Source organism: Cyprinus carpio, chromosome A18 (assembly GCF_018340385.1).
Source record: "Cyprinus carpio isolate SPL01 chromosome A18, ASM1834038v1, whole genome shotgun sequence".
Lineage (NCBI taxonomy): Eukaryota > Metazoa > Chordata > Actinopteri > Cypriniformes > Cyprinidae > Cyprinus > Cyprinus carpio.
Window position 1 is genome coordinate 3,020,588 of NC_056589.1, and position 127,500 is coordinate 3,148,087.

The 127,500-nt window shown below is 36.2% G+C and overlaps 4 protein-coding genes across 6 annotated transcripts; 3 read left to right on the forward strand and 1 right to left on the reverse strand.

Moving 5' to 3' along the window:
* The first annotated feature begins 12,316 nt into the window (after positions 1-12,316).
* Positions 12,317-21,622, forward strand: LOC109072038 (dual specificity protein phosphatase 8-like). Its single transcript, XM_019088324.2, has 5 exons — positions 12,317-13,051; positions 18,047-18,213; positions 18,780-18,939; positions 19,192-19,315; positions 19,758-21,622. Exons 1-5 carry the CDS (start codon positions 12,943-12,945, stop codon positions 20,821-20,823), a joined length of 1,626 nt encoding a protein of 541 aa, XP_018943869.2. The 5' UTR covers positions 12,317-12,942; the 3' UTR covers positions 20,824-21,622.
* A 5,708-nt stretch (positions 21,623-27,330) lies between these two features.
* LOC122134052 (MOB kinase activator 2-like) lies at positions 27,331-70,001 on the forward strand. 3 transcript variants are annotated; one of them, XM_019122135.2, is made up of 5 exons: positions 27,331-27,758; positions 65,911-66,071; positions 67,410-67,503; positions 67,847-67,971; positions 68,739-70,001. In XM_019122135.2, the coding sequence occupies exons 1-5, from the start codon at positions 27,742-27,744 to the stop codon at positions 69,008-69,010; spliced, it is 669 nt and encodes a 222-aa protein (XP_018977680.1). In that variant the 5' UTR covers positions 27,331-27,741; the 3' UTR covers positions 69,011-70,001. The 3 variants fall into 3 exon arrangements, with proteins under 3 accessions (XP_018977680.1, XP_018977678.1, XP_018977675.1); XM_019122133.2 differs by lacking the exon at positions 27,331-27,758 and adding an exon at positions 49,131-49,505; XM_019122130.2 differs by lacking the exon at positions 27,331-27,758 and adding an exon at positions 56,161-56,359.
* A 3,470-nt stretch (positions 70,002-73,471) lies between these two features.
* On the forward strand, positions 73,472-82,966 carry LOC109109025 (secretory carrier-associated membrane protein 5-like). The gene is made up of 7 exons (XM_042774769.1): positions 73,472-73,849; positions 76,975-77,023; positions 77,130-77,249; positions 78,661-78,817; positions 80,733-80,834; positions 80,977-81,094; positions 82,578-82,966. The coding sequence occupies exons 2-7, from the start codon at positions 77,017-77,019 to the stop codon at positions 82,740-82,742; spliced, it is 669 nt and encodes a 222-aa protein (XP_042630703.1). The 5' UTR covers positions 73,472-73,849; positions 76,975-77,016; the 3' UTR covers positions 82,743-82,966.
* A 10,533-nt stretch (positions 82,967-93,499) lies between these two features.
* Positions 93,500-106,489, reverse strand: LOC109063010 (lysyl oxidase homolog 1-like). Its single transcript, XM_042774770.1, has 7 exons — positions 104,856-106,489; positions 100,723-100,831; positions 100,332-100,469; positions 95,645-95,801; positions 95,380-95,475; positions 94,609-94,724; positions 93,500-94,434 (listed from the first exon to the last, which is right to left on the reverse strand). Exons 1-7 carry the CDS (start codon positions 105,880-105,882, stop codon positions 94,428-94,430), a joined length of 1,650 nt encoding a protein of 549 aa, XP_042630704.1. The 5' UTR covers positions 105,883-106,489; the 3' UTR covers positions 93,500-94,427.
* Between the last annotated feature and the right edge of the window lie 21,011 nt (positions 106,490-127,500).

The following is a 127,500-nucleotide window of genomic DNA, read 5'->3' on the forward strand; positions in this document are numbered from 1 at the left end:
AAGTGAATTCAAAATGAATAGTTTGGCATTGGTAGAGTTCACAATTATATTTATTTATTTACTTACTTGTATTACATTATTTATTTATTGAATAACTAAAAATAATATAATTTATACTTTTATACTTTATTTGTATTTTATTTTATAATTTAGCTTAAACATGTACAGTATGGTCCAAAAGTCTAAAATCGCATTTATTTGTTCATGTGTGCATTAATGAAACATTTATTTATGCATGCATTTCATCATGCATTTATTCCTTTTTTTGTACTCACTACATTCAATTTTATTATTTGATTCTGAAGATGCACAAATGTTTCCACAAATGGACTTGCCAGCATACATTCCAGTACACTTTCACAAGGATAAGTGGCAATGATGCATCCAGTAACAGTTCGGCCCACATTCAAGCCTCTTAGCGTCACAGTGTTGTTTTTTGTTCTGTTTTTTTTGCTTAGTTTCCTGGAGCCTCACAGAAGAGCTCAGCCACCACCGTGTCACTTCCTCCAGACCACAGCCGTGCTTTTTTATTGTTGTTTGGTGTGCTAAACTCACTTCTTCCACTTACCCTGCTGAAGAAAGTGTGTCCATGTACTCTTCTGTCATCTTTGGCCCATTTATCCAGTGTTTTGCTTCATTATAACCTCTTTATACGTGGCTGGCACACACTTCAGAGGAGCACGTGACCAGAGGCATGATGCCAACTGGAGCACACCCATAAATGCTGAGCGCTCGGCTCTAATGTGCTACTAATGAGTTTATTTATATTTATTTTATTTATTTATTTTTTATTTCTCTCTATCAGTCTGTAGATTTTGGGGCAGTGCAATATAAATATAAGCATTTTTGTTTGCAAGTTTGGGTCCATTCATTCATTCATGTATGCATTGCTTAATTTATTTACTTTATACATTTAAACTTTCATTTTTATTATTGGAAAATAAACAGAAGTTTTAGCACTGGAGGACTTCATGTGCATGTATGAAATGTTATCCTAAAACCTGAAAACACTTGCTATGGTATCAAGTTCTTTATTTGTAAAGCGCACCCATGTTAATGCTGAATGCTCAGCTCTAATGAGCTGCTAATGAGTTTGTTCAAGGATTAATGCTTTGTGTGCACTAAAAGAATCTCTTCACGTATTAGTCTTACCTTAGAAAGTTTGATTTTAGGGTTTTCCTTAAGTCTGTGGATTTTGTGCAATGCATTATAAGTTGTGGCCTAATGGTTAGAGAGTCGGACTCCCATCGAAGGGTTGTGAGTTCGAGTCTCGGGCCAGGCAGGAATTGTGGGTGGGGGGAGTGCATGTACAGTTCTCTCTCCACCTTCAATACCATGACTTAGGTGCCCTTTGAGCAAGGCATCAACCCCCAACTGCTCCCGGGTGCCGCAGCATAAATGGCTGCCCACTGCTCCGGGTGTGTGTTCACAGTGTGTGTGTGTGTTCACTGCTCTGTGTCGTGTGCACTTCGGATGGGTTAAATGCAGAGCACGAATTCTGAGTATGGGTCACCATACTTGGCGAATGTCACGTCACATTATAAATATTAGCATTTTTGTTTGCACTTTTGGGTCTGAAACTACTGACTTACATATAGTTTCTCTGCACATTAAACTCAGATAGAAAGTATTTTAACACTGAAAAAATAATAATAATAACTTCACCTTCAAGAAAGTCATATTTTCTCCCATTATTTCCCATGTGAACAGAACAATATTTCTGCTGCCTTATAAAATCAAATACTCCTGGCGTGATCTCTGTGGATTCCTGGCCAAAGCGAGAGACTGCTTCTTCTTCTGTCTGTCTGACAGAGACACACGCTGTGCTGCGCGTCCCGCTGAGATACCGCCGTATGATCGTATGAGCTACATTCACGTCTGCCATTGCTTGATATGAAACTCAAATGTGCGTATAGTCATTTTTTTTTTTTTTTCTGTATGTGTGAGAGAGAATGGAGGATTCCTGACTGCATCAAACTCTTAAGTTCCAAACTGAACATCAGAGTTCACATAACTTTGGGATAAAAAACAAGCTGACTTTCTAGCAACATTCCTTTAACATCCCCCAAACCTTCTCCTAACATTTGCATATTGTTTCTGTTTGGCTGTTATTTGGAAATCCCAAAAACTACATTTCAGGAGCATTCTCTGCAGGCTCTTTTTGTAACAGAAATTGATGTTGGGTTGTATTACTGCATAGTTTTGCAAATATGACACGTATAGGTTCTCATCTGTTTAGCTTTGTCTCTGACTTCTCCTTGTGAGAAATACAAGGGACCCAAATGAGATGCATGCTGACATAAGAATAGACTGATAAATTAAATGTGGAGTTTTGATTGCAGACACTTTGAGATATTGAGATGTTTCTGAAACTATAGAGGGGACAAATGTGAAGGTTTGTTGTTGTTGTTGTTGTTGTTGTTTTGGTTCCTGTATGGAAATCTAATATATGTGCATATATTAAATTTCCATTTATGAAATATAATGTGATTGTGAAAAATTTCATATGTTAATACATATCTAATGTCTTTTTAAGCATGTGTAATACGCTTTTGGACATACATTACTGACATGTATATCCATTGTAAACATACAGATTTTTGCGTACATATGTTTTAGAAAAGTTACAGATATAAATATAATATACATTGTTGATCTATATGGTTGCTGCTTTTAATGTCATATAAACAATCATATATATATATATATATATATAATTATATATATATATATATATATATATATATACGATATATATATATTATATATATATATATTTATTTATTTATTTATTTATTTATTTATTTATTTATTTATTTATTAACCTATGCATTTTACTAAGGGGGTTTTATATATGTTATAAACTTAAATATGTTAAATATCTTCAACTACCTAGAAAATGTATGTATTTGAAAAGTATATAACACCTTATAAATAACATATATGGTAATATCACCCTTGATAAAGGATATGTCATGTATTACATTTCCGTACAGGTTTCCTCAAGAAGTGAGATATTTCACTTAAAATCTCATTTCAATCTCATTACTGTTGAGCAGAAACAACTAAGGTTTTTTTTTTCTTCTTCTTCCACTTTCTTTTCTACGAGGTCCTGGTCCACATGGTTTGAGTGTTTAATTTATCAGATGAGCATCAATAAAGCATGTAGCAGTAAGTGCTGGCACTGAAATGTGTTTTGCTGGTAATGAACTCTAGTAGGACCGCGAGTCTGAGATTGATTGCATCTTGAAAACGGACACATGCTGACCAAGCTTTGTCACATTTGATGATTGACAGCGTAACATGTGGTGTTGTGTAATAAGCTCATTTTTGCTAACGAACAGCTTGCGATCTACAGCCGGTTGGTGGCGAGCCAGAACGAGGGAAAACACTGCCAGATGAGGCTTCCTTCAGAGGCAAACGTCCTGCAGAAAACTAGCCCTGACACACAGTGTTATTTTAATATCACAGATTTTTGAATTAGATGCTATTTTTATATTTATTTGTATTATTATTATTTTTTTTTCTTTGGTTATTTTTAAAGTTTTATAATTTTGTTGTGTCTTTTTAAGTTTATATTATTATTATTATTATTATTATTATTATTATTATTATTATTATTAATGTCTATATTGTTTTTGATTTTTGTTTTAAATAATTTTAGTACTTCAAGTTAAACTAAATTAAAATCAGAAATGTTGGCTTGGAATGTAGATGAATTTTTTTTTAGTTAACAATAATTTTTTTTAAGCATGTCTATTATAAACCCCAACTAAAACTATTTAAACAAAAATATTAGTTGCTTGAAATAAAATAAAGTTCAACTGAACAATAATTTTGTTTTAAGCATGTCTATTATAAACCCCAACTAAAACTATTTAACTGAAATTATATATATATATAGTATTTTATTTCAGCTCATTGTCAAGGCAATTTTTATTTTTTTTATTTTGTTTTACTTGAGTTATTAAATAATTGAACTGAAATAAATAAAAAAAATCTTAAACTAAACCAAAATGAGAAATATTGCCTTGAAAACTTTGTTTTTAAGTTAATGTTTATTTTATTTTATTTTTATTTTATTTTATTGTAATTTTTTATCTCTTTTAACAATAACTTTCTTTTTGTTAAGGTTGTTATTGTTAGTTAACTAAAAAATAATAAAAACAAACAAATTAATTTGTTTTTATTTGTTTTAAGTTTTTTATGGTTTTTGAATATATCAGTGGTAGCCTTGTTTTTGATAATGGTTTTTTTATGTTATATTGATCTCTGTATATGGCACAACTCTGTAAAGGTGTCGAGACGTGTAAGTGAATCTCGCTCCATCTCTCTCTCTCCTCGTCCTGAAATAGACGCGCATCTGTTGACATTCGCGACGCACGCATGGCATCCTGTTCGCCCCCGTGTTTTAATCACGGCAGTCGCCTGGGCAACACAAACACTGTTATCATCCCTGCTGAAAAAGGAACGGAGGATCGCTCGACAGCTGCCGGCAGCGCTGCAGTAACACGACACGCACTGCTCTAACGAGATGACCCGAGTTTACCAGCGAGGAGGAAGTCAACAGTGTGCGACAGTGCTGTGGAAGAGTGAGCTGGTGCTGAAAACAAAACCAGTATTCCTTTATACAGGGAACATTTTTGTACAAAGATATGAAAAGTTACTGCTTTGTTAATTCCCTCGAATTATTGATTTATTTTGCGTTCTACCGTGAACCAGAGATAAACACAAGAATGGCAGAATCTTGTTTATTTTGTCCTTTAAAGTGTTTATTTATTCATGTGTGTCTTTATTTATTTATGTATTTAGCTCATCATGTCTCGTGTTGAGGCTCTGAGATCCACTCACCCAGGATCAGTCCTGCTGCCATGTTCATGTTAGAGTTAGTTTTCCCAATATTCAAAAATAAAAGAGCTCAGGGACAAGCATATTTTGGTTGACAATGCTTATATAAACCAATATGAGTGTCATTCACCATATTTAAAGGAATAGTTCACCCGAAATTGAAAATTCTGCAGTGAATGGGTGCCGTCAGAATGAGAGACCAAACAGCTGATAAAAACATCACAATAATCCACAAGTAATCTACGCTACTCCAGTCCATCAGTTAACATCTGGAGAAGACAAAAGATGAAACACATCCAGCATTAAGATGTTTTTAACTTACGGCAAAAGAAAAGTGAAAAAGTCAGCTCATCTCAATCAGGACAGAAATCTGCACGGATCAAGCACTGTTTACAAACCAAAATAGTCCAAAACAGCTCTAAACAAATATGCTGGTGTATTTTGATGTGAGAGACAACAGGAAATTTACTTTTCCACTGGAGGAAGTGTTATTATGGATTATAGAATCATATTTTACTAGACGAAAGCAACAGACTGAAGTTTAAATGCCTTAATAATTTGTTTCTTTTATCTTCTCCAGATGTTCACTGATGTTCTGGAGTGGTGTGGATTACTTGTGGATTATTGTGATGTTTTTATCAGCTGTTTGGACTCTCATTCTGACGGCACCCATTCACTGCAGAGCATCCATTGCTGAGACACTGATGCAATGCTACATTTCTCCAAATCCGATGATGAAACAAACTCATCCTAATCTTGGATGTCCTGAGAGTGAGCACATTTTCAACAAATTTGAATTCAGAACCGAAAACCAAACAACAGATAATGCGTTTAAGTAAAGTGAATACATGTTTTAGATTTAAGTTAAAAGTGCTAAAGATGTTTGTGAATTTTCAATCTACTGTGCCACTGGAAACATGTGGATACAACGTTGCAATAGTTTAATTCTGTGAGCAACTATCCCAATATTTCTGCTGTACTGTGGCTTAATCTTGATGTTAACTTTTTTTCCATCAAAATTACTACAGGAAAAGATAATTAATTCTGTGAGAAAAAAATATATATATAAACATTTTCTCTGACTGAGATATACTGCAATATATATATATATATATATATATATATATATATATATATATATTATATATATTTTTTTTTTTTTTTTTTTTTTTTTTTTTTTTTTTGAACATTTTTTTTTTTTTTTATTGCATCAGAAATTTGAAGTGCATAGTAAAAAGCAGCAAGTAACAGGCCGTACACACACACGCAGACTCTCTGTGACTAGACCACCACCTATTCATCTTCTCTAAACATCATGAACGCTTGCAGTCCTCTGTTTCCAGTCTGTTCTGGTACACATTTTCTTCAGCGCACACATGTGAAGAGTAATGAGAGCTTTTTAAACATTGTGATTTAAATAACAGCCATAAAGTTGTCATTTGTTTGAAGCATATTTATGTTTGGCACTTGTTTGAAGTGGGAATGCTCCTCAAATGACCAAAAAATAATAAAATAAATGAGACTTTCCCTGGGACAGGCACCAGAGCCATATTTACATCCCACTATGAATGATTGTGTGCAGAGCCCCATTCAACATGTTAATGTAGGCCAATGAGTGTGAAACACATGCCTCTGTGTGTTTACAAGTCCCCAAATATACTCTACGCTATCTGACTATGTAAATGGCAACACTTACTGTATATTAATTTGTGATGTTGCATATATGTCAAACCTTAAAGCTTCGGCCACATTTGAGCATGCACAATTTCAGCAGTGCTCATGACATATGGTCTTTTTTTTTAAAACATACATTCAATATGTAAAAATGATGATAAATACAACATGTTGAAATTTACTATCTACTCCACTTCCCTGCAATGCTGCAAACCTGTATGAGCATATTTCTAGTGGTCATATCTTACTATCACTCTGTTGTTTAAATGGCTAAAATATAACTTAATTCTAACCATGTTTTTGATATCATCTATCAAAACAATTTGACATTGTTCACTTTTAATTTAAACCACTAGTGCACCGTTAGCATTCCGTTAGCTTGTCATTTGTGTTTCCATTCACATTTCCTAACATTTCTTTTCTCTCTTTCGCTTCGTTTTACACAAGTTCATCAAACAACTGTGGTAAGTTGGAAATCATTCATGGTGAATAATAGCTTTTTCTCCTGTTATTTTCACTTGCACTTTTTGCCACATGTATAGTGTAGCCTTTATGGCCGTGTGGCCTTAAAAATGGCAGAATCCTCTCAGCTATGTTCCTTCTTAGAAAGAAATGATATCTCTGAGGATTTCCAGTCAGGATTTAGACTGCACCATAGTACTGAGACTGCTCTCATCTGAGATACAAATAACCGATCGTGGTTGTATTTCTTTTTTTTTTCTATTGGTTCTTAGTTTTGATTTTAGTTTTTCGTTTGAAACTTTAAACTTTTAAGTTGTTTTTAGTAGGTTATGTATGGAGTACCACAAGGCTCAGTACTAGGACCGTTGCTTTTCACGCTTTACATGTTACTCTTGGGAGATATCATCAGGAAACATGCTGCTAGCTTTCTCTGTTATGCTGATGATACTCAGCTCTATATTTCTTCGCAGCCTGACGATACATACCAATTAGCAAAACTAACGGAATGCATAGTTGATATAATAGTTGTTGTTGAATATTGATTTGTTGTTGCTAAATTTTGTGGTGATAAATTTAAACAAACAAACAAACAAACAAAAAAACAGAGGTGTTAATTATCTGACTGCATGTAATGAACTAAAACACTGTCTAACACTGGCTGCTCTGTCAATTCTTCGTCATCAGTTAGGTACCTAGGTGTGCTATTTGATAGCAATATTTCCTTTGAAAAACATATTTCTAGCATCTGTAAAACCGCATTTTTCCAACTTTAAAATATATCTAAAGTATGACCTGTGCTCTAAATGTCAAATGCAGAAACGTTAATTCAAGCGTTCACGACCTCAAGGTTAGATTATTGTAATTCTTTATTGTGTGGTTGCTCTGCGCTCTTAATAAACAAACACCAGCTGGTCCAAAATGCAGCAGCTAGAGTTCTTACTGGAATATATATATATATATATATATACATATATAGTACATACAGTATGATTGTTTTTCACACATATGGTTTCATTTGGTTCTAAATTTTATTGTAAATTTAAGATTTTTTGGGCTAAATTATTGATGAATCATGATTTCTTTGTGAAGCCGGTTGTACAAGGAAACTGGTTGTATACTCAAATATCACATGGATACTGAATGAGACCCGTTGAATGCTAAAGTTTTCCATAATCAGCAGCATATATTTTTGCAGTTACATAAATTCCACTCTTCACCGTTGAAGCTGCATGTTCATGTGTGTTTGTGCAATTGCAGTTCAAAGTTTAATTGCGACTGCTGTCTAACAACACAACATGAGCACATCCTTCAGCAAGCATTGACAGAGCCCAACATAAAAATTCCCTGGGCTTCCAGTGACCTCACAGGTCAACCTCTCCAAATGTCTTCCAAGTCAGTGACCCTTCGGCCAGATTTGGGCTCTCTTCACTCCTGCAGCTGTTAGGGGGTTTATTAGGGTGTACATTTCTAATGACGGTCCACTACATCATGGCCATGGCATGCCAGGACAGCGGCCGAGAGCCACGTCACGGCTGGAATTACATATTGATTGCTTGTTTGCCAGAGTCTTAACCACCAGCTCTGTCAACACAGGCTCTGAGCTGTCGCAGGATGCCTGCGCCATTTACCTGCTCTGGTAATTTAGACAGATGAATCGCGCAGAGGACGTGTATAAACCGATGCGGCATTGCAGTGTGCTGATATCATGCAAAGATTAGGAGATGCTATGGAGTGTCATGGCCTTATGGGGAGTGAGAGATGAGAGATGGCCGCTTACATGATTTACACAGACATTTTCTTCAAACATGTTATTGCATCGGACATGCTTTTTTTTTTTCAGAAAATTGCATGCTCTGTATTAGGAATTATGAAGCTCCGCAGACATTCTGATCTAAATCCGTGTAATATTTTAGAAGACTAAAATAAAGCCCCTCATCAGACCTGGTGGGTGGCGTAAAGTCTGCAAAGATGTACCGAGGTTAGCTCACTGTGCAAGAATGTGTGATTTATTTCCCTTCAACCTTCCCCCCTTTTCTTCCCACATCTCCTGCCTACATCAGAGAAATAAACCCGATCATCCCTCCTGAAGGCTCTTGCTTTGGGTTAAATGGGTACATTTGCTGTGCAGTGAACTAATAGATCTACGTATGTTTGATCGGAGCTCTGTTTTAGAAAATAGCGTGGACTAGCATATTTCTCATACTGTTTCTGTACAGTAGTATGTGAACTATGCACAGTGTCTAAAAATTATATATATATATATATATGCATGAAGTTTCACTGTGACCTACATACTGTACCTCATTTGTATATGATAGAGCAGAGTGCATGTAATGCAACTTTCATTTCAGGTTTGGTGAATAAAACAGAAATGTTAAAGCTACAATCTGCGTTTTAGTGCATTAATTGATATTAATATAATTGATATTAATTTAGTGCATTAATTAAGATATTTGTATTAAAATCTGGATAAGAATGCAAAGTAACAGATATACAGATATGATTGCTGTCCAATACCTATAAGCCGATAAATATTTTATTATAATTATTTTATGTTATGGCCAATAACTGATATATTTTATGTACCTAATAAATGAAAAATGATACCCTGAAAGCTAAATTATTAAAGTCAGAATATTAAAATTTAAAGTACGGACATGGATACTATCCTATACTATATACTTTGTACTATATATAATGCTGGACAAAACTTGTATGGTTGACAATTGATAAATTCTGTCTAAATATATGAAAAATTAAACCCTAGAGACTCCAATTGATTGTTTAAAAATGAATGTAGGCATCACAAGAGTGTATACAGTATGAAGATGGATATTCATTTTGAGATTTTATAAAGATTACATTTAACAGTGATATTTCTGATGTTATTTATACCTTGTGTGATTCGCTGAAATAACTGCCTATGAAGCAAAGATGGCAGCATCGAGATCATAGGTTTATAATGCAGTTCTCTCCAAGAATATTAGACCTCTTTGTTTGAAACATTTATTTATGCTTCTATTTTCTGTTTCACATACTATGAAAAAAAAAAGAAAAGAAAAAAAAAAGGTAGACAGCATGTCCTGTGCAGTATTCAGTATTCAGTAAGCTAATTTTCCATTCTGAAGAACACAGCCAGAGACTCCAAAAGAGCATGTCAGGCTCCAGCAGATGCTATGAAGACTGTGCTATGTTAGTCTACTGCCATCTAGTGGTTCTGGAGTACTTGTCTACATTCAGTTTTGCAAAGAAAAAAAAAAAGGCAAAAAATCACGTGACATTTTTTTTTTTTTTTTATTGTCCTCTGTTGCTGGGCAGCACATATTGCTTGTGTGTGTGTGTGTGTGTGTGTGTGTGTGTGTGTGTGTTTGTGTGTGTGTGTGTGTGTTTGAATTAGCACCTGTGTTCCCTCAAGTGTACACACATTCAGGCAATTATCATATTTCTCATTTTTAGATCAGTTTATAATTGCATGCAAAAGCCTGTGTGTGTATATGTGTGTATAGGGGCTCTCTGGCAGTCATTCAGCAGTCAGTGTCGTTGTTCCTGCATTAAAGATGTAGTATATTCCTCAACACCTTCACGTACAGAAATAGCTACCTTACTCGCACACCTATTTACAGCACTGCAGTCACACACACACACACACACCGGACAAACAGAAACGTGCAGGCCGGTCAGCGAAAAGCCCCTCAATTAAAACTGGTACATGAACCCGCCAGGTCCTAATTTGCTTTCTCCAGTTTCACTGATCTGGCAACCAGCGCAACCTTGAAAAATGTCACTGCACCATTGCAGCCAGCCAACAGGGAGATGGAAAAAGGCAAGGTTGAACCTGTGTCTCTGTATATAACAAACAAACAACATTTAAAGGGACAGTTTAGCCGAAATGAGCATTCTGTCATCATTTACTCACCCTCATGTCACTCCAAACCTGTAAGTGGAACAAAAAAGAGGATATTTTAAACAATGTTAGTAACCAAACAACTTTGGACCCCACTGATGTGAATTAGCCTATATTAACCCAAATAAATAAAGCCTTTTTCAAAATATATTTTGAACAAAATATTGTTAGTTGATTCTCCACGAGCAAAATCCAGTCATTTCAATCGAATGGTAATTTTGTGAGGATTTTTTTTTTTTTTTTTTTTGCATGCAAAATGTGATTGCTGCAGTTTAACCAAGGTATTAGAACTTTATGTATGTTTAAATTTGCATCTGTCATGTAAATTCAAACTATCCCATCATGATATGGATAATTAATGACCATTGATTGACAACTGACTTCTTTTTTTCTTTCTTTTTTTGACTTGCAAAACTTTGCTGAATTTTAGCTATGACTGTACATTTACTGTATGCTGCAATTTGTGAACATGATGTTACTGTAGTTCTAGACTAAATGTCAGCATGCATGTATTCATCTCACTTGCACAAAAACAGATATGAATAAAATTCATATCTATAGAAATTCATGGATAAAATTCCTCAATATGAATAAAAACAGTCAAATGCAAACTCAGAAAATGACGCAAACCTATAATAATTAAATATGTTAAATAACACAAATATCCTTTATTTAATCCCATTTTCTTAAGCAATGTCTTTGCTGGTGACCTTTGACAATCCATCCATACGAATAAACAAAAATGATTTTAAATATACATTTCCTTCAGCCTGTGGCTTATTCATTTCACTTTTAGTGTGAAAAGGCTTCTTACATTTGCCAAAACTTATATTAAAAACAAACAAGTAAGCCCAACTAAAAGTAGCGTGATACTTTCCATAAAAGTAACTAAGTAATGCAATTAGTTACTTTTTTAAGGGAGTATCCCAATATTGTAATGCATTACAAGTAAGTTTCCCCAACACTGGTCATAGACTGCACAACTATTCTGCAGTTTCACAAAGTTTGTAGCTCTTTAGATACTTATACATATGCATCTGTCGCAGAGAAATGGACAAATAATGGATTCATCCATACTGACATCATGGTTCATAGTTTGTATACATTTTATTTGATTTGTGCTTATGTTTGCTGTTTTTTTTTTTTTAGTTATTTATGTTTGTATTAATTTGTTCTGTGATAGATGGAAGTGCATTAGATAGAGTCCATCTCTCGCATCATGATATCAGCATGGGTGATTAATGGCCAATATATGACAATGAGCCTTTATTGCCCACAAAATATCACCAAAATGAATCTTAATGCTGTAGTTTCATGAAGCTTTTAGCATTTTAAGTATTTTCACATATCCATCGTGATATCATTGTGCATGATTAATGGCTAATGATTAATGAATGATGTCATCCGTGATTAACGCTGATTGATTCCAGGACAAACTGTTCTTCTGTTAAAGTGTGATGTGCTAGGCGTGAGTCAACTTGGACTTCCCATGGACTTCCCAGTGACAGGACACAGATCATGCGCGTGATAATGAGCCATTACATAAGCAATGGTGATGACTACAGTAAGCAGAGAGGTCGGTCGAAAGCAACTAGGGCTCCTTTGTTGAATGCAAACACACACATACATACACACACATACACACGGCGCGCGCTGTTGTCCGGCAGGCGTAGGAGCCGCTCTTCCCTCCGCGCGCGGCTCTGGCCCCATCAGTGGCCGCATAGTTGTCTGATGAGTCAGGAATGTGGTTGCATGCCTTACACATGAGCTATTACTGAACACAGGCCCCAGTAGAGCACAGGCAGTGCGCTCATTCACAGACGGGGAGGGAGCGAGCGAGCGAGAGGGAGGAGGCTCAACAATAGAGAGGCAGGAGCGCGCCGAGCCAAAGTCAGAAGTGAAGAGACGCACGAGAGTAAAGAGCGCAGCTGCGGCGGCAGCTGAAACACAAAGGCCTTTTCATCCCCTTATCTCCAGAGGAAGCATCTCCACCTCTGTCCTAGCGCTCATCTGAGCTCCGAGTGGATTGTGTAGGTTTTCTGCGTGTCGCCTGGATGCCCGTTGACTTGGTGATCCCTCCTCCGCTGTGGACAGACATGCACGAGAGCGAGATGAGGCTGAAGATGCGCGTCAGGCGCATCAAAGAAGGGCGAGATCTGAGAGGTGAGCTGGAAAGAGAGTGTGTGTTTGTGGGACTGTAGGGTTTGCATGCATCTTTGGGTTATTTGTGATTAATTTCTCCTTCAGTTCGTCACTCTGTCAGTGCAGTCATGGGAGTGTATCAGAGTGCATCATTGCTTTACAGTATGTATGCATATGTGCATGTAAATGCAAGCGTGTGTCTCATTCGCTCTGTTATTGCATCTCACTGACCTCCTTCATATGTTTGGACATTGATGACAAGTGGCTTCAGGGGGGTGCAGTCGATTTTTAGTCACCTGTCATCAAGAGATTCGATCTTTGATACACTGGCAACACAGAAGAAGACTTGCTTACTTAATGTTCTTTCATTTTTCTATATTTATAATTGAAATTATTATGTGTGTGTGTGTGTGTGTGTGTGTGTGTGTGTGTGTGTGTGTGTGTGTGTGTGTGTGTGTGTGTGTGTGTGTGTGGAAATTAAAATATATTTTAGATATATTTAATTAGATATTAAATGTAATTTATATACTTTTAAAATTAAATTATGTATTATACTTAAATAGATTATTATTATTATTTTTAATGATTTTATAACACCTGTATTTTTAAGTACCTTACATTATACAGCTATTTTGTTTATATATAAGGGGAAATAGATACTGTCTTTGATTTTTTTTTTTTTACGCACATTAATGTAGATTAGTATTTTTTTTTTTTTTTTTTTTTTTTTTATTTATTTATTTTGTGAATATTTCAAATGAAACCTTTAGCTCTTAAGTTACATGTGTGATATTTGAGAAACTCATCCCAAATGATGAGGTAATGTCGTGTTTTGTTGCAACATCTTCATTCACATCTAATTTATTGCATTGTGGGACAAAAGTTCAGGTGAAGAATTGCAATACTGTTTCAGCAGATTTTAATGGCCTTCGATCTATCATGCGTTGACATCAACAGCAGAAATATGGAAATCCGATGACTTTGAGATTTGAAATATGACATTGTGTCATACCATCAATCTGAATGTGTCTGAACTTGCTGGAGTATCATGTCCCCCTCAACAAAATTAGCACACTTGTTGTAAGCTCCTGCTAAGCAAGGCCCTAAACACTACAGATCTGTATTTAGTCCTCATGCACACTCATGCACACACTCACATAATGCACATTTTTCTTGTTTTATTTCATCTCAAAAAACGTAGCCACAGCTCTGCTCTCATTCCATAAAAAAAAAACTACAAAACTAAATGCATTTATCCGAAGCAACTTACAAAAGAGAAACAAAAGCAATTAAATAGAAAGAAAAGTAGTTAGAGATATAGTCTATTTTAATAATATAATTAATATAATTAACATTAGGATCACACCAGTATATTCTCTGAAAGCCATTGAGTTTTCCAGCCTGTAAGTGTAACTCCTGCGCACCATGTGGAGCACTGAGGATATTTCAGGGGACTGATATCATTGAGATCTCTCTGCTCACTAGAGAGGGGATCTGTGCTGCTTTTCCCTAAATCCTCTTTCAGAAACTGTAATATTTCAAACCAGATGTTCAGGAAAACCAAAACACATTTTTGTGGATCTTGCCACTAAGTTGCTAAGTCACTACTTGAGGTTCACTGTTGTTCTTTTTCGGTATGTCTGTCTTGTTTTCCAGTACAACTATTGAAACATTATTAAATGGAGATGCGCAGTGGCTTAAGAAGTCTTGTTTGCTGAGAAACGGATCAAAATGAAGTTAATTTATGCTTAAAACATGAACAAATATCTGCCAGCAGAGTGAGAAAACAATTTTTCTGAACCCCACTGTCATATATTTGTACTTGGTTTAAGCATAAGCTCACTTCATTTTGATCCGTTTCTCAGAAAACAAGACTTCTTAAGTCATTTACTTGTCAAGTAATTGTCTTGATTTAAAAATAGATTTTTTTGTACTGGAAAAGTAAGAAAATAGATTCTTTCTTTCTTTCTTTCTTTCTTTCTTTTAAGTCATTTATTATTTTTTTATTTTTTTTTTTCTTTCTTTATTTTTTTTTTTATTTATTTATTTATTTTATTTAATTTGGTATGTTTTATTTATTTTTTTTTTTTATTTTTTTTGTTTTTATGTGTGATTTTCGTGTGTTTTTTTTTTCTAGAGAAATATGTGTCAGATTTTTTTATGTGAGAACTTTCTGGAAGTTTTGCGATTTATGCAAAACAAGACGGTTGCTTGCAACACGGAATATAAGTTGATCCTACACTAAAATCAATAATGAAGTCATTTTTATCTCGGCGAGCCGCATCTCATGCAACCCTCAGAGCGGATTTGCTCCGCCCCTCTGTCCGGCACACTAGGACACGCTGACATCATGCCTGTGGAATGTCAGCCATCAGGACGGCCAACCAGGTCTGCACTAATTCAGTCAAGGCACTTCACGTCTGCAGGCCCTTTCTTTTTCTGCATGGCCTGGAAACTGGCTTTCACTTTGGCTTGTGATGTCATAAAGCAGGCTAATCAGTCGTGGGATGTTAAAAGCTCATGTCAGAGCATGTTCACCTCGCCTGCATGGTGCCGGTGCACTGAGTGCTAGTCAAAACTTCTGGGCTGCATATGTGTGTGCGTGTGTATCCCGAAGAGGAGAGACGGCCCGTTGGCCACCCGCGTGTTGAGCGATGATGTCATCCTGCTTGGCGGTTGCTTTTAATAGCTGGAAACAGGCAGCCCTTGAGCTGGGCCTTAAAGGGCCAGGCGCTCCTTTTAAACAAAGCATGTAGCTGATTTGAATATTCGGCTTGTGCTTTTATATAATCAAAACTGACTAAGCGAGTGGTTTGAAACAGCTTCCTGGTAGCTTGGTGAACTCTTGGCATGAAGTCAATGGCCTGGGGTTACGCCGGTGTGAATCGAGTAACACTGACACTTTTTTCCGTGACAAGAGTAGGTCATGATGTCATTTGTGACTCACGTGATAAGGTCTTTTAAACAGGTCTGTTTGGTCTGACTCACATAGCATATCTAATGGCCTTGCCGAGTGATGTCATGTGAATGTTACATTGAAAAGTACAGAACTCTTTATCTGCTGTGAACTGGGTTAGTAAATCTTGAATTGGATGAAATGAATGGACTGATGGATGAATAATTGCCTTCTCCAGTCACATGCATCTGCTTACAGACTCTTCACGCCGATGAGCTCATCTGCTGTTTTTGCCTGTATTCAAATGTTTCGCTTCTTCTGTCGCTATTTTGTTTCTCGGTCTCTCCCTGTTTTGTAATAGTCATTCCCCCGTCTTGATTTGCATGTGCCTGTATGTCTCAGACAAATCATGCAGGCAAACTCAAACACTAATTCAAAGTGATGTCATTGCCCTGTCTGCCGGCTTTTCTCGGAGCCTGAGGTAACATGTCTCAGATGTCTCGATGAGCGAGTACTGATTCCAAATCAGCAGTTCCTTTTTATTTTTGTCTTTATTTCAGTTGTTTAAAGGAATAACACAATCACATTGTGAATTTAAATAGTGCTGTTTTAGGATTGAGGTCACCAAATAAGGGGGTAAAAATGGTTTAATTTGAGATCCCAAAATAATTGCAGATGGAAATCAGGGTAAATCTAGTACAATGCATTAAATGGAAAATAGTTAAGTTAAAACATTGTACATGGTCCAAACAAATAAATACTGAGTCCAGTACATGGGTATGTGTGTATTTTATGCACAATTTTATTTACACACATATGATATAAGTTGTATGCAACCACATTTTATAGAGCAAACCTTTCTGTCAAGCTGCTTTGGAATGATATTTATTGTGTGGTATATTTTTAGAAGTGCTATTCAAAAAATAAATAAATAAAATAGTAATAATAATAATAATAATAATAATAATAATAATATTAATAATAAGTTAAAATGTTTCCACTATATCAAATACTGCTTAGAAAAAAAATCATTTTTCATTTTTATTTTTTATTATTATTATTAATTTTAGCACAATGACGTATAACATCCAAAAGTTTATAATATCGCTTTTGGGGGTCCTTTGCAATAAAACGTTTAAAATCCTCTACTAGACTATAAGACTAAAGTCCTGTTCACGCAAGAACAATAACTATATCAGTGTCTACTTCAGTATATGTTCAATGATAACATTCTGTTTATTATAAGCTGATCTGTCAGCGAAAGATTGAGCTCTTTAAAGCAGGATGGATTCTGAAAAAAAAAAAAAAAATTCGTTCTGAAAGCGATTCCAATGATGTTGTTCATTTGTTCCATGAGTTGTGGTGTGGACTTGTTATTCTTTTAAATGAAGAACAATTTTTAAAACAATGTCTTATAGTTATCGTCATAGTTCTGGCCCATGGTGTGAACGGGCCTTTAGAAGCTGGAATCATTCACAATGAAAATGTGTGAGAGAGTGTATGTGTGTGTGTGTGTGTGTGTGTACGTGCTTCCTCAGAGCTCTGGTTGGGTGTCAGTGTTCCTGTGGCCTGCCTCATTCCCACTGTGTGATGCTGGTCACAGGGAGCGGAGATGAGATCATGCAGGAAGCAGGAGACCAGAAAACCAGACACTGACACCCTATCTGCCTCGTAAAGTGGCAGAGCTCAGCTTTCACCAGCCCACTGGTTTTCTCATTTCCTTTTCAAAGACAGGGTTAGCCACTCTTGCAACCCAGCAGTAGTGTAGACCGATACGCTAGCTAGAGCTATAGAGGTTAGAGACTGGTTTGCTTGAGTGAAAATGTAAATATGGGTTCAGAGAGTGTAAAAACAATGCCATGGTATTGGCTTCATCCTGGCGGAGGGTCATCTACTGTACACTAAGTGTGCTGGATATGCTAGTGCAGGATGTTTCTGCATAGCGGAAAGGCTTATTGGCCCCTGTGGAGTTTGTGTTTGAGGCTCATGTGTAATTCAGTCAGTTAGGATGTTTGGAAACCCCCTTCATTGTTACTATTTTTCCATTCTTACTGTAAGTAGTTAAGTTTGTAGCAAACTGTGTGTTAGAAACGGTTCTCTTCTTCTCTCTACTCTTTCAGGTGGCTTTGCAGCATTCTCTTCCTGTTTTCCCGACCTGTGTGAGAGTAAACCAGCCACTATTCTACCTCTCAGCCTGTCCCAACCCTGTTTACCTGTGGCCAACGTCGGACCCACCCGCATCCTGCCCCACCTGTACTTGGGCTCCCAAAGAGACGTCCTCAATAAGGTTGGTAGACCTCAAAAATTAAATAAGAATGTAAAAAAAATAATAATAATCTATGACTTGGTTTGCTGTATAACTATCACCTACAGACCCCTTGAATATCATTGTATCAAGAAAATGCTTTCAGTTTCAAGCACTCAACAATTCTTGCCGTGAAGACATAAAAAATGAATCTTGCATCATCAGATAACTAGGAATAGTTTTCTTTTATCTGCGTTATTTTATCTGTTTGCACATACCTTGGAACAACTGAATTGTAGCGTATCTCATCACTTACTTAGATAACAGGCAGCTGAATGCATTCCCGGAAATACTTTCATTGATGTTAGGTTGTTAGCCCTGTCAAGTTGACATGAAACTCACCACCAAAACATTTTATTATCTTTCTACATATTTCTTATTTACAATAGCTTTAGCATGCGTGACAGACTCACTGATAGAAAGGATCTTCAGACCCACTCAAGGAAGAAGTTGGATGTTTTTTTTCCCCTAGTTCTATATTTGTCAGTGGAATTCTGTAGAATTGGTCTGTCTGTATGAATTTCTTCATAACTTCCATCTTTTAACAGGAACTGATGACTCAGAATGGAATCACCTATGTTCTCAATGCCAGCAACACCTGCCCCAAACCTGACTTCATCAGCGACAACCACTTCATGCGCATTCCCGTCAACGACAGCTACTGCGAGAAGCTGCTTCCTTGGTTGGAAAAAACCAACGAGTTCATTGGTAAGAACCTGAGACTCTGTGGTTTGCTAAATTGACAGTGGAGAATTCTAGAAGCAAGTTCGTAAGAAGTTAGAGAACTTTGAACCTCTAAGGTTTGGGGTTTTGTTAACACAAGCCATCTGTGTATCAGCATTTGAGGGAGGTATGAGTGATGTCAGCGTTCGAGGTGGGCGCGTGAGGTGACCTCATGCTTTGTGTGCAGTTTAACAGTGGAACTGCTTTTGACCGGTTTGCTATTCTCTCTGTCCACAGACAAAGCCAAGGTGTCAAACTGCAGAGTCATCGTCCATTGCTTGGCTGGCATATCCCGCTCTGCAACCATTGCCATTGCCTACATCATGAAAACTATGGGCCTGTCTTCAGATGATGCCTACAGGTAACTGCAGCTCTTTGGAGGTTCAGATACTCTATGGACTGCTGGACCAAGCCTAGACTAAGGTCCAAGGTTGTTTGCTTAAGGTCTAGCTGGTGGAACAACATAGTCATATTATTCACCAACCAAAAATGCTGGTTACGAAGCCTGGTATCAGCATCCCATGACAGGGACCATCATCCAAATCACAATATTGTTTTTGTCAAATAAAATATGGTGTTTAGCTGTTGTGGTCCCCACCATGAGATACTGGTATTCTTAACAAGCTTAATTAGCAAGCCTCCGTTGGTTTACCAGCATAGTTGTCTGTCTGTGTTGGTCCACCAGCTAAAACCAAGACCAGACCAGCAATTGTATAAATGTCTCTAGACTTAGCTAAGAATAGAAAACCAGTTGAATTTTGGCATCCGATTGAATTTGTTCCTATCTTATGTACTTCCTGTAGGTTTGTAAAGGACCGTCGGCCATCAATATCTCCGAACTTCAACTTCTTGGGTCAGCTGCTGGAGTTCGAGAGAGGCTTGCAGATGAAGAAGAGTCTACCCTGTGAGCCTATAAGGTTATCAGGGAAGCCAAATGAAAAGGTGGAGGAGGTCCAGAAGATGGAACAGGAACGCTCGGAGAGCGAACGCTGTGACCAGCGGACTACAGAGATCACCGTAAAGCCTCCATTGCCTACATCACTGCAGAAAGACCTAAGCTCCCTTCACCTGTCCAATGAACGGATCCTTCAAAACAAACGGCTCAAGTGCTCCTTCTCCCTTGACATCAAGTCTGTCTACTCCTCGAGCCAAAACCAGCAATCTTCTCCAAACTCCTCATCGTCAGACTCTGAAAACATACCCAAACTCTGCAGACTTGACAGCCTGAGGAACAGCAATGGAGTATGCCAGTACCCTTCAACGATGAACCACCCAAGCCCTACGGAGTCACAGTGTACTGATGTGACTAGCAAGTCCAGGATGAGCCAGCAGAGCGAGAGGTGGGAAAATGGTGGCTTGGAGAGGTTAACTCTTTCCCTCAATCTGAAGCAGGATAACTGCGGGCCAAGACCCCAGGATCCCATTTGCAAGACCAACTTGAAGGCGCCTTCTTTCCTCAGCTTGCCGCTGGGTACGTCTGCTTCTTGGACCACACACAGAGGCTCAAATGAGGCCACCACCCCTATCACACCCACGGGTGACTGCCATTGGTTCTTAGGCACTAATTTGGCACCATCTGGAACAGGCAGCTCCGTGCACATAGGCAGCAGTCCTGCCTGTGGCAACTCCAAGCCCAGCAAACATGGAAGGGACAAAACGCCAGAGCCGCTGGACTTTCAAAACAATTGGCTCGAGGATGGGAAAGCAGTAGTGTGCAGTGTATCGCAAGTGGACATGAAGTACAAGCGCCGCAGCTGCCAGATGGAGTTCGAAGAGGGTATTAACACAACACAAAGCAGCGAGGAATTTGGGAAGCTGGGCAAGCAATCCAGTTTCTCTGGCAGCATGGAGGTCATCGAGGTATCCTGACAAAGATGACAATCTAACTCCAGTGAAAGCTGTTTATTTAATTACAGAGTTCTGTTGTTAAAGAGCTTTGCATCTAAGAGGGGCTCGTCTCTGCCACCTTTTTCAAACCAGGGTAGAAAATGGGTAATTTAGGATACACTAAAGATGGCACTCACACCAAAGACCTCACGGAGTGACCTTTTTCTGGCATGTCATCCTGTGGTACACTCAAAATGAAGGAGGACTAACGGAGGACAACCTTTTAGCATGATCATACAAAGACACTATACATGAAAGAATGAAATGAGTGTGTGTATGTGTGTGTTAATGCTGGTTTTGATGCAAATTAGGGCAGTCGCACTTAACGGTGACTTCTGAGGGGGAACTGTACATATGCCCAACTTTGAGAAGATGTAATTGCTGTGTGACCATTATTTTTTGTCATTGCCCAATGTTCTATTTAGCTATAAATTGAGTAAAGAAGGGCAGTTGCATTCAATAATGTCCCTATTCAGTGTTATACTTTTTATCAACAGTGTAATAAAAGAGTGGAAATATGAAGTGTATGTTCAAGCTGAGATACTCTCAGACCTACTACTGTGCACTGAGCATGCTCAGAATGGCTGGCTACCTACAAACAGACAAGCTGCATCCAGCAGCACTATGTACTAAGCTGTAAATCTAGACATATTTACATATATATGTAAAAGACATTTACTTCAATTTAAAAGGTCTATTTAAAGTTTCATGCATTTTTTGCTTTAATTTATTGTATTGGTTTCATTCTGGCAATGAGCAATAATATATTATTTGAAAACTTTCCGGTCTTTGTCTGAGTCTCTGATGCAAATACAACACAAACACACATTTATAATGGCTTTAAATGGAAGACCTACAATACATGTACACACACCTTACCTCTGTGTGCTATCTAAATGGAGACAAACAATAAACTTCTATTGATATTAAATACCGCTAATTATAAATACAAATAATAATAAATAAATAAATAAATAAATAAATAAATAAATAAAAATTATATAAATATATAAATAAAAATTATTAGATATATATATATATATATATATATATATATATATATATATATATATAGTGTGTGTGTGTGTGTGTGTGTGTGTGTGTGTGTGTGTGTGTGTTTTTTTTTTTTTTATATATATATATATATATTTGTTTGTGTGTTTTTACAAATGAATGTCCAAAATGGTAGTTTTTTCTTTCTTTTGGTTTTATATACTGAAAGTAAATATATAGATACCCTGCTATCAGGAAAAATTATCGAAACGTTCTGACAAGTTTATGTTAAAAGTTATGAAGAAACACTCCTCCAGTAAAATTAATATAACATTCATTCAAAGTTATGTGGTCTTTTTTTTCCTGAAACATTTTAGTTGGACTTTTGTCTAACATTTTTAAAAAGTTACTACTTGCTTCAGAATGTTCAGAGAACATTTAAAGGGATTTTTGTTCCCTAAACGTTAAATAAATTATTTTTTAAAATTGTTGGGGTTTAAAAAAAAAACATTTATTTGAACACATTTTATATATATATATATATATATATAATCTGCCAATCAGCAGTTGGAGACAACAATCCCCTTCAACAGATTACATCACTGAGGTTCATTTCCAAATATTAAAGTTTCAATCAACATCTAAATCTAATTGTGTATAAGTGACGTTCATTAGTAAGTGTTGGAGTCTGTTGTGGTAGGTGTTGCTTGGAGGAGACAGATTTGTGATGCTTTGTTTTAGACTTTCCATTAAGCTGCTTGACAGGCTAAGATTTGTGTTCTGTATTCTATATGGTCAAGATCTAATTTAGGCCATGTTTCTGTAGATGTCCATGTGTGTGTGTGTGTGTGTGTGTGTGTGTGTGTGTGTGTGTGTGTGTGTGTGTGTGTGTGTGTGTGTGTGTGTGTGTGTGTGTTCAATGAAAAAGTCTTTCACATCAGTTACAGCAAATACATTTCAGACTACTCAGCACTAATGAAGGCTACCATTCACTCGCTAATGATCTGCACCTTACTGAAGCCACAAACACACACACAATAGACGCTTAAATTTACAACTGTACTTGACTGACTGAGTGGTTTAAAATCTATGAGCCCTAATTGTCTTTTGTGTGACAGATTCCTTGTTCGAGTGTAATTAAGAGAAGGACATAATGACGAGCATATGAGAAATAGCCTATAGCTCACTCAAGTAGAGTATCTTCCTCTGGCTTCATCTTCATCTTCATCAATTCATTGTTAATGAGAGAACAGCGTCTCATTTCACCTAGAATGAGTTTGTGTGTGTTTGCAGGCCTGTGCGTGAGAGAGCGTGTGAACACACGATGAAGAGAACATTTGATTATATCCAGACGTGACACTGAAATGTGGAGCCCTGGCGCTCAGATCCAAACCCTCTGCATGGAAACTGTTAAAGAATGATTATGTCATCAGGACATTTTTCCCTTTCCATGATCTAGAAGCAGCACTTCTCATCCCACTTCTCTCTCTCGCTCCTCCTCTAGACTTTCATAAGCAGCACGCAGTGAACTACTTTTCTATCAACAAATACAAGCCAAGGTAATTATGATAGATGAATAAATACTGCATTCGGGGAAAATTGGTTTAAATGTCAGAATAAATAGAGATTACACAGCTGATGGCTGATAGTTTAGGAGATGTTTACTTTTGCAATGGCCCATGAAGCTCTACAGGATGTGAGGAATTATGATTCAGTTCAGGGCTATTATCGTTAACTAAAACCACAACCATAACATTTTTTTTTTTCTACTTGAGATAAAATAAAATACACATGAACTTATATAAATAAATAAACAATGTTTTCATTTTTAAACTTATTTCATGTTCATATATATATATATATATATATATATATATATATATATATATCATATTTCCAATTGATTATATTTCATAATAAGTTCTTATTAAGCACTAAAATAACTAAAACTAAATAAACTATACCGGAAACTAAACCTGCACAGACATAAAAAGGAAAATGCATAAAAATGACAAAAACAGACATCAACATTACTAAAACTTAAAATTAGAATATTATATAAATTCAAATATAAGAATACTTGTATCTCATTTGTAAAAATTACATATAATTTATATATTTTTATTATGTTTAATTAAATTTTAGTTTTATTATATTTCATACAATATTAAGTTTATATTAGGCACTAAAATAAATATAAACCAACTAAAACAAGAAACTAAAACATAGACACATTTAAAAAAAAAAACAATAAAAAATAATAAATAAATAAATAAATAAATAAATAAATAAATAAATAAATAAATAAATAAATAAAATAAAAAATTTTAAAAAAAAAAATATTAAAAAAAAAAAATGAATAAAAATGACAAAAACACAAAATTATTTTATTTTATTTTTATTTTTTTTTATTTTATTATACATTACAAAGAGTTATAATAACAATAATTTGGGGTAGCCTATATCAATTGTTTTTGCTCCCACTTTCAGATTCAGACTGCGTCTCAAACCGTTCACAACAGCGCTTTAACACTTTCTAAAGTGCATCTATTTTTGCAGTTACAGCAAAGAGTGATCGTCCTTTGTTCCATTCATAATATATGAGCAGGTAATGCAATGCTATCTCAAGTCTCATGTCCTTTAATGGCCTCCTGCACAACAACCACGCTTTATGAATAAATAATAATGTTGCAGCTCAGCTCATGACTCGCAGCTTCCGCAGCGGAGAGCAGTGGTCAGCATGCGGTCAGATATCAGCGCAGGGTCACTGAGCTCACAGACTCCTCTTTAACTGGACTGTCCTAAACCTGTTTACTGAAGAAAAAAAAAAGAAAGAAGCAGAAGAAAGAAGTTTTTTTTAATAATTCATTGAATAAGTGGTATAAATAAATGTGTTTTAATTGTTTATTGTGTTTATATTGACAGTGAAGACATATTGAGTTATGATATTTATTTTGACTTTGCATTCAAACATGCAGCTGTAAAAGAGTAAGTAAACATTTTGTGCTTTTTTTAATTTGTCATTTATCAATGTTCAATAATATGTAAATCAGTTTAGTTATTTTTGCTGTTATATCATTTTGGTCCAACAATTTAATTTTCAGCACGTTAATAATTGATTGTGTTTAATATCATTCTGTGATGGAAATGACCTTTTTTTCTTCTTTTTTTTTTAACCAAAGGGCCACTATTTTGTCATTGCTAATACATAAATGTAGCATTTTATGCATATAAAACATGCATTTTTATAAAAATATTATTTGAACATTATTTTTGCTTAATTTGACAAGATTGCAGGGTATTTTTTATTTTAAAATAAATAAATGTAGATTTTAAAATATTGTAGATTTAAATTAACAAATAGTTTAAAATATAATAAAATAAAATAAAAAGGTTAAAATGAATATTGTAATAATTAATCATTAAAATTTTATGAAGGATTTTCCAAATTTTTCATAATGTTTGTAAAGATTGAAAGTCTGGCTCTGTGACAGGGGTATGTTTACAGTAGTCTATATGTAATGCATTTAAAAACAATAAATGAATAAATTACTGATGAGGTCAATCAATAGATGGAGCGTGTGTGAGTGTTTATGAATGACAGAAGCAGAGTCATGAGGTCATGAGCTCCTCTGAATGAGCCTCGGATGCTGGCTCAGATGTTCCTCCATCGATCTGAGCTCAGACGGCTCCCCGGAACGACCTTGTCTGTCCTGTAGGTGTTATATTCAGCCCTGCACGTCCAAACAGGCTGTTTTTGTGGCCTGTGTGCACCGATCTGGCTCCACGAGCGCGGCGTCATCAAACCCCAGGAGGAACCCTTCACAGCAGCTTCTGCTCACAGTCTCACGCAGCGTTACCAATCCTGAAGGAATGAAGGAGGTCGAACACATTCCTATCAAAATGGGAGTTTTGTGGCTTTTAGTCCATGTCTGTAGAGTAGCTCCTTTGGGATTTATATGCTAGTCACCTAAATGTCGAAACACATTCAAAAGTGTTACTAGCTCATGTGTTGAGAGTGTTCAGAAAGTGTCTTTAAGAGCTAGAGCTCAGCAAACTGTAGTTTTAAGTCTCCATTCTCTGTAGTCTTCCTGTGTTGCACAAACAGTGAGGGAACTGAACAAACTTTCAGGAAGAAAGCAGAAAGGTGCGAGCTTCTTTTGAGGATAAATGCCTCCCTCTGGTGGATTTGAGCGAATATTGTACAGGAAACAGCGTCATACTGTGACCTCTAAGTGTTAGTTTCTTTCTTACAGAGTGCAAATGTGTAAAAATAGCAGTGCATACTCAGGAAAGCACAGAAGCACTTAAAAATCATCCCTGTTGTTCAGTTTGTTACATTTTGAATTCTGTAATTTTAAAATGAATTAAACGTTGTTAATAAAAACTCTTATTTGTTGTTGTTGTTGTTGTTGTTAGTGTTAGAGAAATAGTAAGAGCAGTATTGGGCCAGTGATCTGCACACTTACTGGATTATTCCTAACAGAAAATTTGCATGTTCCCATCATATACATATATTGCATTGCATATAAAAAAATAAATAAATAATAATAAAAATAAAAATAAAATAAATATTTATTTTAATAATATTAATAGTATATTTATAAATTGTTGAAAATAATATTAATTCATTTTATTTATTAAAATTTCTCAGTTCAGTATTCATATGAGTGATTTTCTAAAAAAAATCATTAATTTGGTTGTGTTTGGTCCCCAGATGCTATACACATTTTTTTGTTTATTTATAATAATAATAATAATAATAATAATAATAATAATAATAATAATAATAATAATTGTTGGTCACTGGGCTGTTTCTAGGTTGAAATGACACAAGTTTTTTCTTTTTTTTTTGTGCCATTTTAATACTTCACTTAACAACGTTTATTAAACCATTTATGAAATAAACACAACACATACATCTCACAACAGATTTTAACAATAAATAAATTGCCAGCGGCAAAATTACAATTCAATATAAATTAAATAAGTACCTCAGGTGTATTTTTTTTTTTTTCTAATGCAATTCAAAACTCATATTCATACAGATTTTGTGTGACATTTTTTTTTTTAATTTAATTGCATTTTTATTATTATTATATTTTTTTTATTAAATACAGCACAATTTAATGTTAAACATATATTTTAATATTATGTAATGTAGCATTTATTTGTTTTAAATATATATATATATATATATATATATATATATATATATTTATTTTTATTATTTGTTTATATATATATATACAGGCCTTTTGATTTTTTTTTAACAATCTTAGTAAAGACACATAGTATTGATATTAGGTGGTGAATTTATGAATTTATCTTTATGTATATAACATTTTGCCATTAAAATAAAAAGGTTAACAACGAATTCCCGTGCGCTCGCGGGCAGTGCGTCTTGCGCAGCACGCTCTCCGTCACGTCTGCGTGTAGTCTTCAGCTTTCCCGGAAAACTACATATCCCAGCATGCCTCGAACCCGTGTTTACTTCCGGATTTCCTGTATATGGCAGAGCTTGAAAACAGCCAGTCCGCTTGCCCTACAAGCTCCGCGCCCCGATCCGAGAGCGTCTCCGGTGAAGCGCGATGCTTTGGTGACCGGAGAGCCGCCATACTCCGGCACAGCAGCAGACACAGTAGCGCAGCTTCACGCGACCATTCAACACAGAAAGTAACGTTATTCTTCGCCAAACGTCAAAGTCAATGCGGTCCTTGATCGCAGCGCTGGAGCTCGTCCACCGGCCCCGCCGTCACCTCTCATGCGCCGGTCAGTAACGCGCTGTCGATCGCCAAACACAAGTGCCGGAGATTAAACCAGCCGAAATCCAGACTGATAGCTCGGGCTACCCGGACAAAAAGAGGAGGACGGCAGCTCTGGTTGGATTTATCCCTTTCAGTCACCATGGAGTGGTTAATGGGGTGAGTAACGTTACGTTTCGAGATCATTGTCCTAACTGACCGATGCTCCTGCACGGCGACTAACTTGACGCACAGAGTCAAATTTGTTGTGCAAATTGTCGGCAAAAATGTAATTCTCCAGCCGAGCTCCTAATCAAGGGCTTGCGCCTCGGACGCATATTAATATTCCTCCATCCGCGGGCTGTCTGATGCTTTCACATGCGATTTAATATGAAGCATTTACTGTAGCGTTAACTATAACGCAATGCTGTCACTGGTGCACGCGCGATTGAACTGGTCGCGTGCCACCATCACCATCATCATCATCATCTGTGATTCAGGCAGTCCGTTTTAACATCGCATTCTTTAAGTCCAGCATCTGTTCTATATACGCTGAGGTTATAAAGTATCGTTTAGTTGCTGCTAGTATTTGTATCTACTAGAAAATCGTTCAATCCCCTGAAAGCACACGTTCATCACTGACGGATACATTTACATCTGCAAGACGTATTTTTAGAGTGTTTGCTCATCTGCAGTGTTACAGGACGGTTCCTGTCTGATGTCAGGAAGATGTTTATGATTTAGAGTGCATGTAAAACTGAGATCTTACAGACGTCTATCTTTTCAATTTCTCTTATAACTATTCATTAGAGACTAGTACATTTTTTTTTTTTTTTTTGGTTTTTAGTAACTGGTTTTATATTTTAATAGTTTTACTTGTACTTGTGTCTCACTTGGTAAATAAACAAGTATCATCATTTATCCCAGTTATTATTTAATTGTTATTTTGCTAATTGCAGTTGCTCAGGATTTTATATTAAGTGTCTTTAAATTCTATTGACTGATATTTACAAGAATGCATTTATTGTTTACATGCATTGAGTTTTTTTTTCTTTTTAAAAATGCATGTAAAACATAAAAACATGCATGCAAATACATCTGTGAGTAATTTCTGTCAAATCCTTTAAACCCATACCATGAAACCCATCCCTATCTTACCTGTACTCCACCCCTAATATAAAATTCTATCATTGCTTTATTTTTAATCATATCTAGTGACTACTTAGACTTGCTACTTTGATTATACTAAGATTAATGTTACTAGTAACAGCTGGAAAACATACTAGTGGTGAATAATAAATTGCAACTAGTGCCTACTTTGAAAACTGGAATAGATGCTAGAGAATAGTTATTTGAGGCTATAGGACATGTACCAGTGCCTAGTCAAGCTGCATGGCAAACACGAAATGATGTAGAGCAGCTCTAGTTAGATTAATCCCCGTTAATCATTAGATCTTTATGATGATCTGTCAGAATTATTTGCACCAACTGGTCTTTCACATTTGTATCTGACTGATCGTCACTCCCCCTGTTCATGACATTAAACCTGATTGGTGACTAACTTGAAGTCAAATTTACTTACCGGTGTGTGTCATACAAATTGTTGCCAAAAAAATTGCATGGTCTGACTGAGCTATTAATAAAAGCGGTTGAGGTTTCTCTGTCAAGGTGCTGACGTCTGCTTCCTGTCTGGATGTGACTCTGCGCCTTTAAAACATGTTCTGACTGTATAGTAACACTGACACAATAATGCCCCTCAGTGCAAGCATGAGCTGATCTCATGCCTGATTCTGCTTCATGTCTTCATCCCCTTCATAATTAGCGTGTCCATCGATTAATTACGTTCACCAGGGAGGATAGTATGAGAATGTCGCATTAATGGTTGTGCTGGTTTTTGACCCCTGCAGAGAGAGTGACATCTGTGGAGGTGTCCAGTGGCCAAGGCTTGTTTTCCTTTCTGTGCTGACCTTACAACAACAAAAAAAGATATAGCTTGCAGTTGATTCGAGCAATTCTTTCATTGCAATGAGTCTTAAAATACCATTGCATTAGAGTATTCAAATAATGCTGTGTTCCAAAAGTAAGGAATCATCAGCGATGGGTTTTCACAATGGTTCTTGATTTGGCTTTGTGCTTCCAGCAAAGCCTTTCCTGTAAACTTTTGCCTGTAAATGAGATGCTATAAAAGTAGACTCAAGTGGAGCTCTTCATCTTGGTTTTGTGAAGACCCTATGAATGAACCAGAAGGCTTTTGTTCACATAACAGCCATGATTGGTAAGTGGTTGCATGTGGTATTAGGGGAATAGTTGAGGGATTTCTTTTTTTCTGAAAATGTGTTCACGATGTAGATGAGTTCGTTTCTTCATCAGATTTGTAGAAATGCAGCATTGCATCAGTGTCTCAGCAATGGATGCTCTGCAGTGAATGGGTGCCGTCAGAATGAGAGTCCAAACAGCTGATCACAATACATCACATCACAATAATCCACAAGTAATCCACAGCATTCCAGTCCATCAGTTAACATCTGGAGAAGTGTTTGTAAGATACAAATCCATTATTAAGGCATTTTTAACATGGAACCATTGCTTTCTGGTCTAATAAAAGTCGTCTATCCATAATAACACTTCCTCCGGTGAAAAAAGTGTTCTGGTCTGAATCAGGAGAGAAATCTGCACAGATCAAGCACCGATTACAAGCCAAAACAGCTCTAAACAAATATGTGGCTGGATTTTGATGTGAGACAAGAGAACAGGAGAATGACGTTTACACTGGAGAAAGCATTTTTATGGATTATGGAGTCATTTTTTTGGCCAGAAGAGATGGGTTTAAAGTTAAACATGTATTGATGGATTTATTTCTTACAAACACCCAACTTTTGTCTTCTCCAGATGTTAACTGATGGTCTGGAGTGCTGTGGATTACTTGTGGATTATTGTGATGTTTTTATCAGCTGTTTGGACTCTCATTCTGACGGCACCCATTCACTGCAGAGCATCCATTGCTGAGACACTGATGCAATGCTGCATTTCTCCAAATCTGATGAAGAAACAAACTCATCTCCATTTTGGAGCACATTTTCAGCAAACTGTCTGATGAACCTTTGGTGAACCATTACTTAATAACTAACAGGAACTGACTAAAGCTTACTTTGATGGTAGGTTTTTCTGCATTGCTCTGATGTATTCACTGGTCTTTGGCAGGCAATACCAATAGACTGAGGTAATATTATATTTCAAAATCTTCTCAAGTGATGCCTGTCTCTTGGCGCTAAGCACATTGTACTAGAAAGTAGGGCTGTGCGATAAATCGAAATCGAATCACAATCGCAATTTTGCTAATCGCAAAGCCTGCGATGTGGATGTGATATTTCTCTGTTCCAGAGCATATGGTTTACTGTCAGCCTTGAGTGGCAGTCTTACTAACCAATAGAGTCAGTGCACCTCCGTTCTCCCCAATCAGCACTGCTCTAGCCAACTGCGTAAACGCCCACCATAAAAAAAAATTTAAAAAAACGGAAAGTGGGAGAGCATGTCTGTGTGTTTATGGCGTCTACAGGGTCAGATCGATAGTTAGGCAAATTAATACTAAAGAAAAACTTATGTAATATGAGATTACTTCGGCTTCGAAATGACAGACACCAAACAAAAAAGGTAACGTTAATTTACAAGAGCTCCGTAACAACACATACCAAGAGCTCCATTATTGGTTCTGCTTTCAGTACTGTAGAATGAAAGATATATTCTTAGATATTTTTATTAGTACAGGAACAGTATCCTGCACATTTTATTTCCCCAACAGATTCTAATTTAAAGAAGTTTATAATGCATGTTCGCTATTCCCAATTCAGAAGACCACACACACAGCCTGTGTCTCTGAATGCTTCTCATATTCGCTTCTCTGTGCCGTGTCTCACGGAGGAGCCGTTTAAACTTGCAGCACACATGCAGCCTGTCTCGTAATGTTCGGTTATACTCTCGCGCGGCTCCGCACCACACGTTTCCACGAGCGCATCTGGCAATATGGAGCAGAGTAACGATAACCGTAAGTTACTGTGCTGCACACTATTGACAATGTTAAGCTGAAGCTTGACTTTGCAAAATTAAAATCGCAAATCAAATCGCAATATCTGTCAAAAAAATCACAATTAGATATTTTCCCCAAATTGCACAGACCTACTAGAAAGCGCAGTACTTTCCAGCGTATCTGGTATGCTACCTGGCAGCAGCTTTACATTCCTGCGTCAACCCACATCATAATTTGAAGGGCGACTGATAATGTCTGTTATGTGTCTTGTGGCATCGTCTGTCCCCAGACATTGATTAGAGATACACATCTACATCTGAATACCTTCAAAAATAGGTTTCCCTCACAGTTCACCTGTGAAGTGTTACTAATCCTCTTTTATGGACTTGTTTTACAGCAAATTAGCTCAAATTAATGACATTTATTTCCACTTCCAGCATTCAGCATGACGTTTTATATTATAGATCTATAAACTGTCCTTTCTCAGCACTGCGAAACTTGGTGCCTTTCTAAAACCTCACAAATAGTATTATGGCAGCAGCTTTCCTAGCTGTAATGCAGAAATAACTCCAAAGTTCATGTTTCCTGGGTTCGCATGAAGGCATATTCAGGATCTTAACGTGATCCTGCCGTGCCCCGATATGTCTCCTCCTTATTGCTGCTGGAGGTTGAGGTGGAGAACAATTAGTTGTTTCAGAGCTCCTGGCACAGGCTATTGACCGTCTATCAGTTGTTGGCGTCTCTGATGCGGGTGTGACTCCGCTGTGCACAGGTTTGGGCAGTTCAGTGCTCCTCGGGAAGAATGTGTGTTGGATGAAGAGCAAACATAAAGTAATCTTGATGCTTGACTGAGACCTGAGGCATTGACGACACGTTCTGAATGATGGTGGTGTTTATAAAGATAAAAAACCTGAGCCAGCTCCTTTTAAGTTTCATCAGTTGTGTCTGTGATTCTTAACTGGTTTGGTTTCAGCTAAAATAGTTAAGTGTGTGAAAGTGTCCTTAAAATCAAACATTGAAATATTTTAGGGCTAAACAACTGAGGACCTCAGCAACCACAAAAAGTCTTTGTTTTTGACCATGTAACCTTGCGTAAATAATGTTGCAATTTCCAATTTTGATTCCACGGCAAAAGCTACTGGTCTAACTAATATAAAGTTCAAACAATATTAAAGACAAGTAAACCATCAAATTGCGAGCAACAGCACAAATAAGTGCAACGAAGATACTATGAAATAAGCAGTGCTTAGGGTTAAGAATAATATTCGGTTAAGAAATACTACAGAAATTGAAAAATCAAGTATAAAATAACACTGCATAATCTTCACTGTATAGATTAATCCTTATCAAAGTATCAAGTTTTAAAATTAGCAATATTTTAAAACGCATATAAATGTTTATCTTTCATGACAGTGCAGTCCTTATTGTCGAGCTCTTGCATCAATATTACTGCGATCTGCATAGGCTCAACAAGATGGAAAATGTATTAACTGAATAAGAAAATTGGCAATTTTCGAAATGCATGAATGACAGCAGAAGGGTGAATAACCAGTCTAGCAAATGGGTCAAACAATGGGCCAAATATTTGTCATTTTTTAACCAAGTGACAGATAATATTGTGCAACAATACCATAGAGTTTGATTGGACGCAATAACTCAGCAACAAGATATGGGAAGATATAGTTTTCTTCCCTGTTTAAAGCTGATTTGCTTATATTTATTTATGAACAATTTTGTGATTAATTGTATGTCTAGTTGTTGTCAACCAGACATATGACCTATTATTTGGGTCGTGACTCACTATTTGACAACTGCTGGTAATTTCTTACCGGAGACACAAATCGGGGGCTCGTCCGGGATGCAAAACTGAGACGTGACTGATACCTCCAAACCACAGCACATTAAAGTTTTTTGCTTACTGTCAAGCTCCAAACCTGAACTGAATCTTAAATGTGATTGCTAGAAGTGAAACAAAACATCAGATATGTTGTTTGCTTAGCTTTTCACCCAGTTGAGTTCAGCGGTGCCTTCCACTGCAGGACCATATATGCTCAGCTAGATATAAAGACATGCATTTGGTTGACCCTGATAGAAACTAGGCTTGATATTCTGCAGTTTGGAGTTGTGCATTCCCAGCACAGCACTCAGCTGAATGCTTACGGCAGAGCTTGTCTCCTGTCCCACACCTCTTAGTGCTGAATAATTGGGCTATAGGAGGTAGTGTTTGTAGAGAGTAAGAGAGACTGAAGGAAAACTCTTGCTGCATACGTATGTTTTCATGTGGATCAGATCTGTTGTCTGATCCTGAATGGATGCGAGTTTGCTTTAGCTTTTCCCTTTGCTTTGTAGTGTTTTATTTAGGAGTAGGGCCCTATGAAATCAGTTTCATTTTTTCCTTTTTAGTTTTTTATTGATTAGATTTTTTTCCCCCATTTAAATTTCCTGAATTTCTGTAAAATTTTTTTCAGTCTTTTCTATGATTCCAAAATTTTTTTTTCCAAAAATAATGTTTTGGGGCCCATTTTGTTTTTATTTTTAAATTTGTCATTTTATTTACTCCATTTCAGTGTTTAATTTTTCTGGGTAATTTTAATTTTAAGTTATTCCAAAAAGCATGTCTAACTGTAATGCAATAAAGGGCACTTTGAATATGATTTAACAACAAGTTTTACTAAAAATTTGAAAAAAACAAAAATATCATGTTTTGGGGCTTTGTAAATCATATTTTGTCGTTTTATTTTTCACAGTCACTGTATCACTTTTTTTTTCTCAGTTTTTCATTTTATTTTCCCATGCACCCAAAAAATTCCCATTTTCTGTGTTTTCCAGTAGTTCAATTTTGTGGGGTTGGCATTTTGGATGGTTTAATTATAAATGTTCAATAATCATTTTGGGTTAAACTATTCTGTCTTTAGTCTTTATTTTTTTTGAACAGTTTTTTACAACAACAAAACTGAACTTTTGTTTTTTATGCCTAATAATAGAGCACTATTGAATTTTGAAATTTACCTTTCATTTTTTTTTGAACATGCAAAGTTTTGAAAAGACAGTTTTAAAGTTTTGTTTTTTTCTGGATTTATCTACAAGCTTTTTTTTATGAAAAATTGTCAAGTCATTTGAATACGATACGCCCACTTATTGCGCTCCAAGACGCCAGTGAAAACTAGAAAAAACACATGGCGACGAGACGCTGTGTTCTGAAGTGCGACTAATCATCTGCCCAAATGAGCATGAAGATAAGTGGCTACAATTCATATATCAACGTGAAGTAAATGCTTTGTTCATGCCATTTTGAAGACGATTGCTTTACCAACTTAAAATGCAATCAAACTTGGATTCGCGAGCCGTCTGTATTGAAGGAAGGTTGTGCAAGTGTATTTGCATCAGCTTCTCCTCAGTATCACACCTAGTCTATATCATTGTTGCTGTTTTTTTTCGTTTTATGTAATACTTGTTTGTTTGGTTTGTTGTGTAAGCACCGTTTAGCTTTAGGTCTTCAATGACACTGAGATATGAATGTTGATCCAAATTCCAGCCCCAGTTAAATAACTATTACTATGTTAATTTTTTATATATGATCTTTTCAAAGATTGTGTTTCCAGGTAAAGCACAATATTACTGTCTTACTGGATTGCTTAAAAATCAGTGGCCCATTAGAAGTAGTCGTAGACTGACGTTGTTCTAATTACTGTTTAATAATAAAAGAATGTAGTGTAGCACACAGACTTTTATGTAAAAACTGCTGTTGGCATACAGTAATGGATGGATGATACAACTGTTCTGCGTTCTGATTAAAGTTAAGACCAAGTTCTTCAAACATACAGTAGACATATTTTGGTTTACATTTTTTTTTCAGTTTCATGTTAGCACTCGGCTAACGTATCCACCTAGTGTGCACAGTTTAGCAGCTAAACTTTAGCTGTGGGCATGATTCTTGCATAGTGTTTTTGTATTTTATGTCATTATAATTTCGGATTTTATTGTTGTTTTTTTAAAGGCTTGTCAATGATAACGCTGGCTAACTGGCTTTGTGCCATCAACAACAGGCTTGACCAGCTGACCAATCAGAGCAGAGTAGGCTTGAGGAAGGGAGGGGCCTGGCTCCGAACTTGCTTGTTTAATCATTGGCAAATTACTCTAATATTAAAATATTCTGAGGAAATTACCTTAGATGCATTTAACCTGATGTAGGGGACTCCAATACAATATTGGGACACTTTAAAATACCATCTGACCTGCTCTTTAAATGCTAAAACTTTTGGCCTATTCATATTTATCTATGAATGAAGTAAACATAATTTAAGTGAACAGTAAGTACACTGCGATTGCATAAAATGTTTCCTGCTGTGTCGTTTCATGTGCTTCCAGTCTGTGACCAAGACAGAGTGTTGCAACATGTTTCTCTGAAATGAACTGAGTTTGTTTTGGGTAAGATGGGTTCTGCAAATAGAGGCCGGTTATGTGAATGAACTAGTTTAAGAGCTTTCCACTGAGTTAGAATGGCGAAGAGTACTCTGTTTTATGGTCTAACTGATAAACCAGGAAGTAGGTTACATCAGTGCTCACCTTAAGCAGTGGCTTTGTAAAGTGTTTATAGTTTGTCTCTTTCGAATGAATTGAAAGTGAAAGTAAACTTGTGAAATTGCTCCCTTTCCTAGTATATCTTGCTGAATATGTTTTGATGCACACATCGGCAGCATGAGAAGAAATTTAACATGCCGTATAATGTTTCACTTCCTATTTCTGCTGCAGAAAATGTAACCTTGTGCTTCCTTATCTCAAAAATAGAAGAAAAAAACAAACATCCCCTGGTTATCTGTGGTTGCGGTGAAGGCAAACAGCCTCTGTCAGGTGTGGGTAAAATCTGTTTTTAACATTTTTATTTTCGGAGGTAGTTTCGAACCTGTATGACTATTTAATGTTCATGCTGTTTTTTGTTTCAGTCAAATGAAATAGACTATATATTGACCTGAGGACAATCTCCAAATGCACCATACAATTTGTCTGTATGAATATATACTTAGTGTTGTGAAGTCAAACAATAGCTTTGTGTGAGAAACAACTCAAAATTACATCCGATATTATAGTGGATCTCTCCACACAGCTCTCAAATCACATTTCAACATCAATTTTACTACGTCACATTAACCATTGGTTTGGTATTTTGAATGAATTATGGAAAGTTAACTAAATAACTGCTTAAATTTTGATCTCTTTGTCCCACAATGCGTTTGTTTGGCTTCAGAAGCTTGATTTGAATGGACCGCTTTCATGGTGTGTTTTTATGTATAGCACTTTAGTGCTTTTTTTTGTTTTTTATTTGTGAACAAGAAGAAGAATAAAATTATTCTCAACTGCTATTTAATCAAGTTAAAAATATTTTGTATTCCTAAAAAAATAAATAAAAGGGAAACAAATAATATTACTGAAGATTGTTCTGGAGACAAACCATATTCTTCTGAAGGACAAAATAAGATGTTCTTAAGAAAATGTTTGCAAACTTTAAGTTATTTTCAAGAATTGCACATTCTATTCTAGAATTTAGAATTTGCAAAAAAGATTTTCTCCAATATAGACACGCATGATATATTTTCATTGCATTGAGCAACACATTTCTTAACTTTATTTCTCAAGATTTTCTCCAATTTAGACCCAAATAATATACTTTCATTGCATTGAGCAAAACTTCTCATTTTGTGTTCCACAAAATAAAGTCATACAGGTTTTGACACTTGAGGGTGAGTAAATAAATAAACGGGAATTAAGTTTTTGAGTGAACTTTTGCTTGAAGAGCCATATGCATTCACATCCAGAGCATTGTATTTCCAATGCAGCGTGTTTTAATAGTGTATTATGGAGTCGTGCTGGAGGAATAAATGTGGCTCACAGACAGAGAAGCGCTGTCTCATTTCTCTCATGTGAGTCACTCGTCTCTTCTCTCTCTCTGTTCTCGTGTCTCTGGCGTCCCAGATCTGACGTCACGTCTGTGTCGTCACAGCTGTAGCCCGCAGCCGCTGCTCGGGAACATGTGTCCCCTCTGCCGGGGCACGGAGGATGAGGAGATGAACACGGATCGGGCCTCCCTGCAGGCCCCGCGCTTTTTATAGAGCCCAGACAGTTAAAATGAGACCGAGATAGTTTAAGGAAGGATGCTGGAGAAGCTGGTGAATGAAATGATAAATGAGGATCTATCTGATTTGTCTTTCTCGATATCCTTCTCAAAATCACGTACTGCCTGCTAAGAGCTTGTTGTTGTCCTTTAAACAGGAAGCTGCTATCTTTAGATCAGGCCTCATGTGTTGAAATCAGGCTGTTGTCACACTTAGTTTTCATTGCTTGATCTAGAGCTGCAAGATTAAATCAAGAATCATAGTATGGCTTAGTTGCAAAGGCTGTGATTTCATTGAATAAATGCATCGCGTGTTTCAGAGTAAAGCGCGGCACTGTGCTCATTTACACATGAGCAGCTCGTGATCTGGTGTTTTCAGTATCTTAAAGCGTTCACAGTAAATGCTGCTTCGCATGAATTGCGTCACTTTAATGTGCATTTGGCAATGCAATATATGCCAAACGTTTTCCATATTTGTAGTGAGAAATCTGAAATTTGAAAAATGAAGAAATTAAGACATTCATAAATATTAATAATGTAATTTTACAGTTGTAATTTAAAAAAAATATACACACTGTTGTTTTTCTTAAGTGCTTAATTTATTTCACAGTGAAACTAGTTTTTTTAAATACTGTTATATTGTAGTACTATTATTAAAACAGTGATATGTTTTTTTTTTTTATTTTTTTTTTTTCTTTTTTTTTTTTTTTTATTATGTTTTTTATTTTATTTTGTTTTGTTAATCTTATTTATAATTATTATTATTATTATTTATTATTAATATAACTATTATTATTATTATTATTATTATTATTATTATTAACCTTAAATGGCTTCTTGTTAATTTTGTGTATGACTTTTGTTATTTATTCATGTTTCCGCCTTGCTGCTTACATGGTGCATTAATATTATAAATATTTTTATTTTTATTAACCTTAAATGGCTTCTTGTTAATTGTTTTGGTTTCCAGACTGATACACTAATGTGCTTGGTTTTCACCATAATTGTATGAATATCCAACACCAAACTGTTTAAATCACAAAGTTTTGAGCGTGGTATCCCAGACATTGTTTTCACAACGCGAGGCGCAAAATGATGTAAACAAATAATGCTTCATACAATATCATTCATGTGGCACCTTTATTGTTATGTCAGACCTTTCAGACATATTTGCATTACACTGGCTCTTTCACCATTAGTGGTCTGTAAGATATTTTATGCTCAACTGCGAATACAATTAGTTCACCTGCTGTTAAAAGGGACGCTCCACTTTTTATGTTAAATGGATAGTTCAACCAAAAAGGAAAATTTGATGTTTATTTGCTTACCCCCAAGGCATCCAAGAGTTAGGTGACTTTGTTTCTTCAGTAGAACACAAATGAAGCTCTTTAACTCAAACCATTGCAGTCTGTCAGTCATATAATGTAAGTGGATGGGAATCACAGCTTTGAGAGTCAAAAAAACATACACAAACAAAACCAAATTAAACGCTGCGGCTCGTGACGATACATTGATGTGTAAAGACCCAAAACGATCGGTCTGTGCAAGAAACTGAACAGTATTTATTTAGTCTAATTTATTTAGTCGCCCAGATTAAGATTAAGTCGCATATGCGAGGGATTTACTTGCAATGTGGAGGGTTGTGGTGTTAAGAAAAATAAAAATAGATAGATAGATCTCTCTGCCAGCTCCTTTAGCTTCTTTCTTTATCCATTTAACTTCTGGCTCCAAAATGTGGTATGATGTGGCAAGCTTCACTGTTTCATTAGTGATTTTGTCCAATTGGATTTACCAGACTCTCTTTACCAGAAACATTTCAAACCGCTTTCATGCCAACCAAACAAGCTGAACTATGGCGACCAAAAGGGCTGATGTGGAAGCGCTTATCTTTGCATTTGTCTTGCCTTTTTCTTCCTCTCACGTGTTTTTCAGTTCCTACTGTTTCTGATGACCTACATTGCATCCTCAATCGCTGCGTGTGCAAGGGCGTCACTTTCTTCCTTACATTTTTTCCTCTTCCTTCATTTGTTTCTTTGGCTGTTCTCGTCCTTGCGTGTCCTTCAGCGTGACCTCGGTGCGTTTCTTGTCTGAAAAGAATGTGCATAAAAAGTCCCAAGAACCTGACTGCTATCATTGAAATTGCAAAAGTGAGTTAGCCAATCAGAAACACACATTCTGATCATTTGGGTTCGCTGACTTGTTTTTGGAGCACAGCGGGGTTTTGGGAAAGTGTGTGTGGTTGAAGTTTTCAAAACGCCTGGAATAGCTTGCATCACCTTTTTAGGGTTTGCATACTTAAATGCATTGAGGAAAATGCAAATGAAGCTTGCTTGAAGAGAGAGGGATTCCAACTGAAGCTTGTCTGTTCCTGGTGTGGAGCAGGAATGAGCTTTAGTTGGATTATGTAGTGTGATATCAGGCTTCCCCTATACCTCACAGATCAACGGTGTGTGTGTGTGTGTGTGGGATCTACATGACTGCAGTATTTGAAGTGCTTCCTCTCCTGTTCTGCCCAAGCCAGGCTCATTGGAATTAAGTGCTTGTGGCGATGTTTCTGCAACACAGTGTTACGTACCTTCCGAAGCTGTTTCGAAATGAAATGTTCAATAAATGGTCACATTCTTTCAGGCACATATTGTGGCGGTTCAGAATTCAAATGTGCGGTGAGTGTCACTGAAAGGTTAATGCTCTGTCGTATTGGTAAATAACGTACTCCCTACACCAAACGCAACCCTAAACCTACCCGATAGTGTTAACGAATGCAAAAGTGATATAAAAACACATCTGCTGATGCAATTGTGCTATTTTAACTTCCTTATATGCGGATTTATGCTTTTTTTCTAAATGTAGTTTCACGAGATTCGTCCCAGAGCGGTGCACCGCCACATCGGGTGCGCTACTGAGCAAACCTACCGAGTTAGAAAACCCACACATGAAGCTGTTTATGTGACACCAGTGTTAAAAAGTATCAAATTTTGCAGCATATTAGAATGGTTTTGAACTTGTAACATAATATTGTGCAATGAAAATTAGGCTTTCTTAATGGAAACTCATAATTTGTGTGAAAGGGAATAACAGCTGTCTGAGTTTTACGGCCTCTAGTGTTCAACTGGAAACTGCATATTCGTAAGTATAGGTAATTTATTTTTATTTATTTTTTGAGATTTGCAGAAATGCAAAACACATTTCCAGTGAGCCTGGGTAGGTTCTGCAACATGTTGAGCATGCAAGTTAAAATTTGGGTCTGGAAACTGAAAGGTTGTAAACCTACAAAGAGGGAGTTGCTCCTGTAATTGGTTGTCCGTTTAAATTCCTCTGGATAAGTGTCAACTACATGAGAGTTTTCATGTTCTTGTACAGATAAATCCTGGCCTACTCTATCTACAGTAATTCTTACCAAAAGACCTTGGAGGCGTTCTGTACCTGGAGTAAACCATACTCACACTGTCCAGGACTGTTTGCAGTAAGATTATCGCTGCTGTGTGTAAAGGGCAGAGAAGGTTGTGCACGTTGTTGACCTGTAGTAGCCTTCTCACAGTCTGAGCGGATAAGATCGAACCAAATAATCTCCTGTAAAATCACTTCTGAGCTGTTCAGGGATCAGCCTCTCTCGGGGCAAGACGATGCATTTTTCTTAGCACTTCTTTCATGTTGTTGTGATCTCTTTTGCTGATGAAACATTCAAATGCGTGTACTGCACTTCTGTTAGGACAGAAAGCTGATCGGTTATCGGTTGAGGTGTTTATCATACCTCATTCATTTTATGTTAAAGGTATAGTTCACCCAAAAATGAACATTCGATCGTCATTTACATACCCTCAAGTCGTTCTAAACCTGTAGGAGTTTCTTTCTTCTGTTGAGCACCAAAGAAGATATTTTGAAGAATGCCGGTAACCAAACAGTTGCCGGCAGCCAATGACTTCCATAGTATTTTTTATTTTTTTTTCTGTCCATGTAAGCATGGATTGCTAATGTTAATAAATCTGGTGGTGTGATTGCTTATTTAGATTAATATTAGAAACTGGAAATCTGTATAGTATCATTAACAGTGTTTCTTCAAGTCAAGTCACGTTTAATTGTAATACAGATTCAAAGCAATATAAATAAAATGTAAAGAAACATATAATGATTGTGATAATTTTTAATAAAATGTTAAGATATGTAAATATTTCAGTGTTAGTTTTTCAGAAGTCATCAGTGTCATTATGCAGCTCAAGTCAGTTCATTTTTGCTGTAGCACATGTCAAATTTGGTAAATAGAAGCTCAAATGTGCGTGCTTTATGTGTTTGAATCAATAAGTTTTGTTCTTGTGAATGTTTGAGCTTCCAGTGACTATATTTGATGTGATCTGTATATACGTTGATCATTTTTAAATGTCAATAAAAACCTAAAATAAATCTGTTCAACATATCATAACATAGCACTCGAATCAAACTACTCAGTTTATATGGATTTCTCTTATGAGGTCTTTATGAACTTTTTGAAGTATCGAGTTTTGGTGGAATGGACAGAAATCTCTTCATTTGTCTTTTAAAGATGAGCAAAAGTCACCCAGAAATGAAAATGATCTTCATTAACTCAACCTCATGTTGTTCCAAACCTGTGTGACGTCCTTTCTTCTGATACGTTGAAGAACGTTGAGAACCAAACAACATTGGTTTGGCAGTTTGCTGGAAAGAATTAAAACTATGTTTGATGGACAGTTTCATTAATCGTTTGAAAAAAAAAATAGATTTCAATTAAGCGTTGTAGTTGATAAATATCCGCTTGAAGTTGTCTAAAGCTTACTTGACTTTGTTCTAGATCATCAGATGTCACCTTGGCTTATCCAAAACCAGTTTGATTAGTTTGTATTTTTATGCAAAATTGCATTAGATCATCGCCTTTGTGACGCAGCCATAGTTTCTCGGCCCTTTTAGCTACACGAGTTTGAAGGCTGTAGTGTTTGATTTCTCAGCAGGGTTGCCTAATGGCTGTCTTTGCTATTTGTTGTAGATTGCCTTGTCTTAAGTCAACATCCACAAGTCTGTGGGATGGGCACTCAGTAGTGTTACATGCTGTATGCCGTATACTTGACCTTGGATTCGCAGCTCATCTGAACTTGACTCATTGCACATACAGTATGTGTCCCTGGAGCACAAAAGCAGTCTTAAGTCTCTGGGGTATATTTGTAGCAACAGCCAAAAATACATTGTATGGGTCAAAATTATAGAGTTTTATTTTGTGCCAAAAATAATTAGGATATTAAGTAAAGATCATGTTCCATGAAGATATTTTGTAAATTTCCTACCATAAATAATTAAATATATTAAAACTTAATTATTGATTATTAATATGCATTGCTAAGAACTTCATTTGAACAACTTTAAAGATGATTTTCTCAATATTTAGATTTTTTTGCTCCCTCAGATTCCAGATTTTCAAATAGTTGTATCTCAGACAAATATTGTCCTCCTAACAAACCATACATCAATGGAGAGATGATTTATTCAGCCCTTAGATGATGTATAAATCTAAATTTCGAAAAATTGACCCTTTATGACTGGTTTTGTGCTCCGGGGTCACACATGTGCTCGTCATATCTCTGTGTATGTTACATGCTAAGTATATTGCTGGAGGCCCCCCGGAGTGCGTGCATCATCTGAGCGTTATGTAAGTGTTAGCCAGCTGTGGAATGCACTTCGCTTAATGCCGGTGTAATTCTCTTCAGTCTCCAGCTCTCATCCCAACCCTCTTCCTGAAGGGTTTGTGGATAGATCCGTCCAGCACATCATGTCTCAGTCCCTTCTGCTTACATTGCATTGCTTTTAGTGATTCTGCATATCACTGAGTATAGAAAGTCAGTGCAGTTCTTACAGAATTCAGAGTTCAGCTCCAGTCTTCACAGACCATATTGAATCTAAACTGTTAAAACGGGTCAGAAAATGCCATGATGTGACGTCACAACCATGAGGACATTAACATATGACCAACCGCTACTCTAATGTGTTTGGGTGAGATCTTATGCAAGTTGTCCAAAATTATGGTAAAGTGTTATTTCTGGGTCATTTGTGAGGTAAAGTTTGCAAAGGATTCCTTTTCCAAATCTTTGTGTATCTATAAATTTCTCAAATGATTCTCTGTATTTGTCCCAGAGTAAATTTAATGTTAATAACTCTTAATTTCTGTATTAATTCCGATCGTTATAGTGTCGGTAGATTTCCCACTGCATCAGTGCATTGTAAAAAACTTTAGGAACAGTTCTGTTCCCTTTTCAAATGAGGCTTTTCTTTTTTCACGTGACTGTGAGAAATGTTTGGTTTTGTTCTTAACAATTTTGCTGCATAATTTCTTTCAAGAAAATCATCAGATTGATATGCTTTGAAATGTTCCAGCCCATGTGAGCATCATATCCATGATGTATGATAATGATATGTTTTTGGTGGAAGACGCTGAACACACGTGCATGTGTTAAAGCAGTGGAACAGCACACACCCTGCTCCTGCCCGGGCGTGCCGAGACGCAAACAGGGTTTCCTCGCCCCGTTCAGGCTCGGCTTGTTTTGCTGTTGAGGGTTTTATCCACACGGTCTCTTGTGCTTTTGTCTCAGCAACGTTCCCTCAGCCACCTGCCGGAGAGCAGCGGTGAGCCCGGGCTGATTGGCTGGTAATGGGGCATGGGAGGTCATTAGCTTTTGCTCTTTTCACAACACAACTGGCTCGGTTTGAACAGCTTCAAAGGCCCTATTTCTCAGATACACTGCAGTGAATCACTCAGGACTGGCATTGCGTATTGAAATGACAGTCAAAGTGAAATTTGACCCAAGAGCCAGGATCAAACCAGCAGGTGCACAAGACTTTGAGACACTGGCCATGTTTGGATTTAAGTGCTGGTGTACTGCATACTGCACTGTTAACACTGTATACTGGCTTCTGGAAGAATAATAATAATAATAAAAATAAATGTTTAATATAATGTGTGTAAATGCAAAATGAATGACTATGTATTAATGCAATTAAAATATAATATATTAAATTATTATGTCATATTAATAAGTAAAAATTAAAACGATAATTCAGTTTCTTCTATGTTTAATTCAGTAGGTATTGTATTCTGGCACTTTTTAAAAAATAATACATTTATAAACACTTTGAAGTGACAACTAAAAACTTGCAAACTTAACTAAATGTCATTAATTACTATATATTAATATTAGCAATAAATTATGCATTATATTATTATAAATGTCAATTAAAAAATAATGCTGTTTGTTTAATTTGGTGTGTGCTGCATTTTGGCTTTCATTAAAATACATTTTTGTATATAATGTGTATATGTAATGAGTTACTATATATTAATATTATTAATATGTAGTATAATGTAATATGATACAGTGCTACAGTAAATTATGAATAACAAAAATAATGTTTGTTTAATTCAGTAAGTGCTGTATTCTGGCTTACATTAGAAATAAAATGTATTTAATGTGGGAAAAAAAATAATAATTGCTAAATATGATTAATTTATATATTAAATGTTAGTAATAATAATAATTTCAATGTTATTAAAATGCTATTAAATCACATATAAAGGAGCAATTAAAAATAAAATAATGAGATTTAAAAACTTTTTTTGTATATTGTGTGAAAATATAAATTATTGCTGTATCTTAATGATTTATGTTAAATGTTGATGATAATGTTAATAATAAATTATATATTTAGAAACAATTAAAAAGTAATAATGCTGCTTTTAATGAGCACTGTCTAGTTTCATAAACTAATATTTAGTGTAATTTTGTCAAAAAAAAAAAAGTCTGATTAGTTACTGGTTCAAGAAAGAGATCAGTTGTATTGCAGTAAGAGTTAATTTATCACAAATGAAGGGGAAGGTCAAGTTGTGTGCATTGCATTATGGGATGGTTGGCTGTATAATGCAGAAGAGGTAAATGTGGAGATCTCTCTGTTTGGTTGTGGATCCAGCAGATGGAGCTGAAACACTGATGCTGTGCTCTCTGTTAGAGAAACTAGACGCTCCCAGACATCTGTGTGCAGTGTATGAGCATAAACGTGCAGACATATGCACTTAATCACTTCTATTCATAATGAGTGCATGTTTTAAAGAAGATTAATAAAACATGGCGATGTAAGTTCGGTTGTATTGTACCGAAGTGTCTTTTCAAGCATGCAAAGTGTCGATGAAAGCTACCTCAGGCTCATGATGCTTGTGGATCAGATGGGAATGGAAGTGTGCCGAGGCTCGTTTGTCAGCGGTTTGGTTCACCGTGGAGCCGCTGACCTCTCGTGATGTGGGCAGTGTGACCGGTCAGCTCTCAAGGGAACCGCTGATAATATAACACACAATGCAGAGCGTCTTTTATATGCTTCGGCACGGTTTCTGCTTAGATTTTCAGATCTTTGATCATGCACTGCTCTGCTCTAAAAATCACCGAACACACTTTGAAAGCACCGTAGCAGTAGTCTGGACGATTATAATTACTTTGCTTGTACTCTAAGCTTCCTAAATGTCTGATTTCTCAGCAATATAATAATAAATGATGGCATTCTTGGTTAGTTTATTCTAAACGGTTTCAATCAGCCTTCCAGACTAGATTAGAGTGCTCATTTATGTCTTCTACAGTGGACAGCTCTGTGTGTGTGTGTGTGTGTGTGTGTGTGTGTGTGTGTGTGTGTGTGTGTGTGTGTGTGTGTGTGTGTGCACTACTCAAATCCTCTGTTGTTTTCCAGGGTGTGGGATTCATTAGCGTGGCTCTATTTTTGGAATGTGTGTCATGGTGAACTGAGGATGAGATGGATGTGCTGTAGATTTGATCGCTCAGACTCTGATTTATAGTCATATTGTGCCTGACACGCTCTTCTTCGCCAGAGCTGAGCCTTACCTAACCCTGAACTAGCATTTCCCAGCATCGTACGTCTCATTCGTGTTCGGTAACCGATCAGGACTCTCTCCGGAGTCTCTGCCCGCCGCCCCGAGGGCGAGTCGAGTCTAGCACGTCCTCACATTCCCGCTTGGGATGAACTGATGCTAAAATTTGCAGTGTTTGGTTTTATAGCACAGGCTGGTCTGGGCGGAGCTGCTGTGAGTGCGTCTACACCTCCAAACCAAACCTCAAGCTTTCCCTTCGTGAACAAAGTCTGTAGTGTGTCCCGAATCCAGCGCTCCTTCAAGGACCAGATTTAGGCTTTAGAAAGAGCTGAACTGGCAGTGAAGGGTTAAGAGAGAGTCTTGCATACAGTAGATCTGTCTCAGATCTGTCTCAGTCGGCCTGCTGGCTAATGAAATGCTAATGAAGGTGAAAGGGACTGTGGCTCAAAAAGCAGAAGCACCAAACCATAATATTTGAGATTGTTGGCTCTTCATAAAGATGTGATCTACATCTAGTGACCACATCAGCTGTGAAGGTTTGCAACACTGTGTGCAAGACAAGTATACCTTTGTGAAAATGAAGTACACTTCAGCATACTTTTAGAAAGAGTACTTTTTTATGGAGATAATATGCTTTAGTGTGACTTGAATGTAATGTTTTCAGACTCTTATGCATGTTATTTACAATTAAATGAAAAGTATTATAGTTTCACATTTATATTAAATGCATTTAGTTGAACTTGTGCTTTTCTGATGCACTTAAGTAGGACTTAAGTACATCTTTGTATGTAATTTCATTATTATTTCTATTGTATTTGAAATATGGTGAAAGTTACTGCTGAATGTGCTGACAAGCAACTAAAATACACAGATGTCATTTCTGTATGTCATGCACATTTAAATATATTTGTAGTAATGAAGTTGCAATTTGGTACAATTAAAATATGTTAACCTTAAATGATTAATATAACCTTAAAATATCAAATAACACAATACAGTTGATCAGGTACTTTACATGTGCATTAGTTTGTTAGTCAACATGTATAAATAAAAGTGTACTTAAAGGGATACTCCATCTCAAAATGAAAATGTTGTCATTAATCACTTACCCCCATGTCGTTCCAAACCTGTAAAAGCTTCGTTCGTCTTTGGAACACAATTTAAGATATTTTGGATGAAAACCTGGAGGCTTGTGAATGTCCCATAGACTGCCAAATAAATAACAGTGTCAAGGTCCATATAAGGTATGAAAGTCGTCGTCAGAATACTCCATCTGCCATCAGACGTGCAATCTGGGTTATATGAAGCGGGAACACTTTTTGTTAGCGAAGAAAACAAAAATAACGACTTTATTCAACATTTCCTTTGTCAAGAGTCTCCTCTGTGTCTCTCCATATCACCGTATGCTGCGTATGCATATCATCCGTGCCACAAGGATGCGCTGTTTTATTTCAAATCCTGGACCTTGACACTGTTATTTATTTGGCAGTCTATGGCACAGTCACAGGCCTCCCGGTTTTCATCCAAAATATCTTAAATTATAGATATTTTCGTTCCGAAGATGAACGGAGCCTTTACGGGTTTGAAATGGCATGGGGGTAAGTGATTAATGACAACATTTTCATTTTGGGATGGAGTAACACTTTAAATGCATGAGAAAAATATATTAAATCCTAATGAGTTCAAATGCACTTTAAAGTAGAACTTAATTTGACATTAATAAAAGTGCACTTTTTAAGCATACTTTAGTGTGTTATGAATTAAGTACACTTAAGTGGCATTTTATATTTTATTTCATTAATATTATATTATCAGCAAGTACAGTTTTTTTTTTTTTTTTCTTTTGATGAAATTAATGTGTCCTTGATGAATAAAAGTGTTAATTTCTTATAAACCCCATAATTTTGAAAGGTAGTGTTTGAACTTTGAAAGGGTATTATTTAATTTCTTTTTTTTTTTTCTACAAGAAAGCATCAGTTTTAGTTAAGTCTAAGTTAATACAAGTGTCCGAAAAAGGTTTTTGCGTATTATTACACAGATATGAAAAGCTAAAATGCACAACATGTGGTGATGATAAATCATTCATCTCACATTTGTAGGGCGCTGTATATTCCACAGAAATCTCAGTTTTTACGCGATTAGCAGCATTTAATAGTGTAGGAAAAGTAATTGCATTTTACGGAACGGAGTGCTTTAATCAGCTGAGTTTGAGCTGATTTACTGACGCCACGCAGACTCAGGTGCAGCAGCTTCATCTCCTCCAGAGACCAGTCAGATTCATTAACAATCATGTTTGAGGAAGGCCCTCGCCACAAACAGAAATGCTCTGCTGTTTCTTATTGAGGAAAGCACATAAACACAGGAAAGCGGTTCGTGTTCATGCAAGCGTCTCCGAGGAGCCCAAACAATGCCTCGGCACATTCCTGCTGCTCTTTATCTCAAGGAACAGGAAGAAGTGAAAGTACAAACCCTCAAAAGACAAACTTTAACCCTGAATATTCCCACCGCACTCTGCAAGCGTTATATAATGCACAGAGCTTGCTCTAGTTGTGACACAAACATCAGTTTTAAAGTTCAAAGTGCAGATTCTCAATACGACTTTTGAGCTCATGAGTGCATATTGCTGTCCATTAATGGTAATATGTTGAAGATTCATGTCTCGGTGGAGTGCATGTTAATCTTCATGGTTTAGGCCTCCTTATCAGCAGCAGCAGACGAGAGAGGAACTTATCCAGAAACCACAGCCGTAGCTTCAGCTCTGCGCACGTACGGCCGGGACTCAGACGGTGTGGGTGTTTGTTCGTTTGTGGCTAGGGCGAGGAAGCCATTGTTCATGGTGTGAGAAATGGAGAATACCGAGGAAGATCCGCCGGTTGATTTCGAGAGCCTCGAAAGCCCTCATGGTCTCCTGTGGACCCTCTTCAACAGGTACTCGCTTCTTCTCAGGCAATCAAACATTGATCCTGTTCAGTGTACAGAGCTCTACACTGGCGTGTTTGCAAAGGAGAACTTGACGAGTTGAAAAATGTTGTTTTTCTCGGATTGGCACAGAGCTATTTCTAATATCGTGTATTTTCACGCTTGTATAATTAGGGAGCCATCTACCCAAAAAATCACATTTTTATTCACACGCCCTAATTGTTCATGTTGCATCTTTTATACCTTCTTTGAAACACAAAATAAGATGTTTGACAGACTGTCCAAGCAGTTCATTTCCATGCAACACAAGTGCAAAAGAGCGGCGTTAAATTAGTCAAAACTATAGCTTGGTTTGAGGAACAGACTGAAGTTTCTGTCTGCTGTAGCTTTCAGACCTCATTTATACCCATCAGTATTTAAACTTCAATGTTTGATGATGCATGAGCTCGAGTTTGACATCATTGGTTGTTGTGTGTCATGTGACTGATCACGAAGCCGCAAGACTGAATACCTGAATACCGTGTATACGATGGCGCCGCAGACGGCTGCTTCAGTGCTTGGCTCTCCAGTGTTTGTACTGTTTTTGTTCGTTTTTCCTGTTTTTTGTTTGTCAAACACGATCAGATTCACCAGGGATGAACTAACATTCGGCAGAACACACCCCAAAATTTTTTACCGGATTTCAATTATTCGGACGTTTTACTGAACGTTGTTGTTGGTGGAGCAGCGGCGCTGATCAAACGCTTCAAAAAGCGCAAACGGGGAAAGCGAGCCGGTGCGCTCGTTAGACTCAGGAAGCGCGGATTTCGAACGCCGTTGTCTAGCATCCATCTGGCAAATCTCCGCTCTCTACCCAACAAAACGGACGAAATCCTTCTGCTTTCCCGGACAAATAAGGATTTATCACACTCTGCTGCTCTGTGTTTCACGGAAACCTGGCTCAATGACGCCATACCGGACAGCGCGCTCCATCTGCCGGGCTTTCAGCTGTTCAGAGCGGACCGCGACGCAGAATCCACGGGGAAATCGCGCGGCGGCGGGACATGCTTTTATATCAATGAACGGTGGTGCACAGATGTAACTGTGTTAAAGAAGATGTGCTGTTCAGATCTAGAAGTGCTTTTTGTCAACTGCAAGCCGTTCTATTCGCCGCGGGAGTTTCACTTGTTCATTCTGGTGAGTGTTTATATCCCTCCGCAAGCGCAGGTAAGTCTGGCTTTACAGAAACTCGCTGATCAGATCACAGAGACAGAACAACAACACCCAGACTCTGTTTTAATCATTCTTGGGGGACTTTAATAAAGCCAATCTCTCCCGTGAACTGCCAAAATACAGACAGCATGTTACATGTCCCACCAGAGACAGTAATATATTGGATCACTGTTACACCACAATAAAGGATGCATATCACTCTGTTCCACGAGCAGCTTTGGGACTGCCTGATCACTGTCTGGTTCATCTTATACCAACCTACAGGCAAAAACTTAAATCTGCTAAACCTGTAGTAAAGACTGTAAAGAGATGGACCAACGAAACAGAGCAGGATTTAAAAGCCTGTTTTGACCTCACTGATTGGAGTGTTTTTGAAGCTGCTACCATCGATCTGGACGAACTCACAGAGACTGTGACATCCTATATTAGTTTTTGTGAGGATATATGCATTCCTACCAGGACTTGTTTAACATTCAACAACGATAAGCCATGGTTTACAGCAAAACTCAGACACCTTCGTCAGGCCAAAGAGGATGCCTACAGAAATGGGGACAGAGTCTTGTATAATCAGGCCAGAAACACACTGAACAAAGAGATTAGAGCGGCTAAAAGGACCTACTCTAAAAAGTTGGAAGACCAGTTTACTTCCAACGACTCAACTTCAGTATGGAAAGGACTGAGAGCCATTACCAACTACAAGACACCATCCCCCTGCACTGAGGCTAATCAACGACTTGCTAATGACCTGAATGAGTTTTATTGTAGATTTGAAACTCCCCACATCCATTCTGATCATCTCTCTACACAACCGTTAACACCTCCTGCAATCCCCCTCTCCACACCTCCTGCTCTTCAAATTAGTGAAAACGATGTGCGCCAGGTCTTCAGGAAGAACAAAATAAGAAAAGCACCAGGCCCAGATGGTGTTACACCAGCCTGTCTGAGAACCTGTGCTGACCAATTGGCCCCCATCTTTTCACAGATCTTCAACAGATCTCTGGAGTTGTGTGAAGTGCCTTCCTGCTTCAAACGCTCCACCATCATCCCAGTTCCAAAGAAACCCAAGATAACAGGACTTAATGACTACAGACCTGTGGCTCTAACGTCTGTCGTCATGAAGTCTTTTGAAAAACTGGTTCTGGCTTATCTGAAGGACATCACTGGAACCTTACTGGACCACCTGCAGTTTGCTTACCGAGCAAACAGGTCCGTGGATGATGCAATCAACAAGGGATTGCACTTCATCCTGCAACATCTGGACAAAACAGGGACTTATGTGAGGATCCTGTTTGTGGACTTTAGTTCGGCTTTCAACACCATCATCCCAACAGCCCTCCAGACCAAACTGACCCAGCTCTCTGTTCCTAGCTCTATCTGTCAGTGGATCACCAGCTTTCTGACAGATAGGCAACAGCTAGTGAGACTGGGGAAATTCATGTCAAACAGCTGCTCCACCGACACTGGTGCCCCTCAGGGATGTGTTCTCTCCCCACTGCTCTTCTCCCTCTACACCAATGACTGCACCTCTAAAGACCCTTCTGTCAAGCTCCTGAAGTTTGCAGACGACACTACAGTCATCGGCCTCATTCAGGACGGTGACGAGTCTGCTTACAGACAAGAGGTTGAGCAGCTGGCTGTCTGGTGCAGTCTTAACAATCTGGAGCTGAACACTCTCAAAACAGTGGAGATGATTGTGGACTTCAGGAGAAACCTCCCTGCACTCCCCCCCACTCACCATCATGAACAGCACTGTGGCTGCACTGGAGTGATTCAGATTCCTGGGAACCACCATCTCTCAGGACCTGAAGTGGGACAATCACATTGACTCCATTGTTAAAAAGGCCCAACAAAGGTTGTACTTCCTTCGCCAGCTGAGGAAGTTTAACCTGCCACAGGAGCTGCTGAAACAGGTTCTACTCAGCCGCCATTGAGTCTGTCCTGTGCACTTCAATTACTGTCTGGTTTGTTTCAGCTACAAAATCAGACATCAGAAGACTACAGAGAACGGTTCGGACTGCTGAAAGAATTGTTTGTGTTTCAGTGTAGAACATTTTAGAACTGTATACATCCAGAGTGAGGAAAAGGGCTCAGAAAATCACTCTGGATCCCCTCTCATCCAAGTTACCCCCTTTTTGAACTTTTGCCATCTGGCCGGGCGCTTCAGAGCCGCAAATACCAGGACAGTCAGGCACAAGAACAGTTTCTCCCCCAGGCAATCTACCTCATTAACAGTTAAATGTTCACCACTTATGAAAAAAATTTGCAATATTCTTATATTTGTTACCCGTCCATCCAAGTACATCTCTGCATCTTACTCTATTCTAATCCATTGTCATCTATAGCACAACTGTTCATACAATTTATTTATTTTGCAATTTTTTTATTTTTTATTTTTTTGTTGTTGTCTCTGTGTACTGGAAGCTTATGTCACTAAAACAAATTCCTTGTATGCGTAAGCATACTTGGCAATAAAGCTCTTTCTGATTCTGATTTCTGATTCTGATACTCAAAATCTGAGAGCCGTAGCTGAAAGTATACATCATTAATGGGATAAATAAGTGTTTTCTGAAATAAATTGTTTGCTGAAATAAGTGTGACCGCAGCAGTCAGTGTGTGTCTCTAATAATCTGCATGTTCTGTGTGAACGAGTGCCGTAGATTCATCTGATACACAAACTCAAACACACACGTGATGCTTGCCGTGTTTCAGCATCTGCGTCTCTATATATGAGACATAAACACATGGACTTCATCTCCAGCTTCACTGTCAAACACACACTGAAACTCACAGATCTTCACTACAAACCCACAAAATAAAAGCTCAGTTTAACTTGAACAAATTATGACAGATATACATTACTAGCATGTTCTCAAAGTAATAATAAACCATTTTTTAATGTATTTCTGTTGTGCAGCAGTTTATTACTTTCGAAATGATTGTTAAAAATTAATTCATTTTATTAGACACCATTTCTTGATGATACCTTTATAATAAATAATACAATGCAGAATTCAACAAAAATTAAATGGAAAGCACAAACTTTAGGGAAAAATACAAATGATTTCATGGAGCCCTAAATTAAAAGGAAGCTACTCTGTGGAGTGAAGTTATGTTTACATTCATTCTCTAACAAACATGTGAAAAGAATTTCCTTAACATTGTGATAAATATAAATATTTTATGATATGGAAGAAAAATATATATATAATAATGTGATGTTTTTGCCCTAATTCAGAAGACTTAAAAATATATAGATATATATATATATATATATATATATATAGATATAGATATAGATATAGATATAGATATATATAGACATAGATATATAGAGAGAGAGAGATATATATATAGATATAGATAGAGAGAGAGAGAGATAGATAGATATAGATAGAGAGAGAGAGATATAGATAGACCTTTATTGCCTGCAAAGTTCACCTAAACATTGCTAATGTGACCACACCTTTAAAAGTAAAGATATTTTTGTCGTTTTATATATATATATATATCCAAGATATGTTGGTGCCTAGGCATTGAGTTTACTAAGAAAACATTCAGCACGCTGCGGCTTCTTTGCGTCACTGCTTTCGTAAGCTGCTCTTTTATTTTCTCTCACCTGTAGAGGCAATGAAAGCCTCCTCTGTTCTGCCTCCGTCTGCCTCCCTGCCCCTGTATTTTTATTTTTTTATTTTTTTGCCCTCCTGGACAAACGCAGCCTGTGAGCCTCTCCTGTCCCGCTCACACAGGCCTCATTATTTCACCACTCCCACCTACAACCTGACGTCCGTGCCTCATTTTAGAAAGCACTTTTCCACTCTCTTTTTTTCCAGCATTTATTTCAGGCTGACCTTTTAAGGCTTATGCAGTAATAATTGGAGGCTGATGCAAGTGTTTGTATTGAAAGAACCAGTCAGTACTCAGTATATTAACAGGGTTGAACACTTTTAGCATTCTGACCTTCATTTATACGCTTCATGGATGCCTAAAAATAAGCAGACGTTTATATATCCTGTGGTGACTAATATATAATATATATATATATATATATACTGTAGATGTGCAGTGTGTGCATGCTTATTTTTATTTTATATATTAGCAGAAAAGCTAAGAGGGCGCATGCTTGGAGCCAGAGAGGCTGTGAGTCCCTAGCATGTGTTTGTCTGTCTTGGCATGCTGCTAGAGGACTAAAATACTAGTCCCGGGGTCAGACCGGCCCTTCTGGCTTTCCAGTGTCGAGTCTGAACATGCCTCCGAGCCCTGCAGGAGGATTCCAGCCTGATGTTGCACTGTAAATTACATTGTCATAACACGAATTGCATCCAGTACGTCACGATTTCGTCAGAACATGCGGTGAAGCGACCTGTTAAGGAAGTGCTTCATTGGTAGTTGACGCATCGAGCGGTTATAGTGGCGTCCTGCACTATACTCAATATACAAGTATTTTAAACAATATTTTGCTCATTCTCTTATTACTATGCATGCATGCATTTTTCTGACCGAGTATCAGCGCAGTTGATAAACTATTGTAGTTTTTGTTTATATAAAATTAAACTAATTAAAAATTCATTGTATTAATAATCATGTTTTTTGTACTTTGTTAGTTTTTTCATGTTTGTTAGTTTTTAGTTTTTTTTTTTTTTTTTAATGTCTGTATAGGTTTTTTTTTATAAAGTTTTATTAATTATTAGTTTTAGTTTATTTACTGTTAGTTATTTTAGTATTTTAGCTTAAACTAAATGAAAATGTGTATTGTTCGTTGGTAACTAGCTGAAATAAGTTTATATATCTGATATCTTATTTCAGTTATTTATATTATTTCAAGTAAGTTTTTTTTTTTTTTTTTTTTTTTTTTTTTTTTTTTATAATATATAAATTTAGTTGTAATTAATGATAACAAACCTGCCTTGTATTCATCTAAAGATGGCGTGAAATATGAAATATTTGTACTTTTCAGAATCACACCTCTGGATTATTTATAAATGGTGACCAGTTAATGCAATCCCCACACATATATATATATATATATATATATATATATATATATATATATATATATATATATATATATATATCACCCACATATTTGTTTATTTTTAGAATGGCTGAAAAATGAGGTTTCCAGTGAGGAGAAAGCTGTAAGTTAGACACTCATATGCGTGATAAATACAGTGGAAATACAGAATTGTGCATGTGTGTATGTGCATTCTGTTATTCCAGTAGAACTAGTGGAATGTTCCTCAGTTTGAGTTATTGCTGTGGCGGTGTTTTGGGGGGAAATCAAGTTATACTGCAGCCAGATCGAGCACATTGTTTTCTGCGTCCAGTGTGCGTGGAGAGTCACATGCATGAGGTTTTTTGTTTTTACATTCCAAATATTGCGCCTTGGCTCCTCCCATCCGTTCTGCGATTGGCCAGAAGTTCGGCTGAAGGAGAAGCACAGCAGAGCGACTTTTTTTGCATGCAGTGCTCCTGAAAACTCTGGATTCACTTTATCAGAACCTATGATCGCGTTCGGAGGCGCGTGCGTCATCAGCGTTTGGAAACATGGTCGGAGATCACGCCATAACAGGAGACAGCGCGCTCACGCAGAGGTCCCCCAAAAACGGATTAAGCTGTAAAATGGTCCTTCAGGCGGTGGGCAAAGTGCTGAGGTAACTGTCTCTGTGCTCCTCTACTGAGCTCAACTTCTTGACGCTGCGGCGGTGTGTGCGCGTGACGCGCGCGTCTGCTTGACGGAACGGAACTTTCCACTAACTTTTAATTGTTAGCATGTTTGTAATTTGCATGTTTGCCAGGTTTCTTCAAGCTGTAATGACACATCATCGTTCCCCGTGAGGCTCTTATAGATGAGTTATTATTAGATTGAGTTTGGTTTGGCGCGCGCTTATTTCTGTGTCTGTGGACCAAAAGGCGCACCGGTATTTTTAGGCAGCATATAGACAGTTTAAATATAAATTACCCAACAATGCTTTTCAAACTACACAGAGTTCTCTTGATACATATGATGCAATGTCTATTCTGAGTCCACGTAGAGATGAGTTTAGGACCACTCTGTTAACCTGTTGTTGTCAGATACCTGCATTCACTGTTTGTTGTTGAATGTGTAGCTAATATGAGTATAAACATTTTTGTTTAAAAAAAAAAAGAAAAAAATGCAATATATGCAGTATGCATTGTATCAGTAACATGATGTTAAAAAAATGCACCATGTTTTAAAAAATAAATGTAAAACATGCTGTGAGGATTTTATATGGATAGGGATTATAATATGAAATATTAAATGACACTGAAAATCATTTTGTTCACACATGAATTGGAAAAGGGAAGATGCTATATGTTGCATAGAGCAATTATTATTATTTTTTATATATTTTATTTTTAATATTGTATGTCCATTGTCTTATTTTCAGTCAGTTTTAGTAACTGTTGACATTAGTGTTAATTTATTTATTTTTATTTTTATTATGGATTTTTTTTTGTGTGTGTGTGTGTTTCTTTGCATTGTGAACAAATGGTATGTGTATGTTGTACCAGTCTTGGAGAGAAAAAGACAAATGTCTGTGAAAAGGAGTTAAATAATTTTCTGGGGCACCTAACATAACATATAACATAACATATAACATAACATAACATAACATATAACATAACATATAACATAACATAATAAAACATAAAAAATAAAAAATAAATAAAAACAGAAAGAAAGAAAAAGAAAGAAAGAATTAAAAATAAATATTAGCATTACAATTAGCTTCTTGAACTCAAAAAAGTAAATAAATAAATAAACCTTTGTATGCAAGCATGTAGTTTCAGTTTTTTGACCCCACTGTAAATAAGATGCATATCAACTATATATTGATCATTAAAGTTACTTCAAAGTCCATTTACTAATATTAACAGAAGAACATTTAACATGTAAAAAATGTATCAATGTTAAAATTAACACACTAGCAAGGAAGAATACTTCTACAGCTTTTATCAACCTCTAGTTAATGTTACAAATGGAGTGTTTTTAATTGATTGGTTATTGTTATTGTTTTTTTTTTATTGTTTTTTTTTTGTGAGTTACTGCAGCCTACATTTTTCTAGCTAGCTATGCCATCGTAACGTAAATGCAGGATACATGGTTGCAATGATTTATAAAACAGCTCAGTCTCCTTATTTCAATTTATTTGCATTTGACAGTTGAGAGAGGGATAGTGGGCGTGGTTTCAGCGCCAGAGGACACGCCCCCAGCGTTTGAGAGCAGAGAATACTGCTGATTTTTTCTAGATTTTGATACCTTATTTTATTTACTTTGGTGTTTTTTTTTTTTTTTTTTTTTTTTTTTGTTTTTTTTTTTTTTTTTTGGTTGTTATTTGGATGTTTTTATGTCGTGTGACAAACCAACCCATTTAATATTGTATTATGACTAAGGCCATAGCACTGAAATTACAAACATTATTTGTATTTTTATTTTATAATTTTTGTTTTGTTTTTATTCTATTGTAGTTTATTTTTTTATTATCAAAATAAAATCGCATACAATAAGTCGCACACTGGGCAAAAACTTGTAGGTATCAGGGATCACACACATTGGATGCGTCACGGTCAGTTCAAACAAAGGTTTACTTATTCACCAAACGGGCAAAAGTTCACTTCAGGAAGGATCAAAGTGGCTAAATTTGAATGAGTTTGAAGTTCGGTGTTTAAAAAAACAGAGTAACAGAAAGTGAAAGCGCGATCTAAATTACAGCTCTGTATATGAAGCATACAGACAGCCACAGAAAGACAAACCTTTCACTGAAAAATGCACGATCACAGTTTTACAGACTAGAGTTAAGTCTTTATGTACAATAACAATGTAATTTAATGTAGAACTGTGTGAATGGCACTCTGCGGCGTTTTCACACGTCACAGCTTTAAATCTGCAACTTCGCTGGCTAACAAATGCATCATCGTCACCAGCTGGATATAAACTAACGCAAATAGATGGCAACAATCGTGACATTAAACATTTGGGTTAGACATGGTTTTAACGGCTTGAGGTGCTGCTAATGTCCACGTCCTCTCAGCATTGAAACCTAACTGCTGATCTTTCTCTACTAATTCGACATCTAGTCATCAAATTAATTGCATGATATGAAAACATGTCATTACTATGGATTTGGATTCTTGCCGATACTTCAATCGGTGCCGATTAATCGGCAAAACCGATAATTCGGTCGACCTCTCGTGTGTTTGTTGGGTGATTTCAGAGATTATCATGGCCAGACATAACGATCTGCTTGTGCTTTCATTCAACTGCGTATATTTCTCTTTGAGAAGCGTTATATTCTTGATAACTCCAGGGATTATTGCATACTTGATGATAAAAGCAAGCAACTGAATAAATGTGATGTTTGCAGTGTATCTTTCAATAAGTTGCAACCAATAAGAACGTTTATATTAGCAAGTTTTGCACTAAAGAAATGCATCTTTATAGTATTATGCCACACTTTGCATGAACTTCAAATGTCTGGATTTGTGGAAGCAAGTGATTTAATGCTATAATGTTCTTCAGGTGAAATAAACGGCTGCTCTTATATAGCTGTATACTATAGCATAAGCCTCAAGCTGACGTTCGTCTAATTTTAGTCTCTTAAAAACCAGTCTTGGCGTTCCTACTGACTCTGCGTTCCCACATACTGTGGCTTTTCAATTTGATGTTTCTATAATAGTCTTTTAAATGGCACTTTTAGGGCCCTGGAGCATCGGTGGCGGCTCAAGTCAGCCAGACTGGAGTCTGGAGTCAAAAAGCTGTTTCGTCAGCTCGGTACATATCGGCCGTGGCTGAACTTAATCTCGCAGATTTGCTAATGTGTTTTAAGTGGGATCAACGTCTGAGGAAATATGTGGAGACTCCTTAGTTTGAAGAGGTTTGCTCAGTGACTTTGCCTTTTAAGTCGTGCAGTAGAATAAAAAGATGAACCCAGTTAATTTGCATAACACTTAGCAGATTCAGCCACATTGTCTTCTTCTTCTTTGCCTTAAATATCTGTTTATTAAATTGGAATCTGAGGCATGTTTTTCTACCCCTTCAGTTAGGTTATTCTTGACATGTTTGGCATTTTTCTGAACCTGGAGGTGAGTTCGTACGTAGGATTCTCATGTTTCTGAATAGTTTAAATAGTTTAAAGACGTTGGTTTAAGTTACACCAAGACGTGACACTATGCCTTTGCTGCTCTATTCATTAAATACTACTACTTTTGAGTTAAATACCATGCTTTTTTGGATTTTGCACAATGCATTAATAAAGCACAGATTGTATTTTATCTCCATCTTGGCTTTGAAAGAAGGACAATGCATCGGCGAGTCAGTGGAATGCTTTTCATGTCCCGCCCATAATGCACTAGACATGTAGCTTCTGAGGATTTGCCAAAGAACATGCCCTGAGAATAAAAAGAAAACGTTCCTAGTCGCGTTTGTCTGATATTGACACCAGTCTCCGATCGCACAAAGACCATCAGAAATGCCTTCTCAGACTTTGCTTTCAGGAGTCTGAAGTTCATTGTTAGACTGTGATCCCGGGAAGGAAGTTGGGAAACGGCGATTTAAGCAGAAACGTCTATTGCATAATTTGATTTTCCTGAAAACCTCAGGCATGGCTGAGAGACTGTTCTGAGGAAAAGAAAGCGTGCCAGAGTCTGACGTCCTCCTCTCTCTTTTATTAACCATACATGGAGTCAAACGCAGCCAGCTCAGTAATCAGACCACACAGAGCAGATCATCCGCAATAATGGACTATTGTCACTACATGTGTTTCGTACTTGGCCTAATGGCTGTGGGACGGTCAGACTTTGGATGTATAATAGCATTGGACTATGTACATTTATTGTATTGAGTCCACAGTAATAAGTAGCAGTTTGTGCACATAGATCATGATTTTCTTGTAAGTTGCAAGTTAAAGGCCAGCAGATGTTCAGTGAGGAACAGATGATAAGAGATGGTTATCATTGTGTGGAAGAGCGGCACTGAAAAAGCTCCCATCATAGACCCAAACGACTGCGAGCGACCTTTGATCTGTAGAGTGTATGAATGCAGGAAACGGCAAGGCAACTGTAAGCTAAAAATACCCTAAGTTACAATTATCCTGTTTTTGTGTAAAAAATTGGAGCAGATGATGTACAGTCTCAATTTTTAATGCAGCATATAAAAGTTTTTTTTGTTTAATTGAAGAGAAGAAAGGAAAGATTAAAGTTTCTTTTTTTTTCTTTTTCTGTTAATTTTATTCAAATTATTTTTTTCTTTTTTTTTTTTTCTTTTTAATGAAGTGTAAAAAAATTGTATCATTGCATCGTTCTGTGCCTGAGCCCTTCCAGTGAAGATAAAAACTTAAAAACTTTCAAATATAATTGCATTATACACACACAGACACACATTCTCATGCACATAAACACACAAAAACTTTCAGATATAATTGAGTTATATACAAATATATTTAAAGGTATATTACAAGTATATTATGTGTCATGTAAAGTAGTGTATCACAAATCTGAGTGTCTCTTATTATTATCATTATTATTATTATTATTATTATTATTATTATTATTATTATTATTATTATTATTATCATTATTTACATATATGCTTTGATTGTGTTAGGGTGCTTTCACACCTGCCTCATTTAGTTCGGTTGAATCATACCAGAGTTCGTTTCCCCCTTTGGTGCGGTTCGTTTGGGCAGGTGTGAAAGCAGCAATCGCACTCGGGTGCGCACCAAAGGCGGACCAAACACACCTCTTCAAGCAGGTCTCGGTACGCTTTCAAACGAACTCTGGAGTGGTTCGTTTGTGGTGAGAACGTGATCCGACCTCGAACAGACCCAACTGCAAAAAGTACTGATCATTTTTGGACTAAACCAGCTGCCGTAGTCAGCTGCGCTGTGCATTACGGGATGAGGAAGTGTTTGTTGACAGTTTTTTGTGTGTGTGTGTTTGTTGACAGTTTTTTGTGTGTGTGTGTTTGTTGACAGTTTGCGCTTTAGCATGGCAGCTCGTGGATTAAGGCACGCCTCCGCTTGAAGTTACGAGCGATGCCCGCTCGCCGTTTGCAGTGCATTAGAACGGTTGTTTTCAAGCCGCATCCGCGCTTCATTAAAGAAATGTATTGTTTGCATATTGTGGTGTATACAAACAATGTAATAGATTATGGCCAGGGACAAAACCAGCCCGCGCAGTCGTCTCTCCATAGTTGCGTTGTCTCCGTGTTGTTTGCTGGCTTTTCCTCTTATGTTGGAATTTTCCCGCACATAAATTCTGACCAATCAAAAGTTTAGGAAAGCAGTTTAGGAAATACGCCATGGCCAATGAGTGATGTGGATGTTGTCATGTGACTGCATTTTGGTTCTTTTCAACTGGTTTGGACCAAAGCAATCAGTGTGGTGTGAAAAGGAACCAAAAAAGCTGAAAAATGCTACAATGTATAATTGTTTGCCCTTGGTTCGGACCAAATGAACCAAACTAGAGATGTGAAAGCACCCTTAGTCAATTAGTTGTGATTTTAAAAGTGTGAAACTGGCTGAAAGCAGAAAGTCTAGAGTGGGATGTAAAGTTCAGACCGGATCTGAAGTGAATCTGTGATTGTAGAATGAAGCTGCATTCATTGGCAGCAGTTGCGCTGTTTTAACTCCTGCTGTCTTGCAGTTTTTGGACTTGCAGTTGTTCAAGAGTTTGAATCGTCCTTTGTTTCTGTATTTCTCAGAACATTGCATCAATGGCAGACAGCTGATCTCAAAAGACTATTTATCATAAAATAAAAAAACAAAAAAACAAAACAAACACTGAACCAAACTTTGGTGCCTGGTTTGCTTTATTTACACATTTGCACAATTTCAAATATTTCTGTGGACAGAATTTTACCAGCATTCCACAAAATAAAAGCTTGAGGATTTTTAAATGTTAAAAGCTCAAGGGTTTAAGTAATTTGAATGTGCAGAAGATATAAAGTTTGATTACTTGTAGTGTAGGATGAAATAATTTTTATAATAATAATAATAATAATAGTAATAATAATATTTTTGACGGCAAAATGCAGTCATATGCATAAATAATTTTAAAATAAAAACAAAAGAAATAAAACAGAAAATAATAAATGTTATATCCTCCTGAGACCCAGAAAAAATAAGCTTTGTGAATGTAGTATTTTTTCATGTCATTACATTGTTTAGAGCATAAGAAAAAAAAATGCTTAAATATTTTTTTTGAAAAATGTTTTTTTTTTATTTTGTTTGTATTTTGTTTTTCAGTATCGTAAAATGGCATGAATAGACATAACAAAGCAAAAAAAATTGGGATTAAAACCCAATAAATTTTTAGGTTTCAGGATTTTTTTTTTTTTTTTTAACCAAACTTTAAGGATTATTTGATATACCATTTTGTTTTATGCAATATGTGTGTAAAAATGTCCATAAACTGGTTTTCCCATGAAACACAGTGAATCTATACACTGAATCTAATTTACATATTCATTTGTTGCTGTTGGGAGAGCATGTTGAAAAAATAATTATCATAATGAGTAATAATTGGCCAGATTTTCATAATAATATCTAATATTTCAAAAGAATATTGATATATAATTTCCACAGCTGGGTCTCAGGAGGATATCAGATAACCGTGAACATGAATTTGCTGTTAAATATGGAAATGTTGAATCTAAAAATAAAATCTCTGGGCGGTTAAAGGGTTTGACTTCCAAAAAAAAAAAAGTTTGCGAACCCCAGAAATAAAGGGTTTGGAAGATTTAAGACATTCTGCTTGACTCTGGACGTGAGCTCTTGATGTTCATGTATGCACTGTTCAAGATGTGACGCACCATTAAACACGCTCTCAGTAACTGTTTCCAGAGGGCGCCTCCTGGCTCCAGTGCCAAGCTTTTCCAGGAATCAGGAACTGTTTGTCTGAATGGACTGAAGAGAGAACAGAAGAATCCAAGAAGACTGACTTTGTGAATTCATGGAGGCCAATCGATATATAAACGATACCCACTTTTTCTTTTACTTTGAATATAAAAGTTGTTTTATTGTGCGTATAAATATTACTCCAGGGAGTGAAATCAGCCACAGAACAGTCCAGAGCACCTCGGCTGGCCCTGCAGACTCCGACCGACCGCAGCAGGCTGAAGAGTGTTTCTGGACGTGAGTCTGTGTGTGTGTGTGTGTTCAGCGGCGCTGGCCTCTGGCTGAGGTTTCAGGTCCAGCGTATTCGCCATTAAAGCAACAAGACGGGTCTCTGTGAAGAACTGGCCCCGGGCCCCGGAGTCAGACAACATGGGAGCAGCTGTCTAAAGAGCAGGCCTTTCAGAGGGACACAGACACGGCTTTATATCACACTGCTGTTACTAAACAGAATATAAGATATGAGACCTCTTAACCGTTTCAAACTATTTGGCATCACATTTGATATCAGATGCACAGCTGACAGGAGAAATCCTTCTACAGATACTGATGAAGATGTTAAACACAAAGATAGTTTTCTATTAGTATTCCAATAGATTTAATGTTTTATTATCTTGCAGATATGTGCATGCTTGAAGTAAATGTTTTCATGTAACAAATATGGCCAATGATTATTAAAGAGAATATCATCAGTGATCACTTAATATTAATTGACTGGTAACCTAGTATTAACTTTTATAACCTAGTATATAACTTTTATAGTTCGTTTGTTTATTTATTTATTTATTTATTTATTTATTTATTTATTTATTTTTTTTTTTTTTTTTTTTTTTTTTTTTTTGTTTTTTTTTTTATTTATGTAAGTGTGGTAAAAGTATTTGTAAGAATTAATAAATATTGACTGGAAAATTATGATGTTATTATTTTTATAAAAAAAAAGTTTTCGGCTGAAACAAAAAAAAAAAAAATGAATAATAATAAAAAAAAAAAAAAAAAAATATATATATATATATATATATATATATATATATATATATATATTTATTATTATTATTATTATTATTATTATTATTATTATTATTTATTATTATTTATTTATTTATTTTTGTTGTTTATTTTTATGTTTGTTTTTTGTTTTGTTTTTTTTTTTTATATTTTTTTTTTTTTTTTTTTGGGGGTGTTTTTTTATGAGATTACACATTGTTAAACAGATATATTTGATTTTAAATAAGTGAGTAAATAATACACATATATATATATATATATATATATATATATATATATATATATATATATATATATATATATATATATATATATATATATATATATAAAAAATATCAATATATATATGTGTATGTGTCCAATTTTAGTGTTTTACTTTTTTATAAAAGTGTGGTTATTTTATTGGCTTGCATTGTTTTATATATAAATTCAGTATCATTAAAGTTTTTGAGCTAAATTAAAATGTCTTACAAAATAATTGTGTATTATTTAATAAAATAATAAATAATTATTGCAAAGCATTTTCAGTGTCGGTTTTTGGCCAAGTGCATCCAAAATTTTCGATTTCATTAATAAAAACGGTAATAGGAAAATGTTTGTTTTCCTAATATACAGTATCTAGTACACTAAACAGTGTCTACTCCCTGGCGTGAACAAAATTCCGGTGCTTTAGCACATTTTTCCCGACCTGCTCCGTCATCTTTGACACATTAAACGTATGTCAGTGGTTTTGTATGACAGCTTGGTTTGCGAAGCATCTCCTGTCAGAGCTTGTGTGTTCTAAAGGTGCTGTGAGGTAGTTGTTGGCTCTTAAAGCGCTTGTTTTCCATGAAAGCAGCTCTTGTGTGTCGGAGTGTGATTGCTGTATTAGTTCGGGCGTTTGAAGCGTGAGACGGGTGTGGTGTGAGGACAGGGTCTGATGGTAATACAACCCGCCTGTGCTAAAAATAGATGTGGAAGGAAAAGCCTGGATGTCTGTGGTCTGCTGCGCTAATTACAGGGCAAGCTTAACTGAGCAAACCTGCAGTGGAAAAATGATGTGCACAGATCGTTGCGTAGTCTGCTGCAATGCATGAAGAGTCCATATGTGCTTACATTACTCTGAAACTTCTACTAGGCCTCCTCGCAAATAATTACAACATATACAGTTCCTTGCTGTCTATATCTATAGATATATATATATATATATATATATGTGTGGTGCTCTATTGAGTTTCAGACATTGTTCACACCTCTGGCAGAGTTTGAGTAACCTCTGTTTGGCCTCGTTTCGTCCCGTACAGGAAGGGCAAAGGGAAGCCCAATGGAAAGAAGCTGCCCACCGAGGAGAAGAAGCATTACCTGGACGCAGAATACACCAAAGTGCGAGTCGTCGACTTCGAGCTCAAGGAGCTGGTGGTTTTGCCGAGAGAGATCGACCTGAACGAGTGGCTCGCTAGCAACAGTAGGTTTCTCACCTCAATTCACTTCCTTCAATAGAGTTAAGACCAAATTAATGTACAGTGCAGTTGTGTCTGAACCCAAGATCGTGTTGTTTAATTATAGTTAGTTGCTTTAAGTGATCTGAGATCTAAGAAACTTCATAATTCGTACACGACTCATTTTTTGGCCGGAGGAATCTTACAGAAATGCAGAGAGAGAAAAAAAATAAATGTTCCCGATTTTTTTGTTCATATCGTGGTGTGTTTGGTTGTGGTGTTGTGTCTAGTTACTAGGTGTGTTTTGAAAACATCTCTTCTTTTCATCAGAGGGAATGTATGATTTCAGCTCTGGGTTATATAACCAGCTCAGAATAACATTCCTGAGCCACCAATCACACCATTGTTTGCATTTCCCTCCATTCTATCTGGAAAGAAAACGTGTATAAAAACATAAAATATGGCTCGGTTTAGGAAACTTTGCTGCACTTTCAAATTCCACAAGCGCTTATTAAACCAAATCACCGCCGTTTATGGTTAATTGAAGCCATGTCTCTGGATCAGCTCACAGTCCTCTCATACGGTGCTTGCTGAGCAGATTGTTTCCTACATTTCCTCTACATAGAATATATGTAGAATACATATCTAATGTATTACCAAAGCTGCTGTAAAATTGTGAAATAATATTGCAATCTAAAACAGCTGTTTTCTGTGTGAATATCTGTTAAAGTAAAGTAATGTATTTCTGTGATGTGCAGCTGTATTTTCAGCATCATTACTGCAGTCTTCAGTGTCACATGATCTTCAGAAATCATTCTAATATGATGATTTGCTGCTCAACAAACATTTCTGATTATTATCAATGTTGAAAACAGCTGTGCTGCACAATATTTTTGTGGAAACTGTGATGCATTGTATTTTTCAGAATTCACAGATGAACAGAAAGTTCAGAAGAACAGCATTTATTTGAAATAGAAATCTTTTGTCAGATTATAAATGTCACTTTGTCGTCTTGCTGAATAGAAGTATAAGTTTGTTGTATTGATGAATAGTTCAGATTTTGTTTGATATATAATAATAATAATAATAATAATAATATTTTTGTAACCATGTATAGTATGTAATTTTATTTTCAAAAAGTGCACATTTGCATCTATTTATTAAAAAAAAAATGCAAGTGCAAAGATTTTTGTTTAGATAATTAGAAAAATCATCACCTAGTCATAATTTAATAAGCTACACAAAGCCATCTGATTCACATAATGACTTGGAACATATTGCATCATGATATTAATATGCATTATAGAAGTTTTTTTTTTTTTAATCATTCCTTAATCTTTGAATATTTTGTGTGATTTTTTCAGCCACGACGTTCTTCAATCTCATCAACCTGCAGTACAGCACGATCTCTGAGTTCTGCACGGGGGACACGTGTCCGGCCATGACCGCCTGCAGCACGTGAGTATCTGTTATTCACCCCGCAGACTCTCAGGGGTCACGACCCGGGGCCCGGGGCCCGGGGCCAGTCTGTGATGACAGAAGGAGAGCACGTTCAGTGGTTGAGTCCTGCTGAAGTTTTGTTTGTGATCAGGGTTTAAACGAGACGCTGACTGAAGCATTTATTGGATAACATCATAAATAAACTGCTCATGTTTATGAAAGGATCCACTATCAGGAGTCTGGTTAATGAACAGATTGGTGGAGAGATCCGTTTACTTGTGCAGTGGAGGAAGGTCGTGTATTTGTTTTGGGAACAGATGAGTGATTGAAGGAAAATCAACTCGATTTGTCTGTTTGGCAGGACGTACTACTGGTATGATGAAAAAGGGAAGAAGACGAAATGCACAGCGCCGCAGTATGTGGATTTCGTCATGAGTTCAGTTCAGAAGCTGGTGACGGATGAAGACATCTTTCCCACCAAATACGGTGAGTCTGTAGCGCCACCTAGTGATGAACATGCACACTGACGCAAATAGACTTGACATTTAATTGCATGTTCCTGTGTGTATGTGATCTTAAAGAACATTGCTTTCAAATAAACTAACTTTTTATTCATCATTGGAGAAAAAAAACTAACACGCACACAAACGGATGTGGACAATTTTGCAAGCTACAACAGTTTATCATTTCTCTGTATAATAACAAACATTAATGATACATCTGTTACAGTATTTAGATCGTTAATAAAAATACAGATTTCCATTAGTTCTTTATACCTCAGGTCTGTTGAATAACAGTAACAGCATTTTATTTATTTATTTGTGTAAATGTTTTGATGCTAAATAACATTAAAGCTCGTTCCCTTTCTCATAACAATGAAAAATAGTCCTGAAACATTTACAAAATGTTGTTCTTTTGAACTTTCTATTCATCAAAGAATCCTGAAAAATAAAATGTATCACAATTTCCACAACTGTTTTCAACATTGATAATAATCTGCTAATAATCATCATATTAGAATGATTTCTGAAGATCATGTGACACTGAAGACTGGAGTAATGATGCTGAAAATGCTGCAGTAAATTACTTTATACAATATATTTACATAGAAAACAGCTGTTGATTTGACTGATCAGATAAATGCAGCCTCGCTGAGCAGAAGAGACATGTACAGTAGTGCAGATATCATGTGTTTATCACATTCTTTGGTCTGGATGTGTGGGCACTGATGGAGTCTGTCTGGTTCTCTGCAGGTAAAGAGTTCCCCAACACCTTCGACTCGCTGGTGAAGAAAATCTGCAGGTATCTCTTCCACGTTCTGGCCCACATCTACTGGTCCCACTACAAGGAGACGGTGGCCATGGACCTGCACGGACACCTAAACACACTCTACACGCATTTCGTGGTATTTATAAGGGAATTCAATCTGATGGACCCCAAGGAGACGTCTATAATGGACGACCTGACGGAGGCCCTGTGCACGCCGCTGCCCCCTCAGCCACAGAACCACGTGACGGAGAGATGAGTCCGGCGCCGCTCCGTCTCTGACCTGCCAAGCCGGGGTTCAGAAGGACTGCTGGGACTCGCAGACCTTCTTCACCCTCCCAGAACACTGCTCTCTTTAGGACCCAGTTCGGAGCGCTCCGCCAGGCCTCCCGCCGAATGACCTCAGACGCGGCCGTCTAACCCTTTAACCAAGAACTGACCGTGCTGACCGTGCTTCGGTCTCCTCCCCGTTTCCGCTTTCTTTCGCGTCTTCCCTCGTCTTCGGCCCCGTTTGAGCAGCACTTTCCCCTCTCTTGGTTTGATAAGGGTGTAGGCCTGGTCCTCGTGTACGGTATACAGGTTTCTTTTCCATTTTTATAGGGTAAAAGGGGTGTGTGTGTGTGTGTGTGTGTGTGTTCAAGGCTTTTGCACTCAGGAACTGAGAGAGCTGTCAATGCTACCTGCTCACCCACAAGCCTCTCGGTGTCACTTTACTCATCATATAGCAATCCCATCCTCCCTCTACTTGTATGGGACAGACTTGTGTTGCATATTAGCATGTTGACCACTGTAGAGGAGAGCCGAGGTGAACGGGGCGGCCAGGACCTCGAGTGACAAAGACATTCGCGTTTGTCTGCTGTTGAATCCGAAACGTCTCGGCTTGTAATCATGTCTAGCCTCGTTCTGAAAAGACGATTTGTGAATGGAAAGGAATGTACACTTAGTCTCTATGTATTACTGATTGCAAAGATTATTATCTTCGAGCGACTGAGAGAGCGACGGATGCTTTAGTTCTCCCTCCATCACTGTTCAGAGAGTTTGTGTTGCGACGAGAAGATCGGACCTTTTCCTTTTATTATTTAAGTTATTTCTTGGTTTTCTGTTTCTTTTCGTTTCGGTTTTAGTTGACGTTTTTTCAGGGCTCCTCGGTTCTGGCTTTTGTTTTATGTATTTTAATAATACTTTAAGTTAAAAGCGATTTAATATTTTAAGCTCTGCAAATTATAACCTAATAAAATATTTAAAAGTCACAAATTGTGCGCTGTCTTTTTTGCTGCAGTTTCACGTGGAAAGTGATCTTAGATATGATAACCTTTACACACATGCTCTCCAAACCCCGCCCACAATATACATGTCAGCCAATCGGGTTCCAGAAGTAAGAATCCCATTTGTGATTTTGAACAATTATTTGTAAATCTTTAATGACAGAACTGCTGTAAGCTATAAAGTTCTTAACTGATAGTGTATGCTTTTGTTAAAACATCTATCTATCTATCTATCTATCTATCTATCTATCTATCTATCTATATATGAGATCTAAAATTAATTTTGTGGGAAAAAGTCAGAATTGTGAGATATAAACTGCATTATGAGGGAAAAAGGTCAGTACTGTGATTATATAAACTCAGTATTGGGGGAAAATGTAAGACTTATGAGATAAACTTCATTTAGAGGAAAACAAAGTCAGAATTATGAGATATAAACTGAATTTCTAGGGAAAAAAAGTCAGAATTGTGAGATTGGGATTTGTGAAAAAAGTCTGAATTACAGTATGAGATATGAACTAAATTGTAAGGGGGGGGAGTCAATTATGAGATAATTAAAATTAATTTCGAGGAAAAATGACATAATTATGAGATATGATTAAACTGCATTTAAAAAAGTCAGAATTGTGAGATATAAACTCAATTAAGAGGAAAAGGTCAGAATTATGACATATAAACCGAATTTCGAGGAAGAAAAATTTTGAGATTGGGATTCGTGAAAAAAGTCAAAATTGAAAAAAAAAAGAGAAAACAATTACCTTTTTATTTCTAACTTTTGTTTTTCCCAAATTGTGAGATGAAAAGGTCCGAATTAGAGTATGTGATATAAACTCTGAATTGTGACGGGAAAAAAGATTACGAGATATAAAAATAATTTCAAGGGAAAATGTCAGAATTGTGAGATTGGGATTTGTGAAAAAAAGTCAATTGAAAAACAAGAAAATAAAATAATTATCTTTTGTTTTCTTACTTTTTTCTCCAAATTGTGAGTGGAAAAAATCAATTGAGAGATAATTAAAATTAATTTTGAGGAAAAATGTCAAAATTGAGATATAAACTGAATTTTGAGAAAAAAAAAAAAAAAGGTCCGAATTGAGATATAAACTCAGAATTAAGAGGAAAAAGTCAGATTTATGAGATATAAACTCATAATTATAAGATATAAACTGCATTATGAGGAAAAAAAGGTAAGAATTATAAGATAAAAACTCAGAATTTGAGGAAAAATTCAGAATTATGAGATATTAATTTAGAATTAAGAGGGAAAATGTAAAAATTATGAGAAACTTCACTTCAGAATTTTTAGATACATATAAACTGAATTCTGGGGGGGGGGGGGTCAGAATTGTGAGATTGGGATTTTTAAAAAAAAAAGTCAGAATTGAAAAACAAAAAAAAAACAATTACCTTTTGATTTCTAACTTTTTTTCTTCAAATTGTGAGGGGAAAATCAATTATGAGAATTTAAAGTTAAATTAATTTCATGGGAAAAGAATTATGAGATATAACCTGCATTTTAAGAAAAAAAAGGTCAGAATTTTGATATATAAATCAGAATCAAGAGGAAAAAGTCAGAATTGTGAGATTTGAATTTAAAATTTGGGGAAAATGTAAGAATTATGAGATTAACTGCATTTTTTTTTGGGGGGGGGGGGGGGTCAGAATTATGAGATATAAACTCAGAATTTGAAAAAAAAAAATCGGAATTATGTGATATAAACGGAATTTTGGGGGGGAAAGGTCAGAATTATGAGAAAAAAATATCACAATTGCCTTTTGACTACTGACATTTTTCCTCAGAATTGCGAGAAAGAAAAAAAAAAAGTAATTTGTGAGATATAAATTGTGAAAATTAAAAGACTTTTATTATGGCAGAATTAAGCTTGCACATGATCCAGCACATTAACGTGGACTCTGCTCAGGTTTTTGAGGATTGGCATGAGTTCAGGAAAGCATGTAGGTTTAGTAAATGCTGTATAGTTTTGTATGGTCTAGTTTCTCACTGCTATCATAACCACTGTTCGGCCTCCAAACGCCGTCATGACTAGAATATTCTCCTACAGGAACAAAGACGGTGATTAACCAAACTCTACATGCACCAGAGACACAGGCCGCTGGATAAGCTCAGTCTTGTTCTCGCTGTGGCCATGATGAGGATGCTGCTCTTCCTCACGAAGATCTCTCCTCCCTCCGTCACCACGGTGTCTCGGGAGCGGAGCATTTGTGAGAATCGCTTCTTAAATGAAAGGATTTATGAGTTATTTACATGACCAGTCCAACATCTGGAATAATTAGGATTGTTAATGTTTTTGAGAAAAAAAATCTCTTCTGCTCCTGCATTTATTTGATCAAAATATTTTTTTGCGATTTGAAACAGCTGTTTTCTCTGTGAAACTCTGTTAAAGTGTAATTTATTTCTGTGATGCACAACTGTATTTTCAGAATCATTACTCCAGTCTTCAGTGTCATATGATCTTCAGAAATCATTTTAATATGCTGATTTGCTGCCTATTCATTATCGTTTTTTTTTTACTGTTGCTCAGTTATTAATGATATTCTTCTTAAACCTGAGCAACAGAGAAAACAAGTGCATGCATGCTGAAAGATTAAACTCTGCACTGACTGATGTGTGTGTGTTTCTACATGCAGTTTAAAAGCTTCGAGAAACGTGTAAAGCCTCACTGAATCGTTCCTTCAGGCTTCTGTCGTAGTGAACGCTCAGGTTCTTGATCTGGATCTCTCTGTACTTCGGCCATGAAGCAGGAGCAGCAGTCACACACATCACATCACATCTGCTGATGAAAACACTTTCTACAGAACTTTCACTAAAAAGATTACATTTTCTTTTAAGCACAAAATATAATGTACAAATTGTTAGGAACAGTATTAATTGCATAAATAGAATATACACATTACCGGTCATAAGTTTGGAATCAGTAAGACTTGTAATGTTTTTTTTAAAGAAGTATATTATGGTCATCAAGGCTAATTTTTTTTAATCAAAAAAAAAAAAAAAAACTACTGTACAGTAGATATGACTTGACATGGAAACTCTGCCTCTTTGTGGTGAAATAATGCAAATGCACGAGCACTAAAAATATTGCAGAAACAATATTCACTCAGAAATTGCTTTTATTATTATTATTATTATTATTTTATACAATGAGGAAGAACTCCACTCTAGATTCTCAACAGTTTATAACAGTTTTCAGAATTTATTGAATATTTGAAACATTTATTTTGGTTGTTAAAAGTATGTGAAACAGAAGGCATCTCTTTTTCACCAAGATATTCGTCTTTAGTTGGGCTTTTATTATGTGCACTCCTTCTCTGGGGTTATTTGAAATCTTTTGTGATTAAAATACGATTAACTTAAAAAAAAATAATAATAATAATAAAAATAAACTATGTAGAGAAGAACACTTTTGGAGAATGCATTTGTTTATATGTATGAAAATACTCAAATGATGTGTTCAGTCGGTGGTCGCAGGTTTCTGTTTTTAACACGCCCACCGAACATCTTCAGCACTGCGGACAGCAACCGCGATCCAGGGCGGTGATTGGCCAACGAGGTGGAAGAGGGCGGGTTCAGAACGTAATGCGGCACTCCTATTGGTTAAAATCCGTAAGCGTAGTCACTGCTGTGTCTGGATATGCGGGGGAATGTTGACTCGCACTCAGTGAAGATTACAACACACTTTATTACAAACAATCTGAAGAACCGAGCGTCTCTGATGACTCTAGTTGTTTGTGCTGGTGTTTGCTCAGGAGTGAATGAGTGTTTAAGTGTGCACTAGAAAGCCATGCTACTGTAGAGGCCCGGTGTGCAGAAGGTAAGGCGATTATTTCCCTCTCCATTGAGTGTCTGTTAATGCTCGAGCTTAGCTTGAGCTGCTCTGATGGATGAGTTTCATTTGCTCAGTGTCTGCAGTGAAAGGCCGAGAAACTAACAAATGCAGCATCAGGGATGTGACAAATAGTCTGAGGACACTAAATGTTGCGATCCGCGTTGAAATGAAGGTTAAAGTGTCAAATATACGAGTCAGTTTAAACACTCTCTCTCTCTCTCTCTCTCTCTCTCTCTCTCTCTCTCTCTCTCTCACACACACACACACACACACACACACACACCTGTGATCCTGCCTCTTAATCCAGCAGCTCTCAATTCACTCCCAGCCTGCAGACATAGAGAAATTAAACACTGTTCACTTCAAGACAGTTCAGTCTCTCTGATTGAAACTAAATGCAGTTCTTCAGCTGAACTTTGAATATATGATGATTTCAGAGATCTTTTTGACCTCTGACTCCTGTTTGTCCAAAACAATATTCAGAGGCACACGTATGTATGCTAATATGTACCTAAAGTACTTTTTTTGTGTAGTAGTATTGCAGTAATTAATGTTAATATACATGACGTTATCAGTGTCAAGCTGGGAGTCATTAAGATCTTTAAGTGTCTTTGAAAGAAGTCTCTTCTGCTAACAGAGGCTGCATTTATTTGATCCAAAATACAGTAAAAATTGTACTATTATTACTATTTCAAACAGCTGTTTTCTGTGTGAATATCTGTAATTTATTTCTGAGATGCACAGCTGTATTTTCAGCATCATTACTCCAGTCTTCAGTGTCACATGATCCTTCAGAAATCATTCTAATACAGGTGCTGGTCATATAATTAGAATATCATCAAAAAGTTGATTTATTTCACTAATTCCATTCAAAAAGTGAAACTTGTATATTATATTCATTCATTACACACAGACTGATATATTTCAAATGTTATTTCTTTTAATTTTGATGATTATAACTGACAACTAAGAACAATCCCAAATTCAGTATCTCAGAAAATTAGAATATAACTTAAGACCAATACAAAGAAAGGATTTTTAGAAATCTTTGCCAACTGAAAAGTATGAACATGAAAAGTATGAGCATGTACAGCACTCAATACTTAGTTGGGGCTCCTTCTGCCTGAATTACTGCAGCAAAGCGGCGTGGCATGGAGTCGATCAGTCTGTGGCACTGCTCAGGTGTTATGAGAGCCCAGGTTGCTCTGATAGTGGCCTTCAGCTCTTCTGCATTGTTGGGTCTGGCATATCACATCTTCCTCTTCACAATGCCCCATAGATTTTCTACGGGGTTAAGGTCAGGCGAGTTTGCTGGCTAATTAAGAACAGGGATAACATGGTCCTTAAACCAGGTTCTGGAAGCTTTGGCACTGTGTGCAGGTGCCAAGTCCTGTTGGAAAATGAAATCTGCATCTCCAATAAGTTGGTCAGCAGCAGGAAGCATGAAGTGCTCTAAAACTTCCTGGTATACGGCTGTGTTGACCTTGGACATAAGAAAACACAGTGGACCAACACGAGCAGATGACATGGCACCCCAAACCATCACTGACTGTGGAAACTTTACACTGGACCTCAAGCAACGTGGATTGTGTGCCTCTCCTCTCTTCCTTCAGACTCTTGGACCCTGATTTCCAAAGGAAATGCAAAATTTACTTTCATCAGAGAACATAACTTTGGACTACTCAGCAGCAGCCCAGTCCTTTTTGTCTTTAGCCCAGGCGAGATGCTTCTGACGCTGTCTGTTGTTCAAGAGTGGCTTGACACAAGGAATGCGACAGCTGAAACCCATGTCTTACATACATCTGTGCGTAGTGGTTCTTGAAGCACTGACTCCAGCTGCAGTCCACTCTTTGTGAATCTCCCCCACATTTTTGAATGGGTTTTGTTTCACAATCCTCTCCAGGGTGCGGTTATCCCTGTTGCTTGTACAGTTTTTTCTACCACATCTTTTCCTTCCCTTCGTCTCTCTATGAATGTGCTTGGACACAGAGCTCTGTGAACAGCCAGCCTCTTTTGCAATGATCTTTTGTGTCTTGCCCCTCCTTGTGCAAGGTGACAATGGTCGTCTTTTTGGACAACTGTTAAGTCAGCAGTCTTCCCAGTGATTGTGTAGCCCTACAGAACTAGACTGAGAGACCATTTAAAGGCTTTGCAGGTGTTTTGAGTTAATTAACTGATTATAGTGTGGCACCAGGTGTCTTCAATATTGAATCTTTTCACAATATTCAAATTTTCTGAGATATTGAATTTGGGATTTTCCTTAGTTGTCAGTTATAATCATCAAAATTAAAAGAAATAAACATTTGAAATATATCAGTCTGTGTGTAATGAATGAATATAATATACAAGTTTCACTTTTTGAATGAAATTAGTGAAATAAATCAACTTTTTGATGATATTCTATTTATATGACCAGCACCTCTATACTGATTTGCTGCTGATTTAATAATATGTTGACTTTGTGCCCAATTATTTGCTGTTTTTATTGTATGTTGACTTTGTGCCCAATTATTAGCAATTATTATTGGCGCACAATTATTAATAATGGTTCTTATTATCATAACCCCCCCCCCCCCCCCCCCCCCCCCCAGATTCTTTGATGAATAGAAAGTTCAAAAGAACAGCATATATGTGAAATATTGTGTAACATTATTTTGTCCACTTTGTGTTTGAGTATCATGCTTTCCACAGAAAATGTCAGGCGGCACAACTGTGTTCAACATTGATAATAATCAGAAATGTTTCTTGAGCAGTAAATCAGAATGATTTCTGGAGATCATGAGACATTGAAGACTGGAGTAATGATGCTGAAAATACAGCTGCGCATCACAGAAATAAATTACACTTTAACAGATATTTACACAGAAAACAGCTGTTTTAAATTGTAATAATATATATATATATATATATAATTTTCACATAGAAAACAGCTTTTTTAAATATTAATAATATTTCTAAATTTTTCCTGTTTTTGCTGTATTTCTTGTCAAAATTTTGATTTATTCCAAACTCTGTGACAACATACCCCTTCATGCCCTACTGTTGTTCAGTGCTCTAGAAACGTTCTGAATGTTCACTGGGTTCATCATATACATGTTCTTCACTTATAGGTTCACAACTTTTAAGAACAGGTAGCAGTCATTATTTTCCCAATGGCTGGTAAGGGCCCTAAATCACTCCATATATTTAATTCATGACATTACTAGCACAGCAATAACAAACAGTACTTTACATTGATGCATTTCTCTGTGTGTTTGTCCTGTAGAAAAAAACTTTCCTCCTCTGCCGGGCTTTATTCCTCTGAATCCGTGCTTCCACCAGGACTTTGAGGAGATTCCTGACCAGCACCGGACCATGTGCAAGAGACTCTATCACCTGTGGATCTGTGAGTCTGAAAACACACGCAACTAACCTGTAAATAACACTGAGTCTAATGCACAGAGATTCTGTGGGGAACATATCTACTCATGTTCTGTCTCAGACACCTAGTGGTATAAACTTGCATTATTTGGTAATTGCATGGAGTCTGTGGAATCATTGTTAAATAAATAAATACATATTCAGGATATGTCATTAAGGTTTGTATATTTTTACATATATTTAATTTTTCAAGTACTTTTGCCTGAAAAGCCAATCAAATGATCAAGATGTCGTACACATCTTGAAATATTACTAAATAATATTATCTTGCTTATTATTGAGATGAAGTGTGCTTAATTGTATTGGATGTGCACTTGTAGTGTATTTAAAATCTTAAAACTATAATTTTTTGAAAAACTGCTTGCAGGTAATAGAATATTAATGTAATAATAAAAGGCTCTAAATACACTTAAGTACACTTACTTAAAAAGTAAATGTTTAATTGTGCTAAACTGCAACTTCATCATGACGAACAGGTAATAGCAAATAATTGTAATTATTAAGTATCTGTATGTTTTACATGTTTATTTGGCATACAGTATATCTTGCACATAACTGATATGACTGAAAGCTGGGTAAGCCTACTAACTTTAGTGGTGTTTTTTTTAATTTGTTCACTTCATTAATGACATCAGAAAGCTTATTTTTTTTTCTTTTTTTTTTTTTTTCTGAGGGGTTTAAAAATTGATCCAGTATTAAATAGAGCTGAGAAACACTGGTCTAATGTGAATGACAGCGTATCAGACTGTTTATACATTAACGACTGTCGTCTCTTGCTGTAGATCCTATCTGTAGCTGATCCTGCCAAAGGTATCCTCTGTGTGTTGCTTTGGGGTGAAATGGCATGCTTTTGTACAAATTATTCTTATTAACAATAATTATCAATATTATTTATTTATGTATTACATTCTTAGAATTATTTAAAATATTTTTCATGCATGGAACCTATATATATATATTGCTTTTGAGTGAAATGGCATGCTTTTGTACAAAGTCTTCTTATTAACAATTATTATTATTATTATTATTATTATTATTATTATTATTATTATTATTATTATTATTATTATTATTATTATTATTATTATTATGGAACCTATATATTATTTATTTTTATTATTATTTATTTTTGTGTGTGTGTGTGTGATTTCATGGAGTAGACTGCATCTCACAGTTGTGTGTGTAATCTCTCGTCTGTCAGTCTTATTTCTTGGCTAAACTGTATGCAGCTCTGTGTTGATGTATGTCGTTAGTTCAGTTTAGTAGTTTTGGTTTGTGTGGTTAATCTTTTTGCTCTGTTTTTTACTGTGTTTGTAGCTGTGACCGTAGGCTTTTGGGAAACGCAGCCCTGTTGTGATATTCTGTTCTGTTTGCAGTGTACGGAGTGACGCTGCTGGTGAATTTCTTGGGCTGTATGGCGTGGATGTTTGGAGGAGGAGGAGTGACTAACTTCGGGATGTCCATCCTCTGGGTTATTCTCTTCACCCCCTGCTCTTACGTGTGCTGGTTCAGACCCATTTACAACGCCTTCAAGTGAGCTCCACACTACTAGTTTATTATCAGATTATATTTTACAGATTTTATATACTGATTGTTTATATATATATATATATACATATATATATATATATATATATATATATATATATATATATATATATATATATATATATATATATTATAGATATTTATATTTATCATTATTTATTTATTATTTTTGATCATTCATATTATAAGAAATATATTAATATTTGTTAATAGAAAAACAACAACAATAGTATTTATTATTATTATTATTATTATTATATGGTAAAGGTCTGATAAGTCCATTAATAATAATAATAAAGTGGTTCAGACCCATTTACGATGCCTTTAAGTGAGCACCAGTCCACTTGTTTATCAAATAATTTTTTACAGATTTTATTTAGTGGTTAAATTATATATATATTATATATATAATATATATATATATATATATACAGTACAGGTCAAAAGTTTGGAAACATTACTATTTTTAATGTTTTTGAAAGAAAGTCTCTTCTGCTCATCAAGCCTGCATTTATTTGATCAAAAATACAGAAAAAAATGTAATATTGTGATATATTATTACAACTTAAAATAATTGTTTTTAAATTTATTATACTTTAAATTATGATTTATTTCTGTGATGCAAAGCTGAATTTTTAGGATCATTATCACATGATCCTTTAGAAAATCATTCTAATATGATGATTCATTATCAAAGTTGGAAACAGTTCTGCTGCTTAATATTTTTTCAGAACATGTGATACTTTTTTAGGATACTTTGATGAATAAAAAGTAAAAAAAAATATATAATATGGTGGTTATTTTTTTAAAATATAAATATTTAGTAATAACAATATACACTACTGGTCAGTAAATTTGGGGTCAGTAATTTTTTTTTTCTTTTTTTTTTTTAATAAAATCAATACTTTTATTCAGCAAGGATGTTATTTTAAATTGATTAAAAAGTGATAGTAAAGAAAATATATTATTAGAATATATATTATTAGATTTTTTTTTTTTTTTTTTATAAATGCAGTTCTTTTTAACCTTTTATTCATCAAATATATTAGACAGCAGAACTGTTTCCAACACTCATAATAAATCAGAATATTAGAATGATTTCTAAATGATCATGTGATAGACTGGATGTTACATGTGACACTGAAGGCTGGAGTAATGAGGCTGAAAATTCAGCTTTGCATCACAGGAATAATTATTTTTTTTTAAAGTATATTCAAATAGAAAACTATTATTTTAAGTTTGTAATAATATTTCACAATATTACTGTGTTTTTTCTGTATTTTTGATCAAATAAATGCAGGCTTGATGAGCAGAAAGAGACTTTCTTTCAAAAACATTAAAAATAGCAATGTTTCCAAAACTTTTGGTCTGTACCTGTATATATATATATATATATATATATATATATATATATATATATATATATATATATATATATATATGATATATATATATATATTATATTATTGTTATTAGGAAGAATTGATTCATTATGCATTTACCATACTATGATGGTGACGATGCTAATTATTGTTATTATTAACAATAACAAATATTAATACATTTATAATTAATAGATAATAATTCTGACCCATTTACAATGCCTTCACGTGAGCATCAGTCTGCTAGTTAGAGATTTTAGATGTTAAATCTAATTTAAAATAATTTTGTATTTATCATAATTTATTATAATTTTGTATTGTATTAATACATTTATATTTTATGAAATGTATTAGGATTTATTATTCATCATCATAAGGTAAAGGTATATAAGGTATTATTATTATTATTCCTATTCTTATTATTATTATTATTATCCTTCATGCCTCCCTCCCTCCTTTCTTTCTTTCTTTCTTTCTTTCTCTCTCTCTCTCTCTCTCTCTCTCTCTCTCTCTTTCAGGACTGACAGCTCATTCTACTTCATGGCGTTCTTCTTTGTGTTCATGGCACAACTTTTCATTGCTATAATTCAGGCCGTTGGTATACCAGGGTGGGGTGTTTGGTAAGACTGTGCTATTATGCTGAGAAAAAAAAAATAATAATAATAATACTGAAATATCAGGATGCTAACATACATATCTGCTTGCTGACACTAGAATAATTCATTATTCTCCGTATCTTCTGGTCTGATCTCTGTGTTTCAGCGGCTGGTTGGGCACCATCTCCTTCTTCGGCACGAGTGTCTTTGCCTCCATCATCATGTTGATCCCCACCCTCATGTTCACCGCAGTCGCTGTCATCTCATTCCTCGTGCTCACAAAGGTATGGCCCTCTCTGATCTGGCTTTGCCTCATTGCCTGCCTGTAGTTACAGCTCGTTTAGCTGAAGACTAGGAGACGGTTTGTTGTCTGGTGTCTTTTTTGTTGTAAATCTTTTGTTATTTATTTGATTTTTATAGACTTTTTTAATAAAAATTTTAGTTAATTCGTTTATTTATTAATTAGTTGATTTTTATATCAGTTTTAGTTATCTTAGTGCATCAAGTAACCACATTTTTTGGTTTTAGTTTTAGTTAACTATAATAATCTTGTGATCTATATATGTATATCTTGAAACTAATATTATTGAAAAAGGGAGACACATATATAACTGTTTCACACCACCATTAAATAAACAAAAAAAAATAAAAACAATTAAATTTAATTGTTAATTAATGTTTTAAAGTTTATATTAAATTGTGTTTTAATAAACTTGTGTTGTGCTTTAAAGATGTACACTTATTTTGGAGTTATCACTAGAATATCACACCGCTGGAAAAGGCTCTCAGCCAATCAGATTCGAGGACCAGAATGAACTGCTGTATAAAGTTAATATATTTAAAATCTACTAAACTTTAACTTCATCATTGCAAATGTCTAAAAAAAAAAAAATAAAAAAAAAAAAATATATATATATATATATAATATATATATATATATATATATATATATATATATATATATATATATATATATATACATGTATGGAATGATATTCCAGACCATATTCAAAAGGAACTGCGTTTTCAATTTGAATATTATTCCATATACATGAAATAGAAGTTTCAATAGCAATGACATTAAAGTATATTTTTAGCTTACCGTAAATGCTTGTCAGTACATTCAGCAGTAACGATAACCATATGTGACCCTGGACCACAAAACCAGTCTTAAGTGTCAACTTTTCAAAATTGAGATTTATACATCATCTGAAAGCTGAATAAATAATCTCTCCATTGATGTGTGGTTTGTTAGGAGGACAATATTTGAAAATCTGGAATCTGAGGGTGCAAAAAAATCTAAATATTGTGAAAATCATCTTAAAAGTTGTTCAGATGAAGTTCTTTAGCAATGCATATTACTAATCAAAAATTACATTTTGATATATTTACGGTAGGAAATTTACTAAATATCTTCATGGAACACGATCTTTACTTAATATCCTAATGATTTTTGGCATAAAAGAAAAATGGATAATTTTTACAAATACAATGTTTTTTTGGCTATTGCTACAAATATACCCCAGAGACTTAAGACTGGGTTTACAATCCAGGGTCACATATTTCGAAGACAATAGAAGTAATTATGCTTAAGTGGGTAAACAAACTCTCTTAACTTCAATTAACTGCATTTAATATTAATTACATTTAAAATACATTTCATTGTATTGTATATGTCTAAAAACATTCAGTTTGAACTTGAGTATATATGAGTAGTCTATTTCAAAGTATGCTTAAGTGTATTTCTTTTCAATTTGAACATTGCAGGTTCATAACTTCTACCGTGGCAGTGGCGGCAGCATGAGTAAAGCGCAGGAGGAGTGGGTTTCTGGCTCCTGGAAGAACCCTCCGGTGCAGCAGGCGTCTCTGGGAGCGATGCAGGAGCCGCAGACGCCACAGTACTCCACGCCCAACTACGACAACACCGTGTGAAACACAGCCAAAGCATCGGTCATCAACACCCGCTGACCGCCAAGTGATGCGGAACGACCCGACTGATGCTTGGGATCTTTGGGTTTTTACTTGAAATCTGTGTTTTTATGCATGCTTTTGTATCTGTTTTAGCTTATTTGCTCCCCGCTTAGGAACATATGTTCTGAGAACTTTCTGCTGACGTTCCCACTGAGTTATGAAAACATTATTCTCTCAACATTCAAACATTTTTGTGCATTATTCTCTCAACATTCAAACATTCGTTTTGAAAAGTTTATTTTATTTTTTTTTGTCGTTAGTTATATTTTTATGATGTTTTGGATATAAAACATTCCACTGAATAATGCATAAATAACATATCAGTGCTAATGTTTTGAGAACATTATTAAAGCCCAGATAACACTGAATGAACATTGTATTAATATTACTGGAAGAATGTGTGTTCATAACTTTGAGAGTTCTCAGGATGTTCAGTTTAAGTACATTCAAATAAGTATGATCTTGGAAAAGCTGGAAATATCAGGGATTTATTTATTTATTTATTTATTTGTTTGTTTGTTTGTTTATTATTATTATTATTTTTATGTGATTTGTAGGAATTAATACTATAAAATATTAATAAAACATTTAATACATCATGGAAATTCCTGAAGTGAATTGAAATGAAAAAGCTAGAATCAGTTTATGAAATGATTTTAAAACATTTTTATCCTTTAATTACAAACAACAAATATATATATATATACATTTTTGTTGTGAATATGTATTTTTCTAGTTATTGTTTTAAATGATTTGATCTTTTAGAATCTGCTCAAGTGAGAGCAATCTCTGTGAAGTAAAATAGTTTAGTATTCATGAACCACTAGAAGATTGCTCTAATTAGGAGTTTTCAACTAAAAACTGAAAAAAAAAAAAGTTTGTTTATGAAAATGATACTTTTATTGTCTCTGTGTAAACTATGTAAACGGTATCATCCTGAGCATCACATGTTCAGTCTGTAGGTATGTGCATGGACTTGACAACCATAATAAAGCATTTTCACCGATCTGTGTGAACGGGGATCGTTTGTTGGTGTCTGTGCGCAAAATATTTGAAAAATGCAAAGGAAAAATGTTTCTGTTTTTAGCACATCGTTGTTGCGTAACCGGACACTTAGACATGAGTTTTATTTGAGATATGTGTACGTGTAGAAAATATTTACAGTAGTATGAGGGGCTTCTTTGTTTTTTCTGGTCACTTAAATGTGGTTTGTAAGAACGCAGAGCCACTGAAGAAGCCGTCCTGTTTGCTATTTTCTTTTTCTTTCGTATACCTGAATGTGAAAAGGGAATTTAATACAACGTACCTTTGACATTTAGACATTAGTTTTCCTGTGTTACTGATACATGACTTGAATTTAAATAAAGCACCAACATCTAAAATCATCGAATGCATCATCTAAACCTGTTTGTTCTTTTTTGGGTTCACTTATAATGTAGTGTTTTTTTTGTCCAGGGGGGAGTGTTGTTGTTGTATAATATGTTTATTTGATTGATGGTCAGTCTCTTTGTTTGAATGGTGTTATCCCGACACACACCACCCAACAGACTTGAACAACAGCACTACTTTGTCAGGCTAAGAACTTGATTCTCAGTTGCAATTTTGGACATCCGTCGAGCATGTGTCTGCCCCCAGATTAGATTGCATGGATTCGTCTCATGCTCTCTTTCTTTCTCATCATTTGTATCTCTCTGTGCAGAGCAATGACGGAATCATTCACATTAGAGTCTGAAGCATCCCAGAAGACAACAGCACTGCCACAAACACCACCGACGTCCTCTGCTTTAGCGGGAACACACTCGCTTTGCATTAACACAGAGGCGACGTAATAAAACTCAGAGATCGCATTATGAAGATGAGCATATTTCCCAGCTTAAGCCAATTGTTTTATAAAGTATAACCAATAAAGTCAGCACCATCACAGTGAAAAATATGTTCCTTGTATCAGTGAATACTGACTATTATATCATCTCAGACCCGGATTGTCTTGTAAAGGTACATTATTTATTATTTTATCTGTTTACTGCAACTCAGTAGACGGTATTTCTTCTTTAAGCGAACATAAATAATGGTGGAAATTCATGTAGAACGCAGATGAAGTGCAGTAAACCATTTAACTGTTTGCACTACAAACCACTGTGTTCATAATTAAGATAATGCATTAAAATTATATTGTAAGACACACCAATTTGTGTGGACTTCTATTCAGCATTTTATATTTAGAGAAATTGCATGTCATAGGATGTCAGTTTCTACTGAACGTGAAGATATTTGCAGCTCAAAATTTTATCTGAAGCATTCTCTTTAATTTTTCTTTATCATTTATTTATATAATTGTGCATAATAATGCTTGCAATTTAAGTGTTTGTTTTATTATTCATGCCACAATAATAAATGTCTTATAGAAACTGTATAATATGTAAACCTATACAGTCAGTACACCATACTTATACAAATGAACTAAATCTATGCATTTCTGTGCATTCAAAGAGCTGGCATCTAATAGAAAATAGACTTGGATTTAAAGATCGCTGGCCTCTAGTAAGATCCTGGCTCACTCTAGAGGACAACATTAATAAATCTTCATCTTTAAGTTGAAATGGCTGTTAGTTTAGAATTTGCATCATCAACTCATTAGAGGGTAAATTCAGCTTTTGGGGGATCGTTCTGAAACTAATTACATCAATATAGTTCCACACATCATATTATAGTATAATTATTAATTGTGTAATATTAAATAACACAATAAAATTATAATCAAACTTTACATGTGCTTTAGTATATTAGTCAACACATCAAAATAAGTGTACTTCTTTAAAGCACGACAAAATATCATTAAATCATAATGATTTAAAATGTACTTTAAAATAAAACTTTCAAATTTGACATTATTACTAAGAGTAGAATGTGCTTAAGTGTGTTACGAAACCGTCATTAAAGTGTCTCTCTTTAAGTCACTTAAGTAGCCTTTTATTTCATCAGTATTATATTATCTGCAAGTTTTTTTGTTGTTATGAAATCGTTGTGTTTTTTTGTGGTATATATATATATATATATATATATATCTATATATATATATATATTTGTTTTTTTGTATATATATATACTGTATACTTAAGATTTGAAGTATACTACAAGTGCACATTCAATATGGTTTAGCACACTTGTTTTTCGTAAGAGTAGTTCCTGGGCTGATTCTCAAAGTGTTCTTGGCCTGGGCCTGAAGGCATGATAAAGTAATGGTGGCTGGGACATGACTTCATCTGTCTGTTTTGGTATTCGGATCTCCATGGCAAGTGTGAGACAACAGCCGGCTCTTCCAGAATGCTGCATTATCACCCCAAAATCAACAGCCACTACTCAAAAGAAGAGGATTTCATTCTGGACCGGCCCATGGTTTTGACCTTATTGTGATGAACACCATCAAGGGGAACATGACGGGGAATTCAAGCACGGTAAATATATTGGTTTTAGATCATGATGTGGTGCAGAGAGGTCGGATAAAGGAGGGAGAAGAGGAATAAAGTGTATTTGAAGGGGAACACAGAGGGAGTCAGTTCTCCAGCGAACAGAGCGGCTTTGTGTCCTCCAACTGAAGTGTGCGAGAGCTTCATCCTTGAGTTTTACAAACACACACACACACACACACACGGTGTAGGAATGTCTGTGTTATGATGGCTAATGTCCTCTGTCTCTTTTATTGAATTCTCCTTCACTTTATGATCAACACGCTCTTGAGCATCACAATCACAGTTCTGCTTTAAATATCTGAGGAGTTTCTTACTTGTTTCACGATATAATAGTCGATTTAAGAAATTTCACATTGCAAATTCTGGGTCATGAACTGCTTTATTTGCTCATGAATATATACAGATGCCCAAAAAAGTATATGAACACTTAATTCACTCTTAAAACATCATTGCACCAAACCAAGCTCTCTCTCTCTCTCTCTCTGTGTGTGTGTGTGTGTGTGTGTGTGTGTGTGTGTGTGTGTAGATGTTTGTATGCACAAGGAGTCTGACAACAGCCAGTGCTGATCTCACCATCATCAGTCCATCTGCAATTACATGAAGAAACAGAATAAACTGAGACAGACTAAATCCAGAAGAACTGTGGCGACGTCTCCGAGAAACCTTCCTGCAAACTTACCTGAAAAACTATGCACAGGTGTATAAAGGACAAAAGCTGTTTTAAACAAAAAGGGTGGTCACACCAAATGTTGATTTGATTTAATTAATAGAAGTTAACTGATAAATAAAATGTGTTTATGACATTATTTTTGAAAGCATCCTTTTTATTTTGCAGGAAGGTTTCTTCAAGTGTCTTGGAGACGTTGACAGAGTTCTTCTGGATTTAGTCTGTCTCAGTTTTTTTCTGTTTCTTCATGTCATTCCAGACGGACTGATGAGATCAGATCTCTGTGTGCGGCACTGGCTGCTGTCACTGGATTATTACAATTGATGGCACAAGAATTGTTTGGAAATGTAAACAGCAAAAGACTGACTTTTGTTGGTGGTGAAAATACTAATGGCCTAAGTCTTTTGCACAATAGTGTAGGAAACTATTACTCAATATTGTTCTGTAATTTAATCACAGTTACTTGTAATTGCATAAATACTGTACAGACTATAAAACAATTCTGTATAAAAGAGTCATGAATTTAACACCAAAATCTAAGGCCAGGTTTCACATACAGGGCATATCTTAAGTCAGGACTTGGGTTTAGTTAAATAAGGATATTTAAGTAGCTTTTATAAAAATAAATAAATAAAATAAAAATAAAATCCTTAGAGAAATACATTACTGGTGTACATTACTCTTGAGACAAAACAATGCCACTGACATTTTTTAGATACGTCAGTGCAAGTTATTTTCAGTTATGACAGTTTAAACATGCATTTTAGTCTGGGACTAACCTTAAGCCTTGACTGTGAAACCGGGCAAAAATGTACATTTTAACTTAAATGTAACCTTCTCCCTTTAAATACTGTGGTCAGTTAAAGAATAATGAATGCACTTTTATTTTATTTAATTGAAAGAATTAAAAAGAATTAAAAGAATTAAAAGAGCAGATTAGCATCTATCCTTGCGAAGGTTGATATAGGATTTAGAAAATAATTTGTAATAAGTAAAAATGTAATGTAATACTGTTGAATACGTAATTAGTAGCTAGTAATTAATTGTATAATATAACACTGTATTTTATACATAAACACACACACACACACACACACACACACATATATATATATATATATATTAGAGAGAGAGAGAGAGAGAGAGAGAGAGAGAGAGAGAGAGAGAGAGAGAGAGAGATGGTGTGTGTTGTTGAAAGTCATTGAATAAAGCGATCTGGTAGATCCATGTTTTGAGGACAAAAGAAATCAGTTTGTCATTCGTAATCTTGCGTTACATCAGCTGTTGTTTGTCTGTTGTTGTCTACTTGTGAACAGCATTCATCACGTCCCTGCAAACAAACAGATAATGCAATCCAAACTTTATTTAAACTTTTAACACCTCTGGCTGAATTCTAGACTTCTTCTTCTTCGTTTTTATTTAATGATGGGACTCATTGGTTATGAATTATTATCACGCCTGTAAGCTACTGATATAAGCTATTTCACAACATGATGTGCTATTAAGCATCGTAGTTCTCTCGAGTAACATGATATTATCTTTATTTTATGTCTGGGTCCCAGAGATCCCAGTGCTGTATTTGAGATAGATCGATGCATAGATCTTTGTGTTTCATTTATTTGTTATAAAACAGAAAATACGACTGATTATGCTCCTTAGATCAGTGGTGAAACAAGTTCAATTCCAGCTGTGAAGCAGCTCTAGAGGACATTAGTGTCATTATTCAGCTCAATTCAGTTCAGTTTAGTTCAATGACTCCGTTGCATGGTCTGAACTGAACATTCATGCCTTGGTAAAGGTCCTGTGAGATCTGAATCGGCTCTCTTGAGCCACCGTGTCCCAAAGTTATCAATGTTTTAAACCCTCGTGGATTTAAAGCCTCATCAGGACTTAGAAGCTACTGATGAAGAACCTGTAAAATAATCAACTCTGGAGCCGTTCCCAGTCATTTGTTCCAATCGTCTGAGAGTCTATAGACGAGCGTATCCCTGGGACAATTTTGCCCTCTGTTAGCATCACCTCTGTAATGAGAATTTATTCATTGCTCTCTCCGTATGGCCTGCCTTGTTGTCTCAGGAACGGACCATTTGCACGTTTGCAACCGGCCGTCATTATTAAAGCAAACAAGCCGCTCGCCGAGGCTGAGGTGAAATATCTTCATGCTTTTGTTTTTCACTGTAAGTGATAGTTGAATTATTTACCACGGCGCTCGGTCTCCCTCTTCACATCTGAACGGTTCGAGATAATCTCCCACTGAGTCCGAGTTGTTAATCATTTGATTTAATGGCGGAGAACGGCTCTAGTCTGGAGATAAATCACAGCGACATCCAGACCACCGCGTGGTGTGAGAACAGAACAAGCAAACTCGTGTTTGCTCACTACACAAACATCTCATGTTGACTGCCTGCTCTTTAATTTTCTATTTACTTAATCATCATAAGTCATGCTCGATGAATATTGAACAGCAGATCAAACGCTCCGTTGGATTTGTTTATAAACCATTGGATTTCTCTAGCTACGGTTTTACGTCCACCCAAATAATCGGATTGAAAAGCTTTCCCAGCTAACAAAAATATGTTCTAAGAAAGTTTTTCTAACACTGCATAAAAAACATGTTTTAAAAAATGTGTATACTTGGTTGTACAGACACTAAAGGAACATGGAAGGATTATGAGAATGTTATTCTTCGACGTTCTTTTGGACGCTCTGAAACAAGTAACAACATTTTAAAAACCATTAGATGTCTGTTTCAGAAATAAAATATTCCATGGACGATGTATAAATAACGTTTTGTGCTAATGTTTTGAGAACATTATTAAAGACCAGATAACTCTGAACAAGCGCTCTGATTAACTTAACTGGAAGAACATTTGTTCATAACTTTGAGAAAACCTCAAAGCCAAAGTTCTCTGATCATTCCCTGTTTGCTCGGTTCATGTAAACACCTGAATTAAATTCCAGTTGGATTGAAGGCGTTGGCTAAACCTGAAACAATCTGATCAACAAGACAAAAACTAAGCAATTAAGTAAATGCTTGAATCCAACTATTTTATCATTTGGGTTCAAAAATACCCTGCACACCTGTGCAATACCACAATGCATGTCACATATGTCTATGAACCGGTCAGTGTAGTATTTACTAAATATTTGTCCTATAAGTTCATCAAGGCTAAAATTTCAGCTATTCTCTGGTGACAGGCTTTCTTCGTTTCTGTATATTATGATTACCGAGTCATAACGAGCTTCATAACGTGCATAACTTAACTGAAGAACTGTTACGTGTTGTTGCGTCACTCGAGTGTTTGACTCCATCTGCCCTCAAACATGAAATATGAATGTATTTTCCACTGTCTTTCTTGAAATGTTCTATATCCCAACCGAGAAGACCATCTTGTTAGTCTAAGCTGGTTTTCAGACAGTCTGTCCAAGCTAGTTTAGATGGCCTTCAATCCTGAACAGGCGATAAGGTTAAATCCTCTCTAAAACCACCAAACCCAAACCAGATCAGCCTGTTTAGTTTGTATGGTTATGGTAGTATGCGAGTGAAAGAAAGAAGGTTGGTTTGGGTTTGCTGGTCTAAGCTGAAATACCAGATTCTTATGATTCATATTCGCCCTTCTAATCTTCTGGCCTGTATTTATATTTCTCTCTCTCTCTCTATTCACTGTCATCTTTGCTCTCTTCTCGTTGAGGGCTTGCAGACCTCATGACCGTTCTCTCAGTGAAGGAAATCTGGGCGGTCAGCTCGCGCACGTGTTTACTCTAAATCTGAAGCACACGTATTACTTGGCGCTCGGCTGAAAATGGCTCCTCGTTCTGTTTTTAATCTGATGTCATGTTAGTGGAATTCACTAATAGGTCTCTGACTCGGTCTTACCCCTCTTATTTGGCGACATTTGCTCACTGAAAACACACAAGCATGTAGTCTATAAACTGCACAGTTCACACTCACTAAAACGGATTTTCACAACAGTGAAAAACTCAAAATGTAACATTAAAAACATTATTTGTGCTAAATAGTACATAGCCAATACTAAATAGCCAGTAAAGTAGAATGGATGTTTTGAAAAACAAACAAAAACTGCAATAATAATAATTATATTTATTTATTTATTTATTTATGCATTTATTTATTTATTTATTTATACAAGCATGGATTCATTCATATTTATATACCCAAAAAGGGTATCAGCTGGTGGTTTGTTTTTTTATTTGTTTGTACATTCCAGGTTTTGTGATGATAGATAGATTTTAAATTTGTACTCCAGCTTCCCAAAAGCTTAACAAAGACTCATTGTGTTCTGGTTTGTCCCTCTTGTAAACTTTGCCATCACTGTCTTTTTCTGAAATGACATGTTTATTGGTTTTCATATTAAATATCAAAGCAGACTGATACAAAACAAAAAAAAAAAAATTTATTATGAGATTCTGATGGAAAAACCATGTGCCAAACCCTCGGCTACCCTTTGCAATCGTCTGTTCAAGCTTGCATGTGTGTTTATTTTGAGGAAGGAACACGTTTGAAGTGTTCTTAATTGTTTCCTTTCTTGCACTTTAAGTATTTAACTGGGACGATTTGAGAAGTGTAGATTGTTCTGAGGTGCAGTGGATGTGATGTGAATCTTTGCTCTGCCTCCGGGGTTATAGAGTTCTTATTACTGGCCTAATTCTCAATCAAAAATGTTTTTTCGGTACACCAAAACTGCTGGCATTCACTACAGTACATGTTCTGTGCAAACACAGATGGCCACTTTAGCAAACTTTACTCAAAAAATGAAACAGCACTTGCACTAAAAAGCTGGTATACCCTTCACTCTTTATTTAAAGATCCAGTATGAACTCTAAGACATGATTCGGAGCACAAAAAAATAAAATAAAACCCACGACCACAACAATGATAACAACAGTTCAAAGAGATTGATGTGCACCAGTCCTGGACCACAAAAGCAGATAGCAACCAGAAGCAAATTTACTGTCTACACTATAAACAATGTTACAATAATCATTTATACAGATTATAAAGAGATACGATAAAACAAAGTCTGTTCTGCATTTGATCTGGATCGTGATAATGGAAAACACTGTAACATGTTTTCGTAATAAAAGAACTGCTCACCGCAGAGAGGAATTCGTTTAGCTTTGGTTGAAGCGTGTGATGCATCGTAGCACACACTCCATTCACTCATATCCGACGAGCCTCACAGAAAGCTTGTTTTGTATGCATTTAACTGAATTTATTAGATTATAGCATGTGTAACTGATTATTAGCATATGTTGGATGTTTTTCGTTTAGGGCTCTTCAAGTGTAGCATCATAAAAAGGAGCTCTTTCTCACTGCATAAGTTTATCTTTCTCTTTCCGAGGTAGGTATAGATGGTATTAAGATTGTCAGTAACATCAAGTTATGCAATGTTAGCTTTGCAACAGTAGTATCATCTACGTCTGTGTTTTATTTAACGATCAAGGCATAAACTGCTATTTCGGATACAAAGAAATATGAATTCCTGGAGTTTAACACAAGTTCAGCATTCCCCTCCACACAGTACATGAGAAGAGTGGGTATGCATATAATAAGATAAAATAAAATCATTTCTGACCTAGATAATGGCATGCATCAGCGGGTTAACTGTATCATATATGGAGACCTGTGGCAGCTTACCAGTGTTGGCAGTTAAAGAAACAATAGATCCGTTCCAACATGGACGTCAGTACAAGTAAATCACAACAAAAAGGTTTACAAGCTTAACACTCAAGGAATATTCCTGGGTTCAATACAATACAACGTATGTGACATAGTGTTTCTGTAGCTCAAACAATAGATCACGGGTTCGATCCCCAGAGAATGCATGAACTGATAAATTGCATATCTTGAATGCAATGCAAGTCTCTCTTTTTTTTTTTTTTCTGGTAAATGCATAAATGTAGATCATGCTGCTAACAACACCAAGGTCATGGGTTTGAATCCCAGGGCACGCATGAACCAGTAAAATGCATACCTTGAATGCAATGTAAGTCATTTTGTATAAAAGTGTCTGCCAAATGCATAAAGGTAAATGAAGCTTGTGGCACTAGCAACAGTAAGATCATGGGTTCGATTCCCAGGGAATGCATTGGCAGATAAAATGCATACCTTGAATGCAATGTAAGTCACTTTGGACAGAAGCTTTTGTCAAATGCATAAATGTAAATGTAGATCATGGCGATATCAACTGGAAGGTTGTGGGTTCGAGTCCCAGGGAATGCATGGACTCATAAAATGTATACCTTGAATGCAATGCAGGTCTTTTTTTTTTTTTTTTTTTTTTTTGATAAAACTGTCTGCTAAATGCATAAATGTAAATGTAGATCATGCTGCTAGCAACAGCAAGGTCATGGGTTTGATTCCAATGGAATGCATGAACTGAAAAAAATGCATACCTTGAATGCAATGCAACTTTTTTTTTTTACGGGACTGTCTGGCCAATGCATAAATGTAATTAATATAGATAACCAAAAAAAAAAAAAAAAAAAAAAATTGTAATAAAATTCATTACAGTTTTACAGCACTTACAATGGAAGTGAATGGGGAACATCCATAAACATTAAAATACTCACTGTTTTAATAGTACAGCCATAATATGCCAACAATATGGATGATTTTAGTGTGAAAAAAAAAAAAAAATAATTCTTAGTAACTTCTGAGTCAAGTTACATCCAATTTTACAACTTCTTCAGCAAGACAATTATAGCTCAAATAATGCAGATTTTTTAACTTCAGTTTTTTTAATTATTTGTGTTGGTAATCAACATTATGCCACAAATCCAGTCAGTTAATTCTTGCATTGAACCCAAAATATTCATTTATTGCTTGTAGGGGGAATGCCTCAAGTATAGCCTGGATTTAACTTGTGTGCATTATTGGATTATCAGTGGGCTGACATACGAGGCAACTCAACGTAAAATTTTCATTTTATTCAAAGTGCTTTAATCCCAAAGCTATTTCATTTTTTCCAGGCCGATCATTCAAACTAAACCCGCTTTTTACTTAATAGGTTAGCTGGAGGGTGACAGACAGGCTGGCCGTTCTCTCACACAACTCTTTCTTCAGTATTGCACCTTCACAAAAGTGGCACAGACAAAGAGAGAGTCTTGGAAAAAAGAAAGATTGTTTCCAGTTGCTGATTTTCCTGATGTGAATTACAGAATTACAGTTTAACAGTGTCCCATACCTGATCTCACTTTGCATTCCAGCAATGTGACCCACTTAAAAAAGGTGAAGGAATTAGACTTATTAGGGGCAGCGAGTGTGTGTTTTCATGACGTTGGTCTGCGGTGTGCTGTGAAGTAGGGTGTGTTTGATTTTGTGTGAGGGTGAAAGTATGTGTACTAGTTCCTCGAACCCAGGTTCACAAGAACAGAAAAAAAAGGGAGAACCAAGAATATACAATAAACAATCACAGAAGCACCAGGAATTCCATTCACACTGCAATGGACCAGCGCTTCCATGGAGATTCATCCAGATCTGACAGATCAAGACCTACAGGAGCAGAAGAAAACATGCTGCTTTTAAGAACTGATCACTGAAAGATCCTCTTCTATAGAATCGCTGTTGCTGTGAAAGCTTTTTTTTTAAGATTTTTTTTTAATATTTTAATTGTATACTTTATGTAACTGTTGATTTATTAAAACACTCAAAAAGCGATTTACTTACTGGGAGATTTTGCAGTTTGTTGTCTTGACAAAGCGGCCTGTGTAGTGGATATTGCACCTGACTACATTATTTGTGTAGTCCGATTCATGCACCAAGTACTTTGGGTTAACTTGGAGCTGGAATTTAAACAGAATTTAGACCGTCAGTGCTGTGAAAAAGTAAGTGCACCCTATAAAACATGTATTTGTGGTCACATGGGTGAAGGTGATATAAGGTTTTACCAAACAACATCAACAAGTTGTCTTTGAAATATTTTCTTCAACAAAAATGCACCTATCATCTGTGGAAAAAGTAAGTACACCCCTATATTTAATTGCTCATAGCCGTCTATCAGTCTCTTACATCATTTTTGGCAATTATTCCACTTTCTGCAGGGAAGTTCAGACTGCTTCCAGTTCAATAATCCTTTGTTATAAAAGCATATCAACATTTAGCCTCAGAGGTGACGGTAATGCTGACCGCTTTTAACATCATTGTACTTCAGATATCGTGTTGTTGTTTTGTTAAAGGTCAGAAAGTGAGCGGCTGGGATCTGCCTGAAGATGCATGTCTGTATCTGTCTTTTTTATGAGCACAGGCTGCATACCGAACTCATTACACCAGCATCATCAATATCAAACAGAGGAGTTGGACGAAGTGCGTGACATCAAACAACTCCTCGTGCCAAACCTTCGGAGAGACGTGTTCTATTCTGTTTGCATGTGTTAGACACAAGATATTCTCTGAAGAAGAGTGAAACAGAAGACGGGGTGTCGTCTTTGAGAACGTTACCTTGAGTATATAGTTTCCTGGCTGAACATCAGTGATGTCAATCCATTGGCAATCAATATCTGCATTGTATGTGTCAAAGCAACCTGGACTGAGACCCTGGAAAATTAAAGCGAATGAAAACAGTAGTAATAAACAATGACTACTGATTAATGGAAAATTACTAAACATTAAACTACACAAAGACAAATATTCGAATACACACTAATAAAGGGATATTTATGGATACAAAACCAGCATTTGAAGAGAATGGGTCACAGAGGTGTACCTGAGTGTGTGCAGTACAAGCGTATCGCTTGAGATGGCCGAAGTCGCAGGTGGTGTCCTCCAGACAGAAGCTGGCCTTGTGTCCCTCCGCCACCTTCCGGCCGCTGCTGACCTCTAACAGATCGTAGTGACTGAACTCATCCATACTGTGGTAATGTCTGAGAGGAGAGGAGAGGAGAGGAGAGGAGAGGAGAGGAGAGGAGAGGAGAGGAGAGGAGAGGAGAGGAGAGGAGAGAAGAGAGAAGAGAAAGAGAAGAGAAGAGAAGAGAAGAGAAGAGAAGAGAAGAGAAGAGAAGAGAAGAGAAGAGAAGAGAAGAGAAGAGAAGAGAAGAGAAGAGACTCAAATCTGGGTCTGGAGTACAAAAGAACAAAGGCAATAGCATTCCGTTTTATTTTAGTACCACAAACATCATTGTAGTTTATTAATATTTTACATTGGTTTTATTTTTATATCTTCTGTTTTCGTTTTATTACTTTTTTTTTTTACTTTATATGTCTATAGAGTTTTAAAAATTGTAACATTTTTTATTTCAGCTAGTAGTCAAGTATAACTGAAATACAGTTTTAGTTTTAGTTATACTTGACTACTAGCTGAAATAAAGTAAGTGAAACTTTTTAAATATATTTTTTTATTCTACTTTAATGGTCAGTGTCAAGTTTAATTTTATTTCAAGTAACAAAAGTTTATTTTTTTTTAATGGTTTTAGTCTTAGTTCGCACCATCTTTCAGTTGATTTATATCGACAATCATTTGTCACGGTGCAAGGTACTTAACTAAACTAAACTAAACTAAACTAAAGTAAAGTAATCTTGCTAACATTGTAAGAGCATTTTACTTCCGTCGGATATGACACATCCATCAAAAAATTATTAATTATTTAATAAATAAAATAGTTTTTAATTTTAACCCAACCCTTCTTTTCTTTATTTTAAGTATTAATTTAGGTTGGTTAAAGGAACTTACTGTAAATAATCTGTAAACTTTATAATCTCAATGTAAAAAAAACAAACAAACAAAAAAATGTTTCAATAGTATAGACATAAGCTGTAAACAATATTTGTGTTTTAGTGTGAAAATAATAAGCACATAACATTTCCTGTAAAAACTATATGATCATTTTCTTTATGTTTTCGAAACTTTAAACACCGTTATTTTATTTATTTATTTATTTATTTTACTTCCCTCTTATACAGCCATCAATACACAAATAAATAAAGATTAATAAACCTTCATATAATAATTTCAAGCAATGATCTTTCTTTCTGGTCTAGTCTTTGAAATGCATGAATATTTCAGAATACTTCAGGAGTCTGACTCTACATGTCATGGCGTGGTTTCTTACCGTCTGCTTGGTCTTTTGGCAAAAGTGTTTTTTTTTGGGAAAGCTGTGGTAATACCTCAAGGATTGCGGCACGAAAAACAGGTACTTTCCTCTGACAGGTACAGAGTTTCCACAGGGATACTATATTTCCCAAAATATGCCAAGTATATTAAATTTTATTTGTTGAGGGGATGACAGATATTTCAGAGGCCTGTAGCCAAATCCCTGAGCAAACTACATTTAAATGACAGATCACACACACACACACACACACACACACACACACACACACACACACACACACACACACACACACACACACACACACACACACACACACACACACACACACGGCAAAATTTGGCCAGCTAATCACTTAAGGCACCTCTCTACTACATGTGCATCTCACTAACTGGAAGTAAATAAATAAATAAACCATACACACACATACATACATATATTATATATATATATATGTATAGATATATTATACCAGAGAGAGAGAGATAGAGAGAGAGAGAGATAAGATTAGATAGATATGATAGAGAGAGAGAGAGAGAGAGAGAGAGAGAGAGAGAGAGAGAGGCCACAGTAAACTAAATAATAATTAACTACCAAATCCCCCACTGCATCCACAATTTGTGTTTTTACAGGAGTTAAGTATTACAACCAATCAGACATATTTTATTTAATATATAAATTTTTTTTTATATAATATTTACCCAACCCTTAATTTATTTATGTGTATATCTGCAACTAACTACTACTTTTTTATGTACTGTACAATGTGGTTTTGTAGCATTAGTTGAGCATTACAATGTAACAAATTACAAACAGTCATTTATTTATTTATTTTGGTAATACTACAGTTTTTATTAATATTTGATTTTCGTTTAAGTTCTAAGTTAGTCATTAAGTTTAATTTTGTAGTGTTTTGTCATTTGTATTAGTTTCTGTTTTTTTATACGTTTATATAGTTTTTTTATTTTAATTAAATTTTTTAGTTGTACTTATATTTGGCAAATAACTGAAATACTGAAAACAGTGATGAATAAATAAATAAAACATCTAACATGACAAATATAAAAATAAATAAATAAATGAACAAAATGCATTTATGTAACGTAACATATTTTATTAGAAATAATTGGTTATTTAAAATTAATAATTGTGCGATTACAATATGATTGGAAACTATTAATAATTACAATATTTGTCAGAACTGAGTGGCGTTTTTGATTGACAGTTTTTAGTAGATTTGGGGGGATCAGAAAATGACACAAGCTGGGTTCTGGTTACATGTAAATGTATGTTTTCTTCTGAGCTCTTACATCAGAGATGAAGAGTCAAAGTCAGTCCCGCCCTAAGACACAAAGAGACGGCATGTTTAGTGTCTGCACTTCACCTTGCTGTTGTCTTTGTGCATGCAGAGAGAAATCAAAGCACTGGAAAGCAGTTTCGCCGTCTATGGCAGTTCTCATTTCAGCTATTAGTAATGAGACGCCAAAGACACATTCAATCTCCACAAAAATATCAAACATGTCACAACGGAGAGGTGCGAGCAATTATAGATTAGCTTCTGCTCACTGACAAACATCTCCCTGCAGCTCTTCTTCTTTTTCAAAGAGAGTCAGGTGCTTGTTCGCATGGCGTCAGATTTAGGTCATCACACCGCTCAGCTGTCTAATTGCATTAGAAAAGAGTTCTTCATTCAGTACCTGAATACTTCATGTACTGACATTTTCAGGTTGCATTAATAATCTGTTTATGAGCAAATGCTCGCCAGCGGTAGAAACTGACACTCCGTCCGAATCTCGACTAAACTACAGTCAGCGCTCACACTGATTTCGAGCCAAAAGTGAAGCAGGGATGAATGTTGATGCTAATGCTGTTGTACAACAGAAGTCAGGTTTAGCAAAAGAAAGTACAACCAAATGCATCTCATTTGAACACAGGATGCCTTTCACTGCATCAATCAAACCAATAGACCAACTAAACGTTCATCTTCATTACTGATTGATCTTATTTAGAGCAGAATAGGACTGTCAACCAATTAAAAACTGTAATTACAATAAATAAATTACATGATATATCAATTATAATTATTTAAAAATTAATACAATTTCTTAATGACATGCATGCATCAATATTTGCTCAAATTTAGTTTTAATAAGTATAATAAATATCAAGACAATTTGAACAGAAATGTTTCTTGAGCAGCAAATAAAATAAAAAAAGCATATTAGAATGATTTCTGAAGATCATGTGACACTGAAGACTGGAGTAATGATGCTGAAAATTCAGCTGTGTATCACAGAAATAAATTACAGTTTAACAGAGATTCAGACAGAAAACAGCTTTTAAAATTGTAAAAAATATTACACAATTTTACTGTATTTTTTTTTATTTTTATGCAGCCTTGGTGAGCAGATGTCTTTCAAAAGCATTAAAATCTTCTCTAAAAATATAATCGACCCCAAACTATGTGGAAGTCAGTATATAGTCTATAGTCTCTCTCCCTCCCTCTCTCTCTCTATTTAGTCAGTAAGATTTATAAATATAATGTTAATTAATTTATTTATTTATTTTATTAAATAGACTAATTTATCATGTTTAAATGACAACCCAAATTTGTAATTATTCATTCATTTTAATTTATTATCTGAGGTGTCTCATGTCAAGTTTGGGGACCTGAGCTTTGACTAGAACATTAACGCTGGCAGCAGTTTGCAGCGACAGTGCCACCTTAAATCACTCATTTTCAATGTCAGTTGGCAATTCAAGTCGACATGAGTGACAGCCGTCATCGATGTTGTTTAACACGATGTAAAAGAACAATTCTCGCAAATTCTCCGTCTCGCTTGCGATGCAGACGTGATGTAATGAACAGCCACAGGCGAATAAACACAGACCTCACAAGTACTGACAGACATTAATTTCCACTTGTCACGAGGCCCGGCTGATTGCACATGGAAATGTTATGGAAATCCCCTCGGAGGATAACAGCCCTTCGCCAAGAGAGACCAAATACATATATCAGAATCTCAATGAATTTTGCCATTGATTTAAGATAAGGAATACCACCTCATTGAATATTTCCACAATCTGGCACTATTATAATTCCATTATTCTGGGACTTTTAATCATAGCAGGGCAGGATTTGTATTGATTTGTAGCTCCAGGCTTGTAAAAAGGCACGATTTTGTTCAAACCTGATCTGCAGCTGCAGCAGTGAAGCTTTAATGGTGAATAAACACAGTTAGCGTTATGGTTATAGCTGGAGTACTGGTATTTGTGATCTTTTTGGTGAGTGTTTATGATCTCGTGTTAGGTCTCCACATATACAGATGTAAATGAGAGACTCACTGGTGACAGCTGTGCCACTCCCAGGTGTGACGAGGTCGGTTGGGCAAGAAATCAGCCGTCCCTTGGTTCTTCACTCTCTGAGGGAAGCGCAGGAGAACCCGGACACTGTAATCTGTGGTTTCAGCACTATAGGCGGAGCTGGAAGTGAAAAACCTTAATGAGGGATGGCAGCACTGAGTAATGAAACATGTTGTATATATGAGATGAGCTCATAACAGCAGGCTGCGGCACCACCAAACATCATCTAACACCCTTCTCATTGGTTGTTTGAAGTATTATTGGATGGTGTGGTGTAAACAGCTGTAAATGAGTGTGGGAGGGTTATTGTGTAAATACTGCCTGGCCAGCTTTGTTTTGCCATTTCATAAACAGAAGCATTGAGGATTCTCACCTGGCCAAGCACTTCTCCTCTGCAGCACAGCGTAAGGAGTACATATGGGCTTTTTGGATGTATGTGGAGGCTTGGACATAATTCGGGTCAGGAACAAGGTCAGGCAAACCTAAAAACAGGAGACATCATCAGGGTTACTTAACTTTCTTAACTGGTCTTACTAGGTCATAGCTGGTCTAGGCTGGTCTTCGACCCTGGCCAAGCTGATTTTCAGCTGGTCTCCAGTAGGAAAAGTACCCCAAAACCCACCTGATAAATGCCGAAAACAAGTGTCCAAAACCACACACCAAAACCGACTGGTCTGATGAAATGAATGGAAACAAGTGTCCAAAACCACACAGTGTAAAAGTTTGTTTTGATGGAATGAATGGTGTTTGTATGGAGTTCTGAAATATATATCCAATAGTTTTAAAATTACTTTAATAGAAGCAAACAGCCTTGTCTGGCTAAAACCACCAAACAGATGAGTCGTGACCACCAAATGTCCAAATCCCTTTAAAACAAGCAAACAGACCAGCTTGGCCACCTGAAAAGTGCAGCAATCAGACATCTTTGGAGATAAACTTTGAGCAGGAAACCAGACTAGGCGGTTCTTCTAGCAGGATAATAACAATGTCAGGTCTCATAACACTGTCCTGGGGACAAATGTGCTTCTTTAATATCCTGAGCTGTTCTGATCTTACATACTTTTAAATGTAAAAGAAAGTAAAATATTTGAAAAATGGCTGTATCCAAATGAGCATACCTCTGGAAAAAATACACAAGAGATGAAGAGGTTTTTTTATGAGGTAATGCTGAAGCCTCACAGTATAATGCATCAAACGTTGTTTCTCATCTGGTTTCAAGGTCACACAAAAACAAGAAAAAAAGAACAAAGTGTTGTACATATAGAGGAAGAAAGAGAGCGAGAGTACAAAAGATGAGGGAGAGGTGACAGTGAAACAAAAATGAGATCACTTCCCTGCTGGATCCAAATCGGGTATGTTAAAAAAATAACAGAAAAAGAAATAAAAAGAAAAACAGAGCTAGCTGTGACAGTTAATGTTCATACAGCTCTGCATAGGGCCAGTACAGAAACTACTTATCACCTTTATTTACACTTAAAATGCAAGCTGGTTGTGCTCACTTTATGTCCAAATAATTGTATGAATATAATAACAGTGCTGTCTATGTCCGTAGGTGGACATTAACATTTCTTCAAAGGCAAGGCAACAGCATATTCGCTTTCCTGCTTTGCATGTCATGGATTTCAGAGAAAAGAACCCTGTTGAGAAGATCAGCACTGATGGACTACAGCGTATGATGCTGGAGTCCTACTAGGCCTCTTAATGACCCTAACCAGCAAGACTTTGATGGACATCCAACAGCATCAGATCAGCACCAAACCAGTGATAACAAACATAAACCGGCATTCAACATAAAACATTCGGGTGTTTCCAGCAGGGAGCTTTTTTCAAAGCAACAGTGTGGAGAGAGGATCTTATCTCACTTCTGCTGCAGGCATGTTTAGAGTTGGGAGCAACTTTCACTCTATAAAACATGATGGCCTCGGTCAGTCTCCTTATTTCAGACTCGTTAGCGCAGCCCCTCTACTCCAGTGAATGCTTTGCCATCCCCATCTCTGTGTACACATCCGATTTGCCAGCTTGGTCCGAAACAGACTTTAAGGCCTCTGGAAACTTCCTTGGTCAGCTTTTGTAAACAGTGTAAAGAGAGTGTGAAACACTGTGGTCTGTCCAGCAAAAGTTTCTTCACACAGTCGACACTTTCCTCCACTAAGCACTGTTCTCTGGATGCCTGCACTACACCAATATTCATTATAAACCGCTGTAGAGAATCAAGCGTTAGCTTTTAATTTGACTTCATGTACATTAATGTAGGGATAAGGACACTTTAGCTGAAATTAAGCTTAGGTTTTGTTGAAGTTAACATAAGACCCATTCCAAAAACTCCACAAGAATATAGAAAAACAAAATAATCAAAATCTGGATTCACAGATAATGTATGTGTCTGCAGGTTGGAGCTTTGATTTCAACTTATTTATTTATGATTGCATCATTGGGTAATGAGTAATGTAAATGTTTTCCACATGTGTACCTTCAAGTGGATTTAGTTTACACCCATTTCCCTTATGACCAGATTTTGTAAACTAGGGTGATTAGTTGTGCATGAAGTGACTCAAGCAAGAGACAAAGACCATTTCACATTACAAAATGAGCCTTGGCAGTGGCTAGCAACGTCCCAAAGGCCTTACGTACACCACCTCCTCACACACATTCACATATATGCACAGGCACACTTTTATTTAGGGGGTAGCAAAATATTTTCTGTTTCCTGAGGCAATGGACCCCATGTGTGCTGGGTACTTTCCATCTCCCCATTCCTTATGTATTAACACCTCACAATCCCCCACACACCTCTCATGTTCACCACCCACCCCACAACAATCAAGCCACTTAAAGGAGCACTCCACTGTTTTTGAAAATAGGCTCATTTTCCAACTCCCCTGGAGTTAAACAATTGAGTTTTACCATTTTTGAATCCATTCAGCCAATCTCCGAGTCTGGCAGTAGCACTTTTAGTTTAGCTTAGCATAGATCATTGAATCAGATTAGACCGTTAGCATCTTGGTCAAAAATGTCCAAAGAGTTTTGATATTTTTTCCTATTTAAAACTTGACTCTTCTTTAGTTACATCATGTACTAAAACTGACGGAAAATGAAAAGTTGCGATTTTCTAGGCCCATATGGCTAGAAACTATATTCTCAATCCGGTGTAATAATCAAGGAATTTTGCTGCCGTACATAGGTGCAGCAGGAGCAATGATATTACGCAGCGCCTGAAATTTGCCGGCTGCAACTCTGCAACTACACAAACTAGCTGGGGACTATTATCAGGACTAATATCATTGCGCCTGCTGCGCCCATGGTACGTCAGCAAAGTTTCTTGATTATTACGCTAGAATGAGAGCATAGTACCTAACCATATCGGCCTAGAAAATTGCGACTTTTAATTTTCCGTCGGTCTTAGGACATGATGTAACTACAGAAGAGTCAAGTTTTAAAGAGGAAAATATCGAAACTCTTTGATCATTTTTGAGTGAGATGTGGCCTAATCAGATTCAATGATCTATGCTAAGCTAAGCTAAAAGTGCTACCGCCGGACCCAGAGATCGGCTGAATGGATTCGAAAATGGTAAAACTCAATTGTTTAACTCTAGGGGAGTTGGAAAATGTGCCTATTTTCAAAAATAGTGGAGTGTACCTTTAAGCCCCTTACCCCACCCTCTAAAGCAAATACTGGGATCATTCCCCCTTAGCCTTCGTGGTGCAGTCATCACCAAAACCAAAACCAAATCTTCAAACAATGAGCACTCTTTGTGCGGAGTGAGTCTCCATAGACACTACGCACACACACCAACTACCACAAACTCTTACACCCACGCGCACATCCCACAACACCTGGTTCCAATAACCCAGGCTCTGAGATGAATATGATCTTGGAACTTCTTTGATTGTAAATTGAAACACAATGGCATTGGGGGATGGGAATGAAAGATGCTCAGGGTGAAATCAGACGTTAGGAAAGAGTAATTTTCACTGACTGGAAACAAACAGAAACATTTACCCAAAAGTAATGTCCATTACCAGCTGCGTAAGCAAACAGCTTTACAATCAATTTTGTGCAGTTTGAGTCCCTCGGGTTATGTGTTTTTCAGATCCAAAGGGCTCGCGGCTGCCAGGAAACACAAAGAGATGGCAGAAGAGCTACATTTTTTGGATGTCTCTCTATTTTTCTCACTTCCTTTTCTTGAGAGAGAGAGAGAATCTGAAAGGAGCTCCACACGTGCATCCATTTCCCCCAAATCTCTAGCCGTGCAAGAGCTTAAGTACCTACCGTAGTTCCTCTGTGATTAACTTTACTTAGCATAGCAACCTAGTAAATGAGCTTCAGCCTTACTCGACACATGTAGCATTCACTGCAATATCAAAAGAGACAATATGCAAAGCACACTTTCTGGACTGCTGGTCTATGACCCATTAAGCAGACTATTGAGTATAACATTAGTGTGGGATACACAATGAGATTCTTTACTGTGTCTCACAAGTGTATGAGATGTGGATACATCATACCTCTTTGCTGAGGACGATAAACACTCCCTACATTTGTGTTGGGGCTCTCTGCGTTGTTAGAGATGAGAGGGTTGCGTGGAGGTGGTTGTATAAACGGAGGCTGTGGCTGGGGCCTTCCAAAGGGTGGAAATTGTTCATACTGGGGGCTTTGCATCGCAGGCTGGAATGATGAGCCCGTGTTGCTCAAGGCACCATTAGAGACTGCAGCATTACTGCCAGCATTACTGCCATCTCGAGAGTCCTCGTTGTACAGGCTGTGCATGTATCTGTGGTCCAGTCCATCAGAGATAGGTGGCTGCGCAGGTTGGGCTGGAACGGCTTGGAAAGTTTGACCATAAGAGGAATAGTAACGATACCTCTCGTCGGTTGCAGGACCCCCTCCATTATAGCCGGCTCCTCCAAAACTTCCGGTGGAATACCCCACTCCTCCATATCCACCTCCGGCATAGCCACCACCGGTGCCAGTGGAGTACCCCGCTCCACGGTAAGGAGGTTCGTATGACCTGTCTGAAACGGAGTCATAAGGAGCAGAATACGGAGGCTGTTGAGGAAATGGATACTGTGGATAAGAAGAAGAGGATGACGAGGAGGAGGATGAGCCAGAGGATGCTCTAAAACGAGTGCCAGTAGATGACTGGAAGCGACTTGTTTCACCTGTCCCAGCTGCACCCTGACGCCAGTTGTCCGGCACCTGTCCAAAACCAAAAGGGTGTCTGGCTTGGCCTCTTACAGTCTCAGAGCTTCCTCTGGAGGGTGCTTGCCTCCGTACATTCCCACCTTGTGAACTACGGTTGGGAGCATCCGCTAGAAGCACTCGGGGGTTCCTGCCACGCTCCTGAACCCGAGCCGGGACGTATTCAGCCCCACTGTTGAGAAGACTGAACACACGTCCATTGTTCTCCCATTGAATCCTCTGTCTCCATGGGTTTGAGTCATCAGTCTGAGACTGATGCTGAGATTGGGACTGTCCCCCTACGCTTCCAAGCAACACCCAGACCCACCATATCACAAACACCACAGGCAGCATCTTGACAAGACTTGCATGGAACTTCTTAACAACTTCAGAAAAAGAGTGAACAGTCAAACTCCAAATTGTATCTCTTGATCCAGCAGGTTAAAGATGGAAAGGCATGGAGAACTTACAGTGTCCATGTGCAAATCAAACTACATGCAGTGATGAAACTTTGTCCTTGGTTCAGTATGTGGTGCAGGCATAGCTGTGAGGAAGGAAGATGATTTCTGAGGCCCCAGGGCAGGCTGCAGTATAAAAAACCTCCCTCTTCCTTACTGTCCGGATGTTGAGTTGTTGTCAGTGGACTGAGCATTGCTCTCAGGCTCTCTCTGGAGACGACTGCCTGTTGCTCTCCTCTGCACTTCACTATTTGCCTCTCGGACTGCTTACAATGGTCTGTGGTGAAAAAAAGAAAAAATGTTCTCATCTCCCCCTCCCTTTCGTTCCCTCTCCCTTTCTCACTCAATCTAACATGCTCTTTTTTGAGATCCCACATGGCCCTAGTGCTAGAGCTATTTCCTAAACTACAGCAAAGCCAGGTCTGTGCACAGGTTTCCAGAGTCAACATCACCATCTGTGAAGGCACTTGAATATCTAGCGTGCCTGCGCTGACTTCCTTTGATCCTTCTGAACAAGCAGGGATGTCTGGTGTGTGGCCTAGGTTCATCCACCCAGGTGCTATGTGACTTTGTCTCATGTTTTTCCAAACACAATTATTTTGCACTCGTCATCATCATCACAGCAGATGAGAGGACATTAAAACGGCAGGATGTTTAGAAATCCAAGTTATGTACATGATAGGAGGCCAAAAATGTCAGCAGAATTTGGAACGTGCAGTTCCATTTAAAAGCACTTTCCAGTAAACGAAGACAGATGAAAGCAGGCACAGAAGCATCACTTACACTACAAAAACTAACATTATTCTACAAGCCTTGTTTAAATATGCAGAGAAAGCCCAGGCTCAGTAAACATGGGTCTATGTAACAGATATTAGCATAATGTAAAGAAACTGTAAAGATGGGAAACTAATCCTGAGTGCATGGCACAGTATTCAAATTTAGCCCGGTTTTTAAATATTTGCACCAGAAGGAGCTGAACTCACAATCCAAAATCATATTACTTCTTCTGTAATCTATTATGACTACCACTGTTACAATATTGCAGATACATATCTGACAATTTTATTTATTTTTTTATTTTTTTTTTTTAAATACTGCATTGGACTCTTCTTGCATTGGATATCTTTAGAGGAGACCGAACTGAGGCTAGAAATCTTGTACAATATTAAGGTTGTTAAAACAGTTTGTTAAGGCTGCTGATCTCAAGAAATAGTGCATCAGCTCACAGGACTGAAGTTCCTGCTTTCTTTGACTAGATGGGTTAACAACTAAGAGCTGAATATCTTCTTGACTTCTGAAGATGGATGAGGGCTCATCTGGCTTCAGATTATTAATGGCCAGCAGCTGTTTAACAAGCTCTTTAAAACGCCAGTGCTGATACCCGTAATATTTTAACTAAGGGTTTTTATTAATTTAAGGGGATTGTTGCAAATGGGCTCTGAAAGCCCACCCGAAACTCAATGCTCTAAACAACTGGGTTTCAAAAAATGGATACCACAGTTTTATGTAATGATAATGATCGAAAGTTTCCTAAACTTTCCACCAGCGTGTGCTTTGGCAGCTCCAAAGCTCAGAAACCTTGATATGACTGTGCATTTAGCTCCAAAAATCACTAGCTGTGATCTCACCTCCATCTTTGACGTCTAAGTGCCTCGAATTTGATGCAAAGGTCTGAAAATACTCTGAGACTCTTAACATCCTGCCAGCTGCCTCTTATCACCCCTCTCCGCAGGCAAGAGCCTCGAGCTGATTAAGATGAAACCCATTCATTTTCTCAACTCTGCTTACTGTTGAACTACTGAATTCCCCATCCAATTATACATCAGCACATTGTGTTGATTGCTAAAGCGCAATAATCTTTCATTACAATAGTCATTTACTTTACTTATACAGAGATCTCTTCAGTGTGTCCGTTCGAGTCTTATAGACAAGAATGTGTACTCCTTGTGTGAGATTTATTGAAGTGATATTCACCCAAATCCCGACATCACCGACTCACCCTCATGTCGTTCCAAACCTGGATGACTTTCTTTCTTCTGTGGAACAAAAAGGAGATTTAGCATAATATATTGGTTCACTCTTCAACCTTAAAAGATTCATAAAAGTAATCAATTTCACTTCTAATGTGGAATATGATGTAAAGTCTATAAAACCAATGGTGCTATTATTTTCTGACGTCATAGGACAGCTTTGTTTGAGAAACTGACTGCATTTAAGTGTTTATTTACTAATAATCTTCTCCCGTACGCTTGAGAACTGCTACGATTATGGAATCAATCGATTTCTGTTGACCATTTGAGATGCTCATAATCCGATTACAGTTACTTTTAAACCTTGAAGTATTGTAATCTTTAATGCATTTCACTAAGTTGATAACAAAGAATGTATATATTTTATTTATAATAATCCCACTTAAATCTATAAACAAGTTAGTAGAAAAAGAAATAAAGTAGTCAATACCTAATGAATAATTAAATTACATTACCGACTGCAATTTTGATCATGTAATCAGTAATCAGTAACAGACTACAATTTATAAGTAATCTACCCAGCACTGCTGATAATCAATTTCTTGTAAACTGACGATCTCTTAAAAAAGACAACTTAAGACTTAAAAGATCATAAAAATGCATTATAATCTTTCAACAATTGAGAATACAGGAAACGAATGGAACAAATCACTCAGTACCATCTTGATAATTGCACTAAAAATCATGATTATTCATGCAGTGATTCCAACTTAATCCCAAGTAGGTCTATAATATCTGGTTTAAATAAATAAATAAAAAGTAAGTATTCCCAGTTATCTCCGTTCTGCTCATCTGGCGCAGGGTCCTCTGGAAGCACCTGGTTTGAAGTCTGCCATCTGTGCTCATGGGAGCTCAATTCTAGACACTATTGCTTTGAGCTAGTTAATTTTATCACTTTAGTCATTACATTTATTCAGAACAATTATTTTAAGGGAGACTCAGCATCCCTTGCCTCTTCTGATGGACCACCGCTGCTGTCGAGCCATAAAGCACTCTAAAGAAAAAAATCTTAAAACTTAATTGATTTCATTTCTTTGTCTTTCGCTGAGCCATATCTCTTTGATTCGATTACTTGCAGAATATTGATATGCGCTGCACACCAAATGTCTTTATTTTGTTATTGCCTGCTGTATCCTACACTTTTAAAGCAGATGAGTTAAAAAAAAAAGGCCATGTACTCTGTAACTTTCCAAATAAGGGGAAGCAGAGGATTAGATTACTGCATGACACTGGAATGAATTTTGGGACAGTGAGTGCAAAATATTCCAGATATCAGATTTCGCCGTCCATTGTTATCAAAATCAACAGTTGCCAAGCTGTTTGCATTGGCCCCGCGTGGAGTGGGTTATGTCCAGAATGTACCAGAGAACAAGGCATGACAACATTCCTCACAGGATTATGTTTAAACTAACAAGCAAGAGTTTTGAGCCGGCTCTGGGGAAACTGAACCTACCAAAACACGTAGATGGATAACAGGCCGGTTTAATGGCACATTTCTGGCAGATGAAGTGTTATATTCATGTTCTTGGGATGAAAGAAGAAGAGAAAGGTGAGAGATGGCTCTGGAGATCAAACTAGCCACACTACTCCATCAATATGTACAGTATGTGGAGGATGTTTATTGTTGGATCTACACTCTTAAAAATAAACTCTACACAAAGGAGCTTTTGCAGCAATACCATGTTGGGTTCCCCAAACAGTTTTTTTTAATGTGAAGAATATTTTAATAAACTAAAGAGCCTTTTTCCACTATGCAACTGAATGATTCCATGGATGTTAAAGGTTCTTCATGGAACCACCGATGCCAATAAAGAACCTTTATTTATAAGAGTGCATTGATGTTTATTACTTTACTAGCTGGTCTCAAATCAGATCTGAGGTTTGAGATTTGTGAAAAGTGAATTGAGAAAAACAAGAGAGATAATTAGGTGCAACGAAGGGGAAATGTGTAAATGTGCCCATGATACCTCACTTGGGAATTGTAAAATACGTCTTTGGCGCTCATCTGTGTTCCAACAGACAATAAAAGGGGCAAGTGAAAAACCGTAAGCGAGAAACACCACAAATATCCTGCTGTTTTCAAATGTCCCGACATCCTGTTTTCCGTTTGCGTCTCTTGTAGGAATGTCCATCAGCAATGTTCAGTTCTACATTTCACGGGTCATGAAAACAAATCCTGGGGCAGCTTTGCACAAGGAAAACCCTCAACAGATCAACAGGGTGGTGCTTTCGCAACACAAATAGACAGGGCTTTAACCTCCGCAGCATGATTTCCGTATTCCCGTATTCCAGACTTTCCTGTCCCAAAAACATGTTTGATTAATCGCCCAGACTTCTCTCCTTAGACCGTTTTTGTCAATGCAAAGCTCATTATTTTCTGAGCATTCTGTTAAAATGCCAACAGCCTTTCATTCACTTGCACAACCCAATACAAGTCCAAAGCAATTACCCTCAGATTTGCTCGTGTTAGTTAGCAGCTAGATCTGACAAAAGTGCTCATTTATAGCAGCTGCAAGCGCCTGGTTTTTATGTTTGCTCTTAAAAAGGCAATTCTTATTCCCCTTTAAGTCATGTATTGTGTTGAGTAAAGAGGGCCAGGTGTGAAATCTGGCTCCGCACAATTGAACGAGCGCTCAGAAGCCATTAGGACTGTACGCTCTCTCAGAACGGCTTGTAATGTACCTTACATGACTCACGACGAAGTAAGTGAAATGTGACATTCACTGTTGTGAAATCATGCATCTGTGCAGCTTTTCCCTCACCTTGGTTTTGCTATATACACCTCTGCCACATTTTAGTGGCACTGAAAAACAGAAAAAAAAAATCTTCGGTAGCACTTTATTTTAGAGTCTCTTTAATAGTTGCTTATTAGCATGCATATTACTAGAATTTAAGCCATTTATTAGTAGTAATTAAGCACATATTAATGCCTTATTTTACATGACCTTATTCTTCATTCCTAATCCTTCTCAATACCTAAACTTAACAACTACCTTACTAACTATTAATAAGCAGCAAATTAGGAATTAGGAGGGAAAAGTCGTAGTACTACCAAAAATAAATAAATAAATAAATAAATAAATAAATATATATATATATATATATATATATATATATATATATATTTTAATATATAAATAAATAATAATAATATATATATATATATATATAATATATATATATATATATATTATATATAATATTCTAATATATATATATATTTTTTTTTTTTTATCAAGAATAAAGTCATATTATTGCATGCATTAAAAAAAAAACTAAATATCAGCATATTTAGTTTAATTTTACTTTATTATAAGCTTTTTTTTTTTTTTTTTTTTTTTTTATCTTTGGCACATCAGCATAGAATTATGATTTGTATCCAGACATTGCAGTGGAAATTTAATTTAATTATGAGAAAGAATCAGACAGACAATCAGGAATTTTCCTTGTTTTTACAGTCTAAAATTACAACAAGTGGTGTTGATTTTGATGTTATTTTCCTTGCAACTTTTTTTTTTAATAATTATGTTATTTTTAATTAATATTTAATTTTATTAATAATATTATATATTATATATATTTTAAATAATACTATTTATACTATAAATAACTATACATAAACATTTATCTTTTTTCATTTCTTTTAATATTTTAATATTTTTGTTTTTAATATGCCTCTAAAATGCCGTTGTGGGTCACAACTGATCCCAAAACTGCCTGCATCTTAATGCATATTTAGGATTAGTTTTCAGGATATATGTCTGTAAATTAATTATTACTTCCTGAATGTCAACCTCCATTCACACAGGATACAATCTCAGTGGTTTCTACACATCTGCATTTACACATTGCCATCATACTGTATGTAACCGACCTATCAATACCATTTGTGCACTTGGAAAAAAGGCAAAAATGGAACATATGAGAGCACAGTCTGTGCAAAATTCTGTCATGGCTGATTTGGTTGAGAAAATACACAAAATAACGTAACTGTATAACACAAAATCCCATTTGAGGGTCTACAGATTCTGAACCCTCGATGACCTGTGAAAACATATAAACCTTTTCAACCTAATTACACATTCCCTCAGGAGATTCCCTCACGGCAGCACCATATGCCTTCATCTGCAAACCCTCCTGTTTATTCTTTGTCTCTCATATATACAACATGTCAGACATAATATCTCCCAAACCGTTGTTTAGATCTACACAGCTTAGTATTACAATGTGCCAAAATCCGAAGGCATGTGTAAGAAGCCTCGCTGTCAGATTAAACCATTTCAAAAGCTTAAAATCTGTGTGTTATGAAAGGAAGGTTACCCGAGGGTTTTTAAAGATTGCATGTGTTTCAAGCAGGTGTTGAATGTGGTGGTTCATCGTGAAATTCTCTGCAGTTTGTCAGAAGGTCGGGGATTTGGTCAACTGATGTTGTCTTCTATCAGTTGCTGACATTCTCACTGAAAACCTCACAGTACTGCAGAGATTTGTGTGCTCTTATTACACGTTTTTTATAGGATTACTTCAGCCAGAAATGAAAATGAAAAATCATTTATTCTCCCTGATGTCGTTCCAATCCTGTATGACGTTCTCTCTTCCATGGAATACAAAGGGAGACATTTTAAACGTGATGGTCTTTTTTTTTTTTCATGCAAATCAATGAATGAGAAAGATTTCAAAGTAATCCAAAAGCAACACCATTTTCAGGAAATTGCTCAGAAATTCATCTTTTGTATTCAACATAAGAATGAAAGTTTGGAACAACAAATGGATGAGCAGTTGATTTTGTTCCGCTTTAGGTGGAGGAATAAGTTTCTAAATTAAGGAAGATTAACTTCAAATGTCTGGCTCACATGCAGTCATATAATCATAATGTATTAATTCTTCATTCATTCATCCATCAATACAATCACTACAGGATCTGATGCAAGCCAGAAGGCTTCCTCTGAAAGGTTTCTAAAAGCATCTTTAAACATAATTTTTGAAAGTGTTTGTGTAACTCCTCTGGTATCTTACTCTGCCCAAAGCTAGATTGTATTTCATGAGAGTGTTTTATGTTTGTGCATGTAAAAAATGCCCTATTCTTGTCTTCTCTCTGGGCATGTAATGCATCCTGGCAAGAATAATACCGCATGCATTACTATAAGCAAAATTTCTCACAGATGGGTGGCCTTACTCTTATCTTGGCGCTTGGGCTTCAGACCAGTTTCTACTTTGAGCTTCTTACTGCAAGTGCAACTTTCTGCCACCTAGTGTTAGCACATACAGTAAACCATTTTTTGCAACACAAATACTTTTAATCAATTAATTTTTATGCATTGATTTTTTTTTTTTTAGGTCAACACCCTGCATCTTGAGACCACAGCTTTCTTGAAACAGCAGCATCTTATACGCATACAGAAGTGTCGAGTTCGCTGTTTCACCCCGTAGAAAATAAAAGTACAGATGACAGAGAAAGAGCAGCTCAGGAGTACTTTAAAACTGGCTGATGTCGGCATGTTAATTCTCTCTGTTATGACTCTCGTAGGAGCAGAGCATCACTTCATCTCTCTCCCTCTCTCTGTCTTTCCATCTCTAGACAACTAACTATCAAAGTGCTGTCCTGTAGCCGATGCGCTACTTCATTAATTAAGCCCATATGTCGCTCCCTCCTCATAATGTAGGATTTTCTCCTGACTGAGCATTTGCTGTGCTGAGACAAATGCATCACCTAGAACACAGAAATACTGCAGACTATGTAAAATCTACACTTTACGTTGCATACAATGAAGCAGAGCAACATGGCACTGCATGTTTATTTATTTATTTATTTATTTTTAGAAAATGAGAAATGGTTTCTTTAGATAAAACTCTTATTCCTCGGAGCTCTTTAGAGCTCTTTGAAGCTGCACTGAAACTGCACTTTGGATCACTTTGGAGCCCGTTGGTCCCCATTGAAGTACTTTATATGGAGAAAAATCCTGGAATGTTATCCTCACAAACCCTTTTCTTTGCAACTGAAGACAGAAAGACATGAACATCTCGGATGACACGGGGGCGAGCAAATCATCAGGAGATTTGTTTTTTTTTTTTTTTTTGGAAGTGAACTCATCCTTTAAATGCCACTCGAAATGAACCTGTTACCGTGATATTATGTGTATTATTCACCCTCTAGACAACATTTAATATTTAACACTTATGAGCTGGATGTTCATATAAAACTGCAAGTCTAGTTGAAACAACTTATAAAATATTAAATGCTTTCATTGAATGTAAATTGTACGCCCGTGAAAACACTTTACTTTTATATAACGTTTTTAATAATTATAAAATAGAATATGTAATTACATATCATTGAATATTTTTAAATATATTGACCGTTTAATTTGGAAACTTTCATTATCATCCGTCCATTCATTCTCTAAACCGCTTGTCCGAACAGGATGCGAACACTTTTGATTATGTAGTGTATAATAATACTGCTTTATTAATGGAAGTCACTTAAATGCAATTTAAATTGGATTTGTGCAAAGGTGTCTGCAGAGTGTAGATAATAGCACACTTTCAATCATAAGACTGAGTGAATGTTTTTACGTGCGCATGCACTCGCATGTCCTTCAGAAGAGCTGAGAGATGGAGAGTGGTGACAAAGGGACAAGCATTATTCTCCTCCTGCTGTATTTCAGGTCTTTATTACTGTCTAATGCACATCACTATTCATCCAGCGCTCTCTCAGACCCACCCACAGCCCTGTTCCTGACACCACACACACACACACACACACACACACACACACACACACACACCACACACACAACGTCACCACACTATTCCTTTATTCACTGCTGAAGTAGCCCACTCAGAATTCCACACTCGTTCTTACACAGAGAAAATGAGAGCGAGAGAAAGGGAGGGAGAGGTATGAGGAAGGTGAAGTAAAAGAGAGATCAAGGATGAAGCACACTGGCTCCAGCGCACCACAAAAATGTCACTAGGAGCTCCGTTATAAATCACTGACCGCTGTGATGTGTTTACTCATTACACTGAGGCGCAGTTCTGTCATCCAGAGTCTCATTTAGTCCTCCAGAACCCAAAGCCGAGGCCGCCGTGGCCTGAACGCTGATCTTATCCCCCCAGCGGCTGGGCCGAGATAAAACGCACCGACTAAACATTTGTCTCAGACTTTAACTGAATTGTTTACTGAGAGCAGGTCAGTAGTATAGTGCAGTTTTTGTAGTTGTAGCAGAAGCAGACTGCTCACATATGAACTCACCACAATGTATTGTGGGAGAATATAACTCTATGAAGCCGTTTTAGCATCAGATTTGTGATATTTCTCCTGGAGTTTTATTTGGATGTAATTTTTGTAACCCTGATGTTCTGTTGAAATTTATTGTATGGTTGGGGTCCTAGAAACATTTTTTCCATTAATAGAGTGATTTACACCGGAAGCGGCCGTTGCAGAATCTTCTATTCTGTCTGAAACTGAATTAGGAATATCATAGGGCATATCTCTTATAATTTCTTAATAATTTAAATAACAATTCATTTCATAACTTCTGATTACTACTTTAAAGCCAGAGTGTCATGTTTACTAGTCTCCGACCTTAAGTATTCTTTGGTTTCTAAGCAAACATTTATAGAAATACCAACATCATAAAATTATTACACCTTATATATATATATATATATATATATAAAATATAATCCACCACATAAGGAAAAAAATCATGTTTTCGTAGATCACAATCACATAAAAACTACATATTATGAGATAAAAAGTCATAATTTTGAGATAGTCATGATTATGACAAAACTAACTGTACTAACTTGACTTAGTATGTCATAATTTTGACTTTCTATCTCATAATGTCGACTTTCTATCTCAAATTTTTCTATCTCAAAGTTTTTGTCAGTTGTCTCATTATGACCTAGTATTTCATAATATAAACTTTGTTTCATAGCTGATTTAATATCTTATAATGCAGACATTTTATCTCATAATTATGACTTAGTATCTCATAATTTTGAATTTGTATATCACAATAATGATTTAGTGTCTCATAATGTAGACTTTGTTTCATAACTATGATTTAGTGTCTCATAATGTAGACTTTTTATCTCATAATTATGACTAAGTACCTCATATTAAATATTTTTATGTCAGTATCTCATCATGACTATCTCATAATTTAGACTTGGTTTCATAACTATGATTTAGTGTCTCATAATTCTGACTTTCTATTTGACGATGATGTGCTGGAAATGGGTTTATGAGCAGTTTATTTTTGCCAGTGGGTTTATGTACAAGTTGTAAATAAAATGTTTAATGTTTATTATGTTATTTAATTGCTGGAGCTCAGAGCTGACTTATCAGTGGTTTGTGAACGTTTTAAAATTATGTTCAGCTTTGCTCTCAGTGTAGATACCGTATGGATATTTCACACATGTAACTTACTATAGTAGCACTGTGTCTGTTTTTGGGTCAATCTGGGTCCTCTAAGGTGCAAAACACGAGTAATCTACATTTATAATCATTAAAAAAAAAAAAAAAACAGAGTCATGAAGTATCAACTTAATATTCAGATGTTAAGTATGTTAATTAAGTTTGAGCTGTTTTAACAGTCTATCCAGACTCCAAACAGAGCATGAGGATGTCGAAGTCGAGATAATACACATCAAGAACAAGTACACTTAAAGGAAAGAGTAAGTGTTCATGGTTTGGCAATCTAGGTGCACTTTAGAGCCTCTAGCTGCTTTTAAGCGTAACACAAGGGCACTTATGCCTGTACCGTATTCACATCGCCTTCACAAAATAAAAGACTTTCAGAAGAGATTCATTTATTCTTCCACCCTTCACTCTATCTCTGCCTGAGATAAAGTAACAGTCTATTTCTGTTGCTTCTGAAACATGAACACAGTTGTTTTAATATTTCAGAAAGACTGATACAGCCTCACAACTTTAATATAAGAAGTCAAGCAATCAGGCCCTGATTTAAATCTGACTGAAGGAGTGAATAAATGAGTGAGGGGAGGGGGGAGGGGTCCGCCGCTGAACAAATGAAGGTAATCCATCTTTGGGGCAGGGGTGAGATACAGGTCCACATCTCTGACACACACACACACACACACACATGCACAGCTAACTGAGAGCGACCCTTTAAATGTCTGGAGGCAAGCTGAAAATAGGGAACTTAATAATGAGGATTTACTGTCTGCGGTCAGTTTTCTTGTAAATGACTGCCAAAGGAAGTTCATAAAGTCTTTTTCTTTCTGTATACATTGAGCTAGCTGTGCACTGACAACAATATGCTGCGATGGAGGGCATTTCTGTGTTTACCATAAACATTTTCATGCATTTTCATGTCATCATACAAAGGTGTCATGTTCTAAAATAAGCTTGTAAAGGCTCATTTATAAAATGGACAGCTCTGCCTCTGCATTCTGATTGGATGAGCTGGGTTTCAAGCTTTTGTATAAAATGACTGTGTTTATATATAACTATATAGAGCCTCAGATTATTTCTGCAAAATCCTTTAGTGGGTCAAAACATAAAATGTGAACAGTGTAATCAGATTTACAAGTGAATCTTTTAAACCATTTTTTTTTTTTTTTTTGGGAATCAAAACACGTGACCAGTGTAATGTAATGAACAATCAAATGACTCTTTTTAACTTTTTTTTGCTTGTTTGTGTTTTTCTGAATCGAAAACACGCAACACAACCAGTATAGTTCGAATCATAAACATGACTCTAAGATCTTCTTAGTGAAGCAAAAACATACAGCGTGACCATCACAAACTAATGAATCTTTATTTATTTATTTATTTTATTTTTATTTTTTTTCAGTGAATAACAAAAAATCACAAACAACCGACTCTTTACAATGGTTATTTTTTAGTGAATCAAAAACATACAGTATGACCGGTGCGGTCTGAATTACAAACAAATGACTCTTAAATTGGTAATTTTTTCAGTGAATCAAAAACATACAGCGTTAGCAGTGTAGGCCAAATAATAAACATATGACTCTTTTAAAATGGTTCTTTTTAGTGAATGGAAAACATACAGCTTAACCAGTGTGGTCTGAATCACAAACAAATGAGTCTTTAAATGAGTTATTTTTCAGTGAATAAAAATCATACAGTGTGACAGAAAGAAATGACTCTTTTAAACCGGTTCTTTTTTACTTAATCAAAAACATACCATACAGTGTGACCAGTATAGTCTGTTTCACAAACAAATTATTATATATTTTTTTAAAACTGTTTTTTTTTTTTTTTTTGTAAATTAAAAATACACAGCAGGAATAGTCAGTTTCAAAAACAATTTTTTTTTTTTTTTAAATCAGTTATTTTATACTGAATCACAATCACAGTACAATCAAATGACTTTAAAACTGATTCTTTTGTCACAAGCATTTCAATGCCCAGTGCAGCCAGTGTAAAAAACAAATAAACCATTGAACATTGGTGTGTTTTCTAATACCGTTTTATAAAGCCACTCATAGTCATGCCGGTTCAGATTTTAGGACCCACTTTACATGTGATAAAATCAGTGTAAAGCACATCCTCTCGTGGCTCGTTGATTTATTCTGCTCTGGAAGGGTTTCCCAAGCTGCCACTGCTCAGTTTTTCTTTCTCTCACTTCATTCTGTTCCTCTGTCTCCGAAGCCAGCATCAGCAAAGATTAGTCACAGTGTACTGTCACTAATACAAGACAGACTCCAACCAGCACATATTCTCAGATGAACACAGAACCGCACACATACTGCTCTCACAGACTGAGGTTACACTGAGGGGAAGAGAATTATAATTACCTTTCCTTCTGTCAGTGTTTTGAGAAGTGTAACAGCTATTGATTTCTCAAAGGTGATTTCGGATGGCTGTCTGCGTTCTTGAGGATGTGTATCTTTTTGACCCTTCTCTGCCAGTAAAATCCACATTTGTGCATTATGCACCAGAGAAGAGAGAAAGTACTTTTACTGTCCTCAAAACAACATCTGTCGCCGGTTTTAAGGAGGCCAACCAGCCTCTTAAAATGAAATTTTATTAGGGTGTTAGAAATGACTGCTGAAACTTCAGAGAGTAATTGTTGTAAGTGAGAAGAAGGCCACAAGATTTTGCTGCACCTCAAAAATGTGCTAAAATCACATCACACTTGCCAAAAATAACACATAATTATTTAATTTGTTACAGTGCTAAAATCTCTTTGCAAAAAAATAACCATTATTAAGTATTAAATCTGTAGTATAAGGTTGTAACAAATGGCAAAACAGGCTTTAATGACCATTTCCACCCTCTGTTTGACCCGAAAGTTGAAATAGACGTCACAATGTTCATTTTATTTGTATGCTGTGTTGCTCTGGACCCCACTGACTTGCATTGTATGCACAAAACAACTGAAACATTTTGCATAATCTTCATACTATTTTTTTTTTTAAATGAACTGTCTCTTGAAGGTCAGACTGAAATTATCAAAGACTTGATCAAAAAGTTCAAATAAACTTGTTATTCTTCTTGTATGCATTATTTTCATTTATATAAATTTTGCATTATATATATATATATATATATATATAGTTCATCATAAAACTGAATGAAAATGAGAAAAGTTGCCTTGGCAGTTAGCTGAAATAAATGTAAGATTATTTTATGAGTATTTTATTTTTGGTTAATGTTCATTTCCTTGAAACAATGAAATGGTTTTGTGTTTAGTTTTAGTTAAGGCTGAAAACCTGATTGTAGGTGCACACAGTACAAGAATAATTTATTTCTGATTATTTTATATTTGGTTTATACAATGATTTTACTCTGATGGGTGGAAGTAGTTGCTGAACACCAAACTGTTGGTGTTTAAAATATTCATCCATCTTTCAGACATCAGAAAGTTGTGGAAGCACAAAACTGGAATAAAACAGTATGTTTTCTCAGCACAGTGAACTGAAGGAAACTTTGATGCCTCATGATACGACCCATTTAATCTGGATGTTAGCTTTTAATTAGACAAGACTCTTTCTTTGGCCGCTTTATGTCTCAGTCTGAGCGGAAAGCCAAGCTATATGTTCCTCTTAATCTTTAGAGTTCAGTTTGTAACTTTTGTGCCTCCAATTAATCAGTACGATCCTGATAATGCACATCTAAAGTTATACATATGTTTTGGGAGCAGGTGAAAAATTGGAGCTGTCTGGAGATTAATCGTGTTTGGGTGGAAGGAGAGAGAGCGAGAGAGCGAGAGATGTGCCTCGTCTCTGGAGGGAACGGCTCCAGGCATGAGTGACTCTCAGTGGGCTGAAGCTGATTAATTGGCAAACTGTTGAATGCTGGGAAAGGGACTGGCCAGGACACACATCATAAAGCACAATGCAAAGGCAGGGCTGAATGCATTGGCCACAGTAGATGTCTCTCTCTCTCTTTCTTTCTCTCTCTCACTCTCTTTCTGTCTTCCCTTGGGTAAAATGATCCCATTGGACAGAACTGTCTCACCTCGAGGTTCCAGAAGCACATGTCAATAATCACCCTCCAGCTGAAAATGTGTGGGCAGAGGTTAAAGATCAAAGGTGAAGCTTTTAAATTTGGTGGCAATTTGTAATTTTGTATTATTAAGCTGACTGACATGTAAAGCAATCAATCAAGTGTTTTAATATGCTGTTTATGGGTGGGTTTATCTGAAATAACATTATAACCTTTTCACTTTTGTCATTGTTAGTTTGGGGTTTCTTTTCTTTTCTTGTTTTTATTTTAGTTTTGTATTTTAGGACTGCCAGTGTTATGTTAGTATCATTGACAGCCTACTGTTATATGTTTTTTTGTACCTGGATATGTATTTATTTATTGTGATTGATCTTATTTATTTTGCCTTTATTTTCAGTTGAAGTACTACAATAACTAAATTTTTAACTAACGTTATATATATATATATATATATATATATATATATATATATATATATATATATATATATATATATATAGTTAAGTTAAGTTATTATAATGTTATAACTGTGTTATAATGTCTTTCAGATAAACCCGCCCATAATCAGCATATAAAAACACTTTAATTTATTCATTTACATGTCAGTCAGCTTAATAATAAATAAAAAGCCACCAAATTTAAAAGCTTATTTATTTTGCCTTTATTTTCAGTTGAAATACTAAAATAACTAACGTAACAAAAATAAATAAATAAATAAATGGGAAAAAATGTGTGTGTATGTATATATATATATATATATATATATATATATATATATATATATATATATATATATATATATTATATATATATATATATATATATATATATACATATATACTGTATATGTGACGTTATTTTAGTACTTCAACTGGTAATGAAGGCAAAATAAATATTTATTATTTATTGTTCAATCACAATAAATAAATAAATGATAGCATTTTATCAAAGGTTTCACTCTATCGTTGTTAGTTTTGAATGTATTTTCTTGCTTTTATTTTAGTTTATTATTTTAGGGCTACCATGCTCATTCATATAATTAAAAATGCTTAACAGCAACACATTTCTCATAACTATCTAGTGGCTTTTTAATGTTCACATTGTAAAGATTTCCATTGTTATAATAAACCATATATCAAATACAACATTTTAATTTCTACTTCATATTTTCACCTTTAATTGTGTTAATTGTCTTTTTTATTATTAATGAAATCCACTAGCAATTTCTGAGTGAAAATTGTTTTTACACCAAATTTTCTGATTTCAGTGAATCATTTGTGTGTGTATAAATGGAGGCATTTAGTCATAAATGTTTACACAAGCTCAGGACCATTACCTTCATTTATGAACAAGCGCTTTGTTAATTCAGAGACAATTTAACAGATGATGATGAGGACAGTGTCTTTGCTTCAGGAGTGTGTAGTCTGTGCGCGTGATCTAAATATCAAGACACGTAGCTCACTAAAGCCAGAACCACTCCACTGGAGACAATTAAAGCACGGCAACACTCATTTTTCAATTTGCTCATGCCTTTCAAATTGATCACATCTCTTCTCTTTACTGCGGAAAGACATTTGGCAAAGAAAACAGATGGTTTGTCATTGTATGAGTATTTTGTTCTTCTTTCTAAGGTGATTTGGAGTTTATCTGCTGTAAAGTGAAGGCAGGATCCACCTGAAGACAGCGATGCACAGCACTACAGCTTCTAAGACTGCATTAAGGAGTTTGATTATCAAAAGCCTCTCAAATAAACATGCATACTGCACAAGAAGTATTTATTAAAGCAGAGGATTTGGGGATGGGAGCATTCCTTCTGGACTTTACACTGATCCAGTGATCATTAATATCACATCCAGAACAGTAGATGGCAGAGGAGGACTATATTATCACCTTTAGTGCAGGACCAATGCTTTTCTTCTTCTCTCCTCCCCAACACATTTTAATGGTGTTTCTCTCTTATATAAGAATGCAGTCTCTTTTATGCTGCTCTTCTTTGCAAGAAATGATTCTGCACTTCCCCATCAGCTCTCCCCCATGTTTTATCCTATCTCAAAAAGTGCCACGCTCAGTCAGAAATCACAGTCTTCCTCATTTCTCCCGAGTGATCCGGCTTTGATTACTGACCTAATTAATGGAGCAATTGATACAAGTAAATATCAGATTAGCTATGCAAATGATCATGCGGCAAAAACATGCCCTCGTTTAGAAGTTACGAAGGACTTTTGCTCTGGATTACACACGCAGGCATCAGACAAGATCTCGCAAATTATGCATTTAAAGTTAACACGTAACTGTTCAAACCCATTTTACTTTTGTAATCTGATGTATTCAATGTAAAAAAAAAAAAAAGAATGGGGCTTGATCTTATTTAGTATGAATTGACTAGATTGCAAAAAGTGGAAGTTAATACCAGAACGGAGCCAGAAAACAATTGAAAAAGAGGAATTCAAGATATAAAGCAAGTCATTTTAGAGACGCTTTGCAGAAATTTAATGAAGATTACAATTATTTTATAAAATAGATTATTATATTATATTATATTATATTATATTATATTATATTATATTATATTATATTATATTATTACAAACCTGTATGCATTCATTTTGCAGTACACAAAAGTACAAATGCTAACGGAACAGATATCTGCGTTTGCAAACTGAATTTGAGAACTAAATGAGTCTGTAAATTTACACTGGATTTGTGTACTGAATCATCTGATTGATTGATGAGATCTGACTCAAAGAATGATTCATTTAAACCAAGACACACATGCACACGCATTTCTTCTCTGTTCTAGCTTGTTTCCTGCATAAATGTAAAAATGTTTAATCAAATGTTCACTTTGATTTGAAAAGAGTGTTTGTAATGAGCGTGTGCAATTTGGGTATTTTTGGTTGAACAATCACTTATAGAAAGTAAATAGTGTTCAAGTTAACTTTAAAGAAGTCCAATTTTTTTTTTTTTTTTTTTTTTTTTAACCGGAAGGCAAACATTGAAGACTTTGACAAAACGATATCAAATCATCCAGGGGTGAACGGAGGAGGATGAGGAGGGCGATGGACTCGAGCCTCTGATGTAGGGAGAAAATAATGGAAAGGCAGAGAAGCTTAAAAAGTAATCTTTCTAAAATGACTTGATTTTTTCCCAGCAGGCTTCTGCCCTGAACTAATAGCGATGCCTGTCCAGGGATTAAGCAGGGAGAGGAAGCCCAGCCGGACACAGACGCACTGGGCCGAGCACACAGACGGACACGGGACTGCTCCAGTGCTCAGAAACACGGAGACTCTTCAAATGTTTGCGCAGACTTCACTTTCACAGTCCAAGTGTCCCTTTGTTTTACAGGGCAAGAGCAGGACTAAGTGAACAGAAGAAAGTTTTAGGGGTTTTGAGGCCCTCTAGCCACATATTAGATGAAGTTGACATGCTGTTATAGTGAATGTCATTAGAGAGAGTATGTATAGTGGGAGACCGGGGCTGGTTGTCACACTTTTACAGTGATAGCTTCTGTCATTCTGTCATCGTGAAGATATTGTGAAGAATGTTGATAATGAAACAGTGACTGACTTTCAGTGCATTTTATTTTTTTTTAATTTTTTAATTTTTTTGTAAGAAAGGCAATAGGAACCAAAACGTTTAGATACCAATAATCTTCAGTTGTCGTTTTTGGGTGGACTATCACTTTAACTCTAGTGAATATTTCTCAGGGTATTTATTTATTTATTTTATTTTTTCTTATTTTATTTGAAAGTCAATTTCTGTAGGTACACAATCCTTAACCCCCCCCCCCCCCCCCCAATTAAAATAAGCTAAAAATGTATTTACAGATTTGGAGAAATGTAGCATTGCATCAGTGTCTCAGCAATGGATGCTCTGCAGTGAATGGGTGCCGTCAGAATGAGAGTCCAAACAGCTGATAATAACATCACAATAATCCTAACAGTGGGGCATGTTGTCACACTGAAGATTGTGTTTGAAACCAACAAAATCAGTTTTAGAATAAAACAAACATGTGTTTACTTTTGAATAGAAACCTCACTAAGATACTAAACTAGCCCTGCGGTCGCTCTACTATTCAGACTGAAACATTTAGCATGTGACGTCTGTAAGGCTGCAGGAGAGCAACTACATGAGCATGACTCACACAGAGGACAGAGGTCGGAAGATATCACTGGCATAATTACTGCACTTATTACACACACTTTCACATGCACAGAAACCCTGAGAACTCTGGGAAGACATTTCAGAAGGGACAGCATGTGTGCGTGTGATTTCTGTTGGACGGCACAGTTCTGTAGTTTCAGATGAACTGTTTTCCCGTTTATACTTATTCAACTCGACATCACACATCGTTCCATTTACCTTTTGCATTATGTATACAATAAAGAGCTAGTAAACAATATAAATCGCTCCAAATACATCCATTACAGCCGCAGGTTATATTCCAGCTGACATGAATGGAAATCTAGGCTCTTTATCATAGATTGCTGTTAAAGTGTAATTAAATTAATTATCTGTGATGTAGTAGTGTTGTGAAATATAACAGAGCTTTTTATGAGACTCCCTTCTTAAATATAAAGACAGTAGTACATTTTCATGTACAAAGAAATCTGTATGTGAAGTATTTTCCACAAAATATTTAGTTCCTAATAAGTTTTATTTTGTTTTGCTTTGTTTTGGAGTCACACTGCTCCAATGTTTTCTTCTTAAACAAATATGTTCTGATTGGCTTTGATAGTTCGCAGCAATTTCATGCGGACAAGCAAATATCATGCAAACGTGTTCTTCTCATCTAGTGCCGCTCCAGTTATGAGTTTTAGTCTAAATTTTCTTAGCTGCATTGCTTCTGTGTTAGACATAAAGATCTGAGACAGTAGTGGGTCATTATGCATTTTAGATGTGGCCGCGTTCTGCTGTGTGGAAACGCTTCTGGAGATGAAGGACCCTGCACTTGAACGCACCGCGAGACAATGAAGCCTGTTCGTCCCTTAATTAAAACAAGCCACCAGCTGTTCTGCCAACAATTAAATACGAGAGGTAGGAAGGTGTGGTATTTAAAGAGCGTTTGGGTGGCATTGCTTCTTTTACAGATGATTTAGCAAGCAGCTGTTGCCGTTTTGAAGCTGGATGTAAGTTAGTGCCAGTCAGCCAAATCACTTTGTCTGTATTTGTCTCTTGATTTGGACGCTTCAGCATCTCACAGACGGCAAGCTGCACAGAGACGCCCGTGGGACTCAGACTTCAGTCTTACAAATGACTTATATGAACACATTATGTGTCAAATTTATATCAAAATATAAGCTATATACATATATACATATATATTCTTTAACATATCAATAAGCTTAATATACATAAAATAATCATTTATTGGGTACTTTCACTTGGGAGGTGGCTGTCCCGAACCCTAACCCCAAAACTTCAACGAATGAAAATGATATTAAAATAACGCATTTTCATGTCACTTCCAAAACAGTGCATGTTTTAGTCCGTCGGCTGAGACTGAAATTAACTACAGCCCTACGTTTCTGATCAGGAAATATTTATGTGTGTGTCTCTCTCTCGGCCTCATCATTTTGAGGTAAATGTGCTCAAAAGTCTGGAAAATCCGTGTGTAACTCTAAGGAAGGTCATTACCGAACACCTACTTTCTGCAATTAAGCACACTTTTTTGGGGGGAGTTTTTCCCACTCTTCAGAGCTGTGCTAACTAACCATGTGCTGATTGGCATCTTTGAAATCGGTTCAATAGTAAATTGTCACTACCGAAACATTTGTTGGAGTTTCTTTGTTTTTTTGGCTGTTATCACAAAAAGCTGTCACTACCGAAACAGTCATGGACGAAACATGTCATCATTGTTTCAGTAGTGACAAAAGGGAACACATAATCCTCATATTTGGGGGAAATAAATAAAAGGTTACTACAGTTATGCAGTTTTGTAGTATTTTAGTATGTTTTAATAGTGTTTTAGTATGCGAGTTAAAATTTCTGTAATGTGATGTAGTCGCTATCAAATCATTACTGTCACTACCGGAAATGTGCAGTCAGTACCAAAACATGGGATGTTTTCTCAAAAATAAAGTATACTGAATTATCAACTAAAATGTTGTGATAATTTTTGGATCAGTGTGTATTCAAACCAAGGAATCCTTAACTTTGAATTCAGTATGATCATCTTTTTGCCTTTTACAAAGAAAAATTGGGTTCAGAATACAACAAATCTCATAAATTACACTTGAAATATTGTTAAAAATGTTACTGTCAAAAACCAATTCTTTAGAATGGCCAATATATATATATATAGTTTACAGACATTTCCTTCAACCCTAAAAAATGTGATTTAGTTATTAATTTTTTAGTTGTGTACAATTTGTACATATTGTTATATTTTGTATATATATACACAGTGTAGTTGTTTTTAATAAAGACTAATACAATATTGTAACATGCTGTTTTTAAACGTAACATTCCTCCGAACTGCTCATTTCCTCTGAGGCTCACGGCTCGTCTCCCCTGCCTCTGTTTTCTCTGTTTTAAAGCTGTTTTTCCAGGTTGTAGATGTAGCTGAGTGATTTCAGTTGGCGCATGGACAGCTTATGCAGGGGATCCCTTTCAATGTAGATTTATGGGATGGATTTGGGGAATGGTGTGAAGGAACGCTGGCAGATGGTGCAGGAAATAAGCTTTTGTGAGGAGCCTCTCCCTCTTCACTGAGACACAAACAACAACAAATCATGCACTTTTTGTGCCGATCAGTCAATCTTTCTTAGAGCTTCTCCTGCATCCAAATTCAGGCATCTGTTTTCCCTCTCTGTTTCTCCACCAGTCCTTAACACACTTCTGAAGGTATTGCTAGGTCAGCGAAACAGTGAGCAGACAGTCTGTAATGTCCCTGTGATGACCTGAAATAACCCGTCTCCTCACACACAACATTCAGTGCTCAGTCGCCCGTCAGATGTGTTTTTTTTTTTTTTTTTTCATTAAATACATTTTTGGTCCAATGTCAAGAGGAAAATTGACTAAATGGAAAAAAATT

Bases quoted from the DNA above. Each gene is read 5' to 3' on its own strand.
- LOC109072038 (XM_019088324.2), top strand. From the start codon at position 12,943: ATGCCCGTTGACTTGGTGATCCCTCCTCCGCTGTGGACAGACATGCAC. The intron at 13,052-18,046 runs GTGAGCTGGAAA...CTACTCTTTCAG, and splicing joins AGAAGGGCGAGATCTGAGAG to GTGGCTTTGCAGCATTCTCT. The intron at 19,316-19,757 runs GTAACTGCAGCT...TACTTCCTGTAG, and splicing joins TCTTCAGATGATGCCTACAG to GTTTGTAAAGGACCGTCGGC.
- LOC122134052 (XM_019122130.2), top strand. From the start codon at position 56,253: ATGGTCGGAGATCACGCCATAACAGGAGACAGCGCGCTCACGCAGAGG. The intron at 66,072-67,409 runs GTAGGTTTCTCA...TGATTTTTTCAG, and splicing joins CGAGTGGCTCGCTAGCAACA to CCACGACGTTCTTCAATCTC. The intron at 67,972-68,738 runs GTGAGTCTGTAG...GGTTCTCTGCAG, and splicing joins CATCTTTCCCACCAAATACG to GTAAAGAGTTCCCCAACACC.
- LOC109109025 (XM_042774769.1), top strand. The intron at 78,818-80,732 runs GTGAGCTCCACA...TCTCTCTTTCAG, and splicing joins CCCATTTACAACGCCTTCAA to GACTGACAGCTCATTCTACT. The intron at 81,095-82,577 runs GTATGGCCCTCT...TGAACATTGCAG, and splicing joins CATTCCTCGTGCTCACAAAG to GTTCATAACTTCTACCGTGG.
- LOC109063010 (XM_042774770.1), bottom strand. From the start codon at position 105,882: ATGCTGCCTGTGGTGTTTGTGATATGGTGGGTCTGGGTGTTGCTTGGA. The intron at 100,470-100,722 runs GTGAGAATCCTC...TTTCACTTCCAG, and splicing joins GAGGAGAAGTGCTTGGCCAG to CTCCGCCTATAGTGCTGAAA. The intron at 94,725-95,379 runs GTAACGTTCTCA...TTTAAATTCCAG, and splicing joins CAGGAAACTATATACTCAAG to CTCCAAGTTAACCCAAAGTA.